Below are 117,635 nucleotides of genomic sequence, written 5' to 3' on the forward strand. Positions count from 1 at the left end.
CACTAAAGTACCTGCTATACCCTCCCACCGACGCAGCACCACAGTTTCTTTAGAAACTTACCCCCTTCATTTGTTTAACTTTTATAACGGTACGCTTTGAGCATTATCAACAATATTCAGTGAGACGTTTAGAAATTCCATGAACCCGGCTCAAGCTCTGCTAATAAAGCAAAGATGACACAAGCCTAGATTTCCAAAGTTCATAGCACTGAGTTTCCATGGCATTTATTTATGTATTTATTTTTACTATTTATTCAATGCTTTAACAATATGCTATAAGAAATGAACATTCGCAATCGCTTCAAAACACTGTTCTACATGTACAATTGTACTAATAACGGACCTAATTTAAAGCCGACGCTGTGTATAATCTAATTCCCCTTTTAAAACTTTCAATCGATTTCCAACAGGTAGAAAATATTATTCCTCAAGCTGAAAGACCTGTTATCGCAATCCCTGGTCAATCTCTTCCATAGGGTTTTCAAATTGAAAATACTTCGGCGATTTTTCCCAAGTTTCTTAGTTCCAAAGTACTAAACTGATAGATATTATATTATTTCTGGTCAGGTGAGGGTTGAGCTTTGGATCCATCTTATGGGGGGTGGGAAGATTATTATTCGTTTGAATTTCAAATTAAGACAAAAATCAATTACTTTTTTTCGCCCTGATATTGAAAAGAAAAAACCACGAAAAATGAGTTTTCAGCTGAAGTTTCACTCATCGAAAAATCACAACCAAACAATCAAACAAAAATAATACAGAAATTGAAATTTCTGCATTACCACAATTTGAAGAACATAGCTGCCATTTTTTTCTTCAAATGCCAATGAAACTCTTTACAAACTACGCTATTTACTTTAAGTGGTAAGAAGACCGCTGAGGAAGGCTTGAAGCCTTAATATGTTGAAATCATAACAGTTTAGAACCCAGCACCTGTATCATCATCATCATCATCATATTTTTATTTGCCTTATTTACACAATACAAAAAAATTTATTTACAGCGGTTATAGCTAGAAGGCGAGGAGACCCAGGAAGCCACCGGGCTTATGGGAGAGCCACCTCGCTTACATTAATAAACAAAGTAAAGAAAAAGTGCTGCGAATGTGCGGGTAGGCCAATTCAAGGATTATTTAAGTAAAAACTCTTGCATTTTTGGTTTAAAACTAAGAAGGTTTGACGAACGAGTGACTAAAACAGGAAGAGAGTTCCAAATTTTAGGACCTTGGTTAAAAATTGTAAATTGCTTGAAATTTGTACGGCACAAATGCGTTCGATAATTACCGGCTGTTCTGGTACCATAGTTGTGAATTTGGCTATTCGTTACAAAAAGATTGAGAAGCAATGGAGGCAATAAGTTATTTTTAATAATAAAACATGAATTTGGCAATTTCAAACGTATTGACTTGGAAAATATCTAAAATTCCTAGTTTGGAGAATAAAGGAGCGGAATAGGCTCGATAGTTTTAGTTGGTGATAGCCCGCACAGCTCGCTTTTGCAAGTAATAAATTCTATTTAAGTTAGATACGTATGTGGACGACCAGGCACAGTTACAGTAGACGATATAAGGATAAATATGTATATGTTTCTTATCATTTAGACTGCTGATAAATATTATCACCACCGCGTAACTATTGTTTTCATATGACTATTGTCATGTATGCTGCTCATTGTGATTCTACAAGATGCTATTATCCTACTCTATTCCTTGAGTGACTCTGATCTGTATTTTCGTTACCATAGCAACCACAGCTGAGTATTCTTTTAAAGGCCTGTTTGAATTGCGGATTCATAAACCCATAGATAAATGGATTTACCACACTACCCGAGAACATCAAGTAAACACTTACTTTAGAGAACTTTTGTCCAATAGCAAACCTTGAAATGCCGGTGCCCGCGACAATGGAGACTGGGCACCATGTTATCACATAAAAACAAGCTACGGTGAAGCATACTTTTGAAACTTTGACGTCAGTGATGTTGGAACGGCGAGAATCATTAGAAGAGTGGGCTCCATTCCCCTCAGCATGTACATTCAAATTATCCGTGCTTTCTTTCACAGCTTTGTAGATTTTGTAGTAGCAGTAAAATATTGCGATCATAACTCCGCAAGTAAACACAGGCCCAGTAAATGTTGGGTATGCATATGACATGAGCTTACATTGATTAAGTTTCTCATCATATGAAAATCTTACCCAACTAGTAAGAAGAGGTATATCGAGAAGGATGGAAAACAGCCAAACGAGAACACAATACATCCGAGCTGCTCTTTTGCTGGGGAATAATTTTCTGTAAAGGGTCGGTTTTAGGACCTTTATGTATCGATTAAAAGCTATCAATCCCATCGTGAATATGGAAGTATAAGCCAAAATGAACAAAATTGATCCAGTCATCTGACACCACACTTGGCTGAAATTCCAAACTCCTGTGCACAGGTTGGCAATCTGGAATGGCATATAGATCGTCCCCATGGCGATGTCAGTCAATGCCAGATTAAGTATGAACAAGTTGGTGTCATTACGAAGCCTGGATACCTTGTTAATAACATACACAACAAGTGAGTTACCGAACGTGGCTGAAAGGGAAATGAGAATAGCCACGGTCACTTCAATGACAGCAGTTTCAGCCCGGTAGTCACCAAAAGGATCATTCGAAGTTGATTGAGACATGTTCGTCATCTTGTTGGGTTACGCTTGGCAGAATAGCGTTTCGCAATAATGATACTTAACCTAGTGGAAAAAGCAAAACAAAAAACAGTCCACCTATATTAAAGGCAGCAAGGGCAACGTTTTTGCAAAGATTTATCATTGTAAATGGTGAGTCACTAGAGAAAAAAAAATATTAAATCACGATTCACGCGAAAAAAAATCGCCCAACCACGCTTCACGTAAAAGGAATAGTTGACTCTTTGATTAGACAAGAGGGATCTGGCGTTCAAATTTAGTCCACTCTTTGTTTATATGCTTTTCGTACTCATTCCTTGACCATCAGGCGCTGTGAAGGAGTTAGGTAATTAGAGTCGCTCAGAAAATTTGAGTCGAAGCTAGTTGAAATACTCCAGTCAATTTTCGAATGGCCTGCCTCGTTTCCTAATGCTTTGACAAAACTTCAGCTCAATACCTTTCGGAACAAGTATGTTAGTATGCTTGCCTTTAGTATTATTACCTTTAGGCTATGCTGTTATTTTATGTCATGTGTAATATCACTGGGGCAATTCAAGTATTTTCACGATGAAAAATAAACAGCTTTTTTCAGGCAATACAACCCAAAAGGAAGCTCATTCATTGATTAAAAAATGTATTTCTCGAAAATGAAAAATTTAACCAACTGTTCTGCAGCATCTTATTTTATGATATTTCACTGTCATTATGATCTTTAAGTGATTAGACTCATTCAACTTTGGGGTTTTGTCAAAAGATTGAAATCAATTAAATAAGTCTTTAAAATCTTCTGAGAGCTTAGTTATGTTTGACCACAGACTCTTCTTAGAACTTTTGTCCTGTACCACATAGATTTAGCTACATTTATACCCGAACTCCTTAAAAGACATGAATAATTAAAACTACAGCTTTCATCACTCTTTACGTGCTTAATATGTAACTGTGTTAAAAGTCCTGAGATTGCAGCGATTGGGTCTAAGAGAGAGTTTGTATCTTACTACTGTTATTATCATTATAGCTATTATTATTATTATCATCATCATTATTTTTTATCATTTTTAATTATTCATTTAATAATTTTTATCAACCGATATATGTAAAATAATGGTAAAGTCTAAATGCGTCTCAAACAATGGGTTAAATGTTGGAAATTTTAATGTCTGTCTCACTCGCTGTTGTCAAAAGCAGATGAGACTATTGGAGTTCGTCCATACCTCTCTTTTTTTCTTGATTGTCATAGTCACTTCTAACTGATTACAAGTTCATCAGCGATTGCTGTGATGGCTATTTCCATCTCAGAGGAAATTTCGTTTTTGTGTCTGAGATAAACAGCGATTCCCCTAGAGGAATTAAAACTTGAAGGATTTTACCAAATAATCTTCACTGATACTTACACAAATATTGACAAACACGTACTAGTGATCAATGTGTTAACTGCGGATCCCTTGGAGGAAGGAATGCTAATCTGGAGGAGTTAACAAACGAATCTTCACAGATTCTCTCTTTCATGCAAAGTGACATCCAGTGTGGTAATGGTCGAGATATAAGCTGTTGAACGCACCCTCAAGAATTAGTGGCCAACAAGATTGGGTGGGAAATAAATATCTATCATTTTGAGCTAGTCTTCACGATAATGACTTATCTAGGCGATAATGACAGATCTTATACCTTCTTGAGCTTTTCATCTGAAGAAATTTTCTTTTGTTTCTTTTTGCTTTTAAATATTGGTTCAACTCTGCCACCGTTATAAATTCAGGACGCCAATAGTAAAACGCCATGGAAATCTTTAATTTTCTATAAAATGTAATGAAAAGGAACTTGACATTTATTGATAGCTGTTAAGGCTATCGGATTCCACTTGCAATCAATTAGATGTTAGCTTTAACTCCTTTATTACTAATAGGAAAAAGGTCCTCGAATTTAACAATGAAATATGAGATACAAAACATTGAGGTCAAAGCGATTTATCTTATCTAGAGTATTTCAGTTTACGCCATCTAGGAAAAACATTATGAATATCTTTCCGAAACTTTAATTGAGGTGCTATTCAGGTAAATCAGAGTGTTCATAAATCACGTGATTTAGAATATAGTCGATGTGATTCTCGATCAATCAAGTGCTTTGAGTTCCAATATTTTAGATCGTCGTTTAGAGAAATATCCACCACTTACTGGATTCATGTCTGTCGCGTTACAAATATCATAACACATAGCACCATTAACAAAGCGTGGGTTCCTAGCAATTACCACCAAATTCTAATAATAATAGAAAATAAAAAAACTCAATGCAGCTGGGTTGCCTTTTTTACTGGGAAATACTTTTCTATAAAAGCTGGCTATTACGACTTGTATTTTTCTATCGAAGGGTATCAATCCCTTAGTTATATTGTGTCCATATGAAATGGACACAATTAATAATGACGCCTGACACCGCACTTGGCCGCAATTTTAAAGTCAGCTTGTAAGTTTACACCCGATGTAAAAAAATATCTCCTGGAGAATAACTTGTTGTATGAAATCTAGATATATAGAAACCCAGGCAAACTATCTTAACGGTTCCGTTTGTATCATAATGATTCAACTTGAAAGAATGAAATCAGGCAATCGTAGATTCATAGTTAAAATCGAGACTGGTTATGGTTTTGCATTGTGTTCGTTGATGGATTGGTGCGAATTTTCTAGACAAATCTGCGAGCGTGGTGCCGATTGGGTCCAAGCGTAGTGATTGATTTTTACTCAATTGAGAATTGGTGTCCCAGGGAAACGATCAAGGATTATGTTGATGAGATAATCTTCTTATTGGGAAATTTCCGGCCAGTCATTGCACAAATTGTTAACCATGAAGCTTGGATCTGAGAGCAACGGATGCGTCGTGTAAGAACTTGTTTTTTTTTCTTTTTTAAGTCCAGGATAAACTGTGGATCCCCTGAACAGAATAATACTGAGCTGAAGGAATTAACAAACAAGTCTTCACAAAATGATAATCACACTAATGTAAACGAACACCTAGTGGTGATGACTGTGATATAACATTTTTAGCCCATTCTTAAGAACTCTTCTCTGACGAGACGAGTTCTTCATGATTAGGAAATAGGTGTTACGGACTTTTAAATCTTCGTTGAAGAAATTAATTTGCGTTGCGGAAAAACTTAATGCTAATCGGTGAAAATGACAGCGCTTCACTAACTTTAGTCTCTTGCTGCTGTATAGATACTATTGTAAATAATTAAATCTTTTCTTTTCGGAAAAATCCATATGGGAACCCTCGATGTCCTTATACAGCCCTCAAGGCTTTCAAAAATTCGGAAACCACTCGCAATTAGTGAATGAAAAGCTTTAAAATCTCGATTAGAGATGGGAAAATCGACTGAAATAAGGTTTGAAAAGGGAAGCCATCATCTTTTTATGATAATTTCAGTGTTCCAAGAGAGGATCTTCTCTTACGAGCAATTCATACAAGAATAAAAATTCACAAATTTTCCAATTTCCTTTTTGGTAAATTTCTGTTCCTTGGGGATGAGTTTATGTTCCGTAGATTAGCACTAATAAGAAGATATGTCAATTAAGCCAATGCGATTCGCAGTCAAGCGTTCACAACTTTTTTTGTTGTTGTTATTTTTGTTGTTATTATTATAATTATTATGATTAAAATTATTATCTTTCTGACACGGTTAGATGCTTCTTTGGCTTAAATATTTAACGAATGTAACCGCGAAGTTACGATTCAATTTCGACACTCCTGTCTGGTGACAGTTAGTAAACCAGCTTTCCAGATTCAGTTGTTGAAAGTAGTTGGTGCTGTAGGTTAGGCATCGCGCAGCGTCCCAGTCAATAGTGTGGTTCGTAAGTCAGTGATGTTCAGCAATGTGATTGTTGACATCGCCCTTCCTCGTCGCTCGTTTGTGTTCAGTCAGTCTAGTTGTGAGGTTTCTGCCAGTCTCACCGATGTAGGTAACGTGGCAGTCGGAGCAATTGATCTTATAAACTGCTCCTTGTCATTTCCTCGGTTCTTCTTGGTCTTTGACGTTAGTCAGCAACTGACGTAGTGTGGTAATGGGTTTGTGAGCGACGCGGATATTGAATGACTGTAGGATGCGCGAAACGTTCTCAGATATACTCTTTATATGCGGTAGAGTTGCTGTAGTCGTGGGAGTTGCGTTGTCGTTAGCTTCGGTAGTAGTAATAGGTCTGTGAGTGTTTCGTCGGATGAAGTCTTCGTTATAATTGAAAAACACGGTCAAGGTACTTGTTCTCGTCGGATAAGCTGTCTGTGGTGTTGTACACTAGTTGCGTTCGTCGCGTGAGAGTCCTTATAGTTGTGGCTTGGTGTGATGTCGGGTTGTAGGATGACTCGTCCAGTAATCTGTCGGTATGTGCCGCTTTCCTGTAAACTGTTGTCCGTAGTGAGTTGTCGTCACGGCTTACCAGGCAGTCTAGAAAAGTTAGTTAACCATTTTCTTCTACCTCTCTGGTAAACTGTATGTCAGTGTTTTGTGGTGGTGGAAAGCCTCGATTTCGTCGAGTGGTACGGCGGTGAGAGTATCGTCAACTTAGCGTAACCAAAGAGGTAATTTAGTGTTAACAACTGAGTTGAAAACGTAAATTAGCCACCGTAAAAAAAAACTGACGTTTCGAGCGTTAGCCCTTCGTCAGAGCGATTGTAAAGAGGTATTGTCTGTCAGAAAGTCGAAAGAGCGCTTTCCTCGATGTTCTGCATCACAATTTCTGCAACAACAACAGAAACTGGAGACCTCATGGCTGTACCGTGTAACTGTTTGTAGTGTCTACTGTAGTACTGAAAGTAAGTTGGCGTAAGGCGCAGGTTAAGTAAGTCCATAATGCCCTCTGTCGGTAGCGGTAGAGGATCGGTAGATTGTCGGATTGTAGTCTCAGTACATTGTAGTGTCAGTTAAAGTGGAATACTTGTAAAAAGCGATTTCACATCAAACGACACCAGTTTGTAGTCGTCTAATATCTGTAAAGTCTTGGTGGCGCTAACTAAAAGTATTTGTTTGATTTGTTTTTATCCTCAATTTATTAGCAAAGACTGCACTATGTTCATAGAATAACTAAACGTTTCATCAGGATGTGCACGACAAATACTTCATATCAGTACAGCCAAAATTTAAAAGAGGAAGTTTAAGGACATTTAGTTTAGATTTCGCTTTTAGCTAATTTTTCCGGTCATTCATACACGTTTGCTTTAGGCGCCTCATATGAATTTCGCTTCACTGTACCACATTCCTTGTTTCTCGCGTTAATATTGCAGAGAAAAGAAAAAAAGAACGGTTTTCAGCTACTTTTCAGTCATCAAAAACAATATTCCATGAAACGAAAACCAAACGAAAGTCAAATACAGAAAATGAAGGTTCCGCAGACGGCCATAGAAGTGTTATTTTTGAAACGCTTTATTTGTATAATTTGAAGTAACTTGGCTAGTTAATGATTATCACATAATACTTTTCTTATATTTAGTTGATGTAAGTCTATGTGCACGTGAAGAGATTAGGTTTCATTACTTGCTATCAGTATTTCCTGTACCAGCTACACATTACCAATTTCATGTCATCATAATTTTGGATTGATCAGCTGTCATGGGACCTAGATCATAGTTAGTTTTCCTTTTGTTTTATATTATCCATTATTATATATATTCTTTATGTCTATATTATCGGTTTATTTCACTTGTCCCATTTTCTGTATAATAACTTTATTGTTAGTTAGGTTTGAGTTAAATTTCCTAGAGCATTTTCCTTATTTTAGATTTCGCTCTATACCACAAATTGCATCCACACAGCAACCCAACTTCAAAACTTCGCCACTTTACAGGTCTTAAAGTCGATAGAATTCTTCTATAATAATCCTTTTAAGGTTACGTGGTTTCGCATCGACTTATTGCCTTCATTTTGTGACCTTTCGTAATCTACCAGAAACATTTAATTAGTAATAGTAATAGGAATGAGTGGATTCTAATTCGGTATGTAATCATACAAGTGGTTAACAAAATCAGCCAACTGCGAACCGTGAGTCCGATTTGTTAGTCACGAGTATGATTACATACAGGATTGGATGACACGAAGTCCTGTTACCAATTAATCAAAACTATGCCAAAATTTAAAGAAACTTGTCATTGGTTGTACGTTTTATAGGAAGAAACAACAGTTAACTCAACGAAATGCGCGACGACCGTGAATTAACTGTGCTCAACTGGTAACCTTTGAGGTTACACGAAGTACATGGCCGCAATTTTTTATTTGCCAGTAAAGCTCTTTTTTTAAGATTACACTATGTACATCAAGTTTCGAGGAGACGGCGGGGGAAGCCAGCACTGCTGAGAACACCACTGATTATGTTTCTTTGGCATTCAGACCTTTTGATAAGTTTCCTGCCAGGATACTGTTGCTTTTTTTTCGTGATTGTTGCTGTCCATACTTTCATTTCTGTATCTCCTGGAAGCCCTGTTTCTATTCTATTTCTTATGCAATTATGATCTGTATTTTCGTTGCCAAAACGATAGCAGCGGAGTGCTCTTTTAAAGGCCCGTTTTAATTGCGGATCCATAAAGCCATGGATAAAGAACATCAAGTAAATACTTGCTATCGGGATCTTTTGTGCAATATATGTGCAGTATCTATGGGGGGTGGGAAGATTATTATTCGTTTGAATTTCAAATTAAAACAAAAATCAATTACTTTTTTTCGCCCTGATATTGAAAAGAAAAAACCACGAAAAATGAGTTTTCAGCTGAAGTTTCACTCATCGAAAAATCACAACCAAACAATCAAACAAAAATAATACAGAAATTGAAATTTCTGCATTACCACAATTTGAAGAACATAGCTGCCATTTTTTTCTTCAAATGCCAATGAAACTCTTTACAAACTACGCTATTTACTTTAAGTGGTAAGAAGACCGCTGAGGAAGGCTTGAAGCCTTAATATGATGAACTCATAACAGTTTAGAACCCAGCACCTGTATCATCATCATCATCATATTTTTATTTGCCTTATTTACACAGTACAAAAAAAATTTATTTACAGCGGTTATAGCTGGAAGGCGAGGAGACCCAGGAAGCCACCGGGCTTATGGGAGAGCCACCTCGCTTACATTAATAAATAAAGTAAAGAAAAAGTGCTGCGAATGTGCGGGTAGGCCAATTCAAGGATTATTTAAGTAAAAATTCTTGCATTTTTGGTTTAAAACAAAGAAGATTTGACGAACGAGTGACTGAAACAGGAAGAGAGTTCCAAATTTTAGGACCTTGGTTAAGAATTGTAAATTGCTTGAAATTTGTACGGCACAAATGCGTTCGATAATTACTGGCTGTTCTGGTACCATAGTTGTGAATTTGGCTATTCGTTACAAAAAGATTGAGAAGCAATGGAGGCAATAAGTTATTTTTAATAATAAAACATGAATTTGGCAATTTCAAACGTATTGACTTGGAAAATATCTAAAATTCCTAGTTTGGAGAATAAAGGAGCGGAATAGGCTCGATAGTTTTAGTTGGTGATAGCCCGCACAGCTCGCTTTTGCAAGTAATAAATTCTATTTAAGTTAGATACGTATGTGGACGACCAGGCACAGTTACAGTAGACGATATAAGGATAAATATGTATATGTTTCTTATCATTTAGACTGCTGATAAATATTATCACCACCGCGTAACTATTGTTTTCATATGACTATTGTCATGTATGCTGCTCATTGTGATTCTACAAGATGCTATTATCCTACTCTATTCCTTGAATGACTATGATCTGTATTTTCGTTACCATAGCAACCACAGCTGAGTATTCTTTTAAAGGCCTGTTTGAATTGCGGATTCATAAACCCATAGATAAATGGATTTACCACACTACCCGAGAACATCAAGTAAACACTTACTTTAGAGAACTTTTGTCCAATAGCAAACCTTGAAATGCCGGTGCCCGAGACAATGGAGACTGGGCACCATGTTATCACATAAAAACAAGCTACGGTGAAGCATACTTTTGAAACTTTGACGTCGGTGATGTTGGAACGGCGAGAATCATTTGAAGAGTGGGCTCCATTCCCCTCAGCATGTACATTCAAATTATCCGTGCTTTCTTTCACAGCTTTGTAGATTTTGTAATAGCAGTAAAATATTGCGATCATAACTCCGCAAGTAAACACAGGCCCAGTAAATGTTGGGTATGCATATGACATGAGCTTACATTGATTAAGTTTCTCATCATATGAAAATCTTACCCAACTAGTAAGAAGAGGTATATCGAGAAGGATGGAAAACAGCCAAACGAGAAAACAATACATCCGAGCTGCTCTTTTGCTGGGGAATAATTTTCTGTAAAGGGTCGGTTTTAGGACCTTTATGTATCGATTAAAAGCTATCAATCCCATCGTGAATATGGAAGCATAAGCCAAAATGAACAAAATTGATCCAGTCATCTGACACCACACTTGGCTGAAATTCCAAACTCCTGTGCACAGGTTGGCAATCTGGAATGGCATATATATCGTCCCCATGGCGATGTCAGTCAATGCCAGATTAAGTATGAACAAGTTGGTGTCATTACGAAGCCTGGATACCTTGTTAATAACATACACAACAAGTGAGTTACCGAACGTGGCTGAAAGGGAAATGAGAATAGCCACAGTCACTTCAATGGCAGCAGTTTCAGCCCGGTAGTCACCAAAAGGATCATTCGAAGTTGATTGAGACATGTTCGTCATCTTGTTGGGTTACGCTTGGCAGAATAGCGTTTCGCAATAATGATACTTAACCTAGTGGAAAAAGCAAAACAAAAAACAGTCCACCTATGTTAAAGGCAGCAAGGGCAACGTTTTTGCAAAGATTTATCATTGTAAATAGTGAGTCACTAGAGAAAAAAAATATTAAATCAAGATTCAGGCGAAAAAAAACGCTTCACGTAAAAGGAATAGTTGACTCTTTGATTAGACAAGAGGGATCTGGCGTTCAAATTTAGTGCACTCTTTGTTTATATGCTTTTCGTACTCATTCCTTGACCATCAGGCGCTGTGAAGGAGTTAGGTAATTAGAGTCGCTCAGAAAATTTGAGTCGAAGCTAGTTGAAATACTCCAGTCAATTTTCGAATGGCCTGCCTCGTTTCCTAATGCTTTGACAAAACTTCAGCTCAATACCTTTCGGAACAAGTATGTTAGTATGCTTGCCTTTAGTATTATTACCTCTAGGCTATGCTGTTATTTTATGTCATGTGTTATATCACTGGGGCAATTCAAGTATTTTCACGATGAAAAATAAACGGCTTTTTTGAGGCAATACAACCCAAAAGGAAGCTCATTCATTGATTAAAAAATTTATTTCTCGAAAATGAAAAATTTAACAAGCTGTTCTGCAGCATCTTATTTTATGATATTTCACTGTCATTATGATCTTTAAGTGATTAGACTCATTCAACTTTGGGGTTTTGTCAAAAGATTGAAATCAATTAAATAAGTCTTTAAAATCTTCTGAGAGCTTAGTTATGATGTTTGACCACAGACTCTTCTTAGAACTTTTGTCCTGTACCACCTAGATTTAGCTACATTTATACCCAAACTCCTTAAAAGACATGAATAATTAAAACTACAGCTTTCATCACTCTTTACGTGCTTAATATGTAACTGTGTTAAAAGTCCTGAGATTGCAGCGATTGGGTCTAAGGGAGCATTTGTATCTTACTACTGTTATTATCATTATAGCTATTATTATTATCATCATCATTATTTTTTATCATTTTTAATTATTCATTTAATAACTTTTATCAACCGATATATGTAAAATAATGGCAAAGTCTAAATGCGTCTCAAACAATGGGTTAAATGTTGGAAATTTTAATGTCTGTCTCACTCGCTGTTTTCAAAAGCAGATGAGACTATTGGAGTTCGTCCATGCCTCTCTTTTTTTCTTGATTGTCATAGTCACTTCTAACTGATTACAAGTTCATCAGCGATTGCTGTGATGGCTATTTCCATCTCAGAGGAAATTTCGTTTTTGTGTCTGAGATAAACAGCGATTCCCTTAGAGGAATTAAAACTTGAAGGATTTTACCAAATAATCTTCACTGATACTTACACAAATATTGACAAACACGTACTAGTGATCAATGTGTTAACTGCGGATCCCTTGGAGGAAGGAATGCTTATCTGGAGGAGTTAACAAACGAATCTTCACAGATTCTCTCTTTCATGCAAAGTGACATCCAGTGTGGTAATGGTTGAGATATAAGCTGTTGAACGCACCCTCAAGAACTAGTGGCCAACAAGATTGGGTGGGAAATAAATATCTATCATTTTGAGCTTGTCTTCACGATAATGACTTATCTAGGCGATAATGACAGATCTTATACCTTCTTAAGCTTTTCATCTGAAGAAATTTTCTTTTGTTTCTTTTTGCTTTTAAATATTGGTTCAACTCTGCCACCGTTATAAATTCAGGACGCCAATAGTAAAACGCCATGGAAATCTTTAATTTTCTATAAAATGTAATGAAAAGGAACTTGACATTTATTGATAGCTGTTAAGGCTATCGGATTCCACTTGCAATCAATTAGATGTTAGCTTTAACTCCTTTATTACTAATAGGAAAAAGGTCCTCGAATTTAACAATGAAATATGAGATACAAATTTTGAGGTCAAAGCGATTTATCTTTTCTAGAGTATTTCAGTTTACGCCATCTAGGAAAAACATTATGAATATCTTTCCGAAACTTTAACTGAGGTGCTATTCAGGTAAATCAGAGTGTTCATAAATCACGTGATTTAGAATATAGTCGATGTGATTCTCGATCAATCAAGTGCTTTGAGTTCCAATATTTTAGATCGTCGTTTAGAGAAATTTCCACCACTTACTGGATTTATGTCTGTCGCGTTACAAATATCATAACACATAACACCATCAACAAAGCGTGGGTTCCTAGCAATTACCACCAAATTCTAATAATAATAAAAAATAAAAAAACTCAATGCAGCTGGGTTGCCTTTTTTACTGGGAAATACTTTTCTATAAAAGCTGGCTATTACGACTTGTATTTTTCTATCGAAGGGTATCAATCCCTTAGTTATATTGTGTCCATATGAAATGGACACAATTGATAATGACGCCTGACACCGCACTTGGCCGCAATTTTAAAGTCAGCTTGTAAGTTTACACCCGATGTAAAAAAATATCTTCTGGAGAATAACTTGTTGTATGAAATCTAGATATATAGAAACCCAGGCAAACTATCTTAACGGTTTCGTTTGTATCATAATGATTCAACTTGAAAGAATGAAATCAGGCAATCGTAGATTCATAGTTAAAATCGAGACTGGTTATGGTTTTGCATTGTGTTCGTTGATGGATTGGTGCGAATTTTCTAGACAAATCTGCGAGCGTGGTGCCGATTGGGTCCAAGCGTAGTGATTGATTTTTACTCAATTGAGAATTGGTGTCCCAGGGAAACGATCAAGGATTATGTTGATGAGATAATCTTCTTATTGGGAAATTTCCGGCCACTCATTGCACAAATTGTTAACCATGAAGCATGGATCTGAGAGCAACGGATGCGTCGTGTAAGAACTTGTTTTTTTTTTCTTTTTTAAGTCCAGGATAAACTGTGGATCCCCTGAACAGAATAATACTGAGCTGAAGGAATTAACAAACAAGTCTTCACAAAATGATAATCACACTAATGTAAACGAACACCTAGTGGTGATGACTGTGATATAACATTTTTAGCCCATTCTTAAGAACTCTTCTCTGACGAGACGAGTTCTTCATGATTAGGAAATAGGTGTTACGGACTTTTAAATCTTCGTTGAAGAAATTAATTTGCGTTGCGGAAAAACTTAATGCTAATCGGTGAAAATGACAGCGCTTCACTAACTTTAGTCTCTTGCTGCTGTATAGATACTATTGTAAATAATTAAATCTTTTCTTTTCGGAAAAATCCATATGGGAACCCTCGATGTCCTTATACAGCCCTCAAGGCTTTCAAAAATTCGGAAACCACTCGCAATTAGTGAATGAAAAGCTTTAAAATCTCGATTAGAGATGGGAAAATCGACTGAAATAAGGTTTGAAAAGGGAAGCCATCATCTTTTTATGATAATTTCAGTGTTCCAAGAGAGGATCTTCTCTTACGAGCAATTCATACAAGAATAAAAATTCACAAATTTTCCAATTTCCTTTTTGGTAAATTTCTGTTCCTTGGGGATGAGTTTATGTTCCGTAGATTAGCACTAATAAGAAGATATGTCAATTAAGCCAATGCGATTCGCAGTCAAGCGTTCACAACTTTTTTTGTTGTTGTTATTTTTGTTGTTATTATTATAATTATTATGATTAAAATTATTATCTTTCTGACACGGTTAGATGCTTCTTTGGCTTAAATATTTAACGAATGTAACCGCGAAGTTACGATTCAATTTCGACACTCCTGTCTGGTGACAGTTAGTAAACCAGCTTTCCAGAGTCAGTTGTTGAAAGTAGTTGGTGCTGTAGGTTAGGCATTGCGCAGCGTCCCAGTCAATAGTGTGGTTCGTAAGTCGGTGATGTTCAGCAATGTGATTGTTGACATCGCCCTTCCTCGTCGCTCGTTTGTGTTCAGTCAGTCTAGTTGTGAGGTTTCTGCCAGTCTCACCGATGTAGGTAACGTGGCAGTCGGAGCAATTGATCTTATAAACTGCTCCTTGTCATTTCCTCGGTTCGTCTTGGTCTTTGACGTTAGTCAGCAACTGACGTAGTGTGCTAATGGGTTTGTGAGCGACGCGGATATTAAATGGCTGTAGGATGCGCGAAACGTTCTCAGATATACTCTTTATATGCGGTAGAGTTGCTGTAGTCGTGGTAGTTGCGTTGTCGTTAGCTTTGGTAGTAGTAATAGGTCCGTGAGTGTTTCGTCGGATGAAGTCTTCGTTATAATTGAAAAACACGGTCAAGGTACTTGTTCTCGTCGGATAAGCTGTCTGTGGTGTTGCACACTAGTTGCGTTCGTCGCGTGAGAGTCCTTATAGTTGTGGCTTGGTGTGATGTCGGGTTGTAGGATGACTCGTCCAGTAATCTGTCGGTATGTGTCGCTTTCCTGTAAACTGTTGTCCGTAGTGAGTTGTCGTCACGGCTTACCAGGCAGTCTAGAAAAGTTAGTTAACCATTTTCTTCTACCTCTCTGGTAAACTGTATGTCAGTGTTTTGTGGTGGTGGAAAGCCTCGATTTCGTCGAGTGGTACGGCGGTGAGAGTATCGTCAACGTAGCGTAACCAAAGAGGTAATTTAGTGTTAACAACTGAGTTGAAAACGTAAATTAGCCACCGTAAAAAAAAACTGACGTTTCGAGCGTTAGCCCTTCGTCAGAGCGATTGTAAAGAGGTATTGTCTGTCAGAAAGTCGAAAGAGCGCTTTCCTCGATGTTCTGCATCACAATTTCTGCAACAACAACAGAAACTGGAGACCTCATGGCTGTACCGTGTAACTGTTTGTAGTGTCTACTGTAGTACTGAAAGTAAGTTGGCGTAAGGCGCAGGTTAAGTAAGTCCATAATGCCCTCTGTCGGTAGCGATAGAGGATCGGTAGATTGTCGGATTGTAGTCTCAGTACATTGTAGTGTCAGTTAAAGTGGAATACTTGTAAAAAGCGATTTCACATCAAACGACACCAGTTTGTAGTCGTCTAATATCTGTAAAGTCTTGGTGGCGCTAACTAAAAGTATTTGTTTGATTTGTTTTTATCCTCAATTTATTAGCAAAGACTGCACTATGTTCATAGAATAACTAAACGTTCATCAGGATGTGCACGACAAATACTTCATATCAGTACAGCCAAAATTTAAAAGAAGGAAGTTTAAGGACATTTAGTTTAGATTTCGCTTTTAGCTAATTTTTCCGGTCATTCATACACGTTTGCTTTAGGCGCCTCATATGAATTTCGCTTCACTGTACCACATTCCTTGTTTCTAGCGTTAATATTGCAGAGAAAAGAAAAAAAGAACGGTTTTCAGCTACTTTTCAGTCATCAAAAACAATATTCCATGAAACAAAAAGAATTAAAAACCAAACGAAAGTCAAATACAGAAAATGAAGGTTCCGCAGACGGCCATAGAAGTGTTATTTTTGAAACGCTTTATTTGTATAATTTGAAGTAACTTGGCTAGTTAATGATTATCACATAATACTTTTCTTATATTTAGTTGATGTAAGTCTATGTGCACGTGAAGAGATTAGGTTTCATTACTTGCTATCAGTATTTCCTGTACCAGCTACACAGTACCAATTTCATGTCATCATAATTTTGGATTGATCAGCTGTCATGGGACCAAGATCATAGTTAGTTTTCCTTTTGTTTTATATTATCCATTATTATATATATTCTTTATGTCTATATTATCGGTTTATTTCACTTGTCCCATTTTCTGTATAATTACTTTATTGTTAGTTAGGTTTGAGTTAAATTTCGTAGAGCATTTTCCTTATTTTAGATTTCGCTATATACCACAAACTGCATCCACACAGCAACCCAACTTCAAAACTTCGCCACTTTACAGGTCTTAAAGTCAATAGAATTCTTCTATAGTAATCCTTTTAAGGTTACGTGGTTTCGCATCGACTTATTGCCTTCATTTTGTGACCTTTCGTAATCTACCAGAAACATTTAATTAGTTATAGTAATAGGAATGAGTGGATTCTAATTCGGTCTGTAATCATACAAGTGGTTAACAAAATCAGCCAACTGCGAACCGGGAGTCCGATTTGTTAGTCACGAGTATGATTACATACAGGATTGGATGACACGAAGTCCTGTTACCAATTAATCAAAATTATGCCAAAATTTAAAGAAACTTGTCATTGGTTGTACGTTTTATAGGAAGAAACAACAGTTAACTCAACGAAATGCGCGACGGCCGTGAATTAACTGTGCTCAACTGGTAACCTTTGAGGTTACACGAAGTACATGGCCGCAATTTTTTATTTGCCAGTAAAACTCTTTTTTTAAGATTACACTATGTACATCAAGTTTCGAGGAGACGGCGGGGGAAGCCAGCACTGCTGAGAACACCACTGATTATGTTTCTTTGGCATTCAGACCTTTTGATAAGTTTCCTGCCAGGATATTGTTGCTTTTTTTCGTGATTGTTGCTGTCCATACTTTCATTTCTGTATCTCCTGGAAGCCCTGTTTCTATTCTATTTCTTATGCAATTATGATCTGTATTTTCGTTGCCAAAACGATAGCAGCGGAGTGCTCTTTTAAAGGCCCGTTTTAATCGCGGATCCATAAAGCCATGGATAAAGAACATCAAGTAAATACTTGCTGTCGGGATCTTTTGTGCAATATATGTGCAGTATCTATGGGGGTGGGAAGATTATTATTCGTTTGAATTTCAAATTAAAACAAAAATCAATTACTTTTTTTCGCCCTGATATTGAAAAGAAAAAACCACGAAAAATGAGTTTTCAGCTGAAGTTTCACTCATCGAAAAATCACAACCAAACAATCAAACAAAAATAATACAGAAATTGAAATTTCTGCATTACCACAATTTGAAGAACATAGCTGCCATTTTTTTCTTCAAATGCCAATGAAACTCTTCACAAACTACGCTATTTACTTTAAGTGGTAAGAAGACGGCTGAGGAAGGCTTGAAGCCTCAATATGTTGAACTCATAACAGTTTAGAACCCAGCACCTGTATCATCATCATCATCATATTTGCCTTATTTACACAATACAAAAAAATTTATTTACAGCGGTTATAGCTAGAAGGCGAGGAGACCCAGGAAGCCACCGGGCTTATGGGAGAGCCACCTCGCTTACATTAATAAATAAAGTAAAGAAAAAGTGCTGCGAATGTGCGGGTAGGCTAATTCAAGGATTATTTAAGTAAAAACTCTTGCATTTTTGGTTTAAAACTAAGAAGGTTTGACGAACGAGTGACTAAAACAGGAAGAGAGTTCCAAATTTTAGGACCTTGGTTAAGAATTGTAAATTGCTTGAAATTTGTACGGCACAAATGCGTTCGATAATTACCGGCTGTTCTGGTACCATAGTTGTGAATTTGGCTATCCGTTACAAAAAGATTGAGAAGCAATGGAGGCAATAAGTTATTTTTAATAATAAAATATGAATTTGGCAATTTCAAACGTATTGACTTGGAAAATATCTAAAATTCCTAGTTTGGAGAATAAAGGAGCGGAATAGGCTCGATAGTTTTAGTTGGTGATAGCCCGCACAGCTCGCTTTTGCAAGTAATAAATTCTATTTAAGTTAGATACGTATGTGGACGACCAGGCGCAGTTACAGTAGACGATATAAGGATAAATATGTATATGTTTCTTATCATTTAGACTGCTGATAAATATTATCACCACCGCGTAACTATTGTTTTCATATGACTATTGTCATGTATGCTGCTCATTGTGATTCTACAAGATGCTATTATCCTACTCTATTCCTTGAGTGACTCTGATCTGTATTTTCGTTACCATAGCAACCACAGCTGAGTATTCTTTTAAAGGCCTGTTTGAATTGCGGATTCATAAACCCATAGATAAATGGATTTACCACACTACCCGAGAACATCAAGTAAACACTTACTTTAGAGAACTTTTGTCCAATAGCAAACCTTGAAATGCCGGTGCCCGCGACAATGGAGACTGGGCACCATGTTATCACATAAAAACAAGCTACGGTGAAGCATACTTTTGAAACTTTGACGTCAGTGATGTTGGAACGGCGAGAATCATTTGAAGAGTGGGCTCCATTCCCCTCAGCATGTACATTCAAATTATCCGTGCTTTCTTTCACAGCTTTGTAGATTTTGTAGTAGCAGTAAAATATTGCGATCATAACTCCGCAAGTAAACACAGGCCCAGTAAATGTTGGGTATGCATATGACATGAGCTTACATTGATCAAGTTTCTCATCATATGAAAATCTTACCCAACTAGTAAGAAGAGGTATATCGAGAAGGATGGAAAACAGCCAAATGAGAACACAATACATCCGAGCTGCTCTTTTGCTGGGGAATAATTTTCTGTAAAGGGTCGGTTTTAGGACCTTTATGTATCGATTAAAAGCTATCAATCCCATCGTGAATATGGAAGCATAAGCCAAAATGAACAAAATTGATCCAGTCATCTGACACCACACTTGGCTGAAATTCCAAACTCCTGTGCACAGGTTGGCAATCTTGAATGGCATATAGATCGTCCCCATGGCGATGTCAGTCAATGCCAGATTAAGTATGAACAAGTTGGTGTCATTACGAAGCCTGGATACCTTGCTAATAACATACACAACAAGTGAGTTACCGAACGTGGCTGAAAGGGAAATGAGAATAGCCACAGTCACTTCAATGGCAGCAGTTTCAGCCCGGTAGTCACCAAAAGGATCATTCGAAGTTGATTGAGACATGTTCGTCATCTTGTTGGGTTACGCTTGGCAGAATAGCGTTTCGCAATAATGATACTTAACCTAGTGGAAAAAGCAAAACAAAAAACAGTCCACCTATGTTAAAGGCAGCAAGGGCAACGTTTTTGCAAAGATTTATCATTGTAAATGGTGAGTCACTAGAGAAAAAAAATATTAAATCACGATTCACGCGAAAAAAAAACGCTTCACGTAAAAGGAATAGTTGACTCTTTGATTAGACAAGAGGGATCTGGCGTTCAAATTTAGTCCACTCTTTGTTTATATGCTTTTCGTACTCATTCCTTGACCATCAGGCGCTGTGAAGGAGTTAGGTAATTAGAGTCGCTCAGAAAATTTGAGTCGAAGCTAGTTGAAATACTCCAGTCAATTTTCGAATGGCCTGCCTCGTTTCCTAATGCTTTGACAAAACTTCAGCTCAATACCTTTCGGAACAAGTATGTTAGTATGCTTGCCTTTAGTATTATTACCTTTAGGCTATGCTGTTATTTTATGTCATGTGTAATATCACTGGGGCAATTCAAGTATTTTCACGATGAAAAATAAACAGCTTTTTTGAGGCAATACAACCCAAAAGGAAGCTCATTCATTGATAAAAAAATTTATCTCGAAAATGAAAAATTTAACAAACTGTTCTGCAGCATCTTATTTTATGATATTTCACTGTCATTATGATCTTTAAGTGATTAGACTCATTCAACTTTGGGGTTTTGTCAAAAGATTGAAATCAATTGAAAAAGTCTTTAAAATCTTCTGAGAGCTTAGTTATGATGTTTGACCACAGACTCTTCTTAGAACTTTTGTCCTGTACCACATAGATTTAGCTACATTTATACCCGAACTCCTTAAAAGACATGAATAATTAAAACTACAGCTTTCATCATTCTTTACGTGCTTAATATGTAACTGTGTTAAAAGTCCTGAGATTGCAGCGATTGGGTCTAAGAGAGCATTTGTATCTTACTACTGTTATTATCATTATAGCTATTATTATTATCATCATCATTATTTTTTATCATTTTTAATTATTCATTTAATAATTTTTATCAACCGATATATGTAAAATAATGGCAAAGTCTAAATGCGTCTCAAACAATGGGTTAAATGTTGGAAATTTTAATGTCTGTTTCACTCGCTGTTGTCAAAAGCAGATGAGACTATTGGAGTTCGTCCATGCCTCTCTTTTTTTCTTGATTGTCATAGTCACTTCTAACTGATTACAAGTTCATCAGCGATTGCTGTGATGGCTATTTCCATCTCAGAGGAAATTTCGTTTTTGTGTCTTAGATAAACCGCAATTCCCTTAGAGGAATTAAAACTTGAAGGATTTTACCAAATAATCTTCACTGATACTTACACAAATATTGACAAACACGTACTAGTGATCAATGTGTTAACTGCGGATCACTTGGAGGAAAGAATGCTTATCTGGAGGAGTTAAGAAACGAATCTTCACAGATTCTCTCTTTCATGCAAAGTGACATCCAGTGTGGTAATGGTTGAGATATAAGCTGTTGAACGCACCCTCAAGAACTAGTGGCCAACAAGATTGGGTGGGAAATAAATATCTATCATTTTGAGCTAGTCTTCACGATAATGACTTATCTAGGCGATAATGACAGATCTTATACCTTCTTAAGCTTTTCATCTGAAGAAATTTTCTTTTGTTTCTTTTTGCTTTTAAATATTGGTTCAACTCTGCCACCGTTATAAATTCAGGACGCCAATAGTAAAACGCCATGGAAATCTTTAATTTTCTATAAAATGTAATGAAAAGGAACTTGACATTTATTGATAGCTGTTAAGGCTATCGGATTCCACTTGCAATCAATTAGATGTTAGCTTTAACTCCTTTATTACTAATAGGAAAAAGGTCCTCGAATTTAACAGTGAAATATGAGATACAAATTTTGAGGTCAAAGCGATTTATCTTTTCTAGAGTATTTCAGTTTACGCCATCTAGGAAAAACATTATGAATATCTTTCCGAAACTTTAACTGAGGTGCTATTCAGGTAAATCAGAGTGTTCATAAATCACGTGATTTAGAATATAGTCGATGTGATTCTCGATCAATCAAGTGCTTTGAGTTCCAATATTTTAGATCGTCGTTTAGAGAAATTTCCACCACTTACTGGATTTATGTCTGTCGCGTTACAAATATCATAACACATAACACCATCAACAAAGCGTGGGTTCCTAGCAATTACCACCAAATTCTAATAATAATAAAAAATAAAAAAACTCAATGCAGCTGGGTTGCCTTTTTTACTGGGAAATACTTTTCTATAAAAGCTGGCTATTACGACTTGTATTTTTCTATCGAAGGGTATCAATCCCTTAGTTATATTGTGTCCATATGAAATGGACACAATTGATAATGACGCCTGACACCGCACTTGGCCGCAATTTTAAAGTCAGCTTGTAAGTTTACACCCGATGTAAAAAAATATCTCTCGGAGAATAACTTGTTTTATTGTTTTTTTAGAGGGCACGGTAACGAATCTTGCAATCTGATTGGTTCTTTACCCGGTCAGTATTTTCCTATCTCTGCCCACGGGCCACGGTAACGCTTTCGTGAGTCGCCGAGTACATCCCAACTTTCGTTGTCATTTTTCATAAATATACCTCGTTTTCCGGCTGGGCAGTATTTTTAAGCAAACACGTCGGTCACTACCTCAAGCCAAAAAATAACTTATGAATCCTCTCTTTTCTCTCTATCAAATCACTTTGGTTGACAGAAAAATATTGGTTTCAGAATGAATTTGTATAAACAATAGTGTCATTACGTTGGTTGACAAGCGGCCTAAAAACCTTCTGCAATTAATTTTAATCGTTCACAAAAAGTACCCATAAAGTTGGAACGTGAGGTATTTGGTTACAGTTAAACTGAACGATGAAACTTTCATTCATTTAATATCTGAATTTTCTCGAGCAATTTGTTCATAGTGAAAGAGCGAGCGAAGTTTTAATTTAAGTTCTACAACAAATATACGCTCCTGGTGAGTCTTTCCAATTCCGTTCAATTTGGACATTTGTACCTTAAATTGCACAACAGAAATTGAAGAAATTTTTTGAGAAAAGGCCGCATTACATTCCCTTGTGTCTCGTTGGAGTGTGCCGTTCGAATTTAGTTTTTGTGAAGGAAAGATCAGAGTTAAACACGCCATTACAGCAAACAAACGAGCAAACTCTCACAACTTCAAAATAAAAAAATTGAATTTACTCACACTTACTTTCCTCGCCGTTTACTTAATGAACAGAGGTAAATCTTCGTACATGAATGAATGGTCGATGAGAGTGAATAATACTTTCCGTTAGATCATCAACTGATTTTGAAGAAAACATTGTCGTGACAGTCCTTGCCAAACTAGTTCTGTTGGTTTTCAAATGTTCCTTCGATTTTTTTTTTCTTGCGCGCTCTCTAATTGACAGGTGTCAGATTGTGACAGATACTTGTAAAAATAATGTTTCAAAGTTTGTTTGGAAGCCTTTTAAATCACCTTTATCGTTACGGAAATGAAAATGTTTCGCTGAGGCATCTCTCTTAAATTTGCATCACCTCTATTTTAACTGCCATTTACCCACTCAAAAATTGTTCAGTTTATGGAAGATCTTGCCGTATTTACGTCCATAAATCATTCGGGTTCTTTCGGAAAGAATTTCGTCAAGTTTAAAAACAATAAATAAGGGTCGTCATGATTAGGAAATAGGTGTTACGGACTTTTAAATCTTCATTGAAGAAATTAATTTGCGTTGCGGAAAAACTTAATGCTAATCGGTGAAAATGACAGCGCTTCACTAACTTTAGTCTCTTGCTGCTGTATAGATACTATTATAAATAATTAAATCTTTTCTTTTCGGAAAAATCCATATGGGAACCCTCGATGTCCTTATACAGCCCTCAAGGCTTTCAAAAATTCGGAAACCACTCGCAATTAGTGAATGAAAAGCTTTAAAATCTCGATTAGAGATGGGAAAATCGACTGAAATAAGGTTTGAAAAGGGAAGCCATCATCTTTTTATGATAATTTCAGTGTTCCAAGAGAGGATCTTCTCTTACGAGCAATTCATACAAGAATAAAAATTCACAAATTTTCCAATTTCCTTTTTGGTAAATTTCTGTTCCTTGGGGATGAGTTTATGTTCCGTAGATTAGCACTAATAAGAAGATATGTCAATTAAGCCAATGCGACTCGCAGTCAAGCGTTCACAACTTTTTTTGTTGTTGTTATTTTTGTTGTTATTATTATAATTATTATGATTAAAATTATTATCTTTCTGACACGGTTAGATGCTTCTTTGGCTTAAATATTTAACGAATGTAACCGCGAAGTTACGATTCAATTTCGACACTCCTGTCTGGTGACAGTTAGTAAACCAGCTTTCCAGAGTCAGTTGTTGAAAGTAGTTGGTGCTGTAGGTTAGGCATTGCGCAGCGTCCCAGTCAATAGTGTGGTTCGTGAGTCAGTGATGTTCAGCAATGTGATTGTTGACATCGCCCTTCCTCGTCGCTCGTTTGTGTTCAGTCAGTCTAGTTGTGAGGTTTCTGCCAGTCTCACCGATGTAGGTAACGTGGCAGTCGGAGCAATTGATCTTATAAACTGCTTCTTGTCATTTCCTCGGTTCGTCTTGGTCTTTGACGTTAGTCAGCAACTGACGTAGTGTGGTAATGGGTTTGTGAGCGACGCGGATATTGAATGGCTGTAGGATGCGCGAAACGTTCTCAGATATACTCTTTATATGCGGTAGAGTTGCTGTAGTCGTGGGAGTTGCGTTGTCGTTAGCTTCGGTAGTAGTAATAGGTCTGTAAGTGTTTCGTCGGATGAAGTCTTCGTTATAATTGAAAAACACGGTCAAGGTACTTGTTCTCGTCGGATAAGCTGTCTGTGGTGTTGCACACTAGTTGCGTTCGTCGCGTGAGAGTCCTTATAGTTGTGGCTTGGTGTGATGTCGGGTTGTAGGATGACTCATCCAGTAATCTGTCGGTATGTGCCGCTTTCCTGTAAACTGTTGTCCGTAGTGAGTTGTCGTCACGGCTTACCAGGCAGTCTAGAAAAGTTAGTAAACCATTTTCTTCTACCTGTCTAGTAAACTGTATGTCAGTGTTTTGTGGTGGTGGAAAGCCTCGATTTCGTCGAGTGGTACGGCGGTGAGAGTATCGTCAACGTAGCGTAACCAAAGAGGTAATTTAGTGTTAACAACTGAGTTGAAAACGTAAATTAGCCACCGTAAAAAAAAAACTGACGTTTCGAGCGTTAGCCCTTCGTCAGAGCGATTGTAAAGAGGTATTGTCTGTCAGAAAGTCGAAAGAGCGCTTTCCTCGATGTTCTGCATCACAATTTCTGCAACAACAACAGAAACTGGAGACCTCATGGCTGTACCGTGTAACTGTTTGTAGTGTCTACTGTAGTACTGAAAGTAAGTTGGCGTAAGGCGCAGGTTAAGTAAGTCCATAATGCCCTCTGTCGGTAGCGGTAGAGGATCGGTAGATTGTCGGATTGTAGTCTCAGTACATTGTAGTGTCAGTTAAAGTGGAATACTTGTAAAAAGCGATTTCACATCAAACGACACCAGTTTGTAGTCGTCTAATATCTGTAAAGTCTTGGTGGCGCTAACTAAAAGTATTTGTTTGATTTGTTTTTATCCTCAATTTATTAGCAAAGACTGCACTATGTTCATAGAATAACTAAACGTTCATCAGGATGTGCACGACAAATACTTCATATCAGTACAGCCAAAATTTAAAAGAAGGAAGTTTAAGGACATTTAGTTTAGATTTCGCTTTTAGCTAATTTTTCCGGTCATTCATACACGTTTGCTTTAGGCGCCTCATATGAATTTCGCTTCACTGTACCACATTCCTTGTTTCTAGCGTTAATATTGCAGAGAAAAGAAAAAAAGAACGGTTTTCAGCTACTTTTCAGTCATCAAAAACAAGATTCCATGAAACAAAAAGAATTAAAAACCAAACGAAAGTCAAATACAGAAAATGAAGGTTCCGCAGACGGCCATAGAAGTGTTATTTTTGAAACGCTTTATTTGTATAATTTGAAGTAACTTGGCTAGTTAATGATTATCACATAATACTTTTCTTATATTTAGTTGATGTAAGTCTATGTGCACGTGAAGAGATTAGGTTTCATTACTTGCTATCAGTATTTCCTGTACCAGCTACACAGTACCAATTTCATGTCATCATAATTTTGGATTGATCAGCTGTCATGGGACCAAGATCATAGTTAGTTTTCCTTTTGTTTTATATTATCCATTATTATATATATTCTTTATGTCTATATTATCGGTTTATTTCACTTGTCCCATTTTCTGTATAATTACTTTATTGTTAGTTAGGTTTGAGTTAAATTTCGTAGAGCATTTTCCTTATTTTAGATTTCGCTATATACCACAAACTGCATCCACACAGCAACCCAACTTCAAAACTTCGCCACTTTACAGGTCTTAAAGTCAATAGAATTCTTCTATAGTAATCCTTTTAAGGTTACGTGGTTTCGCATCGACTTATTGCCTTCATTTTGTGATCTTTCGTAATCTACCAGAAACATTTAATTAGTAATAGTAATAGGAATGAGTGGATTCTAATTCGGTCTGTAATCATACAAGTGGTTAACAAAATCAGCCAACTGCGAACCGGGAGTCCGATTTGTTAGTCACGAGTATGATTACATACAGGATTGGATGACACGAAGTCCTGTTACCAATTAATCAAAATTATGCCAAAATTTAAAGAAACTTGTCATTGGTTGTACGTTTTATAGGAACAAACAACAGTTAACTCAACGAAATGCGCGACGACCGTGAATTAACTGTGCTCAACTGGTAACCTTTGAGGTTACACGAAGTACATGGCCGCAATTTTTTATTTGCCAGTAAAACTCTTTTTTTAAGATTACACTATGTACATCAAGTTTCGAGGAGACGGCGGGGGAAGCCAGCACTGCTGAGAACACCACTGATTATGTTTCTTTGGCATTCAGACCTTTTGATAAGTTTCCTGCCAGGATATTGTTGCTTTTTTTTCGTGATTGTTGCTGTCCATACTTTCATTTCTGTATCTCCTGGAAGCCCTGTTTCTATTCTATTTCTTATGCAATTATGATCTGTATTTTCATTGCCAAAACGATAGCAGCGGAGTGCTCTTTTAAAGGCCCGTTTTAATCGCGGATCCATAAAGCCATGGATAAAGAACATCAAGTAAATACTTGCTGTCGGGATCTTTGGTGCAATATATGTGCAGTATCTATGGGGGGTGGGAAGATTATTATTCGTTTGAATTTCAAATTAAAACGAAAATCAATTACTTTTTTTCGCCCTGATATTGAAAAGAAAAACCACGAAAAATGAGTTTTCAGCTAAAGTTTCACTCATCGCAAAATCACAACCAAACAATCAAGCAAAAATAATACAGAAATTGAAATTTCTGCATTACCACAATTTGAAGAACATAGCTGCCATTTTTTTTCCTCAAATGCCAATGAAACTCTTTACAAACTACGCTATTTACTTTAAGTGGTAAGAAGACCGCTGAGGAAGGCTTGAAGCCTCAATATGTTGTAATCATAACAGTTTAGAACCCAGCACCTGTATCATCATCATCATCATATTTTTATTTGCCTTATTTACACAGTACAAAAAAATTTATTTACAGCGGTTATAGCTGGAAGGCGAGGAGACCCAGGAAGCCACCGGGCTTATGGGAGAGCCACCTCGCTTACATTAATAAATAAAGTAAAGAAAAAGTGCTGCGAATGTGCGGGTAGGCTAATTCAAGGATTATTTAAGTAAAAACTCTTGCATTTTTGGTTTAAAACTAAGAAGGTTTGACGAACGAGTGACTGAAACAGGAAGAGAGTTCCAAATTTTAGGACCTTGGTTAAGAATTGTAAATTGCTTGAGATTTGTAAGGCACAAATGCGTTCGATAATTACTGGCTGTTCTGGTACCATAGTTGTGAATTTGGCTATTCGTTACAAAAAGATTGAGAAGCAATGGAGGCAATAAGTTATTTTTAATAATAAAACATGAATTTGGCGATTTCAAACGTATTGACTTGGAAAATATCTAAAATTCCTAGTTTGGAGAATAAAGGAACGGAATAGGCTCGATAGTTTTAGTTGGTGATAGCCCGCACAGCTCGCTTTTGCAAGTAATAAATTCTATTTATGTGAAAAGATAGAGGGGCCGCAGCCAGGATAAAACATCTTATGAAATTTAAAAAACGATCTCTGGCTAAAATTTTTAAGAATACGAGCTTTCTGCTGTTTGCACTACAGCCTTCAACGGGTAAAATGATAAAAAGGTAAAAAAAATACTAGGTATGAAGTACAAAGAAAAAATCAAAAATGCTGATAACTAAGAATGTTTGTTAAAAAGAATGTTGTATTGTCCGGGCAAAGGACAAGAATTGTTGTCCGCATTGGGAGTTAACTTGGAATGCCACGCTTCTAGTATTTTTCTTGTTCTGAAACCGCCTTTGTCAATAATAGATGCATTATCAAAGTCTATTGCGTGACTATTGGCCCAGACGTGATTGGCAATTCTTGAGCCTTTTGCCGCGGTTTTCACATTTCTGAGGTGTTCTTTCTTTCTTGTGTTTCTTACAAACATTCTTAGTTATCAGCATTTTTAACTTTTACTTTGTACTTCATACCTAGTATTTTTTTTACCTTTTTATCATTTTACCCGTTGAAGGCTGTAGTACAAACAGCCGAAAGCTCGTATTTTTAACAATTTTAGCCAGAGATCGTTTTTTAAATTTCATAAAATTCTATTTAAGTTAGATACGTATGTGGACGACCAGGCACAGTTACAATAGACGATATAAGGATAAATATGTATATGTTTCTTATCATTTAGACTGCTGATAAATATTATCACCACCGCGTAACTATTGTTTTCATATGACTATTGTCATGTATGCTGCTCATTGTGATTCTACAAGCTTAAGATGCTATTATCTTACTCTATTCCTTGAGTGACTCTGATCTGTATTTTCGTTACCATAGCAACCACAACTGAATGTTCTTTTAAAGGCCTGTTTGAATTGCGGATTCATAAACCCATAGATAAATGGATTTACCACACTACCGGAGAACATCAAGAAAATGCTTGCTCTATAGAACTTTTGTCCAATAGCAAACCTTAAAATGCCGGTGCCCGCGACAATAAGGACTGGGCACCATGTTATCACGAAGAAACAAGCTACGGTGAAGCACGCTTTTAAAACTTTTACGTCAGGAATGTTGGAACGGCGAGAATCATTTGAAGAGTGGACTCCACTCCCCTCAGCATGTGCGTTCAAATTGCCCGTGCTTTCTTTCACAGCTTTATAGATTTTGTAGTAGCAGTAAAATATTGCGATCATAACTCCGTTAGTAAACACAGCCCCAATAAATGTTGGGTATGCATATGACCTTAGCTTACAATGATTAAGTTTCTCGTCATATGAAGACCTTACCCAACCAGTTAAAAGAGGTATAGCGAGAAGGATGGAAAAAAGCCAAATGAGAGCACAATACATTCGAGCTGCTCTTTTGCTGGGGAATAATTTTTTGTAAAGGGTCCGTTTTATAATCCTTATGTAACGATTAAAAGCTATCAATCCCATCGTGAATATGGAGGCGTAAGACAAAATGAAGAAAATTGATCCAGTCATCTGACACCACACTTGGCTGAAATTCCAAACTCCTGTGTACAGGTTGGCAATCTGGAATGGCATATAGATCGTCCCCATGGCGATGTCAGTCAATGCCAGATTAAGTATGAACAAGTTGGTGTCATTACGAAGCCTGGATACCTTGTTAATAACATACACAACAAGTGAGTTACCGAACGTGGCTGAAAGGGAAATGAGAATAGCCACAGTCACTTCAATGACAGCAGTTTCAGCCCGGTAGTCACCAAAAGGATCATTCGAAGTTGATTGAGACGTGTTCGTCATCTTGTTGGGTTACGCTTGGCAGAATAGCGTTTCGCAATAATGATGCTTAACCTAGAGGAATAAAACAAAACAAAAAACAGTCCACCTATGATAAGGTAGCACGGGCAACGTTTAATTACAAAAATTCGTTCACGTGGACATGCAAATATTTTATCATCGTAAATCACGATTCACTAAGAAAAAAAAATCGCCCAACCACACTTCACGTAAAAAGTATAGGGGACCCTTTGATTACACAAGAGGGATCTGGCGCTCAAATATAGTCCACTCTCTGTTCGTATTCTTGTTCTGCTAGTTCTTTGACCTTCTTTGCTGTGAACGAGTTAAGTAAATAGAGTCGTTCAGAAAATTTGAGTCGAAGCTCGTTGAAATACTCAAGTCAATTTTCGTATGGCCAGCCTCGTTTCCTAATGCTTTGACAAACTTCAGCTCAACCCCTTTCGGAATAAGTAAGTAGGCTGCCTTTAATAAGATTAACTTTAGGCTATGCTGTTATTTACGTTACTTATGTAGGGGACTAAAATTTACCGAGGTGACTAATATATCATTAAAATGACATATATTCACATTATATCGTGTTAAACGTTTTAGTGTATGGTGGTGTATAATATTGCTGGGGTAATTCAATTATTTTAACGATGAAAAATAAACAGCTTTTTTTAGGCAATACACCCCAAAAGGAAGCTCATTGCATTGCTTAAAAAACTTAATTTAATGAAAACTAAAAATTTAACAAACTGTTCTTCAGGATTTAATTTTATGATATTTCGTTGTCATCTATCTTTAAGTAATGAGACTCCTTTCAACTCCTGTGGTTTTGCCAAAAGATTGGATTCAATTTGAATAAGTCTTTAAAGTCTTATGAGAGCGTAGTTATGATGTTCGGCCACAAAGTCTTCTTAGAACTTCTGTCCTGTATTACATAACTTTAGCTATGGCTACATTCACGCCTGAACTCCATAAAAGAAATGAATAATTAAAACAACAGCTTTCATCATTCTTTACGTGCTAAATATATAACTCTGTTAACAGTCCTGAGATTGCAGTGATTGGGTCTAGGAGCGCATTTGTATCTTATTATTATAAGTCTAAATGCGCCTCAAAATGGGTTAAATATTGGAAATTCTAATGTCTGTCTCACTTGCTGTTGTCAAAAGCAGATCAGACTATTAGAGCTCGTCCATGCCTCTCTCGTTTTCTTGATTGTTACAATCCCTTCTAACTGATTAAAAGTTCACCAGTGATTGCTGTCAGTGAGAGCGATTTCCATCTCAAAGGAAATTTCGTTTTTGCGTCTTAGATAAAAAGCGGATCCCATAAAGGATTCAACATTTAAAGGATTTTACAAAATAATTTTCACATATACTCACACTAATATCTGAAGGAGTTAACGAACGAAAGTTCACAGATTCTCACCTCCATGCGAAGTGACATCCAGTGTGGTAATGATTTAGATGTATGCTGTTTAGCGCACCCTCAAAAACTAATGGCCTAAAAAATTGGGTGGGAAATAAATATCTATCATTTTGAACAACTCTTCACGAAAGGCTGATTTGTGATGACGACAATAACTTGTCTAAGCAATAATGACAGATATTATATCTTTTTAAGATTTTCAGAAATTTTCTTTTATTTATTTTTGCTTTTAAATATTGGTTCAACTCTGCCACGGTTGTAAATTCAGGAAGTCAACAGTAAAACGCTATAGAAATCTTTAATTTTCTGTAATGTAATGAAAAGAGACTCGACGTTTAATGATGGCTGAGGGTCTCAAAGGGGTGATGGCTTTTACGGCTAACGGTTAAAATTTTTTGACTAAAAATATAGCCAAAAAATTTGATTTTTGATAAAATGCAACCATTTTGATAAAATGCAACCAGCCATGAAAAGAATAATTATAGATAAAAAAAATAAAACAAAAATTAAAAAAGCTGGGTTGCCTTTTTGCTGGGAAATACTTTTCTATAAAAGTTGGCTATTACGACTTGTATTTTTCTATTAGAGGGAATCAATCCCATAATTTATACGGAATGAACACAACTCAACTGATAATGACACCTGACACCGCACTTGGCCGAGTCAGCTTAAATCTTTGTTGAAAAAATACCATGCGTTCGCAGAAAAACTTAATGTTAATCGGTGAAAATGACAGAACCTCCCTCACTTTAGTCTTTTGCAGCTGTTTAGGTACTATTGTAAAGAATTAAATCTTTTCTTTTCGGAAAAATCCATATGGGAACCCTCGATGTCCCTATAGAGCCGTCAAGGCTTTCAAAAATTCGGAAACCAATTGCAATAAGTGAATGAAAAGCTTTAAAATCTCGATTAGAGATGGGAAAATCATCAGAAATAAGGTTTGAGAGGAAGCGATCAATTTTTTTATGACAATTTCAGTGTTCCAAGAGAGGATGCTCTCTTAGCCGCACTTCACACAAGAATAAAAATTCAGAAATTTTCCAATTTCCTTTTTCGTGAATTTTTGTTCCCTGTAGAACTGTAAAAGTTTCCGACGCCCTTCATGATGCCGATTTTGCCCATGATATACAGCTGTCAACAAAAGTTTGCCCAAATCATTTTGTAATACTGTCGCACAAAGTTAGCCGAGAAGTTTCAATAACAGAAGTGTTCAATTTGCGATATTAGGTCATGAATGAAGATATCCGGCCAAAGGATTGCCACAAGAATACAATACTTTATTCACACAAGAATAAAAATTCAGAAATTTTCCAATTTCCGTTTTCGTGAATTTTTGTTCCCTGTAGAACTGTAAAACTCTCCGATACGCCCTTCATGATATTGATTTTGCCCATGATATACAGCTGTCAACAAAAGTTTGCCCAAATCATTTTGTAATACTGTCGCACAAAGTTAGCCGAGAAGTTTCAATAACAGAAGTGTTCGATTTGCGATATTAGGTCATGAATGAAGATATCCGACCAAAGGATTGCCACAAGAATACAATACTTAATTCACACAAGAATGAAAATTCAGAAATTTTCCAATTTCCTTTTTCGTGAATTTTTATTCCCTGTAGAACTGTAAAACTCTCCAATACGCCCTTCATGATGTCGATTTTGCCCATGATATACAGCTGTCAACAAAAGTTTGCCCAAATCATTTTGTAATACTGTCGCACAAAGTTAGCCGAGAAGTTTCGATAACAGAAGTGTTCAATTTGCGATATTAGGTCATGAATGAAGATATCCGACCAAAGGATTGCCAAGTAAGCGTATTTTCAGTCATCTATAACGTAAAAGATTGTAATTTTAAAACCTTGTGTGAACTACTGCGAAAGACCGAGTCATTTTTAAACAGCAAGTTTACCACCGTGTAGTATGGAAAGTCTGTGATTATATTTTTAAGGACCTATTTTTGGTTTCAAGAAGTTTAAAGTTTGGGTTCTAAAGTTTCTGCTATGAAATAGTCGTTCGCGATTACCCATTCATGCGAGACATCCTGACAAGAGAATATCTAATAATTTCAAATTCTTCGCACATCTTCGGATTTTCATGAGCACTAAGATGGCCAGAAAAAAAAGTTAATGGGACAGCGACAGTTGTGATAGCAACTACAAAGTCAAGAGCAATTGTATCATGTTTTCTAAGTCCCAGATAAACTGCGGTTCCCCTAAACAGAATAACAATGACTGAGGGGGAATAAACAAAAAGACAAACCTTCACAAATACCCTCCCTCGTGTTAGCAAACATCCGTGGTGATCGCTGTGTTTTCCTCTTTTTAGCGCAAGAAATTGAAGAGATTGACTTGCGATGGCGGTAACTACTGAATGGTAATGGATGATAGTGAGAGAACTTGAATTGCTTCTGGCTTTTCTTGCTGTTTAGAAGCTATTGTAATTTGGTTTTTCTGAGAGACGGTAATAAATTAAAAGGATGTACTCATTAAATCCCACTAGAAATCTCTTACCATCGGAAAACTGCAGAGGTAAGGCACTCGACGTCGTTACTGCTTTCAGGGCTTCCAAATCAGTAAATTATGAGTATAAGAATCTGTATTAGTGATAGGAAAAAGGACATCAAGTTTAGGGATAAATCAGAAATACAGTTTGACCAGCAAAGCGATCGATCACTTTTACAATGTTTTCAGCTTATTTGATCCAGGCAATATCAATTTTCAAATATCCGTTATCGCCTTTGTAGTAAATTCATTTTTGTTCAACCCGATCGATAATGGTTTTGATGTGTTCGTAAATTAGCATAACCAAGAGAGATTGCAAATTTAGGCAAGGTCACTCTCAGTCGAGTGGTCACAGCCCTTTCTTTTTTTTAAGTTGCGGATCGTACAAATGTTTGTCTGTGATCTGTTTGTCGTGCATATTCCCATGAGACGTGTAAAAATCCCGTGAACCAAGGGCACGCTTTCTTCATAAAATGAAGAAAACTCAAGCGTAGAATCACAGAGTTCATGGAACTCAGTTTCCTTAGGATTCTTTCTTCGATCTCTTTTATGCATCAAACACACTCGCGCTACCTACAAATTCCGAAAAAAAAAAAGAACGAGCTGCAGCTTTTGACCTGGAATCGCATCGCCTTGATTTGCCAATCCTTTTGATAATAAGGATTATTTACGGACTCTGTATTTACTGAATAAAACCGATGTGGAATAAATAACGAAAAAAAGACAAAAACGAAAATGTCGTCATTACTTTTCGCTTTGAAAAATTTCAATTTCTAACACTCCAAAAAAATTTCCACGTTAAAATGGGTATGATTTTTATAGTATACAACACCTTATAATGTTAACGTTTTAAAATTGTTTTTTGTTGCTGTTGTTATCTTTGCATAGCTGCTGACATTCCTAATTCTCAGTTGCACCTATTTTTGTTTTGTTTCGTCTTTCATTACTGATAAAGCAGTCAAAAAGATAACGCGGTACAGTGATATATTACACATATTTCACGTTTGTAAAAAGGACAAAAAATAAATAGATAAACATACCCAAAAAATCAATTAATCAACAATATATATTTCCCATTTTTATGAAACTTGCTTAAGGATTCCTTGTGATCAAGTCCAATGCAGTGTCTCAATTTCTCTTTCGCGATGAGCAAGATTTTTACGAAAATTAATTTCGCCTTCCAGCCTGTTCGCCCAGAAAATGCGAATTTTTTAATCAGAATGGAAAGTTTAAGGCACACTGCTAATCGCATTTTCTTATTTCAGGCAACAATTTATGATTTAAAAACTTTTTTTCCGATTCGTTTCGCTGGAAAGTTTTTAACTAAGGATATGTAATTACATGTAAAGATGACGTACTGCGCACGTAGGGCACGTAAAGCGCCAGGATAACTACCTGTAAATAAAGTCAAATTATTAGCTAACATTCTGAGAAGGAGGAAAATTTTACAGTTCACACGCGATATTTGATTGTGCCCTTTTAGACGATAGGGTTGTAACATGTCAAAACTTTTTAGCAAGTTACTAACAGAAGAACATGAAAAGTCAACATGGAACACATCAAAGCCTCGAAGATAAGTTATCTCTAAGGAATAGGCCACTTCCGACGTCTCGCGATTCAGTGATCTGGTGCCGAAATTTCAGCGGGAGAACGAGGCTTAGTGCGAAGTCGCTCTCAGTTGAAAATAATAAATATATCATGTTGTAGCGTTTTCGTTGAGCCCCCTTTGAGTCCTCGTCGAGTCGTTGTTTGAATCTCGTTGAGTTCTGCTTGGGCAGGCTGTACGAACCTTATTGATATTTAAGTGAAACGCGCCATGGGGAGGCTGTCATATTGCGCGCGCACCTGAAGATCGTCTCTCCGTGTTGCGCGCGCGCTCGTGCTCGAAGAAGTCAAATGTTTAAATTTATCCGTTAGCAAAAATCACGTGGGCTCTTTCAGACGAAGCAGTTAAAATGGCAAAGTCTTCTTCTTGCTGTGGAATGCATCTTGCCTTAAGACCGTTTAGAATTAAGGATCCTCTTTAGAAGTTTTAACAAAGTGAACATGAACCAACCTCGAGAACTTCAAAATCATTTCCAAGGCTTGCCTGAATTTCATTATGCTGCGCTGTTGGGAAAACAAGAATTACTTCGAAAATTGTTATCTACAGGTGACACAGTTCTATCCAGTGTTGACATGTATGGCAGGACAGCTCTGCACATAACTGCTTCTCATGACGTTTACAACAGTCTTGATGTTTTATGCAGAAATTGCTCAAAAGACAAAAAAATCCTTGATCAGAAAGACAACTATGGTTACACTGCTCTGCATTACGCCGTTCAAGGAGCAAACACATACTGCGCTAAGCTGTTGCTTGATTCAGGATGTAATGTGGACCCTGCCCAGTATTCTCAGTACACTCCGCTTCACCTGGCTGCCTCATATGGTTACCCTGAATTAGTTTCTGTCCTTTGTGAGCACGGCGCTAATGTTCACGCGCGGAGCGCCACCCAAGAAACACCATTACAGATGGCGGCTCGATCTGGCATCCGAATTCGGGAAAGAATGAAGGTGAGGTACGATATAATGAAAGCCCGACCAACTCTGTAAGCTTCCAAACATTTATTTTGCCGAAATTCATTTAGTGAATCACTTCTAGGTGCTAAGTCATAAACCTGGCTCTCACGCAACGTCGAATTCTCATTATCTGCTCAGCTTGTAAAGTAACCTGAATCATAAACGGATTTTGATTGGTTCAGATGACAAAACCATTAACCGCATTTTGTTTTTATCCTATAAAACAAATTGATTTCGTGTTGTCTTGGTTCTGCACAAGAAAAGACCGCAGGAGACGTCAAAACGTTGTAAGAACGTGACAAACAAAGGGCGAGTGGCACACGGGCTGCAGCCGAGTGTGTACTGATGCTCTTATGTTTTGACGTCCTCTGTGGTCTATCACATGACAGGCCCAAGGCAACATAAGTATATGTTTTTCAATTGTGAAAAGTCACGTGTTTATTGTATGTGCTCTCGCAGGCCAATGAAAAGAGTAAGAGATTTTGTCTCTTGTTTCTAAGGTTCACTACATCACCCTGGCCCTTTTACTCAAGTTTGGTTCCGATGCAAATGTAAGGGACAACGATGGTATAACACCGCTTCATTATGTCGCTATGTACTGTGAAAATAAAGAATGCGCTGCCCTCCTATGCGCAGCTGGAGCAAGCGTAAGAAATCAGAACCGTGGTAAAGTTACCGCTATCCATGTTGCACGATGTGCGGAGGTTCATGAGTTTCTCAAGCAAGTGGAGACCATTCTTCCAAGACTTGAACATTTGTGTCTACTGGTTGTGCGCAAGGAACTAGGAACGAATTTGAAAAACAAGGCGGAATACTTACCTCTACCCAAACCCCTCAAGGACAAACTACTGTTTAAGAAACTTCAAAAGATTGTTTAAACTAATGTGAAAAACTTTCCCTTGCTATTTTACGGAGAGGGAGTTGGGGGACGGGGCTATTAGATCCCTTTAAACTTCAAGTTAAAAAAAGAAGCTCATTTATAAAACAAGGTATATATATATTTTTCAAATTTGGTCAGCGACCCTGCGATTAAAATCACATTTGAGCATACAATATTGTAATTGCTGTAAGCATATCTTGTATTGTTAACAGGGTGTCGAATCCTGCTCCTATCTAGCAAATCACTCAATTCAATTATAGCTTTTTGTAATATCATTGGTTATTTTACTATTACTAGGGTCACCTGAATCAAACTGACCAATCACTACCTGGAGACGAATAAAAAAAATATTTCACCGAAATTCACCTAACTGGCAAAGACAACAAACTTTTAAATCAAAATTATTTGCCCTTTTCCTTCAATTGGATTGGTCAATTTTGCAGAGGTGACCTTGGCAACAGAAGCTGCCTTTTTAAATTCTGCAACATTAAAAAAAATCACAAGTACAGCCTATTATGATACCATTTAAGAAAAAGTCTTGTTTAAATTACAAAAATATAAATATAAAATAAAAAAATTACGTCAGACTAAGTTGACCAAAGTTCTCTGCTTTTTACCACACTAAAGAACTTTTCCCTATTTTAACATTAATTTTTATACTTGTTTCTATTGAGCCCTGGTCAAGTTGTTCATAAAAAAAAGAATAGCATGTCTGTTTCTGTTTATTCTGATTACTGCAAACCATGCCAAGAAATTTTAAATAGTAGAAATATTTCTCTACCACGTTTTTTCAGGGCTTGGTTCACAGTGTGTCAAATTATCTGAGCTATCTAATCAATTGATTATATTTCTTTTAACAAGAATTTCAAAAGTCTATCTACACACGCTCGTTACAAAATTGCTGAACTATTAAGCCACTTATATAAAGATATTGAAAAAAATTCCCAGTAATTTCTCAGAGAACAGCATGGATATTAACTGACTGCATTAAGAACGTTAATGGCTTAGTGAAAAGTTATATTCCTTTTATGAGAGAACACACTTTTTTGTACTTGATTCGCGCTAATAAATACTTCTCTAAAAGCTAAACAATTTTTCACCTATAATTTGCGAAGTTCGCATAAATTTATCTATATCATTTATTAAAAACATTCTTGCAATTTTCATAATGCTAGAAACAAAAAAATCTATGGCACGTCTTAAGTGAATGTTATTATTTTGACGACACATCTGTATCATAACCACAAAGCTATTAATGGTTTCTAATTCCTACAACGATCTCGACAAGTTTTTATTCTGAAAGGGGAAAGCTTTCATTTTCTGTTATCTTAGAGGAGCACATGATGTTTACAAAACTACCAGTTACTTTAAGTATTCGTTTTCAGTCAGTTAATTCATGTTTACAACCGGTGAAGGCCAACTGGAATCCTTTTCAAGAAAATTACTTATTTGCTTAATACAAAAAATAGAAAATTGTTCTTGCCCATTCCTCTTTCTTTCAATGGTCAGTTGTAATTATTTCCTTGAGGTTGATTATCTTCAACCATGTCAGTTACTCGAAATTACTGTAGGCATCAAAGGAGTCCAAATACTCACTGAGAGCAGAGTAAATGAACTCGTATTGATCCTGAAAGTGAAAAAATCGATCAAGAAATTTATTGATAACCTGTTCCCCCGATCCTTAAGTGCAAGGAAAGGCATTGATAGCTCACTATTTCAACCTGACAGTTGTCAACAACATACCATTATAATTCCCACTAACTCGAAACTGTAGTTGTATACCAAACATTCTCATGAATGTCTTGGAAATATTCTTTCTTTTTTCCTACTACGTGAGCGAAAATCACAAAATTAAATTCCTTCTACTTATAAACTCAAACGATAGTAGGTAATCTCTTAGCCAAAATGTTTGCCACAGGCAGACCTAATGACGTGTACCACCTTACCACAAGCTACTCTATAAAACTAAGCACGCAGTTCCCCTTAAATTTTCAAGAAGTAGAAGCATTTTTTCATAAGACTAGTAAAAGGTCTACACAAGACACAGGGTGCTTACAGTTGTTCAGAGCAAGTCGGCCAGTTCAGTACATTCACGAAGGGTTCAGTCCATTACGAAGAAAAAACAAAAGACAAAAAAACACTACAGTCAGATCAGTCTGCTTTAACTTGTATCAATTACTTTAGAACACTTTCCAAACCAGTCCATTTAGTTCTGATTTCAGTATCTGGCCAGTTATTTTCGACCAACGGTATCGGCCCTCAATTTCTATTGAAAACAGCTGCCAAAAAGGGCCAATGTCCAACCCCCCAGCCGATGAATTTCGATAAACTTACCGGAGTGAGATTGCTTCATAAAAAGTAAACTTCTTTACAACGATAGACGTACTCACCTTTGTCTGAACCATAGCGGGCCTCTGAGCTCTCAGCTGCTTCACAGTCTGGAAGACGTCCACCACACCTTCACTCTTTAACCGCTCGATCAAAATACTGAGGGCGCAGAACACTCCGGTGCGACCCACTCCAGCGCTGATGAAAGAAAGCGATGTAACCAAACTTAAGTCAGAGAGTTTTTAATGACGTACAGGAGCTTTTGTCATTGATTGCGTTTTTAGATTCCGGAAAGGAACCCGACTTTTGGCGATAAAAAAGAAAAGAAAAAAAAGCGACCAAAAAACAAGGCCACAATAGTCAATCTTGCTTGGAAACCTCACCACGTCGTTGTAACCTCATAAACCCTCACTTCTCTTACCTCTTTGTATCTACTTGAATTCTAAGATGTTTTGCAGTAAGGCATTCTTGACCGAATAAACATGTTTTGCAATACAGAACCATAGCTGATTGTGAACTATTTGTTGTGGTTGTGTGTGCGGTCAAATCATTGAGATGTTAGTTTTAAATATGACCAGTCTATAAACTTCTGAAACGATTACGTGACCATCTGCAAGCTCAGAACGTGGAAAGGCGGCATTTTGCATGGATACTTTAAATGACGGAGATCAAATACTTATCCTTCAAATTGTGTTCAATTTGTAGAAGTATTAACGTCTTTAAATACCTGCAGTGTACAGTGATAGTTGTGTTTCCTGAATTCTGCTGCCACCTTTGTACCTGACCAATGAGATCGATTAATCCTGTACCAGATTCTGGAGACCCAACATCAGGCCAACCAGTGTAATGATACTGACGGACAACTCGCGAAGCACTCTCCTGAAGTATTCAAGATAGAATTTACTCGTTAAACAGGTAAATAACGCCTACTTTATATGTGTAATAATCTCCTACCAATTCCAAACCGTACATCGGATCTTTTTACTTGAAAATTGAATCAATTTAAACCTTGGGTAAATTTCATTAGTCTTTGGAAATTTTCTATCTTACTCAGAAAGTTCGAAACACGCTTTGGTTTAGGGTGCCAAGACAGGTTATTTCTGCAAACCACCGTGAATGTATTGCTTCCCGAAAAAGAAGCTTTGCCTCAATTCCAGCAACAAACGCTCACCACGATTTAGACAACTTCAATTTCGTGCAACTTGTTTCTGGAGAAAAAATGCGATCGCAGAGAGAAAATGTTTCCACAAAAACTCTTTATGTCCCACAAAGCGAATTTGCGCTGCTTTCTGTCCTTGCAATTTTCTGCTTCGTCTTCTCATCGCAGAAAGTCTCGCATTAACTAAGGAATTGATCTTCATCAACAAGCGTTGCTCCTCTAAGGCAGCATACAAGTTCTCCTAAAGCGACGTTCACTTTGATATTATCGTTCAAATTTTTCCATTGCGAAAACCCTTAAAATGTATTTAATTCCGTTTGGCAGCAGTAACGATACCTTGGTATTAGTGAGTTTTATTTCACGCATTGTGTAATCCTCATAAACCATCTCATTAGTCATTTCCACTACCAGAGTACCGATATTCGCCGGCTGTTTTGCAGGCCAGTAACGATGTACCTTGACCTGTAATAAGATAAAAGGATTTCACATGTAAATGTTGAAATAATCTAACCTTAAACCTCTGACTGTTGTTTCTCGCACTCTACTCCAAAAAAAGATACGAAAACGAACACAAATTCAAAGAAAAAAACTGGTCATAGATGAATCATGCCTTCGACCTCCGAAGTGGTGACGCCCTTGTTTTAGAAAAAACGGAAAGGAAACTGTATCCTTCGAGGGATTAAATAAAAGCTGTCAACAGCAGTTTACCGCCCCCTATATGAATTCTTACTGCTGTCTTGGTTTTGCTTTACCGCTCTTTATTCGGGTACAGCTCCCATGAGTTACCAAGAAAAAAATTCTCCTCACAAGACCAATACAATATCAATCAGACAGGTGATGAGAGTTACGAAAAATATGTAAGTTAGAGGATTTTCTAGTTGATCCCGTACCGTATTCTCAGAATTAGCATCATAAGAATTGTACGGCAGACAGTAAGGAGAATTACTAGAGAGATCTTGGGCATTAAAGGGTTAAACTACCAGGAGCCACTTATGGAAAAAAGCAATTGAAAGCCATGATGCTGTATTTTCTGAGGCGAAAACGACAAGATTTACGAAGTGCATTTCTATGTCTTGGAATGTTGCTTAGTACAAATTGGAAAGAATTTTGGATTAGTACAGATGCATAAAGAAAATAAGGAAGAAAAGTTGGTCTGATTATCAACTCTGACTTCTGCCTGTCCCACACGAAATTGTGAATGAGTTTAGAAAAATTGACTAAACAGCCAAAAGACAAACTGTCTTTGATATATTCAGTTTTTCTTTTGTATTAACCTTCCTATGAATATGTAATAAAATTCTTATATGTCTAAGAGTTTATTTGTTAATATGTTCCGCGATTACCTTGCCACTTTCAGTCTCTTTCGAGAGCATTACTATGGTGGAGGACTCTTGTTCCCAGATCATACGCCAAAAGTCCGGAATAGTGTCTGGTATGGGAGCCTGTGTTGCAATGAATGCTCTTCGAGTCATGTAGCCATCAATGAAGTTAGCATTGATGTAGTCGGAACCTTCTATGCCAGTGATCATACTTAGTTTGACCCGAGTATCATCAAAGGCTAACACGTTTGCATAACGATTCTTTGTCTTGTTGTAGCCCATGTTGGCAGCCTGGAACTTGGTTTGCGGAGTATTACCGCGACCCAAACGGATGAACTCTTCATCCATTTCAGTTTGGCCTGAAATGTAGGGAATACTCTGAGGTCAGCATGGGAGTAGGGTCATTTCATTATTCTTAAGTGTTTTCTAATGAAGCGAAGGAAACCAGAAGAAAGAAAGTATGGCAGCTAAGACTCAACTAACTGTCAAAGATCTGTTAGTACAGGTTACAAATACAAACGTCTTCAGGCCCAACTACTTCTTACGGCGCTTGATTAGGTAAACGTTTTCAAAAGGAAACGGCATTTTCTTGGAAACAGTTACTGTGGGAACATTGCAAGCTGGGTCCTCTGCATTCCCCCGGACCGACGTTTAGTTGAAATTTTCAGCATTGCTTCCTTTTTTCATCTGAGAGTTTAGTGCCAGTAAATGAGTCGTTGACCATGGAGCTATCAGACAAGCCGAGGCCAGTTATAGTTCTTATTGTTAAAGTTACGATGCAGCATACGTCATCTTACTGGAAACTCCACGCTTAAGAATCTTTTAGTTTCCAAGCATGACGGTAGCAAAAATACTGCTCAGTAACGAACTCTCAGCCTTTTTGACAATGCAAAAGCCAAACAAATTTAAAGAAAAGATGAAGGAAAGACGTACCAGTTGAAGGACTGACTTGCATTAGGAGCTTCATGTGGGATCTAAGATCATTCGCTCGTATCTCAGTGTATCCAGAATGAATGGCCTCCAACAGAACTTCGTGAATAAAAACATATTGCTCCTCCACCTGGACCATGATATTTCTGTCACGTCGTAATGTCATAACGTATCCAAAGACATCTACTGTTTTCTCTGCAGCAATACTTTGTAACATGGCATCTACCACGATGAAAGTACCAGTTCTGCCAACCCCAGCACTGCAGTGAACAACCTGAAATAAGGAACGACTGTTAACTGGGAGCAGTTAACACTAACTCTTTAGTTCAGTTTTTCATTTGAATTCCATGGTAATTATTTTCCATGGGTAACCATTCTTGTTCCAACATTATGTCTTAATCTCCCCTTCTTAAGCTGGTATGTCTTGCAAACTATTTGAAAACTAGTCGCTCCTATTGAACGAACACCGATTAGGAGTTATCACAACTTGAAAAAGAGTGGTTAAATATTAAACGATGTTGCATGCCTTTCTTAATTTTTTGAAGAAGTTGAGCGAATTTCAATTTCCAAGCACCTAGGAATAAAAATTTATCAGAGGGGGGATTTGGGAATGCCACTATTCCACCCATAAAAGTCACGCCTGCCACGCTTGATAGTTTGTTTCTTCAATGCTTCCCTCCCGAAAAACGCTAGGTACACTCATGTGATTGAGTGCACAACGCGCCATAATTGAAATCAAGGTAGCCGTTACATGGGGTCCAAAAGAGTGGTATTGGCTGAGATAATTCATGATTTTTCAGAACAGCTACTGGCCCTTTCCTGCCCTTATCCTCTCTGACTCTGAGCTACACACCACTCAGACTTCAAGAAAACTTACCATGGGCCCTGCGTCTGCTGGATTAGCACCAGACGCCTTCTTAACAAACGTGAGAAGTGAAGTAGGACAAGAAGGGACACCATGATCTGGCCATACTGTGTAATGGTACTGATGTAGAGTTCTTTCACTTCTGCTATTGGCTTTCTTTAGAGTGAAAGTACGGATTGTGAAATCGCTGAGCTCCACTATCTGCATTAGCGTTACTTGAATGTCACCATAAGCCTTTCCACCCTCCGACGGCCAGTATTGGTGGCATTTTATACGACCTCGCTCTTCCAAATTCGTCACCTGGGAGGGGATGGACAGGCAATGTTAATGGGTGGACAAGAGAAAAATAAGAGAAGACAAGAATAGGAAGATTTATAATCGGGAAATGACACCAGCAGAAAGCGGATAACGTAAAATTGATCGTTCGTTAAAGATAAAATGCGTATAACCAAGCAATTTCAATTAGCAAATTTCGCAAGCTTCGGTTTCATTTGTTTGCCATGGCAATTACGCCTGATACGTGACAAAAGAGATAGGCTAAATCTAAAGATGTATAAAATGCGCGACAGTCATACGTGACCATGATTAGGCTGTAAAACAATAACGTGGCTCAAGATCATTTTCTTCTGGCCACCGTCAAGTGGACGTAGAGCTCTCTCAGAAAGAAATTAAAAAAAAACTCTTATAGGTTGCAAAGGTTTCTTTTGGTGACTGTACGCTATGCCGTATTTTTAAAATTAGTTGATCTTCCATTCATCACCGCCAGATTAAGAAATTATATGGAAGGCTAGTAAACAGAGTAATAAAATAATTAACATATACCATAACGATGATCTTTGAATCTTGTTCCCAGATCATTCTCCAGAAGTCATCTTCGGTCTCTGGGAGGGGTCCCTGTGAAGCGATGTACGCCCTCTTTTTCTGATAGCCTTCAAGAAAGTTTGCGTTGATGTAATCAGAGCCTGGTACACCTTGTATGTGCGATAATTTGACTCGGCTGTGGTCGTATGCAACTACGTTATTGTAACGGTTCTTGTGCCTGTTTTCCTGAGCCAGAGTCGCATTCCAAGTGAATTCGGCTTGAGGCTTTAAAGCACCATACTCTTGAGAAAACAAGAGATCGCCATTGGCGTGCAAACGTCGCACGTGTTCTTCAAATTCCTCCACTGGCACTGCTTCCCCAGGATTGTGGGCGGGGTTGTCTGTGGATTGAAGAAACAACTGTCATTTTCTCAATTGAGCTATCATCAATTGGTTATCCAGTATTGTAGTGGTTTTCCTTTACTACTCTCTGAGATCAAACCCTTGCCACTCTCTCAACCAATCGGATGAAGGAAACCACTTGCTATATGGTCGCCCACATTTTTGCACTGAAATCTTTTTGGCTCCCCATAATTTTCCTTCCCCCAATGAGCCGTTTTGGTAAATTTGTTTTTTTTTTTTTACTTCACTGCAACGAAAAGGGCGGCAACTTAGTTTTTGGAAGAAAATTTTTCTAGAAATTCTTACCGAAGGCTCCTGATCCACGACCAAGGATTCTTTTTGATAGAGTTCTTCCACGTTTTTGAGGTCTTAGGGCCATCTCTTCCTCGCCATTGCGAGGGCTGCTTTGTCGTCGACGATAGACGAAAATTCCCACTGCTATACATACAGTTATGATAACAATTATAACAACCACTACCACGATTGTAACTGTGTGGTCCTTGTTGGTTTCAAAGTCAACGAATCCTTCACTCTCATAATCACCCTCTTTGTCGAACGACCGCTGAAATGCAACGTACTTAGCTCCATCGTTGAGCTTGCCATTGAGAAACTTTTCCACGACTAAAAGAAAAACAAGCAAACTTGGTTAAAAGAGTCAAAATACCTCTTGTCTGACTCTAATTATTTGGAAAAATGGGAAAAAAAAAAGAAGAAAAAAAAAGAACGGGAGGGGGGAGAAAGCAGAGGGAAGCGGCAAGGTTGCTGTGCCAAATTCAGAGTGGCAACTAACTCCACAAATGTTTTTTTTCAATTTTTTTGAACATTTGAAGGTAACTTTCGAGAAGTTAAATCACTCTTTAGGAGCTCAAGTTTCATGTCATAATATTATTCATTCATTTTTAATGACGCTTACTTCGTATTCCATAAGAATCCAATTGCATAAATTAGGTAAAGCCGCGTCCTCTTTTCTTTCTTTATCGCTCAGATTTCAAAGACCTGATCCGTTTTATCTTCAAGGCGACAATTTTTTTCATCGTTATCACCTCTTTTCTCACCAATGTGTAATGTTGTAAGGATAATTTGCATCTTTGTCACTTCTCGGTGTTCAAGAGTTCACGATAACATTTGTCGCATGCGCACAATTAAAGAGCATTACTTGGTCTTCTTCACTTTCTTCCGGAATTCAAGTGTAATAGTTGCGTCCTACCTCGGTATCATAGTAAATACTAAGGCCGTGCTTTCAATGAATGGATCTCACCACAAATCAACATAAATTTTCTCTATAACCCTATCGACATTTTTTTCCATAATGGATGAATAAATAAATAAATAAAAAGATACAAATATATCATCGCAATTTTTACTACAGTAATCTCAACGTTTTTTGTGCTAAGTTTGGCCTCTGAACCATGGACTGTAAAGCCAAACGTTTGACGATATGCCAGGGCTTTCATTTCCTAAGTGAGTGTCGAGATAGCTTCTTTATGACACTGACCAATTTTTCTTTTTTGTACCACTAAAAGCATCATTCAATGATTTAGTCTGAAACTTTCTCTGAACACATATCCTTAAGCAACCCTTTGCTGAGGCTAACCACAGTGCTGTAATAATAATAATAATAATAATAATAATAATAATAATAATAATAATAATAATAATAATAATAATAATAATAATAATTTTAAAAATCCAACATAAACGATATCAATTAAATTACAAAGAAGACCCCTTCTGCTACAAGTTGCATACACCCAAGACATTGAAGCCGTAACGCAATTCAAGTAATTCAGAGAGGTTCAATTTTTTCATTTTTTTTCGCATGTATAAGATCAATTCAAATGTCATATCAGATTGATTATGAGAAGTCAAGTCGATTGACCCACCCTCTCTGCGCTTCCTTTTGGCGTCAGTAACACCTTCCGTAGAGTAGTACTTCCCGTCTCCAACAGGAAATGATGTCCTCTTCTCGTTATTGTTTGCAAATTCAGCCGTAACGTATGGTTCCCCTGCCACTCGATCTTCATATTTTCTGGTGACTTTAGCATATTTTGGATCTGACGATTTCCCTTCATCTTGTCCATCTGTAAGTTCCATGACTATCACTTGATACTTACTAAAAATGAAAAATTCAGAAAACACAATTTTTATTTAGGAGGAACTTCTTAAAGCCAGGTAAGGAGTTTCTTAAGGAGACAACCTAAGTGAATTGGCTTTGGCAGAGAAAGAATCAACCGACACCTCACTTTCCTGGAAAAAGTAAGTTCTAAAAAACTCCAGGGAAATTAGCACCAGGGCAGAAACCACCCTGAGGGTATGGGTTACGACCATCCCTCGTCACTTCCCTTCCAGAGATTAGGCTACGAAGACTAAACAGGAAAAAAACAAAAAAAGGAAACAAAAAAAATAAAAAAGGAGAAAACTGACGTGACTGGGGCACCGTCACTCAATTCCTGTTTCGGCACAAACGGTATGTTCACTTCCGTTTTTCCAACGTCGCCTTCGCCCGGTTCTGGTGGCTTTGGTGGATCTAACATGGTGAAATAGAAGACAAGTGGTTACAAGGTGAAAAGAAAACGTATTAAGTTATAGCAGATGCTGGAGGCTTTGTATTTAATTGTATTTAAGTGTTTTTCAACCGAATTGAATTATGCATCGTATCAATTTTCGCAACAAGAAAATAGGCTTAAAACGAGCTTTTATTAAAAGTTTGTGGGTTCTACATCTCCATCGAGGACAATTCATAAATCAATGAAAGACTCAGACATGACGATTCGATAAGCGTTTGGTAAATTTGTATTTGTATCGGTGATATCGCTAACTTTTGTGCCGGGGAAACAAAGTTTCGCTCAGACCATTAATCGTTATCTAATCACTCTAATTTGTCGTTAGCCAATCGCTCTGACGAAGGGCGAACGCTCAAAACTTCAGCGTTTAAACTCTTTACACGGTACGACTTTGTCGCATGCGACAAGCTTACGACAGGCCTACGACATGACTTAGGACAATTTACACGCGCACGACATTTTCACCTCGTTTCGGCCGCGGTCATTGTTTCAATAATTTGCAAGAGAAGGAAAAGAACCTCTTCCTCGCTCCACAGTGATATCATATTCTCTGTTTCCTCATCTGAGAATGTATTTTTCGCTTTGGAAGCAGTCTTCGACTTTCCGGAGGCGACTTCCTCCGCCATTTTGACGCAAGGAAATTTCACCTTCCTCCCCTACTCAGTAGAAATTTGTCACAAAATACGTCATTTTCTATCAATTTCGGCTACGATTGTCTCGAATCTTCATTACACTTTCATCTCACGGTTCAGGACTTGCATCGGACATTCCTTTAATATTTCCCATAAAATTCAAATTAAATTGAAAAATTTCTTATTTAATCAATTATTTTTATTTTAGTTAATGATTAACTTTTTTCGCTTTTTCACTCGTGATCATTCGTGGTCACTCGTGGTCACTCGTGTGTACTTTTAGACACGATCCTTTCTCTTCGCTGCTCATAATTGTTCCCTAAATTTTATCGCAAGAGCGGCAATGATGAGAAGGCACAAGTTCGTGATTCATAGGTCTGCCAGCTTTGAAAAAGTTGGCCTTTAAGCTAACTCACATCTGATTTGCGTCCGTTAAATTCCTCGTGCGCCAAATGCCTCCGAAAGATAAGGGGAATGGGAATATTGGAAGTATGATGCATTAAAAAGATACAATTAGGAGCTGCGTATCTTTACAGAACAGGAACAAGAGTTGACCATTTCTCCAAAAATAATCGGTGCGGAATCTTTGCAAAAGTCATCACATTCCTTTGTTGAACCCTCTGGAGAATCACCTTCTGAGAGGAAACTTAAAGGTATGAATAAACTGGTGCATCATCAAGGGCTTATACGTGACGCGTGATGAAAGCCAAAGTTAAAATGAGACGCGTGAATTTTACAGAAAGTTTAACGTTATTTGTGAATTTACGAAACTGTATTAAGCCTGAAGTATACTTTAACCCTGATTTTTTTTTCATAGAGTGAAAACCTCAAGATTTCTCTAAAACCATGCACACAAGAAAAGAGATTAGTAAATTTCCCTTTCATATACGTGAGGTGTAAACTGATTTTTCGAAAATTCGTCGCATCTTACCGGTCTTCTCTCAGCTCGAATTAGTTCCAACGAATTCACTGAAGGGATGTGTTTCAATTTGTAAACCCACGGTTATACAAAAGGTTCAGTAAAGCTAAACTTCAGTAAAACATTATCTGCTCAAATGTCAAGCTGGCCTTGTTGCACTAATACCTGTCCAAATCATAGTCAAGATAGTGTTGATGAATTCATACATTCTTTTTTGAAAATGTCCACGTGATGTAACTTCTCTTTATCTTAATATTTCAGATCCCTACATACAGAAGGAGGCCTTACAAACCTTAAATTTTGTAATTGTACACCGGTCTGTTTCAAGGCAAATGACACCTAGACATCTATGTGTGAGCAGTGAAAGAGCAATTTTCTTGGATGCTATTTGATCACCAGTACCGTATTGCCTTGTGAACAGAAGGAAGAGGAGTCCAAAATCTGAAATCTTGTATCGTTAGTTGAAATGAAAATTACTGAACAGGTAACTTCGTGGAAAAAAATTTTTGTCACATGAATTTATGACGATATCGTCTCTCGGTGATGGTGATGCAAATTCGGCTTTAAGCGCTCTCATTCCAAGGTCGTCTAATTTGAAATTTCTTTATAAATGAACAGATCATCTTTTTCTGCACCAGATGATCTCTTTATGCCAAGACAGGATTACTTCCATCTTTTCTTTAATTTAGCAAAATTTTTTTGAAAAGTTGAAAACAAACTTTTAAAAGAATCTTAAACGTGTCAGGAGTCCATCCTGAATGTGTACAAAAATTTAATCAAACGATTTTTTTTTCTTGCAGGGAAAAGAAAATTAATTTCCTTTCAACAACTTTAGCCATTTGATTAAAAAGCCTGATTTATGATTAGTTCTGTTTAATGAGGCGGGTATGGGCCTCCGTTAACAGCCTCTAGTTTCCAACCGTGGAGTTATTTTCACTTGTTTATCCTGTCATTCAAAACACATCAGCATGCACAGTATTGTTATTTAGTATTGTTGTTATTTTTGGGGGTGGGTGGATTACTTGAAACATTGTAAGTGATTTCTACATTTTTAGGATATTAACGCGGAAAAGAACGAAAATGTCGAATCAACTCACACACAGGTATTTTGTCGTAGATAGTGTGTGTTGTGCGAATAACTAACCGAAAATGAACTATATTGGTGCCACGGATACCTGTTAGTACAAAATGCAGACTGCAGACCGGATACAAAATGTAGACTAGGTACAAAATATAGACTGCAGACTGCAGAGTGGGTACAAAATGCAGACTGAGAATCTAAAGAGTTTTTTCGTCTGGTATGTGGTAACCTGTCACCTTACAACTTACCGATCGTCACGCAATCGCTTTTCCGCGATCAGCTTTCACGATTATTTGCATTATTGAGGAATATTCCTGGCCCGTTTATTGATCAAAATCGATCTTAATATAATTTCAAGCCTTCATAGAGTCTTTTCACTTTGTGAGCGAGTTGGTTGGTGTGAAGTCTATACAGATTTTACCAACGCAATAAAAGTAGATGTAGATGTAAATGATATGTCACTATTGAATATTTAACACGCGCAATATTCGACAGCTTTGCACGTGGTCCGTATCATCATCTTTTTAAGCGATATGCGGACCGAGACCAAAACTGTTCCTTCGACTTGATATACTTAGGACGTTAGTTAATCACGTCGTATTAACTTAGCTCCGTCAATCATTCATTCCAGATAACAAAATCAAATAAACATGCTAACGATGGTATCTGAATTCGTCCTTGGCCAAACACAGACGACTCAAGATCACTTTCTCCAGGCATCGAAAACATACACAAAATCGTCCATAGTTAATTTTAATCAGACATTCATCTAGAGATAGCACCGAGCAAACCAATTCAGAAAAATATAATCAGCACACTCAACAAATCATGAATCTTGCAACACAGCTTGCCGTTAAAGAACTGCTCACATCAAAATGTTTGGTGCAATTCATCAACACCTCAAGGAATATTTGATTAAAAAATTTTCCTCTAACTCTCGTCGGGAAGGAAATATAACCATGATCGTACTACCGTGCACAGGACTCCATTTTCTCTCGAACAACCATCCACCACTTTCACAGCACGAGTAACACGTTTACTATAGGTAATCTGATATCTTTCATCCGTCCAGTGGTATCGCATTTCTCATAAAGCGCGGTAAAATACACGTTAAAAACACAGAAAAACTAACATTTCTCTTTCTAAAAGATGATTCTATTTTACGAACCGCTCTCTCCGAATCCCCCATTACTTCGTTGAAATTTGAACACCTCTCAAACCAAAGAACAAAAACGACGCTCTGATTGGTGCGAGATACATACTCCAAACGATCTGATTGGTGCGAGCAACATACCACTGTTTATACGCTCACACACACAAGCACACACACACATATATATTCTTTTTTTATAGGAAAAAAAAATCTTTCTTTTCTTCTTTCTTTTCTTTCATTCAGGATGTCTTTGCCTGCAGAATTTCTTCTGCTGTGAACGTCATGTAGAATTTTTGCAGTACTGGATATCAAGGCATGCAGAGTTTCTGCAGCACTGAACGTCAAGGCGTGCATAATTTCTGCAGTATTGGACGTCAAACCTTGCAGAATTTCTGCGGTACTGGACGCCATACCATGCAGAATTTCTGCGGTACTGGACGTCAAGGCGTGCAGAATTTTGCACACTTGGGCCATCAAACCTTGCAAAATTTCTGCAGCATTAGACACCATACCATGCAGAATTTCTGCAGCATTGGGCGTAAAACCTTGCAGAATTTCTGCATTACAGTTCGTAATACCATGTCAAATAAAAAAATGAAATTAAAAACCGCTTAAACATATTAAGGGTTAGCATCAAATACTTTATCGTTCCATTCTTAAACGTGCAGAGCATTAGGTCTACTTTGACCAGAGTTAACAACCAACGTAGTAAAAAATTAAACATTTTTATGAGTAAAATGCACCTCCGTTTAACTCCCCGTTGAATTATACAAAATGGTGCTCTTTAGAAGCAACACATTTTTTTAATCCGTGAAAACTGTAGCATTTGGCTTTCATTGCATAGGAGAAATTTCCGTGTTTTTTGCCAAAATACTGCCGCTATGAATGAAAAAATAGTTTGGAAAGCGTTTTACGCTTACCCTTACCACTTGAAACCATTTAAATTTCTTCCTTACCTTCGGTTGTAGCAGATTTAGGGCTACTCGGTGGACCCCTTCCCTTCACGGTTGCAGCCAAAACACGGATTGTGTATTTAGTAGATTGCTTGAGTCCTCCAACAACTGCTTCCTCAACTTTTCCTGATACGTTGTGTTCTAATGGGTTTCCTTCACTGGAATAATTGTAAAGTATGATGTACTGCGTAAAAACACCATGGCGGAATTTCTGAAGAACCGGCTTCCATGTCACTTTGATACTACTGCTGTCTACAGTCGTTACGGTGACTGATTGAGGAGGTCCCTCAGGTTCTGCAACAAATAACAGTTTTCAATCACTGGTTATTATTTCTAGTTTTGAACATGACATGAAATCATCCTAACATATGTCGTGTCGTGATTGCGTTATTTCCATGCAGTAAATCAAAATAATGGTAGAAAGGGCAAATTCCACGTTGTCATGAAAAATCATTATGTTCCAGAACGTAGCTCAGAGCGTCAACAAATATTATTTTTAAAGAAAAAGAGAAATTAACATGATTTTCACATAATACGAGGAAAGTGTGGAATAAAGTCTAGTGTCAGAGATTATTCAATATTAATTGATTTTCCGGTTGATTTTCTCGATAAGGTGATAAATAATTTAGACATTGAGAAGAATAGGATCGCAATATATTTAAAAGAGAAAGACCAGAGCGTGAGAGTAGTTCAGTGTAAAGGAGAGGGAAAACAAGTTGATCAAAGTAAAAGGTGAAGTTTTAGAACACAGCAGACTTGTTAGTCTCATTTCCAACACCAGCGCATAACATCATTTTTAGGACATCCCTGTCCACGTTCCTACATTTCAGTATGTAATTCTGTTTGTCTACCATAGATAGGGTGAAATGCTTACAAAGAGCCTAAAATCTAGGAAAGAAATTCCAAAATCGAATAAGCGTACATAAATAAATAAATAAATGGATAAACGAATGAACGAATAAGCCACCGAATGAAGAACATAAAGTGGTGGACACAGCGTAGTTTATATCTTTAACGGCGTTCAGCCTGAAAAAAAAAATCAGTCATTTTTACTTACTGTCTTGGTCTGTTCTTTCTTCGATGGGTTCACTTGGTGGCCCATTTCCGATTCTGGTAGAAGCTAGGACCTCAATTTTGTAGACTGTGTATTTATCAAGTCTCTTTAATTCATAAGATCTTGAGGTCACTTCTTTGTCCTTGTAAGTACCATCCGTTAATTTTTTGTACCTGACAGTATAGCTTATGATTTCACCATGTTGCTGGTCTTCACGCACAACATCCCATTTAACCATGATGCTAGTTGAACTAGTGAAATCACCTTGTACCCTCTGCGGAGGACCACTCGGCCCTGGGCGAAAAAGAGGAAACAAGGCAAATGTAATTAAAAATTTCACTAAAAGTAAATGTAAGAAATAGAAATATTGGTGGGCATGCTCTTTCATCCAGTCCCCACTCTACACAAACGCCATTCTGTAGAGTGATAGCAGCTACACAGAAAATACACATATATGGGTAGATAACTTCAACCGAAATTTGGTTTAGAGGGTTGCCACATCTAGTGAAGTATTTATGGTTAAATGGTCCTTCTTTGAAAACAGAACAAAACGTACGTAAAAAAAAAAAATAAAATAATAATAATAATAAATAGTAGACCACAGTAAAATCTATGAGGGTAATGAATAAAGCTCTAAAAATTGCATATCTTAATTATATTTCGGTTTGAATATCTCAATAAAGTTAAATAAAATGTTAATCAGCTCATTTGTGGTATATTTTAGCCTTCTTAGGCCATTTAAAGCGTCTTTTCTACGAAATTACTTTTGGCCGGAAGCCTTTAAGAGGGGAAAGGGAAACAAGGCAAGCGTGGCTAGTGTGGTCTGCCTGTGGGCGGACCATACTGGGTGTGTGTGTTAGGGATAAAATAAAAGGATTCTAATCAACAGCTAGACATTACGCGCTTAGTCCGCCATTTTCCATTGTCCAAGAGCATCCAAGCGATTGAAATAAGTTGAGGTCTTAAATTGTCGTATCAGTCTTCTGAAATTATCCGTGGTTTATTCTAGATTGTTATATAAGTGGTTTCTAGAAATTTTCTAGAAAAAAACATTTTTGCTTGTAACTGGGACCGACAATGACAACTCGCGTTCTCTTTACACGGAAGGCCTAAAGCCGTGGTGCAGACGAAAAACGTCAACCTATAGAATGACAGGAAGGATGGTAATGGCATCGAAGGTCTAATTACTAGCCAATTTTAAAGATTTTAGCTGCACCAAAGCGTCGACAAACTTCGTGCAAGGTGCAGGTGACAAGAAACAAATGACCACTTAAAACGCGAACTATTGACGGGCTTCATAGAAAACGGACAAGGAGAATTTGACTAGACATCATTGAACTGCTCTTTTGTTCTTGGTGATTTTGACGTTAGCATTGCTCGTATTACCCCTTCCCCCTTTTTTTACTCTTCATGAGGACACGACCCGATCGTGTTGACTTTAAAAGTTATTTCTGACGAGTTTACTTTAAATGGTCGCAAAGTTGAAAAAGAAGGACTTACTGTCTTCGTTTGTTCTAAACGTCTTTGGGTTGCTGTAATTCCCGTCGCCCTTGATTGTGGATGCCAACACACTGACATTGTAATGCATATCCTTTGTTAGGCCAGTCAGGTTTACCTGCCTTGTAGGAGCCTTAACTTTTGTCAAATAAATAGGCCCAGCAGATCCAGCCTCTGCTACTGCCTGATAGCTCACGTTGTAACTACGAATGATACCATTCTGTAAATCCGGCAAAACCTCATCCCACGTGACAAGAATGCTTGTTGATGTCGTACTGTTTACATCTACATTCCGAGGAGGACCACTGGGCTCTGAAAACAAGATAGGAAAAATGTTGATTATTATCTTCATAATGTGACATCACTGGAATGATGCCGAGTACATACAGAAGATATTTCATGACCACGCGAGGATACGAATTTATCTTCGGGATTGATATAAGATAAATCTGCATTCACAAGCGGGCACGTAATGTTTTGTTTCTCATACAACTCTTGATGGAATATATATATGTATTTATGTATATGTATGTGTATATATTTATGTATGAATGTATATGTATATGTATGTATGTATACATAAGTTAAAGAAAGGACGCATCGATTCTCTGTAACTCTCTCTCGCGAAACTCAGAGTTACAGAGAAACGATGCATCCTCTTCTTTAAGATAAAATATGGGTATTCCACAGGAAAGACTTGACAGTTATGATTCAAATTCCACAACCCACACAGGCAAGGAGACAAAGTTCAAATTCCCCACCCCTTTGGTCCGGACCACAGCCAAATGCCCATGGGTTGCACGTTGGAAGGGGGGGGGAGTTAACCTTAAACACTCGATTCTATATTCACTAAAGGCAATATGGATCAATATCAGTATCTGGGCAACTGCCCACCTACCCCATTTGAATTGTACCACGACATGAGCATACAGGAAAAATGTTCTTTTCATTTTCCTTATTTTCCCTTGTAATTTACATTATTATTTAATGTATGCATATTGTCAGAATAAAACGCAAATGTTAGTACGTTTGACGACGTAACTTTAACGTTTAAATCGATAAGTGGTGGAAATGTAAAGTTAAGACCCTAAACAAACATCGAACCAAACCCGAAAAAAAATCGATCACGTTCCCTCAACGATGGCCAGATTCGGAGTTCAACAAGTTTACACGAGTCGAGAAGAGCTACAAGAGACGTTTGTAGTGTATTTTGAAAACCCTGAGGGGTTTGGGGAAGGTGTTACGGACTTACACAACACCATAACATAATGCCTACTTTCGTCCTAGAAGGAAGGCATACTACGCACCAAAACAAAAATTAAAAACAAAAACACACAAAACAAATCAAAAACAATAATCAAAACACCATGCCTCGTTCGTCGTGTTCAAAAGTCTACAGGTAAGAATTCTTGAGGAGCGATGCTTTACATCCTCAGACAAACTTGACAGAACACAAACCTACTGCTTTCCGATACGATTTTATCTTTCATGAAATTAAAGATAATAAAAAATACAACGCGTAACACAGAAAATGTAAAAACAATTACCACACAAAAACGATTGTCAATGTAATAATGTGACAAAGGCAAATGGTTGTAGACAAAATTCAAAGCTTTTAAATAAAATAAAGAAACCATCCATATAATATGTGTACAAGCACCAACAGTGTACTTCAATGTAACGCCAATAGCATAGATGCCAAAAACAAACTTACTGTCTTCCAGTGTTTGCTTAACCTGGGTAACACTTAATGGACCATCACCGACTGCAGTAAATGCTAACACTCTGATGCTGTAGTTTGTAAACTCGTTCAGTCCCCCTATCGTCAGTGCGTTTTCGGTATTGACGACTTTCGTGACGTTTTGTCCGTTTGGTAATGCTCGATAAATTACTTTGTATCCTTTGATGATTCCATTTTGATCCTCGAATTTGACAGGAGCCCATGTTACTTTAATACTTGTAGATGTCACATCACCTAATGTGACTTGTTGTGGTGGGTCACTTGGCTCTGCAGACAAAGGAATATTGTCAGAAAGTCACGCACATTTTAGGACTTTCCCAGGAAAGATATAAAGTGTGTCAGCAACCTGTACAGAATACAGTCCACAGCCTTTTCATATTAGAGATTGCAAATGCGTCAATGAGCTGGGTAAATTTTATATTAGAGTTAAAATACTGTCACTGCACCCAATCGAAGTAGAAAAGAGACCGTCTTTGAAATTATTTTACCTTCAATTACCTTTCGCCAGAGGTCTGTACACCACAAGGGCCTGATAATGGTAGAGCCAATTTTCTAACATATGCTGATGCAATCTCGCTCTTGAGCCCCGATGCCTTTTAGGTCGGCTACATGGACATAGAGCTCTGTTTGAAAGGGTTTGCTCGAGTATTGTTGAAACCTGTGTCTTGATAATTATTTTTCATTTGGATTGTACCATCCCATCAGAAGACGGGAAAATGTTCTTCTCATTTTTTTAATTTTCCCTTTTAATTTACATTTCTCTTCAAAATATGTATTAGATATGTTCGGAGTAAAACGCAAATGTGAGAACGTTTGACGACGTAGCTTTTACCTTTAAATTGGTAAGTAGTCAAAGAGTAACGTTAAGACCTTAAACAAGCATCGAACTAAACCCGACAAAAGCAAAAGTAAATGCGAAGAAAACCAATCACGTTCTCTCAACGATGACCAGAGTCGGAGTTGAACCAGTTTACACGAGGCGAGACGCACTACAAGAGACGTTTGTAGTGCATTTTCAAAACCCTAAAGGATTATGGAGGGTGTTACGGACTTACACAACACCATAACACAATACCTACGGTCGTCTTAGAAGGAAGGAACTGTACGCACAAAAACAAAAACAAACGAAAGCAATAATCAAAACACTATGCCTCGTTTGTCGCGTTGAAGAGTCTACTAGCTAGAATTCTTGGGGAACTATGCTTTACATCTTAAACTTAACTTGACAGAACACAAACCCCATGCTTTCCGATACGGTTTTATCTTTCATGAAATTAAAGATAATAAAAAATACAACGCGTAACACAGAAAATGTAAAAACAATTACCACACAAAACCGTTTGTCAATGTAATAATGTGACAAAGGCAAATGGTTGTAGACAAAATTCAAAGCTTTTAAATAAAATAAGGAAAGCCGTCAATGTAATGTGTGTACAAGCAGCAACAGTGTATTTAAATGAAACATTAATAGCATAGATGCCAAACACAAACTTACTGTCTTCCAGTGTTTGCTTAACCTGGGCAACACTTAATGGACCATCACCGATTGCAGTAAATGCTAACACTCTGATGCTGTAGTTTGTAAACTCGTTCAGTCCCCCTATCGTCAGTGCGTTTTCGGTATCGGCGACTTTCGTGACGTTTGTTCCGTTTGTTAATGCTCGATAAATTACTTTGTATCCTTTGATGATTCCATTTTGATCCTCGAACTTGACAGGAGCCCATGTTACTTTAATACTTGTAGATGTCACATCACCTAATGTGACTTGTTGTGGTGGGTCACTTGGCTCTGCGGACAAAGGAACATTGTCAGAAAGTCACGCACTTTTTTTTTAACTTGCTTAAGAAAGATATACAGTGTATCAGCAACCTGTGCAGTAAGCAGTTGGCAGCCTTTTCATATTCGAATAAAGAATATGCAAAAAAAAAATTACCACACAAAAACTTCTGTCTAGGTAATAATGACAAAAATGTAATAGAGGCAAATTGTTGCAGATACAAGTCAAAGTTTTTAAAGAAAAAATTAGAAAAAAGCCGTCAATATAACGTGTTTACAGGCAGAAACAGTGTATTTCAATGAAACGTCAAAAGTATAGATGCCAAACACAAACTTACTGTCTTCCAGTGTTTGCTTAACCTGGGCAACACTTAATGGACCATCACCGATTGCAGTAAATGCTAACACTCTGATGCTGTAGTTTGTAAACTCATTCAGTCCCCCTATCGTCAGTGCTTTTTCGATATCGACGACTTTCGTGACGTTTTGTCCGTTTGGTAATGCTCGATAAATTACTTTGTATCCTTTGATGATTCCATTTTGATCCTCGAATTTGACAGGAGCCCATGTTACTTTAATACTTGTAGATGTCACATCACCTAATGTGACTTGTTGTGGTGGGCCGCTTGGCTCTGCAGACAAAGGAATAATGTCAAAAAGTCACGCACTTTTTTTTACTTTCCCAAGAAAGATATATAGTATATCAGCAACCTGAGCAGAAAGCAGTCGGCAGCCTTTTCATATCAGAGATTGCACATGCGTCAATGTGCTAATTACATTTTACATTACAGTTCAAATAGTGTCATTGTAACCAGTCGAAGTAGAAAAGAGACTGTCTTTGAAACATTTGTAACTTCAAATACCACCCTTCAGAGGTCTGCACTCTGCAATGGCCTGATAATTGTTGAGCCAATTTTCTGAAAAATGCTGATGTAATCTCGCTCTTGAGCCCCGATGCCTTTTAGGTCGGCTATATGGACATAGAGCTCTATTTGAAAGGATTTGTTTGAGTTTGCGTTGAAACTTGTGTCCTAATAATTAGTTTTTATTTAGTTTGTACCATCCAATCAGAAAACAGGAAATGTTCTTTTCACTTTCTATTTTCCCTTTCAATTAACATTTCTCTTCAAAGTATGTATTAGATATGTACGAAGTAAAACGCAAATGTGGGTAAGTTTGACGAAGTAGCTTTTACCTTTAAATCCATAAGTAGTGGAAAAGTAGAGATAACACCTTACATAAGCATCGAACTAAACTCGACAAAAACAAAATTAAATACAAAGAAAGCCGATCACGTTCTTTCAGTCGGAGCTAAACTAGTTTACACGCGTCGAGACAAGTCACAAGAGACGTTTGTAGTGTATTTTGAGAACCCTGAGGAGCTTGAGGAAGGTGTTGCGGACTAACACAACACCATAACATAATGCCTATGGTCGTCCTAGAAGGAAGACACAGTACGTAATAAATAAAAATAAAAACAAAAACAAACAAAACAAAAACAAACAAAACAAAAACAAACAAAACAAAAACAATGATCAAAATACCATGCCTAGTTCCTCGCGATTAAAAGTCTACTAGTAAGAATTCTTGATGAGCACTGCTTTACATCTCTAGATGTAACGACATGTACCTACTGCCTTCAGATGTGCTTTTATCTTTCTTGAAATTAAAGATAATAAAAATACGAGACAAAATTTACAAGATGTAAAAAAAACATATATTTCCACACAAAAACTTCTATCTATGTAATAATGTAACAAAGGCAAATTGTTGCAGATATAATTCAAAGCTTTTAAATAAAATAAAGAAACCATCCATATAATATGTGTACAAGCAGCAAGACTGTGCTTCAATGTAATGCAAATAGCATAGATGCTAAACACAAACTTACTGTCTTCCAGTGTTTGTTTAACCTGGGCAACACTTAATGGACCATCACCGATTGCAGTAAATGCTAACACTCTGATGCTGTAGTTTGTAAACTCGTTCAGTCCCCCTATCGTCAGTGCGTTTTCGGTATCGGCGACTTTCGTGACGTTTGTTCCGTTTGGTAATGCTCGATATATTACTTTGTATCCTTTGATGATTCCATTTTGATCCTCGAATTTGACAGGAGCCCATGTTACTTTAATACTTGTAGATGTCACATCACCTAATGTGACTTGTTGTGGTAGGCCGCTTGGCTCTGCGGAAAAAGGAATATTGTCAGAAAGTCACGCACTATTTTTGACTTTCTCAAGAAAGATATATAGTGTATCAGCAACCTGAGAAGAAAGCAGTCGGCAGCCATTTCTTATGAAAGATTGCACATACGTCGATGTGCTGAGTACATTTTATAGTACAGTTCAAATATTGTCATTGTAACTAACTGAAGTAAATCAAAGTGCTCTGTGAGCAAACTCGTGAATTTACACATGATTTTTTTGGATTATGTCTAATATTATCTGATTTAGGGAATTTTGTGGTTGATTGTCATATCTAGAGTACGAGCAGTAGTTCAGTGTTCGCTAATGTAGCAAAGAAACAAAGTAACGTTGGGATAAGAAGGCATTACAATTGAAATGATCATGCTATTACATTAGACAAGGGTGGATGATGTCATGTGTTTTAAACGTATATCATTTTTGTTTCTGGTTCAAAAGAAAAGGTTGGAAGTAAATGTGGGTGAAAAGTGAAATTTACTGTCTATCATTGTAAATATTAGAAAATCAAGGCAATACTGTCTCAATGAAAACATTAACAATTCCCTCTTTATCAAAAGAGACAAACGGGAACGAGTTTTGAGTGATATAACAAAGCCAAGACTGCCACCTTCATTTTGGATCTCCGCCTGGGTAGATTTTAGTCACGTGCTAGGCAACGTATAATCAAGAACAAGATAGAATTTCATTTCAGGCCAATTTATCAATTTTGTGGTGTATAATTTTCGCATTTTAGTACGTAATATTTATTTTGAATCTTCAAATTGTCTTGAATCTTAAAAGAAAATTGTTCTTTAAGAATTCACGGAAAATCGGTAGCTAAAATTGTTTGTTTAGGTGTTATTTGATTGTAGTGTTAATTTGTAATTTCGTCAGTCGCCGGCATCTTTAGTTGCTTCACACAGGAAAAACACACGATACGAAACGTAATGATCGATTTTGTCCTCAATCTCACGCCATAACAGAAAAAGCTTTTGAACATTTGTAAACTCCGAGCGCTTCTTAGTGAGTGATATTTTCAACGAATCTTCGGATTGTTTTCAAGTTCAAGGATTGTAAATTACAATTTTATGAAAAACGAAGGTTGTTCTGTTATTTCAGTGTGAAACCTTGCATGCCTGCCAGTCGCTGGCGTCGCTTGTTGAAACTAAAACGAAAAAACAAAACTCTCTTAAGATTATCATTGACTTCTTTTTCACCCCACCACTATTCTTAGCAACAAAGGTCGCCATTTCCTTTGTTTATTGCTCGCCAAAAATAATCAAATGCACTCAAAAGCCTAAAATCGAAAAAAAGTTTACAGGAATCGACCAATCGAGCGAGCGAACGAGCACTATTCTCCGCATCATATCTACAACTCGCTCCTGCGCATGCGCGCAATTCACGAGTTAAAAAGAGACCGTCTTCGATATATATGTACCTTAAAGTACCACTCGCCAGAGGTCTGTACACTATAAGGGCCTAATAAGGGACGAGCTAATTTTCGATCCACTGCTGATGCAGTCTCGCTTTTGAGCCCCGATGCCTTTTAGGTCGGCTACATGGACATACAGCTCTGTTTGAAAGGGTTTGCTTGAGTTTGCGTTGAAACCTGTGTCCTAATAGTTATTTTTCATTTGGATTGTACCATCCCATCAGAAGACGGGAAAATGTTCTTCTCATTTTTTTAATTTTCCCTTTTAATTTACATTTCTCTTCAAAATATGTATTAGATATGTTCGGAGTAAAACACAAATGTGAGAAAGTTTGACGACGTAGCTTTTACCTTTAAATTGGTAAGTAGTCAAAGAGTAACGTTAAGACCCTAAACAAGCATCGAACCAAAACCGACGAAAGCAAAAACAAATGCGAAGAAAATTGATCACGTTCCCTCAACGATGGCCAGAGTCGGAGCTGAACCAGTTTACGACTCAAGACGCGCAACAAGAGACATTTGTTGTGTATTTTGAAAACCCTGAGGGGTTTGAGGAAGGTGTTAGGGACTTACACAACACTATAACTTAATTCCTACCTGTCGTCCTAAGAGGAAGACACAGTACGCCCAGAAATATCAATAAAAACAAAAACAAAACAAAACAAACAAAAACAATGAACAAATCACCATGCCTCCTTCGTTATGTTCACAAGCTCTACTAGTAAGAAGTCTTGAGGAGCGATGCTTTACATCTTTAGGTGTAACGACATGTACCTAACGCCTTCCGATACGCTTTTATCTTTCATGAAAAAATACCAGGCAAAACATAAAAGATGCAAGAAAAATATCACACAAAAATTTCTCTCTATGAAAGAAGCCCCCCCCCCTTTTATTATGTAACAAAGGGAAATTATTGCAGATATAATTCAAAGTTTTTAAATAAAATAAGGAAAGCCGTCAATGTAATGTGTGTACAAGCAGCAACAGTGTATTTAAATGAAACATTAATAGCACAGATGCCAAACAAAAACTTACTGTCTTCCAGTGTTTGCTTAACCTGGGCAACACTTAATGGACCATCACCGATTGCAGTAAATGCTAACACTCTGATGCTGTAGTCTGTAAACTCGTTCAGTCCCCCTATCGTCAGTGCGTTTTCGGCATCGGCGACTTTCGTGACGTTTGTTCCGTTTGGTAATGCTCGATAAATTACTTTGTATCCTTTGATGATTCCATTTTGATCCTCGAATTTGACAGGAGCCCATGTTACTTTAATACTTGTAGATGTCACATCACCTAATGTGACTTGTTGAGGTGGGCCACTTGGCTCTGCGGAAAAAGGAATTCTGTTAGAAAGTCACGCCCTGTTTTTGACTTTCTCAAGAAAGATACACAGAGTATCAGCAACCTGAGCAGAAAGCAGTCGGCAGCCTTTTCTTATGAAAGATTGCACATGCGTCAATGTGCTAAGTACATTTTAAGTACAGTTCAAATTTTGTAATTGTAACCAACTGAGGTAAAAAAGAGACCGTCTTCGAAATATTTTTACCTTCAAGTATCACTCGCCAGAGGTCTGTACACTACAAGGGCCTAATAAGGGACGAGCTAATTTTCGATCCAATGCTGATGCAGTCTCGCTCTTGAGCCCCGATGCCTTTTAGGTCGGCTACATGGACATAGAGCTCTGTTTGAAAGGGTTTGCTTGAGTTTGCGCTGAAACCTGTGTCCTAATAATTATTTTTCATTTGGATTGTACCATCTCATCAGAAGACGGGAAAATGTTCTTCTCATTTTTTTAATTTTCCCTTTTAATTTACATTTCTCTTCAAAATATGTATTAGATATGTTCGGAGTAAAACGCAAATGTGAGAACGTTTGACGACGTAGCTTTTACCTTTAATTGGTAAGTAGTCAAAGAGTAACGTTAAGACCCTAAACAAGCATCGAACCAAACCCAACAAAAGCAAAATTAAAAATGAAGAAAACCGATCACGTTCCCTCGACGATGCCAGAGTCAGAGCTGAACCAGTTTACACGACTCAAGACGCGCAGCAAGAGACATTTGTAGTGTATTTTGAAAATCCTGAGGGGTTTGGGGAAGGTGTTACGGACTTACACAACACTATAACTTAATTCCTACCTGTCGTCCTTAGAGGAAGGCACAGTACGCCCAAAAATATCAATTGAAACAAAAACGAAACAAAACAAACAAAAACAATGAACAAATCATCGTGCCTCCTTCTTTATGTTCTCAAGTTCTACTAGTAAGAAGTCTTGAGGAGCGATGCTTTATATCTTTAGATGTAACGATATGTACCTACTACATCTGATGCGCTTTTATCTTCCATGAAAAAATACCAGGCAAAACATAAAAGATGCAAAAAAAATATCACACAAAAATTTCTCTCTATGAAAGAAGTCCCCCCCCCCCCCCTTAAAATGTAACGAAGGCAAATTATTGCAGATATAATTCAAAGTTTTTAAATAAAATAAGGAAAGCCGTCAATGTAATGTGTGTACAAGCAGCAACAGTGTATTTAAATGAAACATTAATAGCACAGATGCCAAACACAAACTTACTGTCTTCCAGTGTTTGCTTAACCTGGGCAACACTTAATGGACCATCACCGATTGCAGTAAATGCTAACACTCTGATGCTGTAGTTTGTAAACTCGTTCAGTCCCCCTATCGTCAGTGCGTTTTCGGTATTGACGACTTTCGTGACGTTTGTTCCGTTTGTTAATGCTCGATAAATTACTTTGTATCCTTTGATGATTCCATTTTGATCCTCGAATTTGACAGGAGCCCATGTTACTTTAATACTTGTAGATGTCACATCACCTAATGTAACTTGTTGTGGTGGGTCACTTGGCTCTGCGAAAAAGGAATAATGTCAGAAAGTCACGCCCTGTTTTTGACTTTCTCAAGAAAGATATACAGAGCATCAGCAACCTGAGCAGAAAGCAGTCTGCAGCCTTTTCTTATGAAAGATTGCACATGCATCGATGTGCTGAGTACATTTTATAGAACAGTTCAAATATTGTCGTTGTAACCAACTGAAGTAAAAAAGAAACCGTCTTCAAAATATTTGTACCTTCAAGTACCATTCGCCAGAGGTCTGTACACTACAAGGGCCTAATAAGGGACGAGCTAATTTTCGATCCAATGCTGATGCAGTCTCGTTTTTGAGCCCCGATGTCTTTCAGGTCGGCTACATGGACATAGAGCTCTGTTTGAAAGGGTTTGCTTAAGTTTGCGTTGAAACCTGTGTCTTGATAATTATTTTTCATTTGGATTGTACCATCCCATCAGAAGACGGGAAAATGTTCTTCTCATTTTTTTAATTTTCTCTTTTAACTTACATTTCTCTTCAAAATATGTATTAGATATGTTCGGAGTAAAACGCAAATGTGAGAACGTTTGACGACGTAGCTTTTACCTTTAAATTGGTAAGTAGTCAAAGAGTAACGTTAAGACCTTAAACAAGCATCGAACTAAACCCGACAAAAACAAAAGTAAATGCGAAGAAAACCGATCACGTTCCCTCAATGATGCCAGAATCGAAGCTGAACCAGTTTACATGACTCAAGACGCGCAGCAAGAGACATTTGTAGTGTATTTTGAAAACCCTGAGGGGTTTGGAGAAGGTGTTACGGACTTACACAACACTATAACTTAATTCCTACCTGTCGTCCTTAGAGGAAGGCACAGTACGCCCAAAAATATCAATTAAAACAAAAACGAAAAAAAACAAACAAAAACAATGAACAAATCACCGTGCCTCCTTCTTTATGTTCACAAGTTCTACTAGTAAGAATCCTTAAGGAGCCATGCTTTACATCTTTAGATGTAACGACATGTACCTACTGCCGTCCGATGCGCTTTTATCTTTCATGAAAAATACCAGGCAAACATAAAACATGCAAAAAAATTATCATACAAAAATTTCTCTCTATGTAAAAAGTCCACCCCCCCCCCCTCAATAATGTGACGAAGGCAAATTATTGCAGATATAATTCATATTTTTTTAATAAAATAAGGAAAGCCGTCAATGTAATGTGTGTACAAGCAGCAACACTGTACTTCAATGTAACGTTAATAGCATAGATGCCAAACACAAACTTACTGTCTTCTAGTGTCTGCTTAACCTGGGCAACACTTAATGGACCATCACCGATTGCAGTAAATGCTAACACTCTGATGCTGTAGTTTGTAAACTCGTTCAGTCCCCCTATTGTCAGTGCGTTTTCGGCATCGACGACTTTCGTGACGTTTGTTCCGTTTGTTAATGCTCGATATATTACTTTGTATCCTTTGATGATTCCATTTTGATCCTCGAACTTGACAGGAGCCCATGTTACTTTAATACTTGTAGATGTCACATCACCTAATGTGACTTGTTGTGGTGGGTCACTTGGCTCTGCGAAAAAGGAATAATGTCAGAAAGTCACGCCCTGTTTTTGACTTTCTCAAGAAAGATATACAGAGTATCAGCAACCTGAGCAGAAAGCAGTCAGCAGCCTTTACTTATGAAAGATTGCACATGCGTCAATGTGCTGAGTACATTTTATAGTATGGTTCAAATATTGTCATTGTAACCAAATGAAGTAAAAAAGAGACCGTCTTCGAAATATTTGTACCTTCAAGTACCACTCGCCAGATGTCTGTACACTACAAGGGCCTAATAAGGGAAGAGCTAATTTTCGATCCAATGCTGATGCAGTCTCGCTTTTGAGCCCCGATGCCTTTTAGGTCGGCTACATGGACATAGAGCTCTGCTTAAAAAAGATTTGCTTGGGTTTGCGCTGAAACCTGTGTCCTAATAATTATTTTTCATTTGGATTGTACCATCCCATCAGAAGACAGGAAAATGTTCTTCTAGTTTTCTTTATTTTCCCTCTTAATTTACATTTCTCATCAAAATATGTATTAGATATGTTCGGAGTAAAACGCAAATGTGAGAACGTTAATAGAATAGATGCCAAACACAAACTTACTGTCTTCCAGTGTTTGCTTAACCTGAGCAACACTTAATGGACCATCACCGACTGCAGTAAATGCTAACACTCTGATGCTGTAGTTTGTAAACTCGTTCAGTCCCCCTATTGTCAGTGCGTTTTCGGCATCGGCGACTTTCGTGACGTTTGTTCCGTTTGGTAATGCTCGATATATTACTTTGTATCCTTTGATGATTCCATTTTGATCCTCGAACTTGACAGGAGCCCATGTTACATTAATACTTGTAGATGTCACATCACCTAATGTGACTTGTTGTGGTGGGTCACTTGGCTCTGCGAAAAAGGAAAAATGTCAGAAAGTCACGCCCTGTTTTTGACTTTCTCAAGAAAGATATACAGAGTATCAGCAACCTGAGCAGAAAGCAGTCGGCAGCCTTTACTTATGAAAGATTGCACATGCGTCAATGTGCTGAGTACATTTTATAGTACAGTTCAAATATTGTCATTGTAACCAAATGAAGTAAAAAAGAGACCGTCTTCGAAATATTTGTACCTTCAAGTATCACTCGCCAGAGGTCTGTACACTACAAGGGCCTAATAAGGGAAGAGCTAATTTTCGATCCAATGCTGATGCAGTCTCGCTTTTGAGCCCCGATGCCTTTTAGGTCGGCTACATGGACATAGAGCTCTGCTTAAAAGGATTTGCTTGGGTTTGCGCTGAAACCTGTGTCCTAATAAGTATTTTTCATTTGGATTGTACCATCCCATCAGAAGACAGGAAAATGTTCTTCTAGTTTTCTTTATTTTCCCTCTTAATTTACATTTCTCATCAAAATATGTATTAGATATGTTCGGAGTAAAACGCAAATGTGAGAACGTTAATAGAATAGATGCCAAACACAAACTTACTGTCTTCCAGTGTTTGCTTAACCTGAGCAACACTTAATGGACCATCACCGACTGCAGTAAATGCTAACACTCTGATGCTGTAGTTTGTAAACTCGTTCAGTCCCCCTATTGTCAGTGCGTTTTCGGCATCGGCGACTTTCGTGACGTTTGTTCCGTTTGGTAATGCTCGATATATTACTTTGTATCCTTTGATGATTCCATTTTGATCCTCGAACTTGACAGGAGCCCATGTTACATTAATACTTGTAGATGTCACATCACCTAATGTGACTTGTTGTGGTGGGTCACTTGGCTCTGCGAAAAAGGAAAAATGTCAGAAAGTCACGCCCTGTTTTTGACTTTCTCAAGAAAGATATACAGAGTATCAGCAACCTGAGCAGAAAGCAGTCGGCAGCCTTTACTTATGAAAGATTGCACCTGCGTCAATGTGCTGAGTACATTTTATAGTACAGTTCAAATATTGTCATTGTAACCAAATGAAGTAAAAAAGAGACCGTCTTCGAAATATTTGTACCTTCAAGTACCACTCGCCAGATGTCTGTACACTACAAGGGCCTAATAAGGGACGAGCTAATTTTCGATCCAATGCTGATGCAGTCTCGCTTTTGAGCCCCGATGCCTTTTAGGTCGGCTACATGGACATAGAGCTCTGCTTAAAAGGATTTGCTTGGGTTTGCGCTGAAACCTGTGTCCTAATAAGTATTTTTCATTTGGATTGTACCATCCCATCAGAAGACAGGAAAATGTTCTTCTAGTTTTCTTTATTTTCCCTCTTAATTTACATTTCTCATCAAAATATGTATTAGATATGTTCGGAGTAACGCAAATGTGAGAACGTTAATAGAATAGATGCCAAACACAAACTTACTGTCTTCCAGTGTTTGCTTAACCTGAGCAACACTTAATGGACCATCACCGACTGCAGTAAATGCTAACACTCTGATGCTGTAGTTTGTAAACTCGTTCAGTCCCCCTATTGTCAGTGCGTTTTCGGCATCGGCGACTTTCGTGACGTTTGTTCCGTTTGGTAATGCTCGATAAATTACTTTGTATCCTTTGATGATTCCATTTTGATCCTCGAACTTGACAGGAGCCCATGTTACTTTAATACTTGTAGATGTCACATCACCTAATGTGACTTGTTGTGGTAGGCCACTTGGCTCTGTGGACAAAGGAATATTGTCAGAAAGTCACGCACTATTTTTACTTTCTTAAGAAAGATATAATGTATCAGCAACCCGAACAGAAAATCTTAGCAGAAAACAGTCGGCAGCCTTTTCATTTTAGAGACTGCACATGCGTCAGCGGGTTTACGGTCAAGTCGCCCGAAGTCATGTCGCCCGAAACCAGAGTCGTGTTGCCCCGAAATTCATAGTCATGTCGCCCGAAATTTTATCAACTGTTTAAACTTGAAGAAAAGTAACATCTTAAGTAAATCGCAAGTAATAAACTTATAAAATGTTGACTCGTGAAACGCCGGGTGTTCGTTTCGCTGTCGTTTGATATCACAGATATAGTAATCCTAAAATAGAACACGAAAAAAAAATAGCAATATCAGTTACAGTATGGTTCTAACTGTTGTTGTTTTATCTGCGGAAGCATTCTGCTTCAGACGAAGGTTCACATCACCACGATTGGAACATTGGAAAACGCCGCCATCTTGAATACTACGCGTGCTCAAGAATCATCACATGGTTGCCAAGCAAGATTGTGACGTAAATTCAGACACACATTAATACAAACATGTTTATTGCTAACATCTAAACCAAATTACACGCGAGGACGTGTGGTTGGTCGATACCAGTCCCGCACATACGATGCTGCCAAAAGCCGCAATCGTCGCACTGAAGGGCTTGCTGGCGTGGTCGAACTTCATTTCCGCACTCGATACAGGGATGAAGGCTCACTGTATAATTCTTTTGCGTACGCTTAACGATCTCGTGTTTCAGCAAGCTGATTATCTCGGAATGAGGTGCTGTTATTAATTTACCCTCTTTATATATGGTGAACCGGATCAAAATTTACGTGCGACCGGCCGAGGAAACAAGGAACAACTGAACAAGTTGCAATAATTTATGCCGCGTCTGATCCTAAGGGGAATGATGCCAACACACTTTGTTCGCGTGGTTAACAATAAACAAAAGAAAACCGCTGTAAAAGTTTCAGGTTGTTTTTTTATACGATAAATCAAACTAAGAGAACTTGACGTATTTTTCTGATATGTGTGACAAATTCTGATAACTGAAAGTGTTCCGCTTATAATTACTAGAATCAGTACTGAAGAATGAGCAGTTTAGTTCATAGCAATGAACAACGCTGAAATGAACAACGATATTTGAGTCTTCGTTGAACTTCATGTTTGCATAGGTTAGCGGACCAAAACATTTTACGAGTCAACATTTTACGAGTTTATTCCTTAGGATTGTTACTTTTCTTCAAGATTAAACACACAATAAAATTTCGGGCGACATGACTTAGGATTTCGGGCGACACGACTATGAATTTCGGGCAACATGACTCTGGTTCCGGGCGACATGACTTCGGCGAGATGACTTTCAGGCGACTTGACCGGTTACCCGTCAGCTTGCCGGGTACATTTTATATTACAGTTCAAATATTGTCATTGTAATCAACCGAAGTAAAAAAGGAACTGTCTCAAATATTTGTAACTTCAAGTACCACTCACTAAAGGTCTTCACACTACAAGGGCCTCATAAAGGACGAGCTAATTTTCGATCAAATGCTGATGCAATCTCGCTCTTAAGCCTTTTAGGTCGGCTACCTGGACACAGGGCTCTGTTTGAATTGTTGAATATTAGACAGGAAAATGTTATTTTCATTTTCTTTATTTTCCCTTTTAATTCACATTTCTCTTCAATCTATTGTATTAGATACGTTCGGAGCAAAACGCAAATGTAAGTACGTTTAACGACGTAGCTTTTAACTTTAAATTGGTAAGCAGTCGAAAAGTAACGTTAAGAGCCTAAACAGGCATCGAACCAAACCCGACAAAATCAAAAGTGAAAGCGAAGAAAACCGATTACGTTCCCTCAACGGTGGCCAGAGTTGGAGCTGAACCAGTTTACACGAGTTGAGACGCGCTACAAAAGACGTTTGTAGTGTATTTTGAGAACCCTGAGGGGTTTGGTTAAGGTATTACGGACCTACACAACACCATACCATAATACCTACGGTCGCCGTGGAGGAAAGGCACAGTACGCACAAAAACAAAAATAAAAATAAAAAAAAGCAAAACAAAACAACAATAATAATTAAAACGCCATGCGTCTTTCTTCGTGTTCAAAAGTCTACTTGTAAGAATTCTTGAGGAGCGATGCTTTAAAGCTTTCAATAATCTAGAGAGGACATATAGCTACTGTGTTCCGCCACGCTTTTATCTTTCATGAAATTAGAGAGAATTAAAAGTAAAAGGCACACTATAAAAGATTTCAAAAAAATCACCACACAAAAACTGCTGTCTATACTGTATGTCATAATGTAACAAAAGCAAATTGTTGCAAATTGTTAAACATTTTTTAAAGAAAATAAAGAAAGCCGTCAATATAATGTGTAAACAGGCAGCAACAGTGTATTTCAAAGTAACATTAACGGCAGAGATGTCAAACACAAACTTACTGTCTTCCAGTGTTTGCTTAACCTGGGCAACACTTAATGGACCATCACCGACTGCAGTAAATGCTAACACTCTGATGCTGTAGTTTGTAAACTCGTTCAGTCTCTCTAGCGTCAGAGTTTGTTCCCCGGTCTGATCCTGATTCTCCATAGTGATATTGAGGAACTCTGTAACGTCGTTTCCGTTTGGTAATGCTCGATAAATTACTTTGTATCCCTTGATGATTCCATTTCGATCCTTGGACTTGACAGGAGCCCATGTTACTTTAATACTTGTAGATGTCACATCACCTAATGTGACTTGTTCTGGTGGGCCACTTGGCTCTATGGACGAAGGAATATTGTCAGAAAGTCACGTTCTTTTTTTGACTTTCTCGAAAAAAGATATACAGTGTATCAGCAACCTCAGCAAATAAACAGTCGTCAGCCTCTTCATATTATAGATTGTACAGTGTCAATATGGTGGGTACATTTTATATTACAGTTCAAATATTGTAACTGCAACCAACCGAAGTAAAAATATACCGTTTTTGATATATTTTTAACTTCAAAATACCACCTGTTAGAGTTCTGCTCACTACAAGGGCCTGACAAGTGATGAGCCGATTTTCTAACAAATGCTGATGCAATCACGCTCTTGAGCCCCGATGCCTTTTTGGTTTGCTACATGGACGCAGAATTCTGTTAGAGAGGGTTTGTTTAAGTTTGTGCGGAAGCCGAAAAGGGGCAATCCAAAAATATTATGCAAATTCGATAAAAATATTAAGACTCGAATCGACAAATCGCTTTTGAAAAGTTTGTCAAATCGAGAAAACAATTTCAAATCCTGATTTAATTCATAGATCCACATATAACTTTCATGAAAATCGAAAATATTTTACAATCCAAGAATCTTTCCAAGAATCTTTCCAAAATCCAGAAAATTTTCGCAAATCGAGAAAAACATTTTGTCACGTGACACTTGCGCCAGTAGTCGGGACTTTGTCACGATACAGCACATTGTGTCACTTGGTTGCACTAGGTCGACTTGGAGTCACTACGCGAACGGGCTAAACTATACCATGTGTGTTGCGATGTTCTGCCAGAAATGTGGAAAAGAATTTGTGAGCAATGAGCTATTCTGCCCTCAATGTGGAACATTAAAGAAGCCCGAACATACACAAAAGCCAAAGGGTCACAATTGTTTAGTGCCTTCTATCACAACCTTTCACCCGGCAGTTAAAAATTTAAAACAAATAAATATTGATGGTTCATTGGAGTCTGATACCCAATCAGCCATTGCTGAAAACAATTTCTGCAAAACCTTCGATCATCCCTTACAAAAGGGAAAACCCCTTAAAGACATGCTTGTGAGAGCAAAAATATAATTTGAAGGCGATGATGCGACGCGACCACAAAAGCCACACGGGGAGGGCGCGTCGTTCTGTCTTCATCTTCATTCTCGCGGCCGGGCGCAAGTGCCATGTGAAAAAGCGATTTGTTCAAAAAAGATATCGATTCTTCATATTTTTTCGGATCTGCAAAATATTTTTGAATTGTCTCCTTTTAGCTTTGTAAGTTTGCGATAAAACTTGTGTCTGATCGATCATTTTCATTTTGATTGTGTCATCCAACCAGAAAGGAAAACTTGTATCTTACCACAAATGGCAGTTACGTCGCAATCTGACAGGCAAATTTGCTGCTGTCGATAAGAGACACCGCTGCTCGCGTCAACGCGTCACGCAATGGTCACACACTGAAAAATCGTTTTATTTGTTGTCGGTATTGTAGGGCGATACTTATGCTGCCAAAATGAAAAGGAACGCAATCGTTGCGAAAGTGAAACTTTATCGGAATATAATTGACAAGTTAGCCTTAAATGAAACTTCTGCGTCAGAAACCTTATAATTGTAACACCCCTTCCAAACAATACATGTAATGGTAATTGAGCTGAGTGGAGTGCAATTTGGCCTGAAATCATACGCCCCTTCGCCTCCTTTCTCTCAGTTTTGAGAATGGCGTGTTCAGCCATAAAAGAAAAGTATCAATAAAAGAAACACAAGGCTACGAGCAGTCCATTGACAATAATTCACGCTAGGTTGTACAGCAAATGAAGATTGTCTGAGATTGTACCAAAAATAATAATAATAATAATAAAAAAATCAAACAAAATAAATAATGAAATAAATAAAAGTTATAAAAAATATATGTATAGTAACACTTACCATCCTGGTTGGTAGTCTTTTCCATCAAAGCGCTTAACTTACTGACACCTTTGCTGTTAAACGCCTGCATGGCAAACTCGTATGTAGTGTGTTTATTTAGTGGTTCCACCAAAAGGGATGTCGCTCCGGGTTCATCAATAGTTTTATTTTCCCAAGGTGGAGTGCTTTTAGCCCGGTGCAAAACGTAATAGCCTAAGATGGCACCTCTAGCTTTGTCTTTACTCAGCATCTGGGTTGTAAAGTTAACAAAACTTTAAATCGATGACCACAACTTCTCAGTACGTGCAATGGTTAAGATAGTGCATTATAACAATAAAAACCTTTAGATTAAAGGCTTAGTTTTTTTTAATTTCTATCTTCCTATTTTTTTATTAAAAGTTACATTAATTTTACAAACACATTCCGAGTCCCGTGAGTTTTTGTGTCAGTTCACGCGATTTCAAAGACCTTAGCCATATATACACTGTAGGCGCGTGGTCTTATGATATGTATTTTCAGTAATTTAAAGAGTTCCCGATGTTTGATTGCTGTACCCGCATACAGACTATAATGCAGCACAGAATATGCAAATGTAAATGTACTTTACATGCAGCTTAACGATGCAATCAAAGAGGAAGTACCGAATTCAACATATTACATTTAACATTTAATGCAAAATTTTGTAGTATTTAATGTTTGTCTTGACAAAAAAGTTATGTGAACAAGTAACTCAGGTTTGAAACTCTTCCCTTCTTGATGAAAAACGACTCATAAGTATTCTAGGCATAGAAAAATTCATTTGAGGTTACATGCAATATCTGGTAATTACCTGCCAGGAAACATTCACAGCAGTTGAGTTTAGAACAGTCACAACAAAAGTTGGAGCCTCGCTTGGCACTGCAATAAGGAATTAAATATTTTGTTTTCCATGAATATATGTCGACGTGTAGCAAAAAAACATTACAGCACTAAAAGAAATGTTTTACAGGCGCTCAATTAACTCTTACGGATCTTCTTTTGATCTTCTTCAAGAGAGTCACAGATAGCCTGAATTGGAATGGAATTAGTGATTTAAAACAACACAAGCAATATTTGTTATATCAAAACAGACATAACATTTATGTAATATTTATATTCATTGCATCCGTTTTCAAATCACCAGTGATCCTTGCAATTCAATTGGCTTGATTAGTACAATTTATTCACTAATAGCACCTTTTTATGCTCTAAATCGCATACTTTTTTCCTCAGCTAATGAAACGGCCTTACTAAAACACAACAACCAATCAGATTTCAAGGCTCGTTTAAAGAAACCAATCAAATTGCGGTAAAATGAAAGACAACTTCTGCAACTTTTTACAAACCAGCCAATGCTGGACCAATGGACAGATTAACTAATCCTATATTTGAGCGACTGAATTTGCGATTTCGAAATAGATGTACAGTAATAAAATAGTGACTAAATTTCACGTTGTAAAAATTTGGTTTGAAGTCATACTTGTGATTCCAAATCAAACTCGCGCTGCGCGCTTGTTCGATTTTGAAATCACGCATATGATTTTAGACTAACGAAACTGCGCGACAATTGGTACAATAACCATTATAAATCAGGTCACTTCAGAAGAGAATCAGTAAATATCAGATGATTAACAGAAACAAATACAGGGTACAACAACAAAAAAATATATAACTTGTAAAGTAACTTCTACAAATTTTCCAATACTACAGTGTAAGGTCCAATCCCCTGCCACGTTCTTGTGGTAAATATGTGGCTTTTATTCATAGCTCTTTTTGTACAAATTAAAAAAAAAGGAGAGAGTAAGCAGCATACCTTCTTCGTCTGTGGTAACATTCAGAATAGGGCTGTTGTTACTTCTGCCAATTTTGTTTGTCGCGAACACCCTAATATTGTACGTTGTCCAAGGAAAAAGACCTAAAAGAGAGGCAGTTGTGGGGGAACTCGAAACCACACAGGCACTGCTCGAAAGTGATCCTTGACAATCAGTATCATTAAAGTACTGATTATCTTCACTGATCTCCACTGTGTAGTTCTTAATGGCACTATTTCCATAAAAACCAGCTTTCCAAGAGATATTCACCACCCGAGAGCCTTCAAAATCAACCGTCAACGTATGTGGTGGGTCTGGTACCACTGTGGAATTAAATAACACTTCAGTATTCATCTCACCACTCAGATAGATGAAGAGTTTTAAAAATGTTCTACATTGGACAAGTTCTACGTTAATGATACTAGAAAAATGAGCTCATCTCCTCTAATTATTTGGATAAAACCACGTTGTATGATTATCTTTCCCATAGAACTGCAGAAATGGATACCCAATCATACTCTCAGATGGAAAGAGGTGCTGGTCTTGGTCAATGACCAACAGTAAGCCATGAGTGGAAGCTGACCATTTTCATCTTAAATCCAATAAAACAACAGCCCTCCATACTGTAGTCTCCTTCTCAGTCCCTGTTTGGTCTTGTTAGGCAATGTACTCTCTCTCCCACCAACATGTTGTGTGACAAGACCAAACAATGACTTTGAAGTAGACTGTCCAAGCAGTGGCAGTCTTAATTGCCACAGACAGTTGAAAATGAACAAAAAACAAAAAAAATCAATAAACTGGCAGCAAATGTGGCTTAGTTGAGGACCTGAGTTGGGCCAACACAAAGAAAGCCATAATGTGTACATTACTTGGTGTAACTATGGTTAAAAGATATAAAAAAGAGACTTGTATACAGATATAGTTCATGTATAGCTGCAGTTATTAATATTTGTTGTTTCTTTCCAAGTCAGCTTAATTTAACTCTTACAAAATTAGATCATAGATCACATTATAGTTACTGATGTGACACTGTGTGTGAGATGTGCTGTTGCTTGTCCACATTTTTTTGGTTTTTCTCTGTTTACTGGCAGAATTTACCTTCTTTTTTTTCTTAAGGGGGGGGGGGGGGGGTAAAAAGAAGGGGAAAAGAACCCTTTCAGAAGTTTAGGCTGTCCTTTATCCCTCTAACCAGTAAGAGTGATTGTAATCTAATTCCTCCAAATAATTTTATTATCCCTTAATCACACAATAAGGTAACAAGAATAAGGGAAAGATTAGCAGCTTTCATTCATTAGGGAAATTCTCCTTGTCAGTGCCAATAGAAAATGTATAGAGAACAGTATGGAGAATGTGCATACTGATGTTAGGGGGAAAGGGTTAAAGACAGTTGAGCTTGGAGCTGAATTTCCTCCTTGAGGAGTTTTAAAAATAAAAAAAAATAAAAAAGAAAATGGAACCAGTTTCAAAATAAGTCAACAAAGTTAATAAAAAAATGAAGAAGCCATTCACCGTTTAACTTCCAGAAGTGATTAACATGTTACTTCTCCCTATAATAACCATATGTTATCCAGCAAGCAGGTGATAAGAATACTCAAACTTATTGGGGAAAAGTTGTTATCTTGATCTAACACCAAATTCTCCCAGTTACTTTACAAGGAAATATGTAGCAGCTAGAGGGAAGAATTAACAATCAGATCATGGAAGTTAACTGGACTCTAAACAACCATCCTAAAGAGAGGAGAATCTGCATAAAATACTGTACACAGTGATGAGATCAAATAATAGTACAAAATATCATAATTTATAATATACATCATCGAGAAAAACATACCTTGTATAAGAACTGAAGTTATATTTGAGGAATTGCCGACAGCATTTGTGACAAAGCAGGTGTAATTTCCCTCATCATTCCTTGTACTTGATGAAATTAAAAGGTGTGATTGACTTTCAGTGAATTCTGTAATATTCACCAATCCATTACCAATTCCACTATCATTCCTAGCTATCACACTTCCATCTTTAACCCATTGTACCTCCGACACTGGTGGCGAAGCATCATACTGGCACATCAGGTAGATCTGTTTGTTTATTTCAACATACTTTTTTTCACTGCCACTGATTTTGACATCTGCTCTAACTGTAATCATAAGGATTGTTCAAGTTAGTCACCACAAAATGTGAACACTATTTGAAATATTTCTTTGAATTATGTCATATATTATTGAACAATTTATTGTGTAGTATCCTTATGTATTTCTAATTATTGCTTGTAAATGTATATTGATGAGCCCACAAGGAAAAACACCAAATCAAACCACGCTTTAGGTTATCTACCTATATCATCCAAATGTTTTATCTAAAATGCATCTCATATAATGCAACAAAAGCAAAACAAATTGAGAAGTGGTTTGTGACCAGTCTTGCACTTTGCTTACTTCAGATTGGCTCATGAGACATCAATTTGTCACACAAAATTTCAAAACATTTCAAAGTGAAATTTTAGTTTAGGTCCTTGTTCTCAAATCCTTGTGTTAACACATGACATGCCCAAAACAAAAGGTTATGTGGTTAAGGTGAGAGAATGGCAATAAAACCTCTGTTGAGTACATGTGCACTTAAAACCTGCAATAACTCTTTAACTCCCAACATCTGTTTCTTAATTCTCCCTTCTGGCTACAACACAGTTCTTTGTAAATTACATGTGGTTGCAAGAATTTGGTTTTAGATCAAGATAAAAACTTCTGCCAATAAGTATTAGTTTTCTCTTATAAACTTATTTGTTGAATAACATATTCATACTGAAGGGAGAAGTTACATGTTAATCACTTAGCAGAAACTGTGAACAATATCAAGCAGACACTACAAGTTCCTTTGGGTGTCTTCTGAGCAGACACTTATATGTATAAGGGTGTCAGGTACCTGATGTGCTAACTTACCAAAGATTTCACCTAACCAATAGTTTACTAGTAAGCATGCTTTGACATAAAGATCTCATATATTTGCAATTCAGTCTGAAAAATAATACTCACAGTTGACTGTCAGTTTTCCTGGAGCTGAAGTGGTGGTATTCACACTGTTATTTGCCACACATCTATATTGGCCTTCATCTCCTCGCACAATATTGGTAATTGTCAAACTTGAAGTGTTTCCCTTAAAGTCAGAAACAATAATCCTTTGATTTTCTGATATATCAATTCCATCTTTAGTCCATTTCACATCTGGTGTAGGATTTCCATAAACTGTGCAGTCCAGAGTTAAGTTAACATTTTGCTCTTCTATTACTGTCACATTCTGTGGGCTGCTGATAAATTCAGGTGGAACTAGAAAAAAGAGAAGATGTCTGAGTATAATAAGGAAATTTTGATATATATAGTAAGTGTAGCATTCAATAAGGCCATGAAAATACTTATAACTAAATACTGATTTAAATTTATTTCAGCTTCATCCAGAGAAATGGCTTAGTTTCATCTAGGATTCCTTCATATGGTGATCTCTTGTAAAGGTCATCCTTTGTTGATTTGAGCCTACCTCCATGGAAACTTTTCTTTCCAGTCTTCACTTATTTTAATAACCTCTCCTAATTTTTTGGCGATATATGGCCTTCAGCTCTTTCTTTGAAGGAATAAAGTGACCTTGCAGTTATATAATTCATGATAGGTTGGACGACAACCAATAAACACCTTGTTTTTATAGACTGACCAGTCTTATTTGTACAAGTGTAATGATCCTAAGTTACAAGTGCATTAAATTGTGTTTCATCACTAGTGGCAAGAGAGTAGAGGGTGGTAAAGGGTTTATATCTGACATGTTAGCATACCCAAAATTAATACCTATTGCATGAATTCCAAAGCAATTTGATTTGAAGTGATGTATTGCACTAAACACTGTTTAAAGTATAGATAACACTTGAAAAATTCTAAAATTTGTACATGCAACAGGATCCAGGCCCTCCCCTTTCTCCCCCCCTCCCCTCCTGTACCTCCATTTGTTCCCCTCATAGTATTAGGCTTTAACCCTTTACCCCCTAACATCAGTATACATATTCTCCACACTATTCACTGTACGTTTCCCAAGGTGCTGACAAAGAGAATTTGTTTGATAATCAAGAGCTGCTTCTATTGTTGATCATTTCCTCTTTATTCTCATGACCTTAATGTTTGATTCAAGGGTAATATTGTAAGGAGAAATTAGATGCTGGTCAATCTTAGGGGTTAAAGGGTTAACAAAGCCTTTTGCAGTGTTCTCCAGAGATTGTTATAGTATCAAGACAGAAAAATCTCAAACTGACAAAAGTTAAAATCTATTTCAGATCAAGACAAGTATTTCACAACTCTGTTGGACTGTTGATTAGCTGTTGTGATTAAGAATCAAAAAGCTTGCACAAGGACCACCATTTTTGATCTCAATGGAAATATCCTCACCTACCAGTGTATAGCTGATATGAGCACAGGCACAGGCACATAAATATTAATAACAAATTAATTGGCAAAAGAGAGTTATGAAAATCATGTACTTAATTTTCTCTCAACAAGCACTACTACATTGAAAAGACAATTTTAGAACACAAAAATAAAAACTTGGTGCTGATCTTTTTTGAACATATTACAAAGTGATTTCTCACAACATCACAGACATTGAGGATTGATAATTAACTCACTAACTCAGTGTATGAACAGTTGCCAAGTTTACAATCTTTAAAAGTGATCCATTCCAAAGAGAATTGAGCATGTACTACTTCGAACTAAACTACTATTTTGGCATCAAGAGGCTAAAGAATTGTTGTGGAGAGGTGAAAAAACTAACAATTTCTGATTTTTATCGACTTCTGGCCATGTTTTGAAAGCCATTACCGACCAACTGCATGATAATGAATATTGCGTAAATGACGGTGACAGACACTCAGGCTGTCAGACAACTGGGTGATCGTTCCTCATTCTATCAGTTAAAGGGTATACAGTGCTGCTATTAAATCTAGCGCTTTGAGAGGAAAGACAGAACAACTAAATATAATAACTTCCTCAACTTGACAGTGGAACTGTGAACAAGAAACAGTTCCAATTTGCGTTGCGTGTTCCAAGGTCGTTTATAAACAAACCAGCCGCTAAATATAGTTGTTTCAGAACACCAACGCTCGATGGCAACTTATATTTTCAAAATAAAGTCACCAGTCACGTCCCATCGAGGAAAATTATCCACGTAACATATGCGTAACCCAAATCAAGAGGAAGTGCAAATAGTTTAAAAATATTCGAAATACTTTCGAGTCATAATTGGTGTTTAACTGGCACCTGTGTGTAAAATAAGCTTGTATGTACTAAAGTTTGCGAAATTTTTTGGTATCTCCGTTATGCAAACGAAGTTTACGTTTGGTGAGTAAAGCAATGAATTCGATTAAACTTTGTTGAAGCGGATTTATGTCGAAGCCATAATTACACAAGAAAAACGAAACATTCGAATTAAATTGCAATATCGAAATATTATGCCGAAGAAAATCGACCAAAACTTTGCATTTCAACAAATTTAACTTAAAAAGCTTCTCCTCTCACACATAAGAGAACTAATTCCCATCATTACGTTAGTATTTAACGTGAAAATTCAATGCGCGGCCGGAGCAAACACCTCGTACACAGATTAGGTTAAGTCAACGTAAATGATTTCCGCTTCCAAATCTTACAAACATTTCTGTCTTCAAAAGAAGAAAAATCACTTTTACCTCCTTGGACTGATGAATAAGACACTAACAGCAGAATGACGAAGAACCAATGATAGAGACGTTCTCTGAACGTAAAAATTCCGGCTTGAAATTCGTCCATAGTTAAGAAGCACAGTACGATCGAAGCCGCTGTTTAGAATATTTGATCGTACCCTACCCCCCTAAGAAGATCAACTGAAAATTTTGCTGCGGTTGATTAGGTCACGACCTTGAAATAACTAATAATAAACTTGTCTGCTCTATATTACCATACAAGTCAAAAATTGTCTTTCCACTTTTAAAAAAGACCGCTTTCGACTTCCGCAAGTCGCAATATTCGGGGATTTTTTTCTTATTAAAGGAGGAAGAAGAAAGAATCAGCCAAAAAATGGCTAAGCTCTGTTAATTATTTCTAAGGTTACAAAAGCAATATCATCACAAAGAAAATTCGAGAACGTGCGTGACGTAAAAAATAGCAACTCCTTTGTGTTTTCACTAATGTGAAGAGGTTGAAATACCAAAACAATTACGTTTTAAAAACAACTAATCCAAACCAACTGTAGTTATTTTTAATGATAAAGGGATTTTGTAAGTTACTTACATTGTACATTTAGATCTCCAGGAGATGATGTTATGTTGCCAACACTATTAATAATCACACATCTGTATTGTCCCGAATCCGATCGATGAACATCTCTGATTGTCAAACTGTTATTGTTGTTCAGTGACGACGCTGTTAGTTGTAGATTTGTTGTTGTGTTCAGTTTTTCCTCGTTCTTCGTCCAAGTGACTCTTGGTGAAGGATTTCCATCTACCGTGCAACTAAACACAACATCTTCTCCCTCAACTATGGTGACATCCTTCGGATTTTCCACGATTTCAGGTGCAACTTGGAATTTAAAAACATAAGTGTTACGCTCTGTTAACTCAAATCAGTGAATATCACAAGCTACCGGCTTATTCCTTTGCATATCTCAAAGTCCTCGTCATTTTTTCCATTTTTTTAGTTTTTTCAAAACATGACTTTTTACCAGTGAAAGACTATAGGGATATTTCAATTCTTAGTACTATTTTTTTCATACTTATCTTGTGTATATTTCATCATCTAACTAACGATAAATGAGAAAACGTGATTTGTTATTTCTGCTAGGACCTAGGAATGCTTTGTCATTAGTGATAATGGGCGATGTTTAACGAAAAGTTCTAACATCTATGCCGTCCTTGTCGACATTCAGATGAAGCTGACAAGATTGATGGCACTACAATCGACCAAGAAATTGCCGGAAATTACCCAAATGCGGGACCAAACGAGAAAAAAAAATTACGCAACAGGGAATTGAAACAACAAGCCAGATATTTGTTTACGACTACTGGGCGCGTACATTCAACTTTCGGTCCTGGACAACTAATTTCCATTTTCAAAGTTTGCAAAATTTTTGTGAAAATTCGAAACACAAAGATAAACATTTTGTTTTTTTGCATAAGTTGCGACACCAATGGTATCATAAATTTTCTTAGTGTTCAGTGCTCATAAGTAATCGTTTGTGGTATAAAAAAATGTCTGATTTATACTTGACATTAACTCAGTTTAAGACTAAATGGTGATTCCTAAGGTTGTTGCTTTCAACTCCGCGGAACCCATCGCTGCTTCCCCCTTCACATTCACTTGTGCCAAATACCTTTTAAATCCTATTAACTGTACAGAATTTCTCCTTCCAAATTAGGTAAAACAGAAAAGAATTACTGGAGCACTTACACTGTACGTCGACTTTTGCAGGATTTGAGAGATCATTTCCAAGGCCGTTCCTGGCAACACATCTGTAATTTCCGCTTTCCGATCTGTTAATACTCGCTATAAACAGTGTCTCGTTGTCTCCTGAAAAAGGGATCCCTTGGTTGTTATTTATAGGAGATCCATCTTTGGTCCATGATAGTGTTGGTGGTGGATTTCCGGTCGCGTTACAAAATAAGGTCATGGTGAGTCCTTCTTCTACTGTAACGTTCTTAGGATGCGTAATAATTTCAGGCCGGTCTATAAAAAAAAAAAAAAAATTACTACTAAAATGAATAGATAAATAAACCAGAAGCATAACCTTAAGCAGTTCTACAATCGATCAAGTAATTTTTTCATTCCCTTTTTTTTGTGACAAATAAATCCCTAAACGTTCCTTTAAGCAAGAGAATTCCAAAGAATTTCTAGAAAAGCCCACTCTCTTCTTCTGCCAGTTCGTTCATCCATTCCTAAGAGAGTTATATCTTATTTAAGAGACCTATCTTATTTAATGGGTAAACTAGAAACAGCTTGTCGTTCACTCAAACAGAATCAGGCCCTATCTGGCCTCTAGAGGCAACGTATCTGATTTGTAAAAGGTAATGCAGGTAATTGTCTTTCCATCTCTAGGATTACGAGAGACTGTTTGGACCCCTATTTTAGAATGTTGTAACACAACCCTGAAATTTCTATTACACCCAATTCTGTTTATTTATTTAATTTTTTTCGTTCAACTACATTTCTCTTGACCCAAAGTTGGTCTATACCTTATCGATAACGCTAAAAAAAGTTAGGTCTTTGAGATTGGGTATAGCTCGACTATAATACGATTTCATGACCTAGAAAAGCAAACTTATTCCGTACTTACAAAGCACGTTTATCACAGAGGGGTGAGAAGTGTCATTTCCGACCCTGTTTTTCACTAAACATCGGTAATCTCCACTGTCTCCTCTTTTCACATTTGTTATTGTCAATTCTTGAGAGTCGTTGGACAAACTGATCCTGGAGTTCTCGTTTGCTGTTATGACAGATCCATCAAACGTCCAGGATATGTGCAGTATAGGGCTTCCTGTAGCGTTGCAATACAACTTGACGGTGTCTCCTTCTTCAGGGGCAGCACTTTTTGGCTGAGTAAGGATGGAAGGCTTTACTGTATTGGGGAAAACAGAAAGAAACTAAGTCTGAAGCACTCCACTATGTTTTCAATGTTGTAAACAGTCTACATTTCCGCTACATTAATCATTGAAGAAATTTCTCATAGACTTCATAGGAAGTCACGAGGTGCTTTAAGATTATGCAACCCTGGAAAAATTAAAAGAAATAGTAACATTTCTGCTCTGATCAAACCTAAAGTAAAATATTTTACTTTTCTGAGGTGTACATTATGTATATTCACCCATGCCCCGGTGTCGGGACAAATTACAATTTGTCACACAGAATAGAAGAAAAAAAACATCCTTCATCTTAAAAATGTTTAAAAGTTTATGGGCAACGGAAACGGTTACAGGCAATGATTATTGGTAATTCCAGTAGGTTGTAACCGTCTCTGAGAGTAGCTTATCATCTATCTCATTAAAAATTGGGATGTCCCAGCACACATCAAGAAGTCCCCGTTACCAATAAAGTAACTCGGAATTCCTGCGCACACCTGCGTACACAGCTGCCTATCTCTTTAATATGCACTTTATAGACAGCCCTAAAGCCTCGTGCGAAATCTTGCTCTCGGTATCCGGTGATCTCACATTTCTTTTAATTAGACCTTAAAAACTGTGTTCATTTCTTCGACGTCTGTGTGGAGAAATCCCAGCTTATGGCTGTCCTACCCTAAAACACGGGTTAATGAGAATTTGTCAACAGCTCTTACACACCTTCGACAATGATAGATGTCGAGTCTGATGAACTGTTAACCATATTTGTGACATTGCAAGTGTAATTCCCACTATCAGCCACGATAGCTGTGCTGATCGACAACTGTATGAGGCTCTCATTGAAGTGCAGAATATTCAATCGGGAGTTGTTGATCACTTTCGTGGAGTTTGTTGAAATCACCTCTCCATCTTTTATCCATTGCACCTCAGTCACAGGCGGTAGGGCCTTGTGCCGACATGTTACCTTGATATCGTCGCCCTTAGCCACAATCTTCTCCTTATCACCATCAACTGTAACTTCTGGATCAACTAAAATGTGATTTAATGATTGTAATTGTATCATCATCATGGGCTTTTATTTATTTATTTTTTATCTTATGTGTATAGATGATATAACTTTCCGAGCATAATTGGTATCATATGAAAATCATACACTAGAAGTTATGAGTCTGCAAATTCTAATAAGAGGTTTTCTGGATAATGTCGAATTTGTGAAAATAATATACATGTGGACTGAAAGGTTTATGAAGGAACAAGAACAAGAAATGGAGCAGCAAAGAGAGAAAATATGTCAATTACAGAGTAAAATTTCAGTGGATAATATTGGTGTATTGGCGCCAGCGGCCAACATCTACATTCATCCATCGAAGTACAAAATAACTTTTTAAATTAATTAACCGAGTAGTTAAAGACAAATCCAGAGCAAATTCGCAAACCACAAAGATTTTTAGGGTTTGTAAAAATTAATAACCTGAATTACTTATGGACAACACTTAGAAAAAAAAAACCAACCAACAAACCAAATAAAAGAATATTCCACACTCGCACGTTTCACAGAAAAACTACTGTTAGACTTACAATGTACTGTTAGGGTTGCTGAAGATGAATTCACAGTATCCAAACTGTTATTAGCAACACATTTGTATTGTCCTGCATCCGATTGTTGAACATTTGATATGATCAATCGGTGGTTTCCATCATTGGAAGAGACTCTAAGTCGCTCATGTTTAGCCACATTCAATTCCACTCCATTTTTTTCCCAAGCAACATCGGGTTTAGGGTACCCTGCTACTACGCAATTGAACTCGGCAGTTTGTCCTTCCACTTCCGTGGTATCCCTTGGAGATTGGGAGATTTCAGGGGCAACTATCAATATAAATAATAAAAAATAAATTATGTTTCCTACAAAATCAGACATAATTTACTAAATGTAGTGCGATATGGTGGTTAGAGCGCTGTATCACATAAGAAAGCAAATGAAACCGACTTTCCTAAACCATTCTTTACCAACGATGAATTTTAAGTATACAACTATTTATATTTTGATCGATCCATATTTTTTAGTCGTGTCGTAAACCATAGTTGAACTCACATCGGACAGTCACTATGGCAGCATTGGAGGTAGCATTTCCAACCTTGTTGCTCGCCACACATCGGTATGCTCCGTTGTCTTTCCTGCTCACATTCCTTATTGTCAAATGCTCTTTGTCTGTTGACAAACGGATCCGTACGTCTTCATTTGGATTTATAGAAGATCCATTTTTCGTCCATGATATTGTCAAAGAGCTTCCAGTAGCGTTGCAAAAGAAAGTCAAGTTCTCTCCTTCTTTGACCGGATCAGCTTGTGGGTGCGTCTCGATAGCAGGCGTCACTGTAGAAATGCAAGAAAGTATTTTAAACTTATGAAGTTTGTCTATCATTCGTTTTTTTCCGTATCCAAACAGTTTAAATAGGTGTTCTTGAGCTGGTTCCTAAGCACATAACTAAGAACTAGTTGGGGTCTGAAATATAGGAATGTCAAGATCGAGCTCCTCGTCTCGGTCCTTAACGACCAGGAGGCAAACAAACGAACAAACTAAAAAACAACAACAACAAAACAAAACAAATACTAAAGCAAAAACAAAGTCCAACAAAAACAAACAAACAAACGAATAAATAAACAATACAAATCTCTTGGGTAGCTGATTTTTTTATCCTAAATGAGATAACTAACGCCGAGTGATTGCTTTGGGAAATTGTATTTTTGTGTTTATTCATAACGGAGCATACCTTGAACAATAATCAATGTCCCATTCGAGGAACTACCAACAACATTAGTGACATTACAAGTATAATTTCCAGCATCTTCTAAGGAAACTGTGGTGATCAACAACTGAGCTTGGCTTTCATTATGATGTGAAATAGTCGCTCTTGACCCATTTGAGGGAACGCTGAGGGTTGATGCAATCACATTCCCATTATTTAGCCACTGCACTTCAGACGCGGGAGGCAAGGCGTGAAACCTGCATGTGAGCTGTAAATCTGTGCTGTTGGCTACATAATGTATTTGATCTCCGTCAATTGTCACCTCTGGTGCAACTGAAATTTAATACAATTTTATAAAATCATTTTTCTTTAATTTTTACAGTTAGAGTTAAATACGGAATAACGGTAATTTAGCTACGTCCTTTATAAACAGATGAACTGAGAAGGAGGAAAGGAGGATATCAGAGCTGGAAGGTGAATTTGACGATACTGTAAAAATATGTTTCCTTTAATGCTCAACACATATCTTTACAGAATCGCCATCCAAAACTCAGATGTAAACTTATTTTGGTCCGTTTTAAAATCCTTAGGAATGTACCACCAAAGGTTGACTGGCTTTACAAAAACCTGTATCTATGGTATTTGAGGACAACAACGCTAAAGACAACAGTTTGTCCTTCTATTTTCGTGGTATCAATTGGAGGTTCGGAGATTTCAGGCCCAACTGATATATTAAAAAACATAAAAAAATGAATAAACACACATTAGAATTCCAATTCGAAGCAATATCAAACGTATTTCACAAAATATTGCACCACTTCCTGCTTCAAATGAAGGACTGTGTCCTTTAATAACCATGCAGCTGTGATTTGAATAAAAGCTAAGCGACCAAAACAAATCAACCTTTTTATTTTAACACTCAAAATATCAACGCTTATATAAACACGTCTGCAATCATCAACAACAGTGATTGAATTTTTCTCAACAAACAAAACAACAAATAGGTTACAATTCTGCTTTTCAAGGATTACTTCCTTCCGATAAAGTAACACCCTTTGCCATTTACTAAGCTTAAGCCGGCGGTTGCAAAAAAATTGGGCGTAAAGAAGACTCGAATCCATAACCCTGAAATGCATGTACAGCACCACAACTTCTGGGAAACTAGGCATCATGCAAAATGAGAGTAAATGATCCTCATGAAAATCAGCTGTTTGTTCGATTTGGAAGAACTCTGCTGTGCAACAATAGAGTGATAGTTAAGAAAGATTTTCAAAACAGGTTAACTACCCTTGAAGGTTAAATATATACACGCTTCTCAGGCCAAACATATCTTTTCAGTAAATTGACATTTCGCAACAGCTCGTAACCACACTTGTACTCACATTGGACATTTACTATGGCAGCATTGGAGGTAGCACTTCCAACCTCGTTGCTTGCCACACACTGGTAGGCTCCGTTGTCTTTCCTGCTCACATTAACTATTGTCAGCTGTACGTTGTCTCTTGACAAAAGGATTCTCGAATCTTCACTGGGATTTATACCAGATCCATTTTTTTTCCATGATATCCTCAAAGAGCTCCCAGAAGCGTTGCAAAATAGAGTCAAGTTTTCTCTCTCTTTGACCGGACTGGCTTTTGGGTCCTGCTCTATAGATGGTATCACTGCAAAATCAAAAGAGGTCATACGTAAACGTAAAATCTTCTTGTTAGCTCTAAAGCAGATTACTATGTTACAAATTTTCTCTTGCAGGTCTCCACTTAGGCCAGTTACTGCGTTTTATGACTTAATTCCCATCCCTCCTCTGACTGAACGAACGTTGGCGTCTAAACATGCACAACTGTTTTTGTTTTTTCTCCCAAGGATGTTGAGTGAGCTTTTTTTTCTTATTTACATGAGAATAAAATTTTTCGGCCAAACATGTTACTTGCAACACATGTGAGAAGTAGAGGGTCTCAATGGATCAATTGTTAACGGCCGATAGCATTAGCCTTTAGACGTAAAAATTATCGAATTTTAATTGTTAGTCGGAAAAAGATTAGGCTTTGAAAAATTTCTGGTGATCACTGTGGATAGAAAATGAAGTTTAGCCGTAAATTGACCAAAATTTTAACCATTAGCCGTAAAAGCCAACACCCTATTGAGACTCTGGAAGGACCGTAAGGTCTCAGAGGAACACGCACAGAATGGTCTTTCAGTGTGTCAATTCACGAGTCAAATTTTGGCCACAAGCTTTTAAAAGATTTGAGCCTGGTATAAAACAGTTCCTCGACTTCACATCGAACTTCTGCTTTTGGTCACTTTCGGCCAAATTTTAAAATTAAATTTTTTTTTGAACGCGTAAATCAAGGCAAATTTTGTTTGACTGATCAAACAAATTTGATGCTCATTTTGACGAGAGAATTTTTTTGTGGCAAAAATAAACTCGTGTAATTGTGTTTACATAGAACTGCTGGGCTGGCTTTTCCTTCCACAGGATAAGATTTTAAACGAACAAAAAATTTAACCAGGAACACTGAGAGAAATAATGCCGCAGATATGTTGTACAGGAAGTAATGAACATCGTATACATACCTTGAATAACAATCGACGTCGAATCTGTTGTATCAGTTACATTATTTGTAACATTGCAGGTGTAATTTCCAGAATCCTGTAAGGAAGCTGAGGTGATTGAAAGCTGTGATAGACTTTCATTATAAAAGATGTTAGTAACTCTTGATCCATTGTTAGTCACAGTGGCATTTATGGTAATCACATCTTTTATCCACTGCACCTCAGACACAGGCGGTGAAGCGTTATACCGACAGATCAACGTGAAGCTCTCGCCTTTAGCTATAAACTGCTCTTGGTTACCATCAATTGCAACTTCGGGCTCATCTGAAATTCAAATCAAACTCTTAGGTCAAAGTGATGTTTTTCAAAGCTGTTGTTCTTTTGAGTGAACAAACGCTTGCGATGGAGACTACGGTGGTATGAAATCAAAGATTCAAAATGTCACTTCATTATTCAATTCACAGGGCGAGCAGGAATCAAACGGTTGGGAAAGAAACAACAGAGGCCTCTGAAGTCTTTGAGTTTTGATCCGAAAATTAAATTAAATCTCTTGACTCGACCACAGACTCGCCAGCTCAAAATAAACGAGTTCCCTGTTTTCCTCCCATAAATGATGGTGTAGTAAAAATCTTTCATATTCGAATTAAAATGAATGACTCGCTTTGTTATTTAACCCTTTAACTCCTAGAAGTGACAAGCATGTAACCTCTCTCCATAAAATCAAGGCATTATTCAGAGGTTTAAAAGTGCAACACAGCTGATTTGATCATCAAACACTCGATGTTTATCTCACGTTCGTGCCTAAAAATTGAAAACGCACATTTAGGGAACGGGCAGTGGGTTCAATAATTGCCGGCAAAGGAGAGCAGTAAAAAAAAAAAAAAGTTTTCCCACTGTGCTTTTCATTTCTTTATCAAAATAATAGCAAAATTATGAAAAATGTCCGTCTACGTGTAATTTAGATAAATTAACTCAAATATACAAACAGTGAAAGCAAGCAGCTTGCAAGAAGTTCAGGTTTTGCCGTTTTAGCGTAATAGTCGTGGTTAGCCTCTCTATTTTGATATCTTCTTGTTGCCTTTTCCGCCCTCTTAAAAAATAAATGAGTTTAAATAGCGTGACAGTGCCTTAAGTAGACCCACGGGAAGTTTACACAAATCAAAGTGGCATATTTTGCATCTCCTTCACGCTCGATTGCCTTTGCATTTGCAGTTGTCTTGGCGTCTAAATCATTTCACGTTCAATATCCAAATAAACATTATCTTTACTGGGTGCTTTCTACCTGCTTATGTAATAATCTTAGCTCCAGTTCATTATTTCCTTAAGTTGTATCATCTAGTCATTTGAAGACGTGTTGATTTGTAAGGAGAGAGAGTACAGGTTGATCAACTCTAGCAGTGAAAGGATCTGGAAAGTTTACCGAATGTTGCTCAGTGAAATTCATCGGATATTGCAGAAAGCATTTAAATGAATAAATTACACAGCATAAAAGAATGACAAAAAAAAAAGACAAAAACGAAACTGCTGTACTTATCGCTTACGTCACGGTCATGTCTAAGTCAATTTGCCGTAGATCTTAATTACTAGTCGTGACAATTACAATTACGGCTTTCGATTGTTGATCAAAACTAAATCTTAACATAGCAAGGTTGGGTAAAGATTAAAAACCGAATGTTTCAATGAGGAAAATAGGCGAATGAACCACGCACGACTTTCGAAAGGCCTTGAAAGTGTGTTACGGTTTAAACGACACGCACAATAGTTTTTTTCCCAAAGCTTTCCAAAAGAAACTTTAGATTTACCAATTCATTAAGGAAAGTTCTCTTACCCTTAATAACTGCCCTATAATAGTTTTCAACAGAAAAAGCCAGCCTTTGAGGTAAAAAGAATTGACAAACTTCATCATCCGTAAGAGCTGAAATTCAAAATTCCTTGGGGTCATTCAATCGTGAACAGCTGAGCTCTAGTTACACCAAACAATAAAATATGCCTGATTCAACTTGTTAACAATTCTCAATTTTTACTCCACTTTTTGCTTAAGAATTTAGATTGAATATACCTAACCATCATAAGTCGAATTAATTGTTTGTTATGATTCGAATGTATGTGAAAACCTGAAGCTGACACGAGCCCCTTTCAAACGTATTAACTAATCGATCTCGCTTAGCTCACTGCTTGAGTGCAAATTATCGTCTTTCGATTTATGAAGAGCAAATCGAATAAACCAGAGGCGCAAAGGAAACTTAACACACGTCTTTACATAAAACAAATTCACTTAATCGCGGGACAAGTGTAAGCTCACAGTGCACCCGGAAGTTTTGTCATAAATCAAGGAAAACTTGTTAATTGAAACTGATATCGGTCGAAAATGAGCTGGCATTATAAACTTACATATATAAGAGATTAAAAAAGTGCCCCGGATTGGCTGGTAAGGCCTAAAATCTAGAGATCTTGTATGTTTGCATATCACTACGACACGGACGTGTCACAGCCTGAACTGACAAACTAGAATGTACTCGCATAGCTGAGGCAACTAACCTTGATGTGTAAGAGGTACAGCAATTAAAAGAAGGAAAGCTATTCTAACAACCATTTCAGCATCAAACTGTCGCGTGTTCCTTCCGTTTAAAGAGCATAGTCAATTTATCGCTTTGGGCAAATTTAAATGCAATGGTATGCAAATTTGCCAAGCAACCGATTAAAGGCAAATTGACAGACATGACGAGTCAATCAAATCGACAAAATTTTTGAGGTCAAGGCCGATCATAAATATTCAGTAACTCAGAATATAAAAAGAGACGATACTAAGTCACTTAGGATTGTCTTGATTTTGAAATTTGTACGGCGAAGTACACAAGATAGGCGAATGCTTCTGATTACAGACAGTCAGGGAGTTTTATGTACTGAGGTCGCAGACTCCAAGTGGAATAATTTATCGCTATATCACGTTACCCAAATGGAAACGTTCGTCTTGAGTTAGCATGGTGAAATGTTTCAGTCGAAACTGTAACAAAGAGAGAGTAAACATTGGTTCGCAGTTATCGTAATATGTTCCCAGTGACTAACTTTCTTATTATCTATAGGCAAAACAAACAAAACATTCCATATCTAAGAGTCGCTATTCTTTTTGAAAACAAACAGAATTATCTTTATGACAACAGCAGCTTTGCGGTCTGCCGTCAGAGGTTTTACAATCGGATATGATCAATATCTCAAGAGGGGATATTAATGGAAATATCACGAGTAAATTTCGGGCAGCTATCAAAAACCAATGTTTCGTAAGGTCAGTAAATTCTGAAAACTGCAAGCTCGTGGACAACTTGCACATTAGCAAAATATATAGTAAACACAAAAACTAGTATCAATAAATTTCTTGAGGAATCTCAAAGCCTGCAGCCTAACTGAGTTAACGAAAAACTTTACAAATTCTAAAAAATGAACAAAGTACATGAACAGACATTCGTCGATAGAAATCACGTCAATCGATTCCTTTTACCTCTGTCTTGCTTACTCTTTCAAGTGATATTTCAATCCTTAAAAAAATGATTGATTTAATTAATTTTTCCGTCGTGATTCAAAATATACTCCAAATACTCCTTGCAAGTCAACTGTGTGAGCGAGCCTTTACCATTTGACGCGCAAAAAGGTAGACCAAGCACAAGAAGGAAAAGATTCCAAACATCGATAAACAAATTGAAATAGAATGTTCTTTTCTTGGAACTTGCCAGTAGTTATGAAAATGCAATCTCAATTTGTTTAGAGCACTGAATAATCACTAGTTTTTGTGGAAACAAAGCACCACGGCATGTTAGAGAGCTACAGCTCCTCAATATTTTAGAAAATACAATTTGCTTACATTGCACCTCCAGTGTGGCTGCATATAAGGTATTATTTCTAAGGCTGTTTTCAGCGACACATCGGTATGGCGATTGGAGGAATTGTGGGTTGTATGTGGGTTTATATGCTGAAAATGGAGCTACTCTATTCAGGCCTTATTTTCACCACTGCTCAAGTAGTGTTCGTTACTGCGAAGATCGCTTTCATATTCACGCCTTTATCCGCAGTTCAAATATATGACTTTCGTATATTCACAGTCGTTTAAGAATAACTTAGTTCAATGAAAGGTGCTCTTTGATACCGTGGGAATTAACAGTGCCGATTTTACAGATAAAAATTTATTCTATTGTTTTGCGGCTTCCCGAACTGTCTAGATGCGGAGAAAGGCCGCAAACCGCCATATGCTGTTTAGAATGATAAGGGAGATTTAAGTGTCTAGCGATTGCTTCGGATACGTCCTCGTCATTTCATTCTACTGCGCGGACGAGTTTTGCACCAGGTTGGTCATTGGTTTGAAATGAACCTCTGACCAAAAAGTTGCCTATGCTGTTTTTGTCACGTTTGAATGAAATTAGCGAATTAGTAATTTTAAGTTTTTAAAGAATGATAGATTTAACTGCTTCGTTATGAGGGTGAAATGTGAGAGTGAACGGGATGCGATCAGTATTTTCCTTCGCAGCCGTTTGTAGTGCTGACTGTCGATCAATTCGTTAGGCGCAGTGGTGGCCTGTTTGAATGACAGAAACAGAATAACCACGTTTATCGATCAAAAATTGGCACATTGCCTCTGATTATTCGGAGAAATCAGAGTCGTCACTACATAAACGACAAAGTCTGAGAACTGTGAAGAAGGTGTGGCAGTTTGGGGCCTTTCCCCAACTATAGGCAGTTCAATAAGCCGCAAAACTCTAGAATAAAAATCATCTTTCAAATCGGCACTCTTAATCCGTACGGTATCAACGAGCGCTTTTCATTCAACTCAGTCATTTTTATTTTCTCTTCACCATATTCCCACTAACAGCGTAGCTCCATTTCCAGCATGTAAACCCACCCATAGTTCATAATTCCTCCAATCGCTCTTTTTGTAATGCTTTGACAAAAAATAAGTGATGGAGGTTTGGGGATCTTTGGAGCCGCCTCAAGTTTGGGATAATTTAATGTGGTGGTGATGAGTTGGTGAGGGTCTGATGGGGATGGGTGGGATTTTTTTATGTGGGGGGGAAGGGGGGGGTTTGGTGGGTTCAGGTGACGGAGTGGGTATCAATCGTAAGGGAGGGGGGTGGTGGTGACGAATTAGTGTGCCAATGGCCGACATAAACATTCATCCATCGAGGTACTATATAACATTTTGAATTAAGTCGCTAAGTAGTGAAAGTCAAATCCAGAGCATATTCGCATACCACAGAAATTAGTAAGGTCTGTAAAAGAATGATCTTATGGTAGCCTGCGTGTAGCCATACCCTTCACCCCCCCGAGATTGTGAAATGGAAGCGTGGGAACGTCTACGAAAACCTGACACTAAACTTGTTCTATGATGTCATTCTTGTGCAAGAAAACATATAATGGCTTTTAATTAGGTAACCCTCTTTGTCGATTCTTTCTTGAATTCTGAATGGCTAGAGTTGGTGGTTTTCTTTCAAAATTACGATCAAGCTGGTGATCAGAGTGCTTTCACGGTCGACTTTACGAATAAGGGAGACCTACGACGAGGTTTGAAGACCATTTTCCGCGACTTTTGAGATAGAGACATTTTAAGAAGAACAGCAGACAACCATAGATGTGTTTTTAAAGATTACGACGTCTCCGTTTCGTTTCTAATTGGCTATGGAAAATCTTCAATATATCAAGCCGCGCCAGATATCGATCGCCTCTCTTCTCTACAAGAAACCGTTCACTACATTTATTGTGCCGCCCGTTAAAGCTCTCATGGAAGACCAGGTGCTCTTTCTCAATGGTCTTGCGCCAAGAGGATTGTCCGCCTTCAACTTTCGGTCTCTTTGCGAACGGTGCTGCGAAGCTAATAAATTAAAACTAGTTGTTTCTTGCAGCGATTTTTTTCTACTGACAAGGTCGCCCTTTATTCACACGTACAGCGTAGTTATCTTTTAAAGAAATCCGTAAAACCTTGAGATTCTGCGGCAATGATCCAACTTTCTTAGACGACCGTGGCACTGAAAAACCGCTTAAACATTTAAATCTGGTTTCGTAAGCACGATGCCAATCGAACAACGTCCTGTTCTTACTCTACACCAAATATCACCGAATATTTTTCTATATCCTTAAAGCAAAGTATATAATTGAAGGCGGACACTGAATTGCAAATTTGCCCGAAACTATGGAAAATGAATTCATTTGAATTGTTGTTTACTTCGATTACCTTTCTCGCTAGCACGCAAAAAATAATAACAAGTTACACCATTTTGCATAGATTATAATGACGCCATAGAACGCGATTAGTGTCAGTTTTCTTAGACACTTCCGTTTCACCTTGCGGAAGAGGGTACGGCTCAATTAAACAAAACAAAACAAATAAAGGAAGATTCAACACTCGCAAGCTTCACTGAAAAAGTTCTCTTAGACTTACAATGCACTGTTAGGGTCGCTGGAGATGAAGTCACAGTATCCAAACTGTTATTAGCCACACATCTGTATTGACCTGCATCTAATTGCTGGACATTTGATATAGTCAATTGGTGGTTTCCATCATTGAAAGATATATTAAGTCGCGCATCTGCAGCCACATTCAATTCCGCTTCATTCTTTGTCCAAGCAGCATCAGGTGTAGGGTATCCTGCTACTATGCAATTGAACACAGCAGTTTGTCCTTCCACTTCCGTGGTATCACGTGGAGATTGGGAGATTTCAGGAGCAACTGTAAATATAAATAATAAAAATTACATTATGAGTCTTTACAAAATCAGACATAATTTACAAGATGTAGTGCGACCTGTTGGTTAGAGCACTGTATCAAATAAGAAAACAAATGAAACCGACGTTCCTTAAAAATTTTTTTACCGAAGATGAATGTTAAATATACAACAATTTATATCTAAGTCGTATCGTAAAGCATAGTTAAACTCACATCGAACAGTCACTATGGCGGCATTGGAGGTAGCATCCCCAACATTGTTGCTCGCAACACACCGGTATGCTCCGTTGTCTTTTCTGCTCACGTTCGTTATTGCCAGCTGCTCGTTGTCTGTTGAAAAACGCATCCATACATCATCTGAATTTATAGCAGATCCATTTTTCGTCCATGATATTGTCAAAGAGCTTCCTGTAGCGTTGCAAAAGAGAGTCAAGTTCTCTCCTTCTTTGACCGGATCAGCCTGTGGGTGCGTCTCAATGGCAGGCGTCACTGTAGAAATGCAAACAAGTTTTTTAAACTTATGAAGTTTATCTATTATTAGTTTTTTTCCGTATCCAAACAGGTTATATAAATTTTCTCGAGCCGGTTCCAACCCACATAACTAGGCACCAGTTGGAGTCCAAAGTGTAGGAATGTAAAGCACTATATCTTTTCGCCAAAGACTAAACCAATAATGACGATGCCACTATTTTAACATCAGTGCGACATTTTACAGAGGGTTTGCCAGGAAGACTCGATGCATGTTATTTTCTGAGTCAGATTGAGGTCAGAGGGATTGCAAAAAATATGATTTTTACACAACTCAAAGGCTCCTTGACCTTAAAGATCGAGCTCTTCGTCTCGATCCTTAACGACCAAGAAAACCGAAAGCAAATACCAAAGCAAAAATCCAGCAAAAACAAACAAACCAACCAACGAATAAACAAATAATGCAAATCTCTTCAGTGGATAGGTGATTTTTGATCCTAAATGAGATAATTAACGCCGAATGATTGCTTTGGGAAATTGTATTTTTGTGTTCATTCGTAACAGAACATACCTTGAACAGTAATCGATGTCCAATTCAAGGAACTACCACCAACATTTGTGACATTACAAGTATAATTTCCAGCATCTTCTAGGGAAATTGTGGTGATTAACAACTGAGCTTGGCTTTCATTATGATGTGGAATAGTCGCTCTTGGCCCATTTGAGGGAACAGTGAGGGTTGATGCAATCATGTTCCCATCATTTAGCCACTGCACTTCAGACGCGGGAGGCAAGGCGTTAAACCTGCACGTTAGCAGTAAATTTGTGCTGTTGGCTACATAATGTATTTGATCTCCGTCAATTGTCACCTCTGGTGCAACTGAAATTTAAGAAAATGTTGTAAAACCACTTTTCCTTAATACTCAATTTTACAGTTAGAGTTAGATGCGAAATAACAGTATCTTGCCTACGTCCTTTATAAACAGATGAACTGAGAAGGAAGAAAAGAGGATATGTGAGCTGAAGGCGACTGAGGAAGACTCGCACGATCAATTATCACCCAGATGTCAACTCATTTTGGTCCGTTTTAAAATCCTTAGCAATGTACCACCAGAGGTTGACTGGCTTTAAAAAAACCTGTATAATATGTTATTTGAGGACAACAACGCAAAAGACACAATTAAACATTCAGTACTCCAATACTTCAAAGATAAACCACTGTTAGACTCACATTGCACTGTAAGAGTCGAAGGAGATGACTCTGAGGTCTGCAAACTGTTTTTAGCGACACATCTATATTGTCCTGCATCTGACTTTTGAACATCTGTTATTTTCAAAGTGTGATTTCCGTCCTTGGAAGAGACACTTAGTCGTAAATTTGCTGTTACATTTAATTCGACGCCATTCTTTGTCCAAGCAACCGCAGGTGTAGGGTATCCAGCCACCATGCAACTGAATACAATAGTCTGTCCTTCCATTTTCGTGTTATCAATTGGAGGTTCGGAGATTTCAGGCCCAACTGATATATAAAAAAAGCATAACAAAATGAATAAATAAACGCATAAGAATTGCAAGTCACTGTAATATTAAACGTATTCACAAAATATTGCACCACTTGTCACTTTAAGTCAAGGATAGTGTACTTCCATAACTATGCAGCTGTGATCTAAGTTAAAGCTAAGTGAACAACAAAAAATCAACCTTTTTCCTTCAACACTCAAAACATCAACGCCTACATAAACAGGTCTGCAATCATCAACAATAGTGATTGTTTTTTTCTAAACTAACAAACCAACAAATAATTTGCAATTTTGCTTTAAGGATTATTTCGTTCCGATAAAGTAACAACCGTTGCCATTTATTCAGTCTAAGTTGGCAGTTGCAAAAATATCGGGCGTAAAAATTGGGCGTTAAAAATATTCGAATCCAGAAGCCCAAAATGCTTATACAGCACCCCAACCTCTAGAAAACTAAGCATCATGCAAAATGAGAGTAAAAAATCCTCATGACAATCAGCTGCTTGTTCGATTTGAAAGAACTCTGCTGTGGCACATTAAAGTCAAAGTAAAGAAATATTTGCCCAAACAGGTCAATCACCCTTGAAGGTTAAATATTTACATATACACATATACATATTAAATACATATTAAATATATTTGTCGCTTCTCAGGCCAAACATATGTTTTCAGTAAATTGACATTTCGCAACAACTCGTTAAACCATAATTGTACTCACATTGAACATTTACTATGGCAGCATTGGAGGTAGCAACTCCAACCTCGTTGCTCGCCACACACTGGTAGGCTCCCCTGTCTGTTTTTCTCACATTAACTATTGTCAGCTGTACGTTTTCTCTTGACAAAAGGATTCTCGAATCCTCGCTGGAATTTACATCAGATCCATTTTTTTCCCATGATATCCTCAAAGAGCTTCCAGAAGCGTTGCAAAATAGAGTCAAGTTTTCTCCCTCTTTGATCGGACTGGCTTTTGGGTCCTGCTCTATAGAAGGCGTCACTGCAGAATGCAAAGAGCTCATACATAAATGAAAAATCTCCTCAGCTCTACAGCAGTTTTGCATGTTACAAATTTGCTCTCCCAGGTGTCCCTTAAGCCGGTTATTGCATTTTAGGACTAGATTTTCACCCCTCCCTTGACTAGACGAACATTGGCGTCTAAACATGCATGGAATTTCCCAATGATGTTGGTAATTTATTTTCTTATTTACTTCAGAATAAAAATTTTCGGCCAATTATGTTACTTGCGACGCGTGAGAAGTAGAGGGTCTCAATGGAGTAAACCAGTGACGCCCGATAACATTTGCCCTCTGGCGTAAAAATTGAAAAATTTTAATTAGTGACCAAAATTGACCAAAAGTTTAACCTTTAGCCGTAAAAGCCAGTACTCCATTGAGTCTCTCGAGGTACCCTAAGGTCTTAGAGGACTGACGCACAGATCGGTCTTTCAATGTGTGACATTTCATGAGTCAAATTTTGGCCACACGCTTTTTAAAAGATTGATCTTGGACTATAAAACATTCCTTCAACTTCACACCGAACTTTTGACAAACCAAAAACAAACAAACAAACAATTACAAAACACAGCAAGAAGATCCTGAATGGGATAAGTACGGCTGAGCAATTTTTACAGGAAAGGAAAAAATGTTTTCATGTTCAAGTTTATTTACATGGCAACATACCTTGAATGACAATCGATGTCCAGTTCAAAGAGCTACCAACATTATTTGTAACATTGCAGGTGTAATTTCCAGTATTTTTCAAGGAAACTGCGATGATCGACAGCTGAGCTTGGCTTTCATTTTGGTGTGAAATAGTCTCACGTGACCCATTCAAAGGCGTAGCAAGGGTTGATGCAATTAGAATCCCATCTTTTACCCACTGCACTTCAGAAACGGTAGGCAAGGCTTTGAATTGGCATGTCAGTAATAGATCAGTGCCGTTGGCTAAATACCGTTTTTGATCTCCAATGATTGTGACTTCTGGCGCAACTAGAATTCAATAATACGACATAGAAACTGTTCTTTAGTAATAAGATCATATTGAAGTTAACGGAGATCATTGTAAAACGAGAGCTTACCTAGGACCCTTTGATAACAGAAACCGCAAGTCAAAAATTTGAGAAGAAGAAGCTAAAAAATCGAAAACAAATTTGACGCTGTTCCCTTCAATGTCCAGCACATATATTTAATCCATTGAGGAACTTCAAGTATAGCATCATTGGCTTTGTCAATAACATCGATATATAGAATTTGTGATCAACATTGAAAGAAACTGGAATAAAACAGTAGTGAACACTAGAACGTTACAAAGATAAACTACTTTGACACTCACATTGTACTGATAGGGTCGCTGGGGATGAAGTCGCGGTATCCAAACTGTTTTTAGCAACACATCTGTATTGTCCTGCATCCAATTGTTGAACATTTGATATAGTCAAATGGTGGTTTCCATTATTGGAAGATGCATTAAGTCGCACATCTCTTGTCAAATTCAATTCCACTCCATTCTTTGTCCAAGCGACATCAGGTGTAGGGTATCCTGCTACTACGCAACTGAACTCAACGGTATGTCCTTCCTCTTTTGTGCGACTAGTTGGAGGTTTGGAGATTTCAGGTCCAACTAGTAATATGAATATGAAAAATCAAAATTAATTCACTGCAAAACAATACACATTTCGCAAGATACTGCAAGAATCGCCGTTTGTCTTTCCGTAACCCTGCAACACTGATTTGAATGATAGTTATTCTGTTTGATAACTGTAAAAGACAGCAGGGATTAAAAAATCGATTTGGATTAAAACGATTACAAAATTGTTTATATCAATAATCCACATTACTATAATACTATATCGGTAGACAGCGTTGAAGGCGTGCGCTGATTGGCTTTTGAATCTCCGAATATCCTTTTCTAATCACCTCCGAGCAAGGAGCGCGGGATTCTTGTCTGAGAATATTGTAATAATTAAAGGAAAAGATGAGTTAAAACCATCTTTTTGTGTCATATTATCGCACTGTTTTAGTATATCCGAAAAGAAATACATATATTCACCTCAGCGTCGGCGGCTAGAGGTGGATATTAACCGGCTCGCCGCTTCGCAGTTTGGTAAATATCCGCCACTCCCCACCTCCACTTCGGTGGATACTTGTTAATTTAGTAGACTGTATAAGTATGTCAACTTAAGAATGCAATTTTTGTCCACTATCATCTTAAGCCTAGCCAAGCAGGAAAACAGAAACTTCAAGGCTGCCAACAAGTTGAAACGGCCTGTTACGTTTTCTCTGTACTTACATTCAACAGACACAAAGGCAACATTAGATGTGTAGTTTCCAACCTTGTTGCTCGCGACACATTTGTATTCCCCTTTGTTTACCCTGCTCACGTTCGTGATAATCAAATGTCGATTGTCATCTGAAAAACTGATCCTTGAATCCCCTGAGGTGGTTATATCAGATCCGTTGAATTTCCACGTTATTGTTAGAGAGCTTTCAGAAGAGTTACAAAATAACGTGACATTTTCTCCTTCATTGACGGTAACAGTTTCCGGCTGCAGTTTGGTAGAGGGCTTCTCTGTAAGAGGGTACAATTATTTTAGTCAGTTACTTGGTATTCCAAGGTATTTAACAATTTTACTCCTACGTCTTCTTTCGAAGCCTTCTAAAGTGTACTAAGTTAAACTTTCCTTTGATCAATTTTTTTTGTTTATTTTTTAATTTTGGTTTTTATATTTTATTTGTTTAAGAGGAAGGAATGGTTGTTGTCTAAAAATTATGGCAAATTTGTTTGACTGATCAAATAATTTCATTCTCATGTTGACGAGAGAATTGTTTTGTGGCAACGGTTTTGTTTTGGAGAGGGCGAAAAAGGCACATGCCTTTAGAACCCCTAAAAAAAGGATAGATTACAGATCACATGTTAAAAAAAATTAACCAGGAACAGTAAGAGAAATAATGCCGCGAATATGCTGTACATCATATAATGAACACCGTATACATGCCTTGAATAACAATCGATGTCGAATCTGTTGTACCATTGACTGTATTTGTAACATTGCAGATGTAATTTCCAGAATCCTGTGAGGAAGCTGATGCGATTAACAGCTGTGATAGACTTTCATTATAAAAGATGTCAGTCACTCTTGATCCACTATTAGTCTTATTGGCATTAACTGCAATCACTTTTCCATTTTTTTTCCACTGCACCCTAGACACAGGCGGTGAAGCGTTATACCGACAGATCAACGTGAACTTCTCGCCTTTAGCTATAAACTGTTCTTGATCACCATCAATTGTAACTTCGGGCTCATCTGAAATTCAAATTAAACTCTTAGGTCAAAGTGACATTTTTTCAAAGCTGTTGTTCTTTTGAGAAAACAAACGCCCGCGAAGGAGACTACGGTGATATGAAATCAACGATTCAAAATGTCACTTCATTATTCAATTCACAGGGCGAGCAGGAATCAAACGGCTGGGAAAGAATCAACAGAAGCCTTTGAAGTCTTTGAGTACTGATCCGAAAAATTAAATTAAATCTCGTAACTCGACCACAAACCCATTCTGTCAGCTCATAATAAACTGTTTTCCTCCCATAAATGATGGTGTAGTAAAATCTGTCATATTCGAATTAGAATATATGACTCGCTTTGTTATTTAACCCTTTAACTCCTAGAAGTGACAAGCATGTAACCTCTCTCCATAAAATCCAGCCATTATTCAGAGGTTTAAAAGTGCAACATAGCTGATTTGATTATCAAACACTACTCCTAAGTGATATCAGCTATTATTAATCTCGCGTTCGTTCGTAAAAAATCGAAAAAGCGCGTTTAGATAGATAGATAGATAACATTGTAAAAAAATCATATGGCAGCCTAATAGGGCTGAATGGCATGATTATTAACAATTCAATACTGGCTAAAATTATATTCACAGAGCATATTATTTACAAGAATGATACAAGAATAATACACAGACCTATTGTTTACACATGGCTGGTAAATATGTCTGGGAGAAACGTTTATTGGGTCAACAAACTGACGTTGATTTCTAAGATTATATAAGTAATAATGGACACGTAGGGAACGTGCAGTGGGTTCAATAATTGCCAGTAACGGAGAGCAGTATAAAAAAAAGACTGAAAGTTTTCTCACTTTGCTCCTTATTTCTTAATCAAAACAATGGTAAAATTGTGAAAAATGTCCGTCTACGTAAAATGTAAATAAGTTAATTCAAGTATATGAACAGTAAAAGCAGGCAGCTTGCAAGAAGTTCATTTTTGCCGTTCAGCGTAGACTTCGTGGTTAGCCTCTCTATTTTGATATCCTTCCTTCCTTTTACAAATTTAAAATAAATTTTGAGTTAAAACTGCGTGACAGTGCTACAAGCACACCATAGGAAGTTTACACGAGTCAAAGTAGCATTTGCAGCTTGATTACCTTTGCATTTACAATTGTCTAAGCGCCTTAATCATTTCACGTTCAATGTCTTAAGAAACATTCTCTTTACTGGGTGCTTTGTACCTACTTATGTGATAGTCCTAGCTTCTGTTCATTATTTCCTTAAGTTTTATCATCTAGTCATTTGTAGACGTGTTGATTTGTAAGGAAAGAATGTAGATTGGTCAACTCTGACAGTGAAAGAATCTGGAAAGTTTACCAAATGTTGCGCAGCGAAATTCATTGGATATTCCATGATGTATTCAAATAAAAAAAATCACATCATAAAAAGAAGAAATAATAAAAAGCGAATGTTTCAATCAGGAAAAAAGGGCAAATTAACCATACATGACTTTGGAAAGGCCTTGAAAGTGCGTTGCGTTTAAAACGACGCGCACAATGTTTTTGTGCTCTGAATTTTTCAAAAGCGCCTTAAAATTTACAAATTCATCAAGAAAAGTTCTCTTTAATACGCTTATAAATTGCCTTGTATGGTTTTAAACGGAAAAATCCAGCCTTTGTGATAGAAAAAATCGCCAAACTGAATCATCCGTAGGAGCTGAAATTCAAAATTCCTTAGGGTCATTCAATCGTGAACCGAACAGCTCGATTTACTCCAAACATCAAACTATGTCATGTCTGGTTTAACTTGCTAACAATTCTCAATTTTTATTGCACTTTTTGCTTAAGAATTAAGATTGAAGGTATCTAACCACCATAATTCAAATAAATTGTTTGTTATAATTAGAAAGTATATGAAAGCTGAAGCTGAGACGAGCGCTGTTGGACGTATTAACTAATCGATTTAGCCGTGTTTAAGAGCAAGTTATCGTCTTTCAATTGATGAATGGCAAATCTTGTAATCCAGAAGTTCAAACTAAACTTAAATTACAATCCATCACATCAAACAAATTCACTTAATCACGTGACAGGTATAAGCTCATGCAACACCCGGAAGTTTTGTCATAGATTAAGGAAACATGTTAAGTTGAAACTAAAATCGATCGAAAATGAGCTGGCATTATGGACTCTAAGATATCTCGATGCAAAAGGTGCCCTGGACAGGTTGGTAAGGCTTAAAATCTAGAGATCCCTTCAGTTTTACAATTATGCATGCACAACGCTAGAAGACAGATGCGTGTCGCAGCCTGGATTATTAAACTAGAATGTACTCGCTTAGTTGAAGCACCTAACCTTGATGTGTAAGAGGTACAGCAACTAAAAGAAGAAAAGCTTTTCAACATCAAACTGTCGCGTGTTCCTTCCGTTTAAAGGGCATAGTTATTTTATCGTTTAAGGCAAATTTAAATGCAATAGAATGTAAATTTGCCAAACAACCAATTATAGGAATATTGACAGACATGACGAGTCAATTAAACCTACAAAATCTTTGAAGTCGAGGCCGGCTATCAATATTCAGTCACTTAGAATATAAAAAAGGAGACGGTATTTGGTCGCTAAAGACAGTCTTGATTTTGAAATTGAACGGCGAGGTACACAAGATAGGCGAATGCATCTGACTACAGACCGGGGAAGTTCTATTTCCCGAGATCGCAAACTCCAAGTGGAATCACTTATCGCTATATCACGTTACAAAATGGAAACGTTCGTCTCGACATGTTCCTCTCGAAACTGTAACAAAGCGAAAGTAAGCATCGGTTCGCAGCTATCTTAACATGTTCCTAGTGAATAACTTTCTTGAAGACCATTGTTATCTATGGGCAAAACAAACAAGAAATTTCCAGAGTCGCTATTCTTTTTGGAAACAAACAACGTTATCTTATGACAACAGCAGCTTTGCGGTCTGCGGTCAGAAGTTTTACAATCGGATATGATCAATTTTAAATATTATCAAGAAGGTATATAAATAGAAATTGACACGAGTAAATTTCGGGCAGCTATCAAAGGCCGATGTTTCGTAAAGTCAGCAAATTCCGATAAGTGTTGGCTCTTGGACAACTTGTACGTTAGCAAACTACAGTAAACATAAAAGCTAAGTACATTTTTTAAGTATCAGCAAATATCTTAAGGAATCTCAAAGCGTGCAGCCTAACTGAATTACCAAAAACTTAACAATGGCGATAGAAATCACGTCAATCAATTCCTTTTGCGTCTATCTATTGCTTCCTCTTTCAAGTGATGTATCAGACGCGGGAGGCAAGGCGTTAAACCTGCACGTAAGCAGTAAATTTGTGCTGTTGGCTACATAATGTATTTGATCTCCGTCAATTGTCACCTCTGGTGCAACTGAAATTTAAGAAAATGTTGTAAAACCACTTTTCCTTAATACTCAATTTTACAGTCAGAGTTAGATGAGAAGGAGGAAAAGAGGATATGTGAGCTGAAGGCGACTGAGGAAGACTCGCACGATCAATTATCACCCAGATGTCAACTCATTTTGGTCCGTTTTAAAATCCTTAGCAATGTACCACCAGAGGTTGACTGGCTTTAAAAAAACCTGTATAATATGTTATTTGAGGACAACAACGCAAAAGACACAATTAAACATTCAGTACTCCAATACTTCAAAGATAAACCACTGTTAGACTCACATTGCACTGTAAGAGTCGAAGGAGATGACTCTGAGGTCTGCAAACTGTTTTTAGCGACACATCTATATTGTCCTGCATCTGACTTTTGAACATCTGTTATTTTCAAAGTATGATTTCCGTCCTTGGAAGAGACATTTAGTCGTAAATTTGCTGTTACATTTAATTCGACGCCATTCTTTGTCCAAGCAACCGCAGGTGCAGGGTATCCAGCCACCATGCAACTGAATACAATAGTCTGTCCTTCCATTTTCGTGTTATCAATTGGAGGTTCAGAGATTTCAGGCCCAACTGATATATAAAAAAAGCATAACAAAATGAATAAATAAACGCATAAGAATTGCAAGTCACTGTAATATTAAACGTATTCACAAAATATTGCACCCCTTGTCACTTTAAGTCAAGGATAGTGTACTTCCATAACTATGCAGCTGTGATCTAAGTTAACGCTAAGTGAACAACAAAAAATCAACCTTTTTCCTTCAACACTCAAAACATCAACGCCTACATAAACAGGTCTGCAATCATCAACAATAGTGATTGTTTTTTTCTAAACTAACAAAGCAACAAATAGTTTGCAATTTTGCATTAAGGATTATTTCGTTCCGATAAAGTAACAACCGTTGCCATTTATTCAGTCTAAGTTGGCAGTTGCAAAAATATCGGGCGTAAAAATTGGGCGTTAAAAATATTCGAATCCAGAAGCCCGAAATGCTTATACAGCACCCCAACCTCTAGAAAACAAGCATCATGCAAAATGAGAGTAAAAAATCCTCATGACAATCAGCTGCTTGTTCGATTTGAAAGAACTCTGCTGTGGCACATTAAAGTCAAAGTAAAGAAATATTTGCCTAAACAGGTCAATCACCCTTGAAGGTTAAATATTTACATATACACATATACATATTAAATACATATTAAATCTATTTGTCGCTTCTCAGGCCAAACATATGTTTTCAGTAAATTGACATTTCGCAACAACTCGTTAAACCATAACTGTACTCACATTGAACATTTACTATGGCAGCATTGGAGGTAGCAACTCCAACCTCGTTGCTCGCCACACACTGGTAGGCTCCCCTGTCTGTTTTTCTCACATTAACTATTGTCAGCTGTACGTTTTCTCTTGACAAAAGGATTCTCGAATCCTCGCTGGAATTTACATCAGATCCATTTTTTTCCCATGATATCCTCAAAGAGCTTCCAGAAGCGTTGCAAAATAGAGTCAAGTTTTCTCCCTCTTTGATCGGACTGGCTTTTGGGTCCTGCTCTATAGAAGGCGTCACTGCAGAATGCAAAGAGCTCATACATAAATGAAAAATCTCCTCAGCTCTACAGCAGTTTTGCATGTTACAAATTTGCTCTCCCAGGTGTCCCTTAAGCCGGTTATTGCATTTTAGGACTAGATTTTCACCCCTCCCCTGACTAGACGAACATTGGCGTCTAAACATGCATGGAATTTCCCAATGATGTTGGTAATTTATTTTCTTATTTACTTCAGAATAAAAATTTTCTCGAGGTACCCTAAGGTCTTAGAGGACTGACGCACAGATCGGTCTTTCAATGTGTGACATTTCATGAGTCAAATTTTGGCCACACGCTTTTTAAAAGATTGATCTTGGACTATAAAACATTCCTTCAACTTCACACCGAACTTTTGACTTTGGTCACCTTTGGCCAAAAAATAAATAAACAAACCAAAAACAAACAAACAAACAATTACAAAACACAGCAAGAAGATCCTGAATGGGATAAGTACGGCTGAGCAATTTTTACAGGAAAGGAAAAAATGTTTTCATGTTCAAGTTTATTTACATGGCAACATACCTTGAATGACAATCGATGTCCAGTTCAAAGAGCTACCAACATTATTTGTAACATTGCAGGTGTAATTTCCAGTATTTTTCAAGGAAACTGCGATGATCGACAGCTGAGCTTGGCTTTCATTTTGGTGTGAAATAGTCTCACGTGACCCATTCAAAGGCGTAGCAAGGGTTGATGCAATTAGAATCCCATCTTTTACCCACTGCACTTCAGAAACGGTAGGCAAGGCTTTGAATTGGCATGTCAGTAATAGATCAGTGCCGTTGGCTAAATACCGTTTTTGATCTCCAATGATTGTGACTTCTGGCGCAACTAGAATTCAATAATACGACATAGAAACTGTTCTTTAGTAATAAGATCATATTGAAGTTAACGGAGATCATTGTAAAACGAGAACTTACCTAGGACCCTTTGATAACAGAAACCGCAAGTCAAAAATTTGAGAAGAAGAAGCTAAAAAATCGAAAACAAATTTGACGCTGTTCCCGTCAATGTTCAGTACATATATTTAATCCATTGAGGAACTTCAAGTATAGCATCATTGGCTTTGTCAATAACATCGATATATAGAATTTGTGATCAACGCTGAAAGAAACTGGAATAAAACAGTAGTGAACACTAGAACGTTACAAAGATAAACTACTTTGACACTCACATTGTACTGATAGGGTCGCTGGGGATGAAGTCGCGGTATCCAAACTGTTTTTAGCAACACATCTGTATTGTCCTGCATCCAATTGTTGAACATTTGATATAGTCAAATGGTGGTTTCCATTATTGGAAGATGCATTAAGTCGCACATCTCTTGTCAAATTCAATTCCACTCCATTCTTTGTCCAAGCGACATCAGGTGTAGGGTATCCTGCTACTACGCAACTGAACTCAACGGTATGTCCTTCCTCTTTTGTGCGACTAGTTGGAGGTTTGGAGATTTCAGGTCCAACTAGTAATATGAATATGAAAAAATCAAAACTAATTCACTGCAAAACAATACACATTTCGCAAAATACTGCAAGAATCGCCGTTTGTCTTTCCGTAACCCTGCAACACTGATTTGAATGATAGTTATTCTGTTTGATAACTGTAAAAGACAGCAGGGATTAAAAAATCGATTTGAATTAAAACGATTACAAAATTGTTTATATCAATAATCCACATTACTATAATACTATATCGGTAGACAGCGTTGAAGGCGTGCGCTGATTGGCTTTTGAATCTCCGAATATCCTTTTCTAATCACCTCCGAGCAAGGAGCGCGGGATTCTTGTCTGAGAATATTGTAATAATTAAAGGAATAGATGAGTTTCTTATCCCACTGTTTTAGTATATCCGAAAAGAAATACATTTCACCTCAACATCGGCGGCTAGAGGTGGATATTAACCGGCTCGCCGCTTCGCAGTTTGGTAAATATCCGCCACTCCCCACCTCCACTTCGGTGAATACCGGCTTGTTAATTTAGTAGACTGTATAAGTATGTCAACTTAAGAATGCAATTTTTGTCCACTATCATCTTAAACCTAGCCAAGCAGGAAAACAGAAACTTCAAGACTGCCAACAAGTTGAAACGGCCTGTTACGTTTTCTCTGTACTTACATTCAACAGACACAAAGGCAACATTAGATGTGTAGTTTCCAACCTTGTTGCTCGCGACACATTTGTATTCCCCTTTGTTTACCCTGCTCACGTTCGTGATAATAAAATGTCGATTGTCATCTGAAAAACTGATCCTTGAATCCCCTGAGGTGGTTATATCAGATCCGTTGAATTTCCATGTTATTGTTAGAGAGCTTTCAGAAGAGTTACAAAATAATGTGACATTTGCTCCTTCATTGACGGTAACAGTTTCCGGCTGCAGTTTGGTAGAGGGCTTCTCTGTAAGAGGGTACAATTATTTTAGTCAGTTACTTGGTATTCCAAGGTATTTAACAATTTAACTCCTACGTCTTCTTTCGAAGCGTTCTAAAGTGTACTAAGTTAAACTTTCCTTTGATCAATTTTTTTGATTATTTTTTAATTTTGGTTTTTATATTTTATTTGTTTAAGAGGAAGGAATGGTTGTTGTCTAAAAATTATGGCAAATTTGTTTGACTGATCAAATAATTTCATTCTCATGTTGACGAGAGAATTGTTTTGTGGCAACGGTTTTGTTTTGGAAAAGGCGAAAAAGGCACATGCCTTTAGAACCCCTAAAAAAAGGATAGATTACAGATCACATGTTAAAAAAAATTAACCAGGAACAGTAAGAGAAATAATGCCGCGAATATGCTGTACATCATATAATGAACACCGTATACATGCCTTGAATAAAAATCCATGTCGAATCTGTTGTACCATTGACTGTATTTGTAACATTGCAGATGTAATTTCCAGAATCCTGTGAGGAAGCTGATGCGATTAACAGCTGTGATAGACTTTCATTATAAAAGATGTCAGTCACTCTTGATCCACTATTAGTCTTATTGGCATTAACTGCAATCACTTTTCCATCTTTTTTCCACTGCACCCTAGACGCAGGCAGTGAAGCGTTATACCGACAGATCAACGTGAACTTCTCGCCTTTAGCTATAAACTGTTCTTGATCACCATCAATAGTAACTTCGGGCTCATCTGAAATTCAAATCAAACTCTTAGGTCAAAGTGACATTTTTCAAAGCTGTTGTTCTTTTGAGAGAACAAACGCCCGCGAAGGAGACTACGGTGATATGAAATCAACGATTCAAAATGTCACTTCATTATTCAATTCACAGGGCGAGCAGGAATCAAACGGCTGGGAAAGAAACAACAGAGGCCTTTGAAGTCTTTGAGTACTGATCCGAAAAATTAAATTAAATCTCGTAACTTGACCACAAACCCATTCTGTCAGCTCATAATAAACTGTTTTCCTCCCATAAATGATGGTGTAGTAAAATCTTTCATATTCGAATTAGAATATGTGATTCGCTTTGTTATTTAACCCTTTAACTCCTAGAAGTGACAAGCATGTAACCTCTCTCCATAAAATCCAGCCATTATTCAGAGGTTTAAAAGTGCAACATAGCTGATTTGATTATCAAACACTACTCCTAAGTGATATCAGCTAATATTAATCTCGCGTTCGTTCGTAAAAAATCGAAAAAGCGCGTTTAGATAGATAGATAGATAACATTGTAAAAAAATCATATGGCAGCCTCATAGGGCTGAATGGCATGATTATTAACAATTCAATACTGGCTAAAATTATATTCACAGAGCATATTATTTACAAGAATGATACAAGAATAATACACAGACCTATTGTTTACACATGGCTGGTAAATATGTCTGGGAGAAACGTTTAATGCGCATTATTGGGTCAACAAACTGACATTGATTTCTAAGATTATAAGTAATATTGGACACTTAGGGAACGTGCAGTGGGTTCAATAATTGCCAGTATCGGAGAGCAGTAAAAAAAAAAAGATTGAAAGCTTTCTCACTTTGCTTCTTATTTCTTAATCAAAACAATGGTAAAATTGTGAAAAATGTCCGTCTACGTAAAATGTAAATAATTTAATTCAAGTATATGAACAGTAAAAGCAGGCAGCTTGCAAGAAGTTCATTTTTGCCGTTCAGCGTAGACTTCGTGGTTAGCCTCTCTATTTTGATATCCTTCCTTCCTTTTACACATTTAAAATAAATTTTGAGTTAAAACTGCGTGACAGTGCTACAAGCACACCATAGGAAGTTTACACGAGTCAAAGTAGCATTTGCAGCTTGATTACCTTTGCATTTACAATTGTCTAAGCGTCTTAATCATTTCACGTTCAATGTCTAAATAAACATTCTCTTTACTGAGTGCTTTGTACCTACTTATGTGATAGTCCTAGCTTCTGTTCATTATTTCCTTAAGTTTTATCATCTAGTCATTTGTAGACGTGTTGATTTGTAAGGAAAGAATGTAGATTGGTCAACTCTGACAGTGAAAGAATCTGGAAAGTTTACCTAATGTTGCGCGGCGAAATTCATTGGATATTCCATGATGTATTCAAATAAAAAAAATCACAGCATAAAAAGAAGAAATAATAAAAAGCGAATGTTTCAATCAGGAAAAAAAGGCAAATTAACCACACATGACTTTGGAAAGGCCTTGAAAGTGCGTTGCGTTTAAAACGACGCGCACAATGTTTTTGTGCTCTGAATTTTTCAAAAGCGCCTTAAAATTTACAAATTCATCAAGAAAAGTTCTCTTTAATACGCTTATCAATTGCCTTGTATGGTTTTAAACAGAAAAATCCAGCCTTTGTGATCGCCAAACTGAATCATCCGTAGGAGCTGAAATTCAAAATTCCTTAGGGTCATTCAATCGTGAACCGAACAGCTCGATTTACTCCAAACATCAAACTATGTCATGTCTGGTTTAACTTGCTAACAATTCTCAATTTTTATTGCACTTTTTGCTTAAGAATTAAGATTGAAGGTATCTAACCACCATAATTCAAATAAATTGTTCGTTATAATTAGAAAGTATATGAAAGCTGAAGCTGAGACGAGCGCTGTTGGACGTATTAACTAATCGATTTAGCCGTGTTCAAGAGCAAGTTATCGTCTTTCAATTGATGAATGGCAAATCTTGTAATCCAGAAGTTCAAACTAAACTTAAATTACAATCCATCACATCAAACAAATTCACTTAATCACGTGACAGGTATAAGCTCATGCAACACCCGGAAGTTTTGTCATAGATTAAGGAAACATGTTAAGTTGAAACTAAAATCGATCGAAAATGAGCTGGCATTATGGACTCTAAGATATCTCGATGCAAAAGGTGCCCTGGACAGGTTGGTAAGGCTTAAAATCTAGAGATCCCTTCAGTTTTACAATTATGCATGCACAACACTAGAAGACAGATGCGTGTCGCAGCCTGGATTCTTAAACTAGAATGTACTCGCTTAGTTGAAGCACCTAACCTTGATGTGTAAGAGGTACAGCAACTAAAAGAAGAAAAGCTTTTCAACATCAAACTGTCGCGTGTTCCTTCCGTTTAAAGGGCATAGTTATTTTATCGTTTAAGGCAAATTTAAATGCAATAGAATGTAAATTTGCCAAACAACCAATTATAGGAATATTGACAGACATGACGAGTCAATTAAACCTACAAAATCTTTGAAGTCGAGGCCGGCCATCAATATTCAGTCACTTAGAATATAAAAAAGGAGACGGTATTTGGTCGCTAAAGACTGTCTTGATTTTGAAATTGAACGGCGAGGTACACAAGATAGGCGAATGCATCTGACTACAGACCGGGGAAGTTCTATTTCCCGAGATCGCAAACTCCAAGTGGAATCACTTATCGCTATATCACGTTACCAAATGGAAACGTTCGTCTCGACATGTTCCTCTCGAAACTGTAACAAAGCGAAAGTAAGCATCGGTTCGCAGCTATCTTAACATGTTCCTAGTGAATAACTTTCTTGAAGACCATTGTTATCTATGGGCAAAACAAACAAGAAATTTCCAGAGTCGCTATTCTTTTTGGAAACAAACAACGTTATCTTATGACAACAGCAGCTTTGCGGTCTGCGGTCAGAAGTTTTACAATCGGATATGATCAATTTTAAATATTATCAAGAAGGTATATAAATAGAAATTGACACGAGTAAATTTCGGGCAGCTATCAAAGGCCGATGTTTCGTAAAGTCAGCAAATTCCGATAAGTGTTGGCTCTTGGACAACTTGTACGTTAGCAAACTACAGTAAACATAAAAGCTAAGTACATTTTTTAAGTATCAGCAAATATCTTAAGGAATCTCAAAGCGTGCAGCCTAACTGAATTACCAAAAACTTAACAATGGCAATAGAAATCACGTCAATCAATTCCTTTTGCGTCTATCTATTGCTTCCTCTTTCAAGTGATGTTTCAATCCTTCAAATATGATTGATTTACTTTTTTTCTTAATTTGAGCCAAATTCAGTCGTAGTGATTCAAAATATATCTTCAGATACTCCTTGAAAGTCAAATGTGTGAGCGAGCCTTTCCCTTTTGACGCGTTTAAATGAACAGGCACAAAAAGGAAAAGATTCCAAACATCGACAGACAAATTAAAATAGGATGTTTTTTTTTTTGGAGCTTGCTAGTGGGAATGAATGAAAGCGCAATCTCGTTCTGTTTAGAGTACATGAATTGACAGACAGCCCAAGCTCCAGATGTGAGATGATCATCTTGCGAAATAGGATTCATGGCGAAATTATAAGAGTTTGTTTTATAAAATAATTCAAACAGTACGCGCGCTCTGATTGGCCATAAAACCATTTTACATGAGCGTATGTAAACACGGTTTTCGTTCCTCTTTCATTAGTTATTTTATAAAAGAAATGTAAAATGGTTTCCGTGTTTACATAGCCTGATTTAAACACTTGGGAGGTTGGGAGAACACTCGATAAGCTGGAAACCACTCCGCTTCGCGTTGTGGTTTCTTACGCTTATCTCCCAACCTCCTGCGTGTTTACATCAGGCTATGTGCACACGGAAACCCTTTTTCATTTCTTCATTAATCATGAAAATGATAGCAGTACAAGCATTTCAACCGTGATTAGTACACTAAACATTCCCTAAAGAGATTAAAGGAGCAAATTTTAATTATTATTGAGGCTAAAATATAGCAGAGCATCCACTTTGTTTACGACGGTATACTGTACTCAAAGAAAATTTAAAGCTTCTGACTCTGCTAGAGTCTTGTTCACGGTGAATTGGTCAGATTACGAGACAAGTGACGTGATCAACCCAGTTCTGATCTTTAGAGGGTTTAAACTCCCTCCTCTCCACGTCTCTATTCATACCAGTGATATCGCATGGCATGTAAATTTAGTGAAAACAAGGCTCAAACAGAGCCAAAGATTGCCATTTTTTATTATTATTATTTATTTATTAATCTTTTTTATTTTTTATTTTTTGCGCCCTGTGACGTCAAGAATTTAAGACCTTGACAAAAACAACTCCATTTCAATTACTTAAGAAATAGCTATTATCTTCTCAATATCATAGATAAATTCACATAACCATGATAAAGTTATCACAACGTTCGGCAAACGATATTCATAAATCTCTCTCTCTCCCTTTAGAAAAATTATTTCTCTAATCATCTGACCTAAAAATTATTTGCCTTTGAATGAATGAATTTTTCGTTGCGTGACAGTAAGAACAACCTATTGTTTCACGAAGCCATTCCTAGTAAAAGCATTGAAATGATTTCTCCTAATTACCTTCATTCAACGCGTTTCCCCTAATTTAAGAGCTTGTGCGGATGCAAATCAAACAACTATTGTTGCTTCAAGTCTTAGCGATGAGTATATTTTAAAAGTACGCGTTTATTTCGGGTGTTACTAAACTGAGGATCAGCACACCGCGGAACCTTTGGAACCTGGGTAACCATTATTTTTTTGTTAACAAAAATAATTAATGATGAAATAAAATAACAACTAAAATACCCTAACATTGTTCGATCGATATTCCGTTTTCGCTTATAAGAAAGATAACGTTAAAATAGAAATATGTTGTTTTGTTTTTTTTTTATGTACCTTGACATCCAAATAAAGTATTCTCCTTAATACCCGAAAACGAACCTTCATCTGATGATTTTTTTTTCTTACAAAAGAATATGGGTTCCGAAGGTTCCGCGGTCAGCTGATCCACAGTTTAGCAATACTTGTTTGTTTCTCCAGATCATCATTCGTGACGACGACCTCATGATGAGCCACGCACTCACGAGATCGTCGATTGCAAATGGTTTTCAAAGCGAAATAAAAATAACATCAAATGGAAATATACATGGTCTACTTTCAATTTCAACCCAACACTTTAAAATTGTATTCGACAGAAACAGCCATTCGTTGTTAGAGTAATTACCAATGAAACAGTGTCCGACAGACATCAGCAACACGGAAGTCTTAACCACGCGTGTGCATAAGACAACTCACATTTTAGAGCAATGACGAAAGAGAGATCGATTTACTTTCTCACTCGTTGAGTTGCAGCCAAAAATCATTTCGCTGATAGTAGTTTGGCACTTAACAGAAAACTTTCTCCAAATCTCCTACACGGACCTAGACCCAATTCTAAATAATTGCGTGTTTAGTTGATGATGATGCGAATTACGACTTTCCGGTTGAATGAAATTCTTTGATATGATTTTATAGTACTCAGAGAGGTTCATGTCTAAAGCAAGAAGAAGGATGAATTTGTCTGAATGTTTTCTATGATCAAACACTTAAAATTTTAAGTCAGATTAAAGTTCAATTAGTGGCGGGATTTAGCGGTTGTCGCTCCCAACATCTTCGCTTCGGGAAAAAAAAAGCCGCTTTTCATCCTCCTTTTTGCATCAAATTTGTCATTATTCATATTTTCTTACTGTTAATCGTTTGGCCAAATATTAAACCGACCCAAAAAGACCAGTTTTTCTTGTCCTGCATCGCATCTAGGCTGCTTGTTAATTATTTAACAGTTTGAACGTATTCATTCATATGTATCAACATGGCGTGCAAATTAGATCATTCTACTGCTTACCTTCGGCGGAGAAAACAAAAAGAATACTGAAAATGATCAGTTGTGCCACTCCCTTCATCATTCGGTCTACGTTTGGCGTCCTTCGCACATCGAATTAGCTTTTTTAACAATGTTAAAACGACGCTTTCTTGAGGATGAAGGTTTGAATATTCGCTAAGTCGTGGAATGCGTTCTATGTAATAAGACGAGGCTGTTTTGGGCGTAAGGTATGAATTACGTCTTATCTGGGTAATCATTTACTTGGCGGTCACGCACATCACTCAGTTCAGACGATTTTTGGTATTTAAACCGAGGAAAGTCTAGGAGACACTAAATAACGGCTCTTCCGCAAGACACTTTTATTGAATATAGTTTTTAATGATTTGTAAACAATCGGCGACTGTATTCGGGCGATAGAAACCTGCCTGTCTTCATTCGATTGCTTCCGCAGGGAAATCTTATTTGGGGAACTAGTCTATTCCGAGTATCAAATTAAAATATTTATAATTTTCCACGTAGTTGCTTTTCATTTATTTCTTGTTCTGAAGTATTTCTGGCAAACCAAATGGTGTAAAATTTCACAAACTCCATGAATCTGTCCTCATTTTACATCAATAGTCCAAAAATATATTTCAGCTTACAATAAAAGCTCAAAATTGAAATGTTGATTTTTAAATATGTTTATCTTTTTTTTTTTCCTCAGGAGGCACGGTAAGGAATCCTGCGATATGATTGGTTCTCAGCGCTGTACTACTGAACAGAGGTAAAACTTTGGACATTAATCAATCGCCGATGAGACTGAATAATCATTTCCGTAAGATCATTTACTGTTTTTGAATAAAAAATTGTCTTGACAGTCCTTGCCAAGACTGGTTCAGGTGTTCCTTCGAAAGTGTACACGACCTTTTTTTTTTCTTACGCGCTCTCTAATCGACAGGTGTCAGATTGTGACAGATAATTGTAAAAATAAATGTTTCAAAGTTTGGTTGGAAACCTTTTAAGTCACCTTTATCATCACGCAAATGAAAATATAATCTTGAAGCATCTCTTTAATTTGC

The 117,635-nt window shown here is 37.3% G+C and overlaps 4 protein-coding genes across 4 annotated transcripts; 1 reads left to right on the plus strand and 3 right to left on the minus strand.

Moving 5' to 3' along the window:
- Positions 1-1,691: 1,691 nt before the first annotated feature.
- LOC136277104 (rhodopsin, GQ-coupled-like) lies at positions 1,692-2,678 on the minus strand. Its single transcript, XM_066158790.1, has one exon. The coding sequence runs from the start codon at positions 2,676-2,678 to the stop codon at positions 1,692-1,694; it is 987 nt and encodes a 328-aa protein (XP_066014887.1).
- Positions 2,679-10,387: 7,709 nt separating this feature from the next.
- On the minus strand, positions 10,388-11,374 carry LOC136277105 (beta-2 adrenergic receptor-like). Its single transcript, XM_066158791.1, has one exon. The coding sequence runs from the start codon at positions 11,372-11,374 to the stop codon at positions 10,388-10,390; it is 987 nt and encodes a 328-aa protein (XP_066014888.1).
- Positions 11,375-35,986: 24,612 nt separating this feature from the next.
- Positions 35,987-37,377, plus strand: LOC131769535 (26S proteasome non-ATPase regulatory subunit 10-like). The gene is made up of 2 exons (XM_059085254.2): positions 35,987-36,493; positions 37,000-37,377. The coding sequence occupies exons 1-2, from the start codon at positions 35,987-35,989 to the stop codon at positions 37,375-37,377; spliced, it is 885 nt and encodes a 294-aa protein (XP_058941237.2).
- A 98-nt stretch (positions 37,378-37,475) lies between these two features.
- LOC131791619 (titin-like) lies at positions 37,476-116,762 on the minus strand. The gene is made up of 55 exons (XM_066159679.1): positions 116,599-116,762; positions 110,379-110,687; positions 109,674-109,952; positions 108,735-109,022; positions 108,083-108,391; positions 107,262-107,540; positions 106,259-106,546; positions 102,273-102,581; positions 101,567-101,845; positions 100,610-100,897; positions 99,958-100,266; positions 98,997-99,275; positions 97,993-98,280; positions 97,333-97,641; positions 96,507-96,782; positions 96,009-96,296; positions 89,609-89,911; positions 88,420-88,698; positions 87,062-87,370; positions 86,385-86,663; positions 85,871-86,158; positions 85,013-85,321; positions 84,013-84,294; positions 83,130-83,405; positions 81,975-82,262; positions 78,711-79,001; positions 77,513-77,818; positions 75,684-76,004; positions 74,682-74,749; positions 73,874-74,102; positions 71,673-71,993; positions 68,905-69,198; positions 68,037-68,330; positions 67,167-67,460; positions 66,296-66,589; positions 64,750-65,043; positions 63,205-63,498; positions 60,446-60,739; positions 58,893-59,186; positions 58,273-58,566; positions 56,751-57,044; positions 55,040-55,348; positions 53,543-53,833; positions 52,489-52,779; positions 47,608-47,710; positions 47,067-47,296; positions 45,490-45,804; positions 44,803-45,182; positions 43,993-44,280; positions 43,119-43,389; positions 42,210-42,544; positions 41,203-41,328; positions 40,435-40,586; positions 39,770-39,905; positions 37,476-39,006 (listed from the first exon to the last, which is right to left on the minus strand). Exons 1-55 carry the CDS (start codon positions 116,657-116,659, stop codon positions 38,932-38,934), a joined length of 14,829 nt encoding a protein of 4,942 aa, XP_066015776.1. The 5' UTR covers positions 116,660-116,762; the 3' UTR covers positions 37,476-38,931.
- Positions 116,763-117,635: the final 873 nt, after the last annotated feature.

Source organism: Pocillopora verrucosa, chromosome 12, assembly GCF_036669915.1.
Source record: "Pocillopora verrucosa isolate sample1 chromosome 12, ASM3666991v2, whole genome shotgun sequence".
Classification (NCBI taxonomy): Eukaryota; Metazoa; Cnidaria; class Anthozoa; order Scleractinia; family Pocilloporidae; genus Pocillopora; species Pocillopora verrucosa.

What these genes read in the sequence shown, in the direction of transcription:
- LOC136277104 (XM_066158790.1), bottom strand. Translation starts at nt 2,678, where the DNA reads ATGACGAACATGTCTCAATCAACTTCGAATGATCCTTTTGGTGACTAC.
- LOC136277105 (XM_066158791.1), bottom strand. Translation starts at nt 11,374, where the DNA reads ATGACGAACATGTCTCAATCAACTTCGAATGATCCTTTTGGTGACTAC.
- LOC131769535 (XM_059085254.2), top strand. Translation starts at nt 35,987, where the DNA reads ATGAACCAACCTCGAGAACTTCAAAATCATTTCCAAGGCTTGCCTGAA. An exon ending in GAATTCGGGAAAGAATGAAG is followed by an intron (nt 36,494 to 36,999) that starts GTGAGGTACGAT and finishes CTTGTTTCTAAG; the next exon opens with GTTCACTACATCACCCTGGC.
- LOC131791619 (XM_066159679.1), bottom strand. Translation starts at nt 116,659, where the DNA reads ATGATGAAGGGAGTGGCACAACTGATCATTTTCAGTATTCTTTTTGTT. An exon ending in CGCCATAGTGACTGTTCGAT is followed by an intron (nt 96,297 to 96,506) that starts GTGAGTTTAACT and finishes TTATATTTACAG; the next exon opens with TTGCTCCTGAAATCTCCCAA. An exon ending in TAAATCTGCTACAACCGAAG is followed by an intron (nt 47,711 to 52,488) that starts GTAAGGAAGAAA and finishes TCACCATGTTAG; the next exon opens with ATCCACCAAAGCCACCAGAA.